Source organism: Columba livia, chromosome 5, assembly GCF_036013475.1.
Source record: "Columba livia isolate bColLiv1 breed racing homer chromosome 5, bColLiv1.pat.W.v2, whole genome shotgun sequence".
Taxonomy (NCBI): Eukaryota; Metazoa; Chordata; class Aves; order Columbiformes; family Columbidae; genus Columba; species Columba livia.
The window spans coordinates 61,113,469-61,235,364 of NC_088606.1; the positions used below are offsets into that span (position 1 = coordinate 61,113,469).

Below are 121,896 nucleotides of genomic sequence, written 5' to 3' on the forward strand. Positions count from 1 at the left end.
GCCCGCAGCTCGGGCTTGCTGTGCGCGTCGGGGTAACCACGTACCCACAGAGAGGGGCTGAGGGCGACCGCCCTCGAAGGACCCGGCTATTCGGGGTGTCCCCGGTTTTCTGGCAGCTGACGAAGGGAGGCAGGGACGAAGACACAGAGCGGAGGCCGAAGCCGGACGGTCGCGTTCTGTGCTTGCCGCGGAGCAGTGGCCCAGGGCCGGCGAGACGTTTGCAGTGAGAAGTGATGGCGGCGGAGGGGAAGCGGTTGTGCGGCCGCGCACGGGCCTCTCAGCCTGGCAGTGTCGGGTCGCTGTCCCGGTGCCACCGCTGTCTTCGTCCCCCGGCCCCTGCACCCACTGTCCGCCCAGCGCCGGCTCTAACGTCGGAAATCGCGAAGCGGGGTGCCAGGGCCGTGCCACCGAGACAGGCTGCGAAGAGAACGGCAACATCCCTGGAGCTCGGGTGGAGGCTCGGCCGCGGGGCTGAGAGCGAGGACCCAGGCTCCGATCGGCAGAACCCGGCGGGGAGCGCCCTGCCACCGCCCCAGCACACTGGGCCAGAGAGTTCTGCCGGGGATATTTTTTTAAGACATGTGAAAGGATTTTAGACATCGGAGGGGATTTGTAACCGTTGGGCCGAAATAGAGACGAGAAGGTGGAGAGGAGGCAGACGGAAGTAAGCTCGGCCCTGGATGGGTGAGCGGGTGGGCGAGGGACAAAATAGCTGCGACCGTGCGGCATCCTGTCGCCTGAATTTAACCACTCCGAAGAGAAACGGAGCCTTTAATGCACCAAACCATGGAGCCCGTGTTGGGCTTAGCTGGGTCTGCGGGCGGTGCTGGGCCTGCGGCAGCACAAGCTCTGCAGACACACACCTGTGCGTGCCCCAGAGCCGGGGCCACACCGCCTTACTTCTGCACAGCCCCGGCCGGGGACATGGAAGCCCTGCAAGGGCCTGGAGGAAGGCACCGTTCCGGGGAGCAGGGGCCGTGTCCTGATTCCCTGCCGGGCTCTTCCAGGCCGAGCGGCTTCGCCGCGGGTGCGGTCCCTGCGCCCCCGGGGCTGCCTCCCCGCACGGGCGGCACTGGGGCTCAGCCACTACTGTTTTCGGAAACACGCAGCGAGCTCCTTTGGCAAGGAGAAATTCGGCGAAGGGTGTTTGATTTTTTTTTTCCCCCGTGGATGGATAAAATGTTCTTGCTTTGACTCTCCTCAAGGTTGAACTATTTTTTTTTTTTTCAGCCGGTTCCTTCGACCGTGGGAAAGACTCTACCTTGGCTCTGCGATGACATTACTGCTAAGTCTGGGATGGGGTGTGGGTTAGGGAGCTAAGGCTTTGAAACCTCTGCCCAATTTTCCTTTTCTCTTTCGCCTCTCTCTCTTTCATCCAGCTGGGCTCCTCCAACAGCTGGATGCCTCCAGCGGGCCCCCTACTCCAGATGTACAACTTTCAATTATTTTCAGCACATTTTAATCAGGCCTGGTTCTGATAACGCCCTAATTAAAGAGACCTCACTATCGGCAGCTCGGTTCAGAACTCAACTTTCTTATCACATTCCTGAAGCTTTGGGTCAGGCAACACCGGAAAATGCGGCCAAAACCTCGTTATTCTCCGAGTTGAGTTCTGAAGGTCACCGAAAGTCTGCGTCGGGCCAAAAGTAACGTAGAAAGTGTCAGTGTTTTCTGAAAGTTAAAAAAGAGGCAGAGGGAAATGGGGAAAAGGGAGGTGAAGGTTGAGCCTCTACCCTGAGGGCTAAGGGAGGAGATAAGGAGTGAGAAACAGCTGTGAGATGGGAGTCCGTAAGGTACCGGCCTGTCAGCGCTGCTCGCATCGCCGTGAAAGGAGCTTTGCTCCTGTGTCGAGGGGGATGCGAGAGAGATTTGGCCGGGGACGAATCAGTTCCACTACTGTCACAGCCCCGCAGTGTCATGGCCGGCTTAAAATAATCGCGCAGGTGAAGGTTTCAAAGTCTTCTGGATTTTTTTGTTAGTTTCTTCCCCGTTGTTCCCTCCATTTCTCCCGCGCAGCCCCTCAGGTTAGTTCATTCATATAATGTCGCTGAATGCAGGCTCTCTGCAGAGAAAAAAAAAAAAAAAAAAAAAAGAAGAAGCAACAACTGGATTTCTTTGTTGCCTCTTCATTTTATTCTTTCTGGATCCCCCTGTGATTATCGATCGGCGGTGGTGGAAGAGAGACCTGCACCGCGCCGAGCACTCCGCACCTAGGGGAACTGAGACAGGAGCCTGAAAACAGCCCCGAGTGCTTCCTCTCACCCAACAAAATCACCCTCCGGCCACATGCCACATCCAGACGGGGCTGTGGAGGATGCCCGGGCTGGAATAAGCGAGTTAAGAGAGCAGGGTGTGAGGGAAGGAGTGCTCTTCGTCTCTTTGGGTTTTTTTCCCAGCCCGCGTCGGACTTTTTGTTTTGTTTTGGTGTTTCTTTTTTTTTTTTTTTTTTTTTTTTAAAGAGGGACTCTCGGAGGAGTTTGGTTCTCGGGGTAATGCTGATGAGCCGAGAAGCCTCTGAGATAATATTACTTAGTAATTACTTTTTTAGCCGAAGTTGTTTAGCCAGCTCCAAGTCATTAATGAAAGTTGGTGTCCAAGCACCTGATTTACGATTTCGTGTCGGCCCGGGGTCAGCAGAGGTGGTCTCTTTCCATCTGAATCTGCTCGGTGTAGGAAACAAAATAGGCTGTTTATTATTTTGGAGAGCAATTTTCGCTGAAAGGAGGAGTTTTATTTTTGCATGTAACATTCCGCCTCTTTATTGCAGACTCTTCAAAAAGCCGCTCTTAAAAACAAAACAAAAATAATAATAATAATAGGAAAAAAAAAAAGATTAAAGGGTAACTTCTAAATTGGAAACGGCAGAGGAGTACACTGAGCAGATGGGAATCTTCCTCTTCAATATGAGCAACAATTAATGAAAACATCCTTTTTATTACCGGAGCCGATCTGTTCTCTTTAAACACGAACGAGACTTCCGACTTTCGGCCCCTCGGAGCGGGCTGCCCGCCTCACCTCTCCCTGGGGCGGGGTGTCTCAGGGGGTCCTCCCCGCACCGTCCTGCGCCCCCAGCCTTGCCAAGTGCGAGTGCTGGGGAGCGGGGTGCGGTGGGAGACTGAACCAAGGGGCTCGGCCTCGCTGTGTCTTTATACCCACCGTGGGCAGCAGCGCCGGGGAAAGAACAACACGGTGCAATACACGTGAAATATTCCGGCAGGCCGCGGCGGTGCCGTGGGTGCGTGGCGGGGGGAGCCTGTGGCTCTCGGCCGGTCGTGGGCTCCTCTCCCTCGACGCCTCCTCGGAGAAGCTTCACGGGAAGCTGGTGGCCGAGCGGGCTTAAGGCTCCTCCTAACCCCGCTGTGTTCTCTTCGGCAGGTTACAGCACCGTGGCGTTTGACGGGACCCCCAGCTACGGCCACACGCCGTCTCACCACGCCGCTCAGTTTACAAACCACTCCTTCAAACACGAGGACCCCATCAGCCAGCAGCCCTCGCTAGGTAATTTCAGCCTCCGCGGGGTGCGGAGAGCGGGGGCCCGTCTCAAAGTGCGCTGGCAATTCGGAGTGACTCCGGAGCTGCCCCTCTGCGGTCCTGGCACAGAGCCAGAGCTACCCACACGCTGGAGGACGGGGCCCTGCAGCCCCCTCTGCAGCGCAGGGTGGGGGGAAGGATCGGTGGCCGCAGGTTTTAACTCTTTGCTGATTTCTCTGCAGGGGACCAGCAGTACTCGGTGCCTCCCCCGGTGTACGGCTGTCACACCCCCACCGACAGCTGCACGGGCAGCCAGGCCCTGCTCCTCCGGACCCCCTACAACAGGTACCTGCGCCCGCTGGGAGCTTTGCCTCACCTCCTTCTGCGCCGGTTCTTGCTCGGGCGCGGTCTCTCCCCCTCATGCCTGTCAAACATCTTTCTATTTTATGCAAGGAAACAGATTTACTTCTTTCCTTTCTCAAGAGAAAAAAAAAAAAAAGGATTCATACGTTAAAACCCAACAACAACAACTAAACAAAAACTCGAACAAAACCAAAACAAACTGACAAAACCAAATAAATGCCTCCCGCTCTGCCCCGGACCCCGCCGTGTGGCAAAACCCTCCCAGGCCGGGGATTGCGGGGAGTGGCTGAGCCCCTCCACGGGGCTATGTGTCGCCAGCCCGGGGAAGCCGCTCGCCGGCGGCAGGTGCCGGCCACCCCTGGGACACAGGTCCCGGGCTGCCGAGCCTCCTTGGGACACACCTGTCCCGGACGGAGCCCGCTGGTGCGAAGGGTTTGGGATTTGACTTCATCCGCGCTTGGGAGAAGTGCCCGGGGCAGCTCGGCAGAGCCCCCGGCCCCAACCCTGCTCCAGGGCGTCCCCTCGCATGGCCACCCCGCCCTACACCCGTCCCCTCCTTCTCGGCCCAGGGTGCAGAGCCCGCTCCGGCCGCAGGGTCCGACCCGCAAGGCCCTGCCCCTGCTCCCTCTCCCCGCTCCCGGTGCTGGGAATCCCCGCTGACGCTCCCCACCAAGGCCGGGAAGATGTGGGAGTGCTGGCTGGTGAGCAGCAGTGATGGGCAGAGCGTGGTCCAGGCGATTAAATCTCAGCTCCGTCCAGGGGCTTCCTTTTGCAGACCAAGAGCCCTTCCGATGGCTCACAGGAGCGACGGGGACTGACCTACGGGGAGGTTATTTATTGAAAACGGGGCAATAAACCTATCGGATTTCCTTGCTGGGAGAAAGGTGCGTCTGGAGCTTTGCTGCAAGCCCGAACTTTCTTTGCCAACAGACGGGTCCGTTGCAAGCGGGGCTTCCCGCTTTCTTCGCTCTGGCATGGGGGCTGGGCGTATCTCTCGCAGTTTTACAACGTGTTTAGTGAGCAAAGAATTTCCCCAAAATTTATTCTTCAACTTTTTGTGAACTTGGAGCCAGTCCCGTATCTTGGAGTTGCTAAGTAACTCTCGCACACAAAACAATGTGCCTCCGAGAAGGAAGCCGCAAGCGGCTCCTCTTGTAGGCCGGTTATATCATCTCTGATTAATCAACACTGGACTTGGGACAACAAAATTCTGTCACTTCCAGAAGTCACTTCGCTAATGAACGTGAGTTTACGTCAAGGGAAGGAGGGAATGAGGTAATGAAGGAAGGAAAGAAGCCTATCCAGAGAGATTAGCTTGCAGAAGAATTGGCGGGGCGAACTCCTGTGCTGAAGTGACAGAGATTGCTTCGCCTTGCAGGGAAATCTATAAATATGGTGTGTAGGAAGGCTTGAGGAGGGCAGCTCCGACCCGCCGCGGGCAGCCGCCGCTGCCCCGGTCTTGGCCTGTCCCAGGGTTCACCTTCACCGCCCCGATCCACGCCCCAATGCAGGGGCACCCGGCGGAGGCATCACAACGGGCGCTCCCTCCTGTGGCGTTTGTACGGGTTGGTACGTTTTGTGGACTGATCCCAGTCCTGGAAGATGTGATCCCGATAGGAAACTGGTGCTTGTGCCAAGAGTTCTCTCCTCCATATGCCTCTACCGAGGTAGCATCGGGGAGAGGAGGAGCACAGCCTGGCATCGCCCTAACGTGGACCCCGACGCTATGGGGCTTATTTCCTCCTAACTGTAGCCTTGATCCTACTCAGCTCCCTGGGAGGTTTACTGCTTTACGATAAGGATTTAAGCCCTTAAACCTCACGCGAGCCACTACTGATGTGGGGGGGTATAAGCCAGGGCAGAACTTGTTCCGTGTCAAGGGCAGTTCCAGTTGTACAGAGCCTGGTCCAGCCTCTAAGCCTGAACAGGTGGGTGAGCTTGGTACGGCCTCCCCTAGTCCCGTCCTGTACGTGTTCAAAAGCATCTGGAAAAAGTGATTTTCCTGCTACACAAGCGTTCTTCCTAGAAAGTGCTGTCGAGAAAGTGGGTGACCAGTTACGGTGCAGAAACGAGCGTGATTCATTAGCCACATTTGCAACGGCCAGAAAACCGACCGCGCTGTCTTGTTCATATTGATTAGGCGGGATCTTTATCATTGTTATTAAGACCATATTTATTCCGTGCCTCCTTTGCGAAGATTTATTTTGCTTTTCGTAGTTGAGGTCAAGTGTGCCAGCTCTGCTTTGACACCTGGCGGCTCGGTTGCCGTCCCTGAGCGCCGGGGCTTGCAGGGATGGGGCGGCGGCAATGTCCCCCGCCGTGCCTGCTGCGCACATCAGGACTGTAGCGCAGGGCGCGCAGCGATCGCGGAGGGCACGGTGCTCATCCCCGGCGTGACGGGGTTGGTCGCCTCTGTCGCTCCTCGCACTGGCTGGGGACAGCAGGCGCTCCCGTTCGACTTCGGGGGCAACGTGGCGGAAGGAACCGAGCTCGGGAGCGGGAAGTGTTGCCTCTTTTCCCGGCGTGATGCGACGGCCGGTGCTTGCCTCGCACCTCCTCTCCTTCGCACCTCCCCGAGACGTTCGAGTAGCGCCCGAGCGTCGTTTGCGTTCCCTCTGCCACCCACTCCGCCGGGCCCCATCCCTCCGTCACCCCCCAGCTCTGATCTCTGCAGCGCCAAAACGAGACCCAGGGGGTAATTCTCCCCTGAGCAGAGGCGGAGCGGGAAAGCAGCTGCGAGGAGATGCAGGAGTGAATCACCTCCACCTGATACTCTCCTCCCCATCATCTCACCAGTGCGATGCGGCCTTCTCGCTCTCCGCCTGCGGGTCGCGAGTGGGCGTGAGCGGCAGGGTCCTGTGGCCGGGGGAACTCCCGGCCCGGCTGGTGCAGCCTGGTACTCGGGCGGGCCAAGGCTGAAGAGCGTTCCCCTCTCTCCCGTACCAAGGCAAAGCAGTCGAGAGGGCGACAATTTGAAACAGATGGTTAAAATATCGCAGCTCTTATACAATAAGCAAAAGCATCTCTGAAATCTCTCGCCTCGGCAACTGCGTGCTCTGTTCACGGCGCAGCCCGGTCCTCTGCCAGGGAAGACCGCGCCTGATGCTGAGGGCTGGACGTGGATGACAACCCCGCATAGGCTGCGAGAGTGCGTTCGATGACTAGCGTTTGTGGGCCCGTTAAAATGGTGATGTGAACTTTTCTACCTCGCGCTGTTTAATGTAGTAAACATGCTCGATGTTGAAAATTTACTGTGAGTCACACTTACAAAGACTTTAAAAGTGGAGGAGTTTCAGTTCAGATTATAGCTCTTTCTGTGCAGAGGTCAGGAACTCGGTAATACTGCAGTGCAGGCCAAAACAAACTCTGTATGATCTACTACTGGTTTCCTTTTAAGTTCCCTTTTTGCTCAGCGTTGACTTCCTTTTATTCCACTCCAACTTACATTAATCCCCGCTGTAGAAATGTTCCCCCTCCTTCCCCTCGTTTCTCTTTAAAAGCATCTCTGTAATGAAAATAAGTTATTTTTAGTGTCGTCTTTGTGGCCGTTTGGAGGGCCAAGGATTCAGATTGGAATCGGTGCAGGCGTATCCCCCGGGAATCTCGCTTTCCTTCTCATCATCCAAACCTCATCCGAAGCCTAGATTTTGAGAGGAACTGTTAATTCCATGAGATCACCTTACGGTACTGTCAATAACAAACCATAGCGAGGCGCAAATGGACTTAGGGATGTCCTGTTCTCTGTCACATGTCAGATACGAGATGTTTAATCCTGTGTCGATGCTCGATGGCCCCCGGACAAACGACGGCCGGCGCGGCCATTCTTGCAGTGTCCACCTGCCTCCTGCCCCGGGGCCGCTTGCGGACGATTTAGCCGAAATTTGGGCAATCCCGTTTATTTTTCCGAGATGTAAACCTCGCAGGACCATGGGCTCAGCATCTCCACGGAAAAAGAACTTTCTCCCCTTGGCCGCTGCCCGCAGCAGGGATCACACAGATCCCCTGTGCAACCGGTGTGAGGGACGCGGGGGTGCCCCGCTGCTGGGTATTGCCCACCCGAGACACCGCAGCGCATTCGGCGGGAATCCGCCCTCAGAGGCTCGACTCAAACTTCTCCCCAAATCGCGCAGCTGCGACGCGGCCCCGCTGGGCTCCCGTGCTGGGGGGCGGCCAGGTCTGGCGTGGGGTGCCAAGCCGGGCTGCGTGGGGTGCTGATCCCGGGCTACGTGGGGTACTGAGCCCGGCTGGCGAGAGGTGCCGAGCCCGGGCGCCTCCTCTCCCCGGCACTCATTCCCACCGCAGCTGCAGCGGGAGGGCAAGAGGGGTGCGGGGGCTGCGGGTCTCTCCTGCGGCCGCCCCGAGCCAGAGGCACGGGCTGCGGCAGAGCGGGATTTAGCGGTGAGAGCGGAGTTCCTCTCACCCCTTTTTCTCCCAGCGCTTTATACGACGCCCAGCCCGCCTGAAAGCCGCTCCGGGCACCCTTCAAAGGCTCAAAGCAGCTCTGGCTGCGCCGTTGAGCTGTTGTCGGAGCTGCGAAGCCAGGAGCGAAGCGGAGCCGTGAAACGGGGAGGGCAGGAGAAGCGTTACCCGGTGAGCTGCGGCTGCACCCCGCGCCGGACAAGGCGCTGGTTTCCGAGCCGTTCCTTGGGGACACTGTCACCCAAAGGCGGCATGCAAGACAGTGGCTGCGAGCTAGTGACAAGATGAATAAGTGTATTGCTTTATGAAAAAGCAAAGGAAGGGAAAAAGTGGATATTGTGGGGGAGGCTCTTATAAATGAACTGTCAAGGGAAAGAAAGTTAAAGGGAAATCTCCTGCTGTAAATGCATCGGGCGGGTACTTCTAATAAAAATCAGGGTCCTGGAGGAATTAATTACAGCAGCATTACAGGAAGAATTCGTGGAATTGCAAAACGTAGTTGGCACAGACCAGCACGGACTGCTATTGCAAATGGGGAAACTGCAGGAGAGTTTAACAATTCCTGAGCTGATATGCAGGACATTGTAGTAGCATAATAGCACTTCAGACATACTAATGAATAATAGTGTCCAGTGATACTGACAAATGATATTACGCATACTTCGAGATTGAAGTAACTTAATTTGTTTTTATATGCAAAAGCTTCCCACTGGAATCTGACTTTTTAGGTCGCTCCTACCTGCCACGAAGAAAAAAAATAAGGAAAAAAATCCTCTTCTAATAACAGAATGATATAAATTCACCACATAAGTCCAGCGAATTTAGGTGTAATTAATCAACGTGGAGACTTGAGTTTATTGTGAGCGGCTGTTCCTCGGCATCAATCACAGCGCTCGGCTGAAAGGCACGGGGGCTCCCGCCTCGTTCCCCCTCGCGGTTCGCCGGGGCGAATGGGGAGACGTGTTTTGGGGAGGGCCGGGAGCGGGGGAGCCCCTCAGCCCGCCCCGGGGCAGGGGGTCACCCCTTCGGCATCGAGGAGCTGTTCGCCGGCGGGCGGGGGGGCACGGCGGGGCGGGGACTCCGCGGGGGCTCCGCGGCGGCAGCGCCCGGGGCCGCTCCTGCGCTCCCAGCACCGCCGTTCCCCGCGGCCGCGCTCCCCGGGTTTGCCGCTTGCAAAGCGGGGAGCGATGGCCGGGAAGCCGCGCTCTGCAGCAGCCGCCCCGCTGCCGTGTACCGGCGGGGAAACAGCGTGTTCCAGCGGTGAGCTCCGTTTATCGCTCAGCCACTCCATTTTTCTCCCGCTTGTCAAGCCCCTCTATGTAGTAACATCCATCATGAGTCACGATAGCTACTTCACTCCATTAACCACGTGGTCTCTTACACTCCCGCTTAAAACAGTTAACAGATTTGCCTTTTTAAAACAAATAATCTGCTTCGTTAGCCCTCAAGGCTGCCTATATTCGTTTCATTAATTTCAATGTGTCAATATCGGATATTACTTTTCTGTAAGGAAAAAGTTTTGTATCTCTACTTCCAGCTGTTTACAAGTTGACAAGCCTCCAGATTCGAAGAGACTTTTCAATCCAAAGCCGTTCGTTTCTTTTATTTCCTTTTATTTGTCAAAAATTCATAATACAACGATAAAAGGGATTATATAAAATAAATTCACTTTCTACTGTTCTATATTTAAAATCAATAACAAAGGCAATGTTGCTATTTTAACGTATCCGTTTTAATTTGATCGCAGTAATTTTAGTTCTAATTCTATGTATTTTCACAACAGTGACAATTTATACCAAATGACCTCACAGCTTGAATGCATGACATGGAATCAAATGAACTTGGGATCCACACTGAAGGGGTAAGGCGCTTTATTATTTCCTAATCTTTTGCCCTAGTGTAGTTGTTTTACTGACCTAACTTTATATTGCATTTTACGACTTGAATCCGCGGTCACTAGTACGAAAAAAATACTGACCAGTTCCGACAATGGCTCATTGTCTGGCTACAGTTTACCGTGGGTTTAAGTCTGTTCTCATGCCCTAAGTTAAGTGTCCGGGTGCTGGCTGGCTCAGGCTTACTAGGTTAGGCGGGAGGTGTTGAAAAGACGAAGCTCCCCGGCCGCAGTTTGTGGTCGCCTTGCTCTGCTCCCCCAGGGCTCGGGGGCCGGGCCGGGGGTCCCGGGACCCTCTGCTCCTGGTCCCGGTGCCGGTCCCGGCGGGGCAGCTGCGGCTTCTCCGCGCTCTCCTACTCGAGTCGTCGCCCCTTCCTACCATCCCTCTTCCCTTTCCCTCCGTTCGCCAGGCCCTGCGTCCTGTGTCCCAGCCCTGCCGCCTCCCGGCTTCCTTCCTCCCAGCCATTGTCGCCCTCCCACCTGCCGGGAAGAGGCTCCGGCCCGCCTCCCCCGCGGGGTTTCCTGCCGCTGGGCGGGCAGGAAGGCCCCGAGGCGCCGCGGGGCCCCGCCGGGGTGGCGACCGCTGGGGGGGCCGCGCTCAGGACCCCTCCCGCCCCGGCCCTGGCGGGCATCTCCCCCAGCCCGCACCCGGACCCCCGCTCTCGCCGGCCCGGCCCCGGGGGCGAGGACGTGCTGCTGGGGAAGGAAGGGGGGAAGGAGTCCACCGGCAACCTGTGCTCGGGGATGGTTGTCCCCTAACGCACCTAGGGGAGCATGGGGTAGGACCCTACTGGTTTGGTGCACAACCGTAACCTGACCTTGTTTCATCTATAAGCAAAAGAGCCACCTTTTGATCCAAGATAAAGCCAAAGGCTGCCTGCTCTGCTCTGAGCCCATTATCTAATTGTGTTTGAAAACTCCCCTGCCGAAGGTAGGTATCACCAACTTGCTCTGAGATGTTCTCAGTGCCTAAGTATGTGCAGACAGTCTCAAGTGAACAACAGGAGAAAAAGCCCATGTGGATCTACGCTTTCGTGTAGTTGTCCATAAATGTGAAAATCTTGTTCAAGATGGACTTAGTGTACAGTGCTGTAGTGTGATAAAGGAAATGTTATGGGTTGGCTTCTAGCTCATTCACAAATGGTCTTTGAAGGTTAGAGGGAGAAGATAGTAGCATAGTAAACTATCTGTATCAGAATAAACTAGAGAATGGAGCTTGGAGATACCTGTCAAGGAAATCTCTTGGTTAAGAAGAACCCCAAAACCTACAGTTGTCCGCAGTTCATTGTCTTTGTTGCCAACCCTCTGTTTTTAAAGGTTATCTCCTATTTTTTTCCCATAAGTGTTTTTGATTTCCTCTTTAAACTGTACCCTTTAAAGATCAGTCATTGCAATATTAGACACTGTTTTGTCTCTTCTGAAGAAAATATCCTGCAAAATGGAGAAACACATCAACCTTGACCGAGGTCCAAGTTATTAAAGCAAGGAAGAGGTTATTCTTTGGGGAGCTTAGTGAAAAAAAAAAAAAAAAAAGGACACAATAGAAATATTAAAGGAGTACTGAACAAAATAAATGGCTTCTTACTTGTCCAGGAGTCAGACTGTTAGCAGTGTAAAGTATGTGACCTAGGATGCATGAAAGGGGTGGGGGAAAGAGATCAAGATGAATGATCTATGGTAAAACAAAGCTGAAAGTTTTGGTATAGGCCAAGATTGTAGAATCTGTGGAAAATCAGTGCTAGACATAGCCTCATCACTGGTAATATGAGCCAAAATAGTTATCTGTCTTTTCTGGCTGAGAGTTACAATACACAGTACCTCCAATCTCAGTTGCCATAAACATAAGGTATTCTTCCCAAGATTTACATCTTTAAAATATATGAACTGTTCATAAGTGATTCCCAGGCGTTTAGTATTTCAGATGCTTTTCTCAATCTTGTAGTTGTGATTTAAGAATTTTGGAATCAAGCTTTCTGTTGAAATATGGAGCTTCCAGATTCTGTCCAACGATGACAGTCCTTGTTTAGCTCCTTGCCTTGAGTTCTTCCCAGCTCTTCCTCCTGGCTTCAATAAGACTTCTGCACATTATAAGAAGGAAGAAAACATTACCATTAAGTTCTGTGAATAGTTAGAGAACTCTGCAATTACATAAAACTTATGGGTCATACACTTTATAGTTGACAGTAGACCAGTTCAGTAACTTGTTTCTGGGTTCATGTTCAGCGTAAGTTTAATGTACTGAAATGAAGCTGTTTGCTGTGCTTTTCAGGTAGAGTTAGTTAGCAGCTTCTATGCTGAAATTATCTAGTGGCTTATCTGAGAGAATTCTGGTTTTATCTATTTACATTCTTGCCAATATTTGACTGATCAGCTCCAGAATCTCCTCACTTCAGATTAAAAGTTTGCAGTTTGGCAAGGAATACTGTCAGGTGGCCCAAGCTACATCCTTTTCAGTCACTGTGAAAATCATGCCTGCTGGGTTGCAAGTTTATGAACAGTCCTCTTCTTTGTGTGTGATCAGAAGCAAGAGCCTGGCATCTAAACTATCAAATTATTTTATCTGCTCAGAGCCTGCTTCAGCCTATGGCTTTAAGGCCTTAGAAGATTTTTTTCCCTGAATGTTTTTTCCTCCCCGGATATTTTAATTCCAGATACAGAATAGGGTGCCTGGCTAAGAGATGCAGGAGGCACATGAGGTGAACAGAGATGTATTCTGGCAGAGTGCAACAGTGTGATAGGCGGGCAGGGGAAGGGGAGAGAGATGTAAATGGAGAAGCAGGTAGAAAAGGCTGCAGCCTGAATTTTAGATGTTTCTATGTACTGGCAAACCAAAAGGAGGTCTGATGGCCCAAACGGAGCTTCTATCTGCAAGGAGTTGTTCCTGGAGAAGAAGACAACTCACCACTGCTACCATATAGTCCAAGTGACTTGATTCTGTGCTGTAGATTTTCACTTAGGTTCTGAATGCCCGAGATAGACCTCAAGTTGTGCTTATAACTCCTATGAGGGACAACAGTCCACATTGGGTGCGTTGTGAGCTAGTGCATTGGTTATGTGTTGCCTGCTCGTCCCGGGACTTCTCTGTCACAGCTTTGGGCACACAAGAGGCAGGGCTGGCATTTTGTCTGCAAGAGCTGTCACACAAACTGGCAGATTCAAGGGTCTGAAAGGAAAGCTGCATAGTTAAGGCAGTGAGCATCACTATGGGACTGGGTTTTTCTCTTCACACCATTTGCTGGTGGTTTGCTCTTCATTTTGCGGTATTTTGTTTGGAGCAGCTGAAATCAAATTTATACTGTTGCAGGAAAGTCATTGGGTCCTTTGCTTATTGCCCCAAGAACTCAGGTCCCAGACATCTCACAATGGATGTCCCACGTTAGTGGATACCTTTCCCTTCAGTTTCTGTCCTTAATACTTTTGTGTTGCTTTCTTATTTATCCAATGTGGAAAATACTGCTTTCCCTTCAGTGTTGTTGTAGAGGCAGACCTCATGACTATAAAACCCTCCTTGATATTTTGATGAGTTCTGTATAAAAGTGTCATGGAAACTATTTATGCCAAGCAGAAAGTGGTATAGCATAGTAGACAAGGGTGTAGCCGCATACCCATCAGCAAGAGTTCACAGAAAGGTTGATTAGTTGTCTCTTCACCTGCTCAAGTAAGAAGTTTTGATCCATATTTCCAACAGTCATCTGAAATTGTGAATGTAACCAGACAATTATTTTTTCTTTTGGTTTTGCTTGTGTGTTATTCGACATGTTCTGTGGACATTTGTATATGTTGCTGTTTAGTCAGGCTAACTGGAAGGAAAATTAGGTGTGATCTCTGTAGAACACTATTAAAACTGCATCTAAAACAAGGCAGTGGAAACTTACTTTCTCCGAGAGTGAATGGTAAAGGCCTTTCTGTTTAGCTACAATGGTACTATTAGTAAAATTTGGAGGTGTAAAGTTTCCTGCTTGGGTTCAGTTCCGCAGTCAACATGAACTGAAAACAGACAATGACATATGGTCTCTAACACTGAATTTCCCCTTTCCCACTCAGAGTTGAGAGTCTAATTTTGAAGGGAAATGTTGGGTGAAATCCTGGTTCCACTCAGGTCAGTAGTAAAAAACCCAAACCAAACAAAGACTGTTGAAGTCAGAGAAACCAGGGTCCCCTGAAAATTCAGTGCCTTCCCTTCATCAAGCAGCTGGTTTTCTCATTGAGGGTGGCAGAAGGGCTGTAGTCTGTGAAATCACAGTTTTTAATATTCCTTTGCCTTGGAAAGTGCAGATAAAAATGCAGCGTTATCCTCCACACTCCACAACAGTATTAGACAGAAAACAGGCAGAAACATGATCTTCTATATAACTAATCAGAATCTTTTTGCTGTCTCCATACATATTTTTCCCAGGGTGCTAGGATGGTAAATATTTTAGCAGAGGGAATTAACTCTGCTTCTCTTCCTTTATGTTCTGTTATCAACGGGACTAGCCCACACCCTCACTTTGCCTCATTTTTGGCTCTGTTTCTAAACCCTAAAATTCCTGTTCCTGCATTGAAACACAATTAAATTGAAGCTTAATGTGGTGCCTGTTTTATGTAATCTTGCTTTCTGGCTTTTTTTAATTCTTCCAAGTCTGAATCTCATGAATCAATGTGTATTCACGTTTCATCTGAAATTTTCTAACTCTCCTCAATTATGCCCTAAAGCTTCCCTTTTTTGGTTTATGAAATAATAATAAAAAGCTTAACTCTCCAGATTAAGTTGTAACTGCTTTATACATTAGACAGACAATTTCAATTTAACAAAGTAAAATGGTGTGAGAGAGAAATTGCAGCTTGATTATTTTTTAAAATATTCAGATTAGAGTGTCATCTTTTATGAGTTTTTTTATAACCACTTAGATTGATACAACTCTCAAAAGCTGCTCTGTTTTTCATCACACATTCTCATCTGTAAAACCTTCATTTTTATTAATCTTTGTACAATCTGTACAACTTTGAGATTTATCATTTTAAAAGAGCTACTCTGCGAGTGCTAAGGATTTGCTGGGCTAATGGTAAACGCAAGCGCTTCTCAATACTCTACAACACATAGCGCTTGCTTAGCGTTTTATGTTGCACGACTATGAGTCTTTGTTTCCCAGTTATCTAGAGTTACATTTTATGGCTCTGTTTCCAGGTCTTTTTCTGGCTGTCTAGAACCGGAGAACAAAATATACTGGGTCCTTTTTTTCACCAACTAGCTTGAATTCTGAACATTTATAGTCCAGTCCTGTCTTTGTGCAGTTGCCATTGAAGTTAAAGAGAATTGTCTATTTACAAGCAAAGGCAGAACTGTGAGGCCAAATCCTTCAGTCCTTCCTTGAACAGAAATTCCTGCATATATTGTTAGTGGATCTGGGCACATATTGCAGTGCTTTGGTGGAGATCTAGGCTGTTATCTGGTCCTGAGAATCTAGTGGGATAATTTTTCATTACTATTCTTATAGATTTGGTGGCCTAAGCATTTGAGACGTTGTCTCTCTGCCTGACTAGAAGAGACGACGGTTAAGGAGTCTCCTGTTCTCTTAAGATTTCCATTCACTTAATGTACTGCAGGTATAAATTAGTCGGTTACTTGTAGTGCTCACGTATGTGGGACTACATCTGATCGTTATCTCCTGTATGCAATAAAGCAGGCGTTTGAGTTTCAGTAATGTATTTAGGAGTTTTATATCGGTTCATCAATCAGTGCTTTTATTTAGTATATAAATTGCAACAATATGAAACAAGCCAACTGTGCAAAGTGTGGTATACACTTTGCAGGGTACATCATGGATGCACTGAGTAAAGAGGCTGGAAGAAAAAAAAAGGTATTTTACGATGAGGTTACTATCGATGTGGAGTGAAGGTCAAAGTTTAAGCAGCAGTGGTGTAGGAATGGTTCATGAAAACTCCTCCTGCAGTCTTCCAGTTTCCCTGCTGACTGGAAAGAACATTCACCTGTTAATTTCCACCTCCCTGAAGGTCAGATCATTCTGTACTGCTTCATAGGCAATAAATAGCATTTTAACCAAGAAATCTCATGTGATCCATTTTGCTGTCATCATTTGTATGACCACGCTGAGTACCAGCCAGTGTTGATGGAAATGGGCCCAATGTAAAATGGGAATTAGGGCTCCCAATTATTGAAGCATCTCTTCTAGGCACCTCTGTAAGGAGACAGCTATTTGTTACTTAGTATATTATGGGTCAAGAGGCTCAGAAAACAGATTTTAATCTACAAGGCTTTATAGTTGTGTGTACAGTTTTAGTGAAGTATAACTAGAAATAACGGGAGGAAGTGTGAAAAAGGCTGAATGGTGAGGAAGGCTTCCCAATTGTGCAATAAATGTCAAGATGGAGATCATTTGGAGGATGCCTCTCATTCACAGAGCCATTCCCTAAGGCACAGACAGGGTCTTTGCTCTGCTCCTAACTCCTGGGAGGAATTATTTCAGAACCAACTGGTCTTTACAAAGCCAGTTATCACTGAAAGATGAAACCCACATGAATCTGAAGGGAAAGTTCGGCTGTGTTTTATGGTATAAGCTTTTACTGCATATTCCCCTTCCTAAAGTTTCTGTCCTGGGAATTCTTCTTGTCCTTTTTTTTTATGGTAATGTGTAAGGCTGCTAGCACAGGCAAATGAGAGGTTACACGGTTACTCAGGCTGACTAATGCTGAAGTTTATATTTACCCTTGGTTTGCTGCTACATTGCAGATCAGGAATAGCTTCTACTGCCGAATTTCCTCCTTATAGATAGTGGTTCTCATTTAATTTCTGTTTTAAAATCCACAGTTTAATTTATAATTAACATGGGTATCACCATGGGTGGGGTGCTTTTCAACCTTTTCTTTTGGCATATATGGACTTGCTGCTTTTCAATAGAGAGGAAAGCTTGATGCTGGTGGGGAACCTGAATAGAGCAAATAATTTGTTACTTGTATTAGAGAACAAAAGGCTACATCTGGACCTTGAGTGTAGAGGAGACCCTGTTTATTCAGATGTGGTACATATCTGGAGAAGAGTTTAATCCATAAAAATCAGATAATGGTTTCTTCCTTTGTCTGTTATTACAGATAATATTACAGATCAGAGATACTTTCTTGCCACCAGACTATAACTTATTTCATTATGGTCACCTGTGTACCACTTAAAATTGAAGTAAACAGAGCACACCTTCCTAAAAGGTGTACACTTTGATTTTAATAGCGAGGTGGAACCAGGATTTGAAACTACTGGTTTAATCAGGGAAGGACTTGACATAAAGGGACTGCCAGGTGGCAGCCTGCAAACCACTATGAGGACAGATAACCAGGAATGCAACCCAGACTCCGCAGCCAGAGCCATTCACAAGTACCACGAGGTTCACAAACCCTTTAGACATCTCCCTCATTCCAGGTCCACTGGCTGTTCTGAAAATCACTTAAGAGGTTTAAAACTTCCTTGTAATTTCACTCTGCACATGAACTTTGAGTGAAGAGAAAGGAAGGACCAGTGAAATGAGAGTCAGGGCCTCAGGGACCCTTTCAAATTGCTATTGCAAGCATTTGGCAAGGGCTGGGATAACATCCTATGTATACATCTCTGTCCCCAGCTCTGTGCCCTTGGGCTTTGTTCTGGGCTTTCTAATTTCTAGTGCAGTGTAAAACATGAACACTTACCATCACCAATGCATGTTAATGCACATACGCACTGATATAGGATACTAATTTAAAAACAAAACCTAAAGTTTATCTACATAATTTTGATATTAAGAAGGTTGCGAACAGGAAACACAACGATGTTCCGAATGTTCTGAACAGGAGGATGTAGGATTTTGAAGAATATAATTGGATAAAATAGATGGTTGTGGCACCTCCAAGACACAACAAAGGTTACAGATTTTTAAACTAATTGTGATGATGCTGCATGAGGAATCTTGGAAATCTGTAGCTGGTAGAGATAGGCTGGTTTTGATTTTTTTATTTTTATAAAGGATAAATTTGTAGCGCATCCTGCAGACTGGTACATGGGATAAATAGTTTGGACACTGATTTGTAATCTCTGTTTATGAGTACATGACTGCTATTCTTATAAATGTCATCACTTTCTTGGTAGTATCTGGTAATATCTGAGTCATGAGGTGCTGACAAAAATCCACTGCACTTAATGTGAAACCTGAGGCATTTTGCTCATTCCAAAAGATATTAGCAATAGCCAGCCCCGCATTTAACTGATGAATAATGTGTACATGTGCACATGACACAGTTATGCTGCTATGTGGATTTTTTCCTCTTACCTAGAATCTTTGTGGAAATACACCAGAGTTCAAATAATGAATTTTTAGATTTTTTTTTTACTGGACTGTCTTAATGGATACTAATAGCTGTATGTATGGAGTCAGTGCATTGTGCCAGCGGGAGCAGATCCATACGAAGGCAGAGCAGGCTTCCTTTGCTGAATTTCATTTGAACTTGGATATCCTGGCTATAAAAGCAAACTCTGTGTATGTTATCACCGACTTAAGAGATGAAAACTCTCACATGGAGCTGAGTACTGAAAAAATATTTCATTTTTCCATTATTCCCCTCTTTATTTACAGCCATACAGCAGGATATGAAAATGAGAACCACAGTGCTCCCATGTTATACAGCTGTGGGGCCCAATACAGAATACACACCCATGGAGTTTTTAGAGGCATACAAGTGAGTATAGCAGGGCATTCTTCATAGGGAAGTAAAACTGCTACGTGTTTATAATGTTCATTTACTACTTCGCTAGTATTTATAAACCCATCCTGGATTTGTGGTTTCCTTGTGTTATCAAGAAATGCTGTGCATAAGTGTCCTGACTTCACTGAAGCCATTGAAGTGTAATGTAAGATTTCTTTCTGACAGTCTTTTAAAATTGTTTATTTCTTCTTCTAAAGCCTATCTGTGGGTCAGTGTTCCTTACCAGATCCTCAGGGTGGGTCCAAAATACACGATCCAGTTTCCAACTTCTAGCTCCAATCTATTTGACTGTGTGAAGCTCCTGTGGTCAAAATGGACTATGTCTGATAACTATATGTAAGAAAGCATTAGAAGACATTTTGCATTTACGTATTTCTGAAACTTTACTAATTCAAACATATTTCCTTAAAACAAAACATAATGTTTGTTTCCTAATGACTAAGTAATTAGTGAGTATTTGGAAGGAACTTGCATTTCATGGGAGTTAATTTCCTCCCTTTCTGAAACAGTCGTATCATCAATCAATAGCACTGTAAAAAATATACCTTCTTAAAACTGATGGCAAAGTCATTACATAATATTTGTCTCTTCTGTGTTGCTCTGTGTTGTCAACATACATCAATGTTTTTAGATAGTATCTTTTCTCCTTTTCCTTTTCTGTATAGTTTAGCAAGTCATTATTCAGTGGCAAGCGCTCAGAAATGGGCTCGTGAGCCAGCTTTTGTTGAGTGAATAAAAGTAAGCAGTTGACATTGTTTAAGGAAGTTAATTATCGCAGGAGGAGAAGATCATCTTTGATGGAACATTGTGACCGTGGCCAAAATGCATTAAGGCTGAACTATTCACCAGCTCTACCTAGACAGTCTTGGTGTCATTTTTTCTTTTTTGTTTTGTTTTGTTTGTTTTTTTACCATTTTGTATTAACCCAAAACATTAATTTCCCTGTCTTTTAACTTCATATGAGTATTTAAAATAAAGACAAGAATGCTACTCTGGCTTGTGCTCTGATCTCTTACACTGGTATAAGCCTGAAAGAATTTCATATGCCAATGAGTGTTCTTCCAGGATTGTGTGATTATACATGAGGTCAGAATGTGTAGCCCATTTAATCTTGCATAAAAATATTGGTGAGAGAATTTCAAAAGTAGAGTTCACTGTATTTCGTCTTTGAATAATTTTAATACTCTGCAAAGAACAGATTAAGGTATACTAAGGTTGTACTCCATCGATGTAGAATAAAATAAAATTGCCTGCTTGCAGTATAATATATTTAAATATCTCTTTGTCGTGGAGAAGTGCCTCTGATTGTTTGTCTTTGAATGTGTTAAGTAAAAGCTTGAGAACATACGCATTGCATTAGCAAGTCTCTGTCATTGTAGGATGTCCGACGGGTGCCAGGAGTAGCTCCAACTATTGTCCGATCGGCAAGTGAGACAAATGAAAAACGTCCCTTCATGTGTGCATACCCAGGCTGTAACAAGCGATACTTTAAGTTGTCCCATCTACAGATGCACAGCAGAAAGCACACTGGTAAGTGGTGGCCTGGACTGGTGTAAATCACGGTGTAGCACTGGGCAGCAAAGCGGGCAGGGTGGTTTTAAAACAGCATGAGGTGCAAGAAATGATCTGCCAGGTCAGGGGCAGCGAGAGTGTGTCAGGAGAGGTATGTGTGTGCTCTGTCATCTGGGCAATCCTTCTTCTGGATGCAGAGGGCTCTTTGGTGAAGAAAAGCACAGAGCGGTGCTGACAGCAAGGAGATCACCTCCCTCTCTTCCTGTTATAGGGCATCATTCAGGGCTGTGAATCTTCTTGCTCCAAATCTTGACTGTTGTTAACTATTAAGAAGAGGAGGAACCTAAACATTTAGACATTTGTCCTCCTGTGTAAGCTTTCTCTGATTGGGGGTGGAGGCAGGGAGTGATTGGCAAATGAGCTTCCTTGCTATGGGATCTTTCTTTGAAGAACTGAGCCTGAAGCCACTCATTTGTAGGCTGAGATCTGGATTCTCTCTGAGCTCAGGCAACGTAAGTTACATCTCAAAATGTGGAAATCAAATGCTCTGCTGCATCTTGCCAAAGAAAAAACAGAATTATTTCCCCTATTGGGAGATTTATACTGTTGGAAATAATTACGATATACCTTTAGATATGCTCCTTATGCATTTTTTTAATTGCCTATAATATTTTCATTTAGGTGGTTCTTTCTGTGCTAATCTAGAGATCTGTGGATAAAAATCTGTAAATGTGGATGCTCAGTTAACCATTAATATGATGGAAGGTCAAAGGGACAACAGAAAGGTAGCCCATAATACTGTGAGCTAACAGATTGTCTAAGATTTCATAAAAAATAATTGCAAACTTCTCCTTTTGGAGACCATGTGCTGACATTAGTTAATCGCATAAAATACTTGTAGGTGGGAAATGAACATTACAAAACATTTTTAATTTCTGAATGGGCAAGTCACAAAATAGTCAGATATACATAGAATCACAGAATCATAGAATGGTTTGGGTTGGAAGGGACCTTCAAAACTCATCCAGTGCCACCCCTGCCATGAGCAGGGACATCTTCACCAGCTCAGGTTTTTAGAGCCCCGTCCAGCCTGGCCTGGGATGTCTTCAGGGATGGGGCATCCACCACCTCTCTGGGCAACCTGGGCCAGGGTCTCACCACCCTCAGTGTAAAAAACGTCTTCCTCACGTCTAACCTGGATCTCTTCTCTTTTAGTTTTAAACCATCACCCCTTGTCCTACCACAGCAGGGTCTGCTAAAACAGGCCCATCTTCTGTGTTGCTCAGGTTACACATTCAAAATAATTTAGGTTGTAACTGAAGTGCAGTGTAGTCTTTAGAGCTGGATGCCTACAGAAATGCTATTCTATTTTCTGTTAATAAATTGGAAGCAGAAGAAAATTTGGAGATCTTTTGGGGTCCATTAACTGCTATATTTTTCTTGAGTATGCCTAAACATTTCTGAATTTTTCTTATAATCACTGTTTCTTTCATTCGTAAAATGATTTACACTGTATTTTAACAGTCATAATTTGTTTGTTCTGGTCCTGTATTTTATTCCATTTAGTTGCTTGGCTTTCACAATATTATTTCTGGATGCATCACAAGGACTTCAACTTAAATCTTTTTTTTCCTTAGCCGGAGAAGATTTCCAGCATTGTACCACATATAAACTAGGCATGTAGAGCCACAAAAGCCCCAGAACACATAGGGAATAGGACTGTGGCCACCGAGAATCCCTAGAGAGACCTCTCCCTTTGTCTTTGAGGTCATCCATGCCCCTTCCTTTTCCTTTGGTTTATGTGATAGTGGAATGGGATAGAAGATCTTTCTTTTTTCCCCTCCAAACACCTCTTCTTTATGGCTGGTCCCAGATTTTCTGCCACTATATTTTGATATGATGATAACAAAACTCATTTATTCTCAAACCATCACAAGTTGCTTTCCACAAAAGTTGCCTAGTTGATTCCCAAAACTCATATTTGTTGAGACAGGGGTTGCCATTGATAAGACCATGTAAGATCTGAGGTTGGCTGGAGCTGAAGAGAGGCAGCAAGGGACAGTGCACAGCTGGTTTCAGAACTGCTGGGAGATCTTGCCCAGCTGGTGCATTCAGCTTCAGCATCAGAAGGGAGGTCTCCCCTCTATCAGACTGCCAGGTTTTTCTCCTCAGTATGGGTACTAGACATTTCCTATGGTTATTATCTGGAAATTTTAGTTACCAAATTCCCAGCTGCTGTAGAGGCTTAGAGTATGATGCTCTTAATTTCTAGTCTCCTTCTGTCATCTTTTAGTCCTGGTTTTTGGGAATGCTTGGTGAAATATGGTGTATGGGAGCATCTGGAGTGGAGAGTCAATGAATGCTTCTGAATTAACATAATTTCTTGGCTGCTTGGTGTAGTGGAGAGTCTGGACTTGGTGGCCATGATGGTCTTTTCCAGTCTTGTGCTCTTCAGAAGTCCTGGGCAGTTGAACCAACTGTTGTGATGCAAATCCATTTCTCCTGTCCTTTGTAGCTTAGTCTTTTTCTCTCTCACCCTGACTTTTGTCTCCTGCTTGTGGAAAAGCTGTTTGTCAAAAGCAAAATTTGAAAACCAGTTTTCTCCAAGGCCAGATCAATTATCACTGTGAAGAATGTGTGTGTCTTGTTGATAACTGTTATGGTAGCTACAGTTCGCACTTCTCTGCACCTTCTTTCTTTTCTCCATCTGCTTGTTTCTAAAAGTTGGTGGATATCTTAAGGGGCCGGTATGACTAGAGTGGGCTGTTGGTTTCTGTTGTTATTTATCTGGCTGTTTCTTTGTCTCTCTCATCAACTTTCTGTTTGTAACTCAATGAGTTCCAAAACACCATTCTAGAGTTCTGTACTAGGTACAGAAATTTGGCTCGGTGGAATGAGCATATTAGACAGAAAGTAGTTGGCAAACATAGCACCAAATGTTCTTATTAAACAAAGGGATGTGTCTTTTCTGCTTCAATGTTTTGATGGGGAGGAATCCCAATGAGCCAGTCTAAAGTCAGGAGAGCTGTCAGATCGCAGCTTAGGTGGAAGATAATTCAGTTGTGTTTGGTATACCTCTCTACAGCCAACATAAAATTCCACTGGTCCTCCTATAAGGTGTTTCTGGATTCACTCATGGGTTTGAAGCTCTTCCACCTTTCTTAATGTAGTGGTAGGTCAATTTTTTAAATTATGAACAAATGATTTGCCAACAAGCTGTTACATATATCTAATATGAAACCAGCAGATAGTATCTTCGCAGAATAATGTTGGCTCTTGGTTATCTTTTTTCTTTCTATCATAGATACTTACAGAGGACTGGCTCATCAGATCTTCCACTCCTCACTGGCTGCAGTATTGCAGCAGGGCCCTGAAACACAAAGTTGGATTCTGTAATCAGTTTTTACCAATGTTTCAACATAGCCTTCATTGAAAATATGTTGACATTTTGTACCCTCCAAGACTGCTTATCCATTGTTAACAATGCCTTCATTGAAACATGTACAGCCAAAAAAGCTTTTTTCTTATCTTGGTGTATTTCGCTGCAGTAGATAGACCTCTGAAAAGAAATGCAAAAATACATATAACTTTTCAACAGTACAGCAAATAACGTGACTTGTCATCCTGTGGCAGACTTCAGAGATTTCTTTGTGTAAACAAATTGATGTCTAGACCCCCATAAATTTCATTTATGGTGGAAACATCAGCATTCTTGCCAGAGACCCTTTGGGTTCAGTGCCACACGTTGGAAATCCTGGATTTACCTTAATGGAAAACTGAGTATCTTTGCAGAGAAAATATCTTCTGCCTGTTTGCCAGGGATATTCTTCAGCCTAAATATGCTCACCTGCAGGTATGAGCTTCTACAATGAAGTACAAGAATCTGTAGATCAGGAAGGTTGTCCTTCATGTGGTAGGGGACTCAGCTCCCAGAGGTGAAATTCTGAGGTGTAAGTAATGCAGTCTAATAATAATTTTTGTGCTAATTATTTAATAATTATAGATTTGCTTTGACAAAAGCAAATATCCTTTTACTATGGCATGTGCCACCATGCTGCTAACTGCTTTACGATCACTAGTGCAGTTCATCATTGAATCACCTTGGGTGTATCTCTGCATAGAGATGATAAACTGATGAATGGGTGTGATTGCAGCTGAGCTGGACACTGCATAGGCCCTCCCCTGCCTGCTGTGCTCACATCTAGGACAGTGCTCTCTCACTAATGTTGCTTTGAAATATCGACCTTCACACTTCAGCTGTGGAATTCCCTTCTGTAGGATATGCTGGAAGCTGAAAGCATATGTGGGTTCAGGAAACAACCGGATGAATTAATAGAAAGACACTCCATGAGTGTTAGACAGAAAGCCGCCTTTGGCTTGGGAAGTTGCTAACTCATGAGCTGCTGGATCCTGGGAGGGTGTCCAGGGCAAGTTCTGCTGCACCCCTGCTGTCTCCTGCTCTCCTGCAGGCACCGCATTTCGTCTCACCCAGCATTGACAGCTTTTAGGCTTTCATTTCAGTGGAATAAAAATGCTTATCTATTTACAATTCAGATTAGTTTCAAAACAGTGATGACATCTCACACCTGAACTATGGTTTGAAGATGACAGAAAACATCGCCCATAAGGGCTCCCTACTAAATAAAGAAACATACTTTTTATCCAAGTTTGCTAAAGCAAATTATATTGAATAGAAAAACGTTACAATAGCAAGGTAAAGTTGTGATTGTGGGGCTGTGCTCATTTGATTAAGTGGATATACAAGAAAAGAAGTTAGATCAGCCTTCAGATTCTCATTCAGACTTGCAGTCTCCGATTTCAAAATCAGCCTCTCCTCAAGCCTTCCTGTTGGCGGGGGTCTTTTGCTCTTGCAGCACTCCTTCATTAAACACAATAATCATGAATGTTTTCTGCAACTACAGCGGTAGAAATTTCTGTTTTCCCATGTGTCTGGGCAAAAGAATTTGCTCCAGAGAAAATGTGCATGCTTCCTATAGTTTAACTATTTTTCAACAAATAGGTTTATTTTATCAGAAGCATTTATTGCGATGCTTGCAAAGGCTGATTCACACTTGTTCTGCAACTGTTGAGCTTTATTTTTTCGAAATATTTTCCTAAATATTAAAGAACTGCCATTCCCTCTATCCTCTCTCAGCCTGACTATTTCATTATGCACCAAATCTATCCTTTCTTTTGTCCACCCTCTCACAGTAATGAAATGTAAATAATCAGGGAAGCACCCGAGTCACAGGTGGAAGGACTGGGGAAGCTTCATCTTCACCTCCTGTTTAGTTTAGAAATTGTATATGGTCACATAGGAAGGTGACAGCATTATGGGATGTTTTTCATCCATTGAGAGACTTTAGCCTTTTACTGGAGAGGCTCTAATAGGCCTGGGGAAACTAGACACTGCTCTGACCCCTCTCCGTGTAGTGATTTAATGAGGTACTAACAGACTTTGTCTAATCTGGGACATTTCTGTCATCCTGTTCTGATGCAACTATGAGAGTTAACAGGTATGTAATGGTTGGCTTTGGCAGGAATTTTGTTTGGCACTAGCTGACATGGAAGATGTAGAAGGAAAGAGAAATTAGGATTCCTGTCCAAATATTTTGCCTCTTTCTGTTTGTTTGCTTTTTGTTTTCTACGCATGGTCAGCATATCTCTGTGTAAGCATCTTGGATTGCTTCCTTTAATATATGCATTGGTCAAATTTATCCTTAATTTAATCAAGTTTATATTTCAAAGTATTTAAAGAAATACATGCATGTGCATGCCATCAGAATCGCTATACTGTTTTATTCAAATACCTCCTTAACCATCTTCTGCGTTTATATTGCAATTAGCAGACAATCATCCTGTCACTGCATTCTGCTCTGCTGACATTCCCCCTCTTAAATCTGCCAAAGAGCTGAATTCCTTGGAAGTAAGTGGTTTCTGAAAAGCAGGCACCCCCCAGGGAGTCCTTGCGGTCAAAGTGTATGGAACTATTTCAAACACCTGTGGCAACTTTAATCCCTTATGCTAATAAATTAAGCACAGCAGACATGGAAATTGTCCACACCTAAGTCTGAGAACCAGTAAACTCCTTGGGGTGACTGTCACAGGAAGTTGGCTTGTTCTTCCAGATTTAGTTGCTTTTGTAAAATTTTGATCTTAGCTGCAGCAGTATGAATTTGGAATGTTCTCCTTAATGCGCTGTTTATACTGTGTTACCTAGGTTAGGTTTCTGCTTTAAACTAAAAGAGTTTTGAGATACCAGTGCAACCAGAATACTTTTTCCTCATCATAATATAATCCGAAATGCAGACACTTGCAGTGGAGATGTATGAAAGTGATATATTTTTTTAAAAAAGACCCACAAAAATTAAACTCACTGCCCAGTTTGGCTGATCTTTTCTTCAGCTGCTTTGTGCTGGACCCTTGTTTTACATCTCAGCTTTCCACAGCAGACAAAGCAGGTTCCAGCTCCTCTCTTGGTAAAACCCAGGATTCTCCCAGCTTTGCAATGAGAGATGTTGCTCTTGTGCAGAGGCCTCTGTGCAGGGCTGTGGCACCCTAAACAGACTTTACACAGGTATAAATGTAATATCTGAGGCTCTTGTAGGATTCCAGTGTTATCCAATGGGGTCCTAGATGAGATGCGACTCAGATCTGAAAGATCATAGAGCTTCTCCTGGAACAGATTATGGATTAGGTGGTTTTATTTTTCTATTTGTTTTAAATTTTATTTTCAGCAGCTCTGTGGTGTGCGACATGCCAGCAATTCTTCCCTCTTTCCCCAAGCTCCTCAATTGTTGCATTTCTTTTGGCATGTTTATGTGGCTGGTAAAGTCCTTTGCATTGAACACCATGTTCATTAGAGACACTAGCTTATAGGGATTTAATTTTTTTTCCAAGTCAGAATCTCACTTTTGCTCCCAGAGACAACCCATCCTGATGTTCTCTGCTGAACCGTATGGGAACTGGAGGAAGAGCTTATATTTACATGAGGCTTTGCAGCTATTAATAGGCTTGTCCGAGGGAGCTGTGCAGCTACATGTGAAATTCTATTCAACGGTGCTTTCCAAAAGAAACATCATGGGTGTTTTGGGGAAGGATATGTATTTTTTTGTGGTTGAATTTTGCTCATTTTAATTTAATTCATTTAGTGTGGTTAAAATTGCTGCCTACATGGATGCCATTGGCTCAGCTTTTGCTCCAAATCCCATTTAGAGCAAACTGCAAGTTGTTCCCTTGTACAAACTATGTATTACTGAAACAGGTGGAAAGGTTTTAATATGGTTTTCAGAGAGATGTAAAACAGGAGATTTCTGTTATTTTCCATCAGAAAACAATTTAAAAAAAATCACGCAACCTGACATTTTTTGTGGCTTTAGCCTAATGAGCTCTGTTTTTAGAATGAGTGGAGTAAAGATCAGTGTCAATGCAGCAGAATGGTGTCAGCCTTTCCCCACTGTTTCCAGCACAATTGTATGCTTTTAAAGCAAATTAGTCTTGATGAACTGCTAGACTGCTTTAGACAGGAGGGAAATCTAAGTCTTCTAGTGTAACATGTTTCATCTTCTGATTCTCGTTGATGTGTTCCCTCCTTTAGCCATTTTTTCTGATAAACCATTTGTCCTTTACAGGTGAAAAACCTTATCAGTGTGATTTTAAGGACTGTGAACGAAGATTTTCTCGTTCAGACCAACTCAAACGGCACCAAAGGCGACACACAGGTTTGTTGACAAGGCATCTCTGCTCATTAGGGTTCATCTTTATATGCCAGCTGTGATCCAAACAGTATACTTATGAAATTCTGTTTTCCTGATGTTGTGTGTGCCTATAGATGAGGCCTGCAGTGCCAAATTCTTGAAGTTAGCTTTAGGAGAGGACTGTAGCTGAGCTGTTGATTTGGCATTTCAGTGCTACTGTGGTTGTACAGGTCACCCTTTAATCCTGCCGCCACCTTTCTGAAACAGTTTTCTTGATGAAACTCTTTATACCGGTTGCCAATACAGGGAATATATTATTTTACAAAAAAAAAAAAAAAAAGAGAAGTAATTCTGCAAGAAAAAGTTACCAATGAGTAACCTGATAAAAGCTGTTTGTGTGGCAATGCTAATAGGTGGAAGCTGCATGTGCATAATCTGAAAGGCTGGTGGAATTACTGTGCACTTGCATGTGGAAACCAGCAGTGGAGAAGGAAAAGCCACACCAGCTATAATGCTAAACATACTTACTCAGCAAACCACTTAAGCTTAGTTTTGAGCCTTTGTTGAGTTCTGCCAACTGAAGAAGGATTCTAGGAGCAGCAAGGAGAGAAATACCAAAGATTTGGCTGGCTGGAACATACAAATAACCTGGAAAGTGTGCAGCAGTTCACATATAACAGAGAGGGCAGCAGCAGTTGTGAATGGTGCTGGGTCCCAGTGAGACTGGCGTCTCTTTTTCAGTAAGTAATTTACTGGGTGAAATGCTCTGAGACAGCCAAAACTGCTTGTGAGTCCAGTCCAAATTCAGCAAGTTGGTTTTTGTGGACATGCCATTTTCTAGAAATGTCAAAATGGCCCATTTCAGCATTTCAGGAATTCTTAGAGGTCCAGATTAGATTGACAGGGGATAGAGCTGGTCTTCTGAAAGCCACAGAAGAGGAGCTGGTGGTGACTCCAGCCTCCTGGCTGGGAGTGGGACATGAGAAGGGCTGCAGAGTCCCTCTCTGTGACTGAATGCCTGCAAGAAATTGCATTGGGGTCTCTTGTTTCTCAGGGAGCAGCCTGACAATTGGTTTACTCATTATTCTGTGGTGGATTTCTGCCTGATACTTTTCTTGCTCAAAGTGTCCTGCCCCACTTATATGGTGTTATGGAGAGATGCAGGAAATGTCTGAAAGCTGGTGGTAAAAGTACTGTCTTGGGATGATACATTTTTAGCAACTGCATGCTAGAACATATCTCTGTTAAGCAGTCCCCAAGACTTAGTATCAGTGTGTAAAGTAAGCAGCAGAAGTGTAAATTAAGCTAAGCCTACTTGGAGTATATTAAAATACATCTCTGCACCTCTGTTCTTCTCATGTCACATTTGCTTGTACACAATGCTGATAGAGCCATGCCACAGGATCAGGATTAAGAAAGTTTGCAGATGCTCCTCAGTGCACGGGTGTGAGTGGGTGTTTGTTTCTGCTGGTGCTGTTTGGTGCCACAGGCCCAGACATGGGAGAGGAGGTTGCAAAGGGGTGGCAGCTCATTTGTGGCTTCCTGCTCTGTGTGGGCACCAAGCTGGGAGGAGCAGTTACAGTAACTAGTACAAAAAATCCAGACTTTAGAAAATTCAGAAATAGCTGATTTCATTCACCCTTCCAAAAGGCACTGGGATATAAGAATAGACTCTTTTTTTTTGGTGTCTTTTCAGGTGTGAAGCCCTTCCAGTGTAAAACCTGTCAGAGAAAGTTCTCCAGATCTGATCATCTGAAGACTCATACCAGGACTCATACAGGTAAAACAAGTGCGTAAACTTTTCTTCACATTTATATTTCATTATTTTTAAAGTTTAAATCAATGTTGTTGTAAATTCTATGATTAGAAGGACTTTGACCCAGATTTAAATATTCGAAAAAACAGCAAGAATTTCAGAGCGTGCTGATTTTTCACTGTGACCAAATTCCCCAAGTGTCATAGTCACTTTTCACAAAGGGATTTAGGTGATTTTGGAAACTACGCTTTCCTTCTCCATGTTTAAAGAAATATCAGCTTGGCAAAATACATTTTGTCAGCTATTGTGAAATGAACATCATGGTCTCAGCCCACAAATGTCAAGTTGATCTACTGCCTTCACTGAAAAAAACCCCTGCGAGATAGAAATTTTAATTCTAGCTTCAGACGAAGGTCTGTAATCTAAAGTATTCGTGCCTACTCGTGCTTCTCCTAAGTGTCAGTTGAGCCTAATGCAGCATAGCACGGCAAAGCTCTTGCTGTTGCTGCTTGTGCTGTAATCTCTACAGAAGATAAAAGGAGCGCCTTTTGCAAACTCACACTGACAGACTCTAAAGTAAAAGCTTACTCAAATATTCAAGGACCTTTTTGTAGAAACCATAGTATTTCATATAAATACAGGGGAAAAAAAAATAGGAGGCCATTTTAGTCTACTCTGCTCTCACGTTAATGTAAACACCATTAAGGAGCAACTACAACCTCTATATTTTAGCTACAAGTTTTAGAAATATTCCTATGAACCAACACTTTCTCTTCCATTCCGCTGCATATGCAGTATTTTTACTAAATAATTGTTTACCGAGCACTTCGACATGTTCTTTGATGTCACAGTGTTTCCTATACTGGCGTTAACCTTTTAAATTCAGTCTCTGTACAGATGGACAAGGAGCCTGCAAATCTTTTTCTCCCTGCTAAGGAGTCTTTTTTCTCTTCCGGACCATAAAAAGACATATTTAAGATGTGCAAAAATAAAAAGGCAATTTTAATAAAGGAAACGATCCACCTGAGAATATTGGCATTTTCTGTGGCACCGGCCAAAGAAATGCTTCAAGTAATGTCCATATCTGCGCTTGCAATGTGCACATGGTAAAGGGCATGGCTGTGTTACTGGGTTCTCCCCATGCTGAGCTGCAGGGTCTGTGGGCATTTGCATGAAGAAAGGTATTTTCTTACTCACCAAGAGGTAACGTTATGGTAGAAACAAAGTGGCAAGTGGTTGTCACATTCCAACAAGTCAGGATAAACTACATTCTCCATCACATTTCATTGCTAACTGATCTACTAATTCATGACTTTCATGACCCCAGTCACTTTTTCTCCTGGATAAGCTAAATCAGTGAAGAACTCGCTCTCCTTTTCCTAGTGAAACTCATCTCCTGGTGTTGGTTCTTCCTTGCTGCCGGTGATCCAAGCCCACGCTGCACTCATTGCTGAGAGCAGCCTCACAGCACAGGCTCGGGTGGGTTTGCCACCCGCCCCCGGCTCTGGTTCAGTGCGAGTTCCGCAGCCCAGCTGCGTGTTGCTGAGATGATGCTCCTGTCGGTGGTTTTGGATGTGTCATGCTTTGACTGTAAAATACATGTATCCTGGCGGGAATGAGCACGAGTGGTGGGTGGGGATTTTTCATCTCCATCCTGCCCTGGAGTTTCATTCCTCTCTCTTTCTTGTGCCCCCTAAGTTTTGCAACAAAACACCTAATACAAGTTAACTTGCTCCATGTTAAATCTTGATGAGGCAAAGCACAGGTGACTTCTCTCTAAGTCCATCCTCATTTTAAGTCAGTTGCCAAACTATTTGTTAAGCTACAAATTCAGGGTTTCTCCCTTCCGCAAGCAATTTTACTGTGACAGCAATATTTGCTGTAGAAAGCAAAATATGAATCAAAGGAAAACTCTACACTTTAGCAATGGAAATGTGATTCCTGATATCTGTACAATGAAGCTGTACAAAGTATTTTGTGCCCAGCCTGGAACTAGTAGAGATTGCAGCCCCCTGTTACGGGAGGACAACCAGAATGGCTTGTGAAACACCAAAACCACGTGGCTCTTACTGTGGTAATTCAGTGAAAAACTGACCAGTAAGAGGGAACTCACATCAGTCTACAGAATGGTTATGGTAATGCCACTGAGATGAAAGAAGACCACTTTACACAATCCGTGATTTTTATTAGTAGCTCTGACCACATCAGTTTTGTCCCATACTGTTTTATGCACTCATGTGAAATAGTTGATGCTTTTGCCAGCATGCATGTTAAGTACATAAAGCAGACTTTTACCGCCCTCCTCTCAGCCCTTTTGTATATATTGCATGAGACTTTGCAAACAGAAATACACAATATTTATCCCCTTTTGGCTGAATTCAGATGTTTGTGAAATGCACAGTGTGAGGCAAAGAAGAGAAGATGTCTGGGTGAGCTCGTACCACCCCAGTGTGTCTTGAACTGGAGAGTGTGAGGTGTGTGCACAGCACTGAAGAGCCCAGTCCCAGAGCTGACCCTATTTTAAAGTATTGCATCTACTTTGGGGAGAAAAAAGAAAATGCAATTCTAAAAGAAACATGAGTCACCAGGCACTGCTCTGAGCTAATGAAAGCATTCCATCAGCATTCCTGCGGCATCAGAAACATGGCCTGAAATTCCACTTACCCTTTGTAGGAAATTGAGAGACTAGATTAAACTATAAAAAGTTGATGGCATTTCTTGTTAAAATTGAATGTGCTTTGCTTGGGGTCATTTTTAGTGAATATGATGTTCATGGGGGTGTTAGAAATATCTTGATTATTTTGAGCCTTTAATATCTGCCATAGATGTGAATCACAGAATCATAGAATACCAGATTGGACCTCAAGGATCATCTGGTCCAAACTTTCTTGGCAAAACCTACTTTATTTAGACAGTAGCGGGAACCTAAACTTTCAGTCTGGCTCAGCAGACTTCATGCTGAACTCTCTTGCTTCTACCATATTCACTTACACTCACCAGTTTCAAAGAACTTCAGCCAAAACTCATTGAACTTGCTGGAAAAAACTCTCCTTGACTTGAGGTCAAGCTCTAAATTGTCACTGACGATTTTCACTGTGACCAAACAGCTTGTCTGCACCGCGGTCCAAGGTGTGGTTGAAGCTTATGTGAATGCCGGAGTGACTTTTAGACTATATCATTCGAGAGCTGAGAGCAGCATAAACGTGGCAACGCAGTGTTCAGTAAGGGCCTGTCTTCAGGAACGAATCGCTGCAAAATGTTCTAGTTGTCTGCAAAGGCTCTCGTGAAAGATCAGCTGAGGGAGGTGTAGGAAAGCCCTGAGCAGGACCTGAGGACTCTCCCGCACCCTTTCAGGACAGCCCCGATGCCTTTTCTCCTGACAGGGGCTCTGCCTGGCTCCCCACTGCCCTGCAGAAAGAAAACAAATCGCAGTGTCTCAGGCAAGCTGTATACCCCCTTAATAACAGGGTGTTTTGTTAACAGGTGAAAAGCCTTTCAGTTGCCGGTGGCCCAGCTGTCAAAAAAAATTTGCCAGGTCTGATGAACTAGTTCGTCATCACAACATGCACCAGAGGAACATGACTAAGCTGCAGCTGGCCCTTTAGGCAGTTCAAACAAGTGAATAAACCAGATGGGACATTATGAGCTACTGCAAACTTTCTCAGCCATCTTCGATCACCTCTGTCAGAAAGCTGCAGCTGTCTTCGCATCCCATTTGACACAAGTTAACTAAACCGTAGGATTCTGCTCAACCTTGTCTTCCATTTGGACTTACCCAAGCTCCTATTCAATAAGCTCAAGAGATTTTTACCTGTAATTTTGTTAAAAAGTGAGCAAGATTGCCACAGTTTCAAGATTACTATAAACTCTGCTTACCTTCCACGTCTGTCTCCAATTTTCTGGTTTAATTTTCACTTGAACTTTTCTAGGTACAAACTGTTGTACCTTTTCAAGCCCTGCAGTGGGTAGGGCGAGCTGCACGCTTGCTTCATTTGTGCATATGCCGAGGTTTCCAAATGCTAGTACAGCTGTCCTCACCTAAGAGATGGAACAATCACCTGAGACACTTTTGGTAAACTTTGTACTCGTACTGCCAAAGGGCGACCTTTTAAAGTTGCAAGCTCTGCTTTTGAGTCTCACAAATCAAACCTTTTTCTAGAGGATGTATTTCTAGAGCATCTAAAGCTAGATGAATCAGAGCCTCTCTGTACAGAAAAGAAGAATCTTACCATTAAGTTAACTTGTTTTTTAAATAATCACGTTATTGATCCCCCCAAATGGTTTTGTTTGTCAATTAACTCTCTACCTTTATCTCTCTCTTTTTAATGTATTGGTTTAAATTTATTCTATCATGAGATGCATAGATCTTCTTTACAAAAAACTAATTCCAATCATTGTAGACATTTGGGATTTGTTTACAATGTAAAGCCACACTGGTTATGTGGCTAGCAAGCTGTATAAACTTAAAACTGAACTTTTAATGGGGCTGGTCCAGGATCTCCATTAACAGATTACTCTTAAGATAAGTAACTTAAAAAGACTCTTTGTCAAGTATATGTGAAAAAGACATTATTAGTGTAAGGAAATATATTGTTTCAGGGTTTTGGGAGGAGGGGTTTATTATTTACTTTTAATTGCTTGAAATTGTGTGTATATATATATCTGATAATGTATTGCTCTTAGACATCTGAAATTAGAAAGTGTATAAATATTAGATGCATCACTGTTCTGATGTTGTTGCTGTTACAAACTATTGATAACACTAAGAATGTAACCTGCATTTTTCACTGAGCTTTCAATTAAAGCCCATTCAAAGAGAAACAAATGAGAGTCCAACAGATGTCTTGTTTCATGTCTGGTATTAAATTTCAAATGCCCTGTCCAATAGTATCCATTTTTTTTTTTTTTCTGTATATAAAGGTACCACCAGCACTGATGACCACTAGTTAACCTGTCCAGGTCTTGACCACAATTTATCCATCTCACTTGGGAATCATACTGGCAGCAGAAAACAGTGTCAAGTTTCATATTGCGCTATAAAACAGTTGCTTCAATTGTTCGTCTTCTTACCACACTATTCCTTTTCTTTCGACCTGTAAGATTTGTATAAGAACTTTGTAGAACAGTAAAATCCAGTTAATAAATTGCTGTACTGGCCTTCTGTAGAACTGCGCTGAGACCATAAGCACAGATAACTTCTTAGATTAGGATGTCATAGACTGACTTTTAAGTAAAAGTTAACTTAGAGTTGGGGTGGCTTAAATCAGTTCAGCAGGTTGAAAAAGACAGTCTTTCTTAGATGATGAAGTGTGAAAATGAAGATAAAAAAATATTACTGTTTCTTTGTCATACTGCCTACTTTTCTTTGGAAGTAAGTACAGCCTGCCTCAGCGCCCTTTGACCTTGCAAAATATTTGTATCTCTTTAGCAAAAATCTTTAATGTATCTTGCCAAGCTTTTTTCTCTAATGTACACAATGGAGTTCTATGATGGGTTGAGCTTTCTCTCTTAAAGTGCAGCTGCATCGTCAAGAAAACTCAACAGTTAATTCTTCAAGTCCTCTTTTTCGCATGGGTATTGCATCACTGTTAATTACTGTTGGGGTACTGTGACTCATTTGTATCAGTCAACTTTATCTTTTCCTGCCAAAAGACAGTATCTCTCTGGAGAAACTCATAACAAGTGTGGCAAACATCAAATATTTGGAGCGAATGGTGTACATAAAACTGCACAGAATTGAAAAATAAAGCAACTCCTCCTGCTTTCTGGAGAGAAAAGTTCAGTCGCAGTAACAATGTCCTTTGATTTACCCAGCAGTCTTCTGCAACTACAAAACAGTCTGTTTTTCAGTCTGCACCCAAAATAGAGAGCTGCCACGAGTGTTTATACTGAAAGCCAGAGAAAGAAAAATCAGCCTCCAGTTGTGCCTGTGTTAGTCAAATATAAATAAAACTATCTTTTGTGAAATACAACCAAAACTCCACTACAGCGCAGGCCAGACTTCCAGTGACCTGTAAATAACTACAGCCGTGGTTTTGCTGCTTAGTGAATTGCATGTCAAGTAAGAATGGTAGATGGCTACAAAACATGGAGCGTGGGTGGGTGAGTGACAGAGCATGTCATTTTGCTTCTGCTGTTGCCACTTTTTCAAGGAAAGTACGTATTGCTATTCTGATGTTTGATGGCTTGTTGCGTCCCCCAGCCCGCTGAGCTCAGTGAAGACAATGGTAAATGTTCACGATTTTTTTAAAATTATTTTTTATTCCTAGTTATTTTACAGTCTTTGTCATGGGAGACATTTTATGTCCCTCCTTTTCATTTCCCTGTTTTCAGGATTCTATCAGCAAGGTAAGCCACCTTTATTGAAGTGCTTTACTACACGAATTTCTCAGAAGCAGCCCCCAGACGCTGGTTCTTGCAGCGTGCAATTCCTCATTTTGCAGCAAGCAGAAAGTGCTCAGCAGGCTGAGTTTCTGTGAGCTTGACCTCCATATGAAAGATGAGGGGGCTGCACTCTATTATATCTTACAAGTATCCTTAGCTCTCTGGAAAATTTTCAATCCCACGATTAATTGAGCAAATCTTTTATGCCTCTTCCCTCTCTTCTCAAACTGAAAATAGTGACCGGTGTTGTTTTGGCTGATGGTTAATGTCTTACTGTGACTGGCATACTTTTCCTGTCCTGTAGCATCCCCAGCCCTCCAGAATGGAGAATGTTAATTACATAGATAACACTTCTACATTTTCTTGTTGCTTCATGATGTACAAGATGTGTTGAGTAGGAAAGGGAACGTGTTCTCTTCTCTCTCTGATGGTGTCAGCCGAGATTCAAGGGTTCACTTGCACCAGTTTTTTAAAGGTAGGTGAATCCAGCTAAGTGCCCCTTCTCCTTCAGGAAAACATGAGAGCTAACATGCTTAAATTGTAACCATATGATCGTACATTTGGTGCATGTCATACTATTTAAGGGTGCTGTATAGACTAAAGGGTGCTGTATAGACTAAACAAGAGGTACAAAGATGTTGTTTTGCTGCAGTTAAACAACCGATCCGAAGGCACTCAGTCCGTCCTTCAGACAGGTGCCGATCCCTGTGAGGGGTGGGGGGACTTGCACAGAAGCAGCTTTTTGCTTCTCCTTCCGTGGTGAGTTAGGTGAGTTCATTTCAGAAGCCACTCCAACCAGGCCTATCTGTTTCAGGATGTCAGTAGGATTCATTTCACTGTTCCACCAACCAGCCTTACAACAAGTGGGAACCATTCCTGAAGATGCAGGTAGGTGCTTTAAACCAGTGTTTCTTCCTCCTTCCCTTTCCCCTGACAGGCACTGAGAAAACCCTGTCACCCACCTGTCCTGTGCAGTCTTTTCCCATCGTCAATATGACCTGACAGCAAATCCAATATGGTTAAGCAAGCTGCCACCAGCACTTTCTTCAAAAGCCCAGCGGGGCTTTGGAGTGGATCGAGGGGCTCCGAGAAGGTGCCGGCAGCCCCACACCTTGGAGCAGCCTGGACCTGGCGTGAGGTGGGTACACCAAGGCAACCAGAGGTACGTGGCCAGGGGACATGCAGAAGTTCTGCTGCTCAGTCCTGCTTCAGCCCTGTTTGTACCTTCCCCGTGTGGCAGGGGGATCACTCAGCTTTTCGGCTGGGGAACTCCTCCTTGCCTGGGGAAAATCATCCTCTCCCCTTCTTCCTCTCCAATTAACAAAAAGGTAATTAAAGACAGTGTGTGCAGTTCAGAATTACACTAATGGACAAGAAAACCCAGCTGCAATATTTGGGAAGATCCAATAAAAGATTCATTAGGATTCTTTTAGCTATTGTAAGTCCTGGTGACACAAAGGACCCTAATGAAACAGAAGACCTGGTCACAACAGTGATGAGTTTAAAAAAAAACCCAAACCCACATCCCAACCCCACTGACACCATTCTAAAAATTAGACAATTAAGAGTAAAACCAGGAATGTAGCCAGAACTATTCCACCTCAAATAATAAACACAAGGATAAGTTGCCAAGTGAGGTCAAAGCAGCAAATGGTAAAGTGAGTTTAAGAGACAGCTAGACACTTTTATGGGGAGAGAGGGGATTGAAGGATACAGTGACAAAACCAGGGGTAGAGCTGAGATAAACCCAGAGGACAGGCACAGTGGGCCAATAGCCCCCCAGTGCTCCAAGCCCCGGCTGCTCGGGAGAGGAGCAGAGCAGCTCTTGTTGGGGGAGACTCATGGGGCTGTCGGCAGCGCCCCGTGGGGGACGAAGGGAAACGGCCAGGAGGGTTTGGAAGGAGGACGAGCCCGGCAGACAGAAGCGGGTGTGCTCACAGATGCACCCATTGTAAGTGCTGCCCTTGGTTTCAACAGTGAGGTGTCCTGACAGACTTGCTAATAACTAGGTTTTTGAAGAACTTCTACCCAAGCTGCTTGTCCTCTTGCAAGTTAACAATGCAAAGCACAGAAAGAGACACCCTCTCAAAAAAAAAACAACCCAGGAAGAAAACACTGGTTTGTTTGTTTGTTTGTTTTTTGCATTTGTCATGAAAGACGACTTGTAAAATAGGAAAGAACAGGGTTGGGTGGAATATGATTCAAATGAGGCAAAGACAAAATATAAAAAGGGTTGTGTTCTTCTCTGGTTGTACAAAGCTGTGCATACTTTCACGTTGTCTGCACAGCCTGCGTCGATTCCCATAAAAAAAGCTGGCAGAACTTCCGTGGCTTCAAATAGCAGCGTGATGAAGCCTGGTTTTAAGTGCTGTGCTGGGCTGTCTCTGCGCTGATGAGCAGACGTGGCTCCATCAGGACAGTACAGTTCTTAAGTGATGGTGGTGATGGAACCAGGACCAGCAAGGCCTCTGGAAATAAGCCAGAGCATCCAATAAAGTGCAGTTTTCTATATAGACTGCAATCCAAACACAGATGCCACCTTGCGCTGCTAAAAATGTTAGCTTTGACACCTCAAAGGACTCTGGGCAGTGAGGATGGGCTGAAAGAAGGTGTTCTCCCGGAAGCCACATGTAACATGGACAGATCTTGTGGCAGGTGCTGTGGGAACACTGAGTAGCAAGAAGACTCTGCCCTGAAGAGGTTGCAAGCCCCAGATAAGGCTTCAAAAGACAGGTGTTTAAAGGCATTGAAAATCTTGAATGAGAAAGTATAGTCCCAGGCAGGGCTTTTCTATTCCTGATGACTAAGTGCCTATCCCCTAGGTATAAAAATAATTTAGTGGCATCACTGGTTTTTTATGTGAATCAGGCCAGTTATGTTCTGATGAACTCTGGCAGAACCAAGATCTTAATCTGCAAAAATAAGCTGAGCTGTCATGGAAAGACCTGGCTGATCATCCTGACTTGAATGACTAGGTGATATATCTAATACAAAACTAGTTGCCCTCCCCCAGCATTAAAAAAGCCCTTTTGGTGCAAGGGGGTTATGAAAAAAACAGAGGGCACTGAGACACTTTGGCATGGAGGTGCAGGACAGAAATGCATCCGTATTTATTCTCAGGCTGTTTCTTTTTATGGCTCATTCTCATCTGAGTCAAGGCCCAGCACTCTCATTCATTTGAATGAAATGTTGAAAAACATAGCTAAAAAAAAGTAACCTCATTGCCCTGAAAAAATCTTGCCCCAGAGTTTCCTGGGAAACAGTGTGTCCTGGTGCATGTGATATACTCATACAATAATCATGTCTGCTTAATATTTCCTCCCAGGAAGGTCTCTGACATTTTTAACCGTATCACTGAGGTTTTTAGGTTAAGATATCAGTTTAACTGCACAGCGAAGGTACATTGTAAAGCCAAATAAAGAGGTTTCTATCTGCTGCATGGCAAGTGCTCCAGCCCAACCAAGATGTGTATTTAGGGCAGGAGAGCGATTTCTCTCTCAGCCACTAGACGGCTCAGCCTGGAGGGTTTCCCTGCTTGTAGGACACCCACGGTTCTGGGGACACGTTGCCTGCTGCTGCTGGAGGAATTGCCCAACTTGCAACGGAAGGTTCCAGGATTTACAAAGCAGGAGCAGTCAGAGCTGGAGACTGTCATGTAATACAACTCAAAATGTAGTTCTGTAGCCTGAGCAGGTTCTTGTGCTGTTATTGTGACCACAGCATTTATTCACATGGATTTGGGCAGCTATAGAGAATTAGAGACTTTCAAAAATGTGGTTTCAAAGGCCAAGCTTCTACTGTCCTTTGGGGTGACTAGGACGGTGCTTCACCCTCGGAAGAGAGGTGTGCTGTCGATCACTCATTGCTCTGCACCTCAGAAGTGTGGAGATGCCTGTTCGTGTTACTAGAACGAAGCATTTATAGAGAATCAAAGAAAGGAAAGGTCATGTGGCAACAGGATTTGAATTGCCTGCAATGGATATTGCCCTGGTGAGAGCCCACTGGACCACCTGAAACACAAATCTCAAATTAATTCTGGCACTGTTGTGGAATGAATGAGCCCCTCTAGCGACAGAGCTGCTCCCTCCCCCCGGAGCGGGGTTGCTGCAGCTGCCCCTGCAGGAAGGACAAACTGCAGTCTGCAATACTGAAGGTCATCACACAGGACAAACAACCTAACAACAGTCTAATATTTCTAAGCTGTATAAATTCCTAGTGTCTGCTGCAGGCAGAATCCAAACACTCGTGTCAATTCTGTACCATGCCCCAGACTGCCAAAAACATTAATATAAGCATATTTATCTGGGCTGCAGTGTGTTACAAGAATTCATTAGGACAATATGTGATACGGTGCTGAAACAGAAGGCTGGGTTTCTCTGGCCAGAGATGAGGAAGTCTAGTCCCTGCTGAACTTTTACTACTGATAAAGACAATGTCTGCTGGCAGCATTCATTTTTTACTAGGCCATCTGCATCTAGTCAAGGATAACTTGACTTTCTGAAAAAGCCATTCATCAGAATCAACCCTGTACAACTTTCTCTTGATGAGTAAAGCAACACAAAGAAAGACCAAGATGGTTAATAAACTTCTTTGGGAGCAAAAGGTCAATGCTGGTGTAAACAAAGTAGTACTATACAGAAGCATTGAAGTTTCCTGCATGTTTATATGGCTGATGCCCCATTTCTTTTTTATCAGTGTTTGTTATCATTTATTTTGCTCTACTTTAGCTGATCTATAAATCTTTATAACAGTGTTCTTTATTTTCTTAATTTTGTCATCTCTCTTATCGGCTTTTATCACCTGTTTGTGTCCAATATGTTTGCTACTCTCTGCCACTTGATGGCTGCCCACAATTAGTTTTGTTAACCCATTAGTTCTCATCTACCACACACAGGTCTAACAGTTAAGTCTTTAGAAGCTCCCTTTTTTTTTTTTTTCTGAAGCTGAATCACACACCTAAGACATTTCCATTGTATTCTTAACAAATCATTCACTATTAAAGGCAAAAAGTGAATAAGTGCACTGGTGGGGAAATATTCCTGCCCCAAGTGACAGAGCCTTGCTTTCAGCTGCACAACACAGAGAGATTAGGCAGCAACTGTGTAGTTTTGTGTCCAGTTCTGGGCTCCCCAGTTTAAGAAAGACAAGGAATTACTGAAGGGAGTCCAGCAGTGGGCTACGAAGACAATCAGGACTCTGGAGCACCTTTCTTGTGAAGAAAGCCTGAGAGAGCTGAGGCTGTTCAGCCTGGAGAAGAGAAGCTGAGAGGGGATCTCATCAATGTTTATAAATATCTGAAGGGTTGGTGTCAAGAGGATGAACCAGGCTCCTTTCAGTGGTGCCCAATGGCAGGATGAGGGACAGCAGGTGCAGGCTGAAGCACAGGAGGTTCCATGTGAATATGAGGAGAAACTTCTTTACTTTGAGGTGCGAGAACCCTGGAACAGGCTGTCCAGAGAGGTTGTGGAGTCTCCTTCTCTGGAGACATTCAAACCCACCTGGACACATTCCTGTGTGACCTGCTCTGGTGAACCTGCTTTAGCAGGTGGGTTGGACTGGGTGATCTCCAGAGGTCCCTTCCAACCCCAATCACTCTGTGGTTCTGTGATTTTTCACTTCAGACCTTACCACTGTATTTCAGGTCCAAACTGGAGAGGCTTAGACCTGCACCTGTGGGGAGGTAACAGGTTGCTCCTCCTGCTCTCCCAGTCCTTGGATTTCAGGGCTGTGTCTGCGGAGAACGCAGCCACTAGAAGATGGACTGAGGTACCTGGGCTCCCTTCACATAAATCACTGTTCACCCAGCCAAATGTTTTATTATGAGCCTGGGCTAAATTAAAGACAGTCAACTAACAGTAGAATAGTCCATACCCACAATGACAAACGTGAAGCAGCTGATACCTTGGTAATGTTGCTTAGCTCTTCAGTGATACTTGCTTTGGAGCCACAACATTTGAAACCTCATAAATAAATAGGTTACGTTTGCCTAGAGTACAAATACCTTCTTGAGCATTTCAGACAGAGCTAAAATTCTTCATTAAAGAATATCAAAGAAGAAAAGGAAGTTAATTTTTCTTAGTGAAGAGCCTCTATAGTTCACCTTTTTTCATTTGATGTGTTATTTTGTTTCACATAATTATATTACAACAAGTTTTGTACAGACTACATATCTAAAATTATATTAGAAAGTTGGACTGACCCAAAGCAATTTTTAGGGGATGGCCTCAGCAGAACATACGCTGTTCTTTTTAAGATTTTACATCTTGAAACATTTTGTTTAATAGAGACTTACGCAATGTAATTTCTAATGGCAGCTGAGTATTTATTGGAAATGGGTACTATAGGGAACCAAAAAACAGTAAAGACTCTGAATTTCCCAATTAAGCATGAATTTTGAGACCAGCCAGTTACAACATTAATCTCCCTTGTTAATAAATGTAATATAATGTGACACACTTCTAATAGTATGAGCCTCTGCTGAATCTGCAATCTTAAACTCTTCAAAATGAGGAAAAAGCCCCATGTTTCTGCAGTCAATAGGAGTAAGATTTCTACCTGACCAAACATTTTTGGAATAAGTTCAAAACCCATTGATTATTCCAAATGTAGTACAATCTTTATTCCACGTGAGTACAGAGTTGATGTTCTGTCACACTGATATCAAGGCTACAGGAAGGTCTATGTGTTGGGATTATATTCTGTATATCATGTAGTTCAGCTGGATTCCAGTACCTCTGATACATGATTCTGCCTTTATCACTAATAGGTTTGTATATTGTTTAAGTAGAATAAAATTTCAGGTGACAGAGAAACCTAGGCCAGGTGGTTGGTTGGTTTGTTTGTTTGATCTTCCCCTCTCTGCCTGGAATGAATGTTTAATATTAGAAGATGGGTGAATTAATCTTGAGACCCCGTTGAAATACTGGCCCAAAACATGAACTCACTGCAGGAGCAATGTAGTGAAGAGTCATGAAATGTATAACACTGTTTTTAGTCAGGGGAAATTTTGTAATCGTGTGTTGTTTAACTTGGCCGTTTGCTGGAAATAGCTTAGTGCATTCCTGGCTCTTTTTGCAGAGATCCATCTTTAACAGCAGGGTTGTTGTTTTTCACTTTAAATGTTTTTATTCAGAAAAAAAAATTGTAAGTGACCCAGCAGGATTTTTCAATTGTACTTTTAAATCAAAGATTATTGCAACTGAATTTTTTTAATCCTCTGCGATATCAGTGCATTTAGAATTCTGATCTCTTCTGAAAACATTAGTAACTGGTGAAAACAATTTTGCCTTCTAGTGGAAACTCTGGATTTCTGTGCACTGTGCAGATCGCTTGAGCTGACTGGCATGAAGTGTAATTTGCATTAATCAGCCACAGGCAAGGGCAAAATGAAATGACTGTGACCCATGAGAGTAAGAATTTAGAGTATTTACAAAATTATTCTTCTGAGCAGTGTGGCAAAGTGATGGCTAGTGCAGGGCTGGTTCTGCCTGTTTTATGACATGGATCACCCTGATCCAGCCTGGTTGTCAGAAGAATTTGGGCTGTGTTCCTTGAGCAAGAGGCTCCTCAGCTGTGATTTGATGAAGAACAGGGGGTGTGATACTGAGGAAGAATTTGCCACAGCAAATACAAATTAAAACCCTCCAGCTTAAGCAGGTGTAGGTGGTTCAGCCTCAAACACCCATGTAACTGACCACCAGTGCTAATGCTGCATGGAGCAAAGCCCCAATGCTGAGCCATCCTGAGGGACATGATCACTTCTGAATGCTGTAGTTGTTGTCATTTGTTATCTTGGACTCAACAACGACTAAAATGTCCCCTCCTGTGTGCTGTAGCCTGTAGTGGAGTGAGAACTGAGCACCTAAGGGGTTCTGCAAAAGGTATCTTTGAGACCTGAACTGTGCTTGCATGAGTGAGCCGTTGAAATGGGAGTTTGAGGCCTCTTTGTGTGAGATGGGCTGAAGAAATGTGTCTGTGAATTGGATGAGACTCTTGTGAACTTTTTTGCTCAAAACCCAAGAAGATGGTTAATTTAGACTTGAAGTTTTTTACCATATCCCAGTGCTAAATTCAGCCAATATTTATATTGCAGGTAAAAGTACCTGCCTGACTTAACTCTTCCCTGAAAACTTTTTCAACCATAGTTGGTTTCATTCTATACTTAGAGTCTGCACTAGGCACAGAGTTGGTAACAAGTTGTGGATAAAGAGTGTTTTAAATATGCAGAATGTACTTATGCACTTCTGAAATTATATATACCTTCATCTCCCGCTGAGCTCTGTGAACACTTAACATAGCTGAACATTATGATGATTGCTTATTGCATGTGCTATTGCATCTGGTACTGCTCAGTGCAACTGCAAAAGGAAAAACATCACTGCTATGTTACTATAAGGAGGTACTAATTTCCTCCATAACATTATTTCCTCTTAGTCTCTTGTGTGGAGTTGATACATTGCTACTATATTGATGCAGCTTTGGACTCTGAAATGTTGCAGTACAAAGCACGTTGCTAAATTAATTAAGGATATGAATTGATTTTTCAAATGGGATGCCAAGCTTAGGTATCTATCCCAAATTTCAGTTTCATTTGCTAAATCTACATTTAATCTTTTGGGTTTTTTGTTTTATGGAAACAAAATGCTGAAAACTGCAGTGTCAAGTTGAACAAAATGTTCCTCTCAAACCCCAAACTGAATGTTTTGTTTCAGTATCTTGAGAGAAAAGCAAAGGGATTGAAAGGGACAGATCTGCTTAAAAAAGACGACTCATACTCAGCACCATGGAATGAGACATTTGGGTTGCAGCAAATGAATTTGTCAGGTAACAAGGGATCATTAGTGAATTATACGTTAAAGGGTTTAGTTGTAATTTCCTAGTTGAAGTCTCAATCATAAAAAAGATGAACAAAAATCACTGCTGTGTTATGAGCATGCCTGAAGTGAGGCTTCTAGTCTGTGCTGAGCTCTTCACAGCTTGTTGTCAACACAATGAAAGCTCCATAACTGAAGAACCATAGAAGCAGACAGAAATTCAATTCATCTGTACCTGTAGTTAAGAAACTATCTCGATCTTTAAAATATGAAAGGTGTAAGATGCAGAGGTGTGGAACAGTGACATTTCACATTTCAGGGATCTACTGTTTCCTACAATAAACTAACAAAAATAGATTATGGTAAAACATGGATACGTGATACAATGGGAAAAATCTCTACTAAAGAAAACTTTGGATAGGGGTCACTAACTTGAGGGAAGTGCTTATCTCCTTAATTTGTTTCCATTATGTAAGGGGCAGTGTAAAATAGCACTCCAGTTTCCCATTGTGCCTTACTCTTTTCAAAACAGGGCTCAGAAGTGTGCGTGTATGTCAGTTCTCTGCCAAAAACATATTTTCCTTTTGTAGGAAATATATTGCTTTATATGAACATTTTAATAAAAATGCAAATAGGTGATGATCTGAAAGGCTGTTTGCCTTTACAGACTAAAATAAAGCCATGGAAGCAAACAATTTTTGTAAATGACATCTCTCACTGCACTCTGCTCTGGTAATTTGTAAAGGCTTGCAGCCATCATTATTTCAAAAGATTAATTCTGTTTAAATAGTCAGTTGAGCAGAACAGGACGTTAGTGGGATAGTTAGCTGTGTCACCATATACTAGATAAAGGATTATGCCCCACTTAAGAATTAATAACGTTTTAAATCTCTACATAAACTATTTTTTTTATCAATAAACATGTCTCTAACAAAGGACCAGATGCACTCACAGGTCTTAATTGTCCAATGCAGTGACTAATCCCCACTTGATCAAGGTTTTACTGACTTAGCAGCTGTCTGGAGAGTGACAAATTTATGATTCAATTGCAATTTCATCTTAAACTTGAAACTGCATGATCATTTGTGGGAATTAGCTACCTGATAAGATAACGAGGGTGGAAGAAGTGCACATAATTCTGTGCAGTAGAATCGGAGTGTTGCAGAACTCCTTAGGACGCATTGGAAAGACACAAATGGCCATTAAGGGATTAGCCCATCACTGATTGAGTGGCTGCATAGAGTTGAGGTTTACTAAATCATTGGAGCAGTAGGTCATTATCCTTGGATACAGGAGACAGTCGAATCTGTGTCCAAACACATGAGCAGTAAATTGGAGTGAACAGAGTGTGCCAAATATGAAAAATAAAAAATGCTGAACCCTTGTTCTTCAAGTGTTCAAATTTCCAGGTCATACCCCAAGGTTTTTTTTCTTTCTTGGCATTAAAAATATTTTTTCACTGCCTTTAGTATCAGCATATTCTTGTCTCTGTAATCTCTTTTGAGTGTATTGCTTCCTCTCAATGCTATCAAATTTGTGCTTAGTTAACAAACGCTGAAACTTAGATAGCATTTTAGAAACTGATTAGGAAAGCAATGTTAGGAGTTTCCCTCTCCCATGGTCATGGCTTGTGCACAGTTACTACTAAATATCTAATTGAAATAAATGAGTTTTCCTCATTTGGGTTTTGTAAAGATAAGATTTTGGTAAGTGTCTTGTCTTCAATTGCTTTACATGCTATTGAAGTCAATCAATAGTGTGCTGTAACAGTTTTGTTTATTTCAAAGAATTATGACAAAAATAATGCCTTTGTTAAAAATAAAGGCAAATCCATTTGCTTTTTCTTAAGAGCGAAATCATAAAATGCCGCAGGAATAAAACAACACTTCTGCCTTCCTTGAACATGTGTTGATGCAGCTGAGGAGTAAAATTAACCACTGAGCAATTCCACTGCAGGGCTCTGTAACAATATGTCTAAAGACTATTTGGCAATTCAAATTAATAGCTTAACTATGTCAAATTTTGGAATTTTTGCTGTGCTGGCCATGGCCTTTGGCTAGCCTGAATAAGCTCAAGATCCCTTGGGGCTATTTCTCTGTGAGTTGAACTTAATGATCTCTTTTCCCAAGGTATAGATGCATCTAATGTTGTTCAATTTATCTCAGTCTAGAGGGGCACATAACTTTAGAGGGACTCGTTTCCTGAAGCATAGTGCATTTCACCAGAAATTTGTGAGCTAGTAGAATGGAAAATTCACTTTCAGAGAAATCTGGTTAATTTTTGTCATGCAGTGAGGAATTTTTACTTCCTAACACAACAGTAAAATATGCAGTACAAAACAGAGATAGACCTGGAACCCAAAGATGGATATTGTACTCACCTGTAAGTAAATATATTTAGCATAATTATACTTTACTGAGATTGACAGAGAAGGAAGGTGAATGTGTTCGGCAACAAGGGTCTTAAGCCAGGTAAGCTTACCTAACTCCAAACAAATGTCTTGTTTTGCCCAATACTCATCAGATGGTACCAGGAATGTTGTTATTTCCCAAGGCTTTTGCTCTCCACCAGTACCAGTCTAAATGTCAAAAGAACACTGAGGTGCCTGGGTCTTTGGAAACATGCTAAAATAGGAAGGAGAAGAACTGGGGCAGTCTGACTTTTTGGGAACAGGAACAAGATAAAGCAGGAGCTAGTGTATGTCGGGGGAAAATAAAATAAAAGGGAAAATATATATGCAAAAAAAAACCCACAGAGGAAATGACTGTTTTCTAGATTTGGATGTAACTCATATGTCAAGCCTGAAGGCTTAAATTTGCTGGAAAACTTTATCTACAATTTAAACAATGAAATACTTGGCCAGCTCTACTTTCTAAGATTCAACCGATGTCCAGAAGATTTGGACAAGTAGATGTTGAGTAGGAATGGGAGAACAAACTAAGAGGAAGGAAAGCGTAAGAAGAAAATCAATCTGCCAAATTAGACAGAGCAAAGGAACAGGAAGAAAAACAGGAAATAACCTAATAAAATATAGTGGAAAATAAATAACTTCCAGTGCCCAAATAATTTCCTCTCACAAAAAGTATTGGCAGTATAAAGCAAATTACAGGCTGGCTATGGAAAGTAAGATATTTAGAGACATCATATAGCATTCCCTACCCCCCAAAAAATGCAGGTAACTGGATCAGGCATGAGTCTGAGAGTTCCACAGGTGAAGATGAGAGCACAAACATGAACCAAACAATGCAAATTGAAGAAAGAACTGGGTGGTTAATGAAGGTGAAATTTTTGCAGTGTAGTTATGGAAATCTCTACTCGTTTCGGTTAGTTGTGGCCCAGGGACGAGTGTCACAGGGAATGCAGGAAACATGAAGGAGTGAGGGTGACACCTCTGTGCCACAGCATCCTACATTTCTAGAGATCTCCTGAGTAACCAGATGCGGTGGCTCTTTGGGACTAGAACAGAGAAGGGGGCGCATAAACTGGTTTGTTTTATGAAATTACGAGGTCCTGATCTCCACTCTATTAGGTAGCAAAGAGGTCAAAGAGACACCTACTGTCCCCCAATGGCTGGGCTCTGACAGGTGGTATTTATTTAGGAATGATGCCCCAGCACCAGCTGCTCAGTGCCACCAAGGTATTGCACCAGTTTTCCCAGCAGTTACCTACCAAGATTCTGAGAACAGCAAATCCTCCCCCATTTGCAGGAAGTTTGGCAAATAAGAATCGATTTTCAAGTGGAATCCTCATTCTGCAGTGTTTACAGTTTTTGCACTCTAGAGAGTGAGATTTTAAAGAGGCCCAGAGCTTACTTCAGCTTATTAAAGTAAATATTGTAGCATTAGTTATTTGCCAAAACCAACAGATATATAATTAACTTGAGTAACTCCTTACTGAGCAACCACATACATGATTTACTTATTTCACTGTGTTTAAACTGATCTTCCATGGAAGCAGAAAGCACATTCAGCCCAGCTCAGTTGCGTGAAGGTTGCAGAGTGTAATTTAAATGAAACAGTAATTCTTATGAAGGATTCCACAGGTGAACGAAAACACAGTGTTAAGGATGTGATTTATTTGCATATGTTTAATCCTATGTATAGATACCATGGGATATAGAAGAAAACAAATTAATCACAATTAAAACAAATCTGGGCTGCAGGAATAGGAATATTTTAAAAATATACATGCATTTTCAGCTTTGAATTTATCATTGATTTAAGTGGAATAAAATGACTATCTCTCACAGTACTGAAAAAAATAAGAGAGCTGCTTTTTTGTTTACATCATTTCTAGCTTTAGAATGACAAAATGAACCAGGGCGTACCATGCTACGATTTCACCCGTTGACACAAACGAAAAGGATAGAACAGACATAATACATCTGGTTTACGACTTTTAATTGCCTTTGTGACCCAGTTCATACCAAATCCTCTCAAGGCAAAGTCTCTTTCTTTGTATGCATCATGGGGCTAAATCTCTATCTGAGATATGTTGCTTAAAAAAACATCGCCATGTTAAAAAGTAACAATATTTCTTGCTCACATAAATCTTTAGTACTTGCAGGTGACCTGAGAAAGTGAGAAGTGGAGAGTTCAGTTGTCTGGTGAATGAGTATGTTAAACTTTCCAAATAAAAGCTACTCCTAAAGCACCAGATTCTTTTAGCAATTAATCACTATACTGCTGTTTATTAGGAAGACACGCCTGGAATTTTTTAGTAACTCAGGTAACCTTTCATGGTTTGATGGATACAAAAGATAATTGTGTCTGCAGTGATTTAATGAGGCGCTCTGGTAATATAGCAGTCTGTGACTACTGAGTTGGTGTCTCAGTCCTGGGAATAGGGAAGGGATATTGGAGGAGGGCATATGTACAGAAACACATTGTTATAAAAACAATCTATTGCTAATCAGTTACAAGAAATATTTTCTATATCGTGTAGCCAGCCAGAAGAGACTGCTGGGATAACAGCTCTGAACTTTACTAGCAGACTGGAAATCCTGTGGCAATTTTGAGTAAAAGGAGATTTTTATTGAATCAAGAAATGAACAATGTGCTTGGTACAATATCCCTTGGACACACAATACTCCAACTTTCCTGAAATCTGTGTATTGTTACTCTTTAAAGAGATGGAAGCATGGACCCTAAAAAACTTTGCTGTGATTAGGAGGTGAATCACTGTCTGCTGTGGAGCTGGCATCAGATGATAGTGATGGTTATTTGTGTAAAAATACGCAGGCTTTTGAAATGTAAACATGATCTCCCTTGATCGTAACCATCCTCTCTATGGGCCAGGCACCGGCTCTCTCCATCTCACAGCGCAGACGGGTTTAACTGTGTTCCTAAAAACAGCCTCACTGAGTACCGCTCAGGCTATTGGAACAGCAAATGTAATGTAACGAAATCTTCCTGTCTCCTTGAGGCGGTCTCTTTAAAATTGATTCTTAACTCCCAGTTTTGTAATGTTTGCATCCAGGTAACTACTGTTTTTTTTACTCAACTGTTCAAGCCCAGTCTGACTTAGAAAAACATCAGGGTAAAATTTCTTGTTCAAGGAACCTGTTCCTTCTGTTGTATCTAGCAACTTTATTTCTAAACCATGTATTTCTTGTTTGGTTTTCTGTTGTTGATTTTGTTTTGGTTTTGTTTTTTGTATTCCTGGAACAGTTAACCCTGGGAAGACTGAATATAATTCTTTCTTGTGCAGCATGACAAGAAGTATTTAGCTGTATGATCTGTAAGAAAATATTCCCATTCAGAAAACTGTTGTGTGTGTCTGTAGTCTACACACTGCTTAGAAATGATGGATTTACTGAAGTGCATTCCTGAATTAGAACCAGAGAGGTTGAAATGAAGGTGGTGAGCTCTCACAGATGAACCTGAAAAACCACAACCTTAGCAAAGTATTCCATATTGTAGAACCAAAATCACAACCAGCATTAGGAACTTTGGAGAAATCAGCTTTTACAGAGGAAATACATTTCAGATTATTTACATGAGCTCCAAATTACCTTTAACATTTTCACTAGTAGTTTCTTCAGAAAATTCATCTATTTTTAAATATGTAGGTTGTATATTCAGAAGTGAAAAGCTGAATGGTCTGCAAAGTGCTAGTGAATCCAAGACACACATTACAGTATTGGTATTTTGGAGTCAGCAAGGAGCATTAAACCCACCGGGATTTAGGAATTCTGCAGATTCCTTTGCTTCTCAGCCTTTGCAAAACATCTGTCCCCACTCGCAAAGGCACTGTCTGCCAGTGCCTTCCCAGCTTTGCCATTTTAGAGCATCCCTAAAGCCAAAGATACCAGTTCCAGATCTCAGTAGGTTAAAAATTAGCCTAAATATTTTGTAGAGAAAAAAGTCTGAAAAAATGATCTGGTCTGAGAGCAAAAGTGATCAAAACACTGTGTCACAAAGAAAAGAATAAAGCCTTAAATGCAGTATAAAATAAGTTATATCCTGCTGAATATATGACAGGACAGCAACTGTTGTCCACAGCATTTTCTGGGAAATAAAGGAAAATTTGAAGTTAAGGACTTGCAAAATTGGCAAGAATTCCTGGCATGATTTTTTGATACTTCAGCACTGACAGTAAATATCGTTATATATATTAAAAAAAAATCATTCTGATATTTTCTTTTTCTCGTCTCATTTAGATATTTAATATAGACCTTTCAATGCCAAAGTAAGATTTTTATTTCTGTTTCAAACAAACATGAATTTATCCTGCATGGTGCTGGACACCATCCATTTCCATTCATCATTTCCCAGAAGTGCTTGGAACCTACCAAGTTATGCTGCTTTCTTGTGGGAATGGAGTCTTTCCAGGTAAGAAGGTGACCTTGGAACCTACTGTTAGTGTGTTTCACATAAGCAGCAATACAGGCTGAAGGTGCAGGGATACACCCCCAAAATGCTCATTACTTTGTAGTTACAACCTGTGCAATCTCTTTGCCCTGTGCCAGGATTTATTCTGCAAACTTCTATGCATATGAGAAATCTCTGCTCACATGGGTAGAGGTGTTGTGTCCCAGATCTCGCTGAGGTGCATCCAGGCCTGGACGGATATTAGGCCACCGGTGTTAACACACAGGAGAGGGTTTTGCATGCTATGGATAAAGAAAATGACAGTCAGTTATCAACATACTCCTGTAATATATGCATTATAATTTCTATTTTAGAGAGGAAAGCTAACCTAAGTCAACAGTGAAACTTCTCCCTTTCCATGTAAACTGTGCAAGTGTTACAGTAGTTGGGAACTTGGCAACGATGGATGAACTATTTGTACACAGGTCACCTTTTGTGTCTTCTCCAACATACTGTTATGTGACAAAATGGTTTATATCTTAATTCATGAAATTTATTTTTTACTGTAAAACAAATGATAATGAGTAGCTCTTTAAGCTGATGCTTTATTTCCAGTGAGTCAAAGTTTTGGCATTGGTTTCATGGAAAAAAACATTAATCTTCACAATTGAAATAAAGAGCTGTTGACTAAACATGACCTGACAAAATTCATTTTCAAAATTGTTCACAGATCTTTCTCATCAAATTTTAAGCAATTAATATCTTGTTATTGACTGTTAAGGACCAATAATTCTGCCTTCTGTTCAGGTTCAGTTACTGTGTCATTTGAAACATTCACTTCTAACACCAATAAGAAAGGCATGTTTAAACATCTACTGGGATGTTTGTGTATGTGCAAGGAACTGTCGGGTGTAATAGGAACAAACGTTTGTTACTTACATTTAACCTTTGGTTAACTAATAATGTTGTGAGTTGCAGTTCACAGGAGGAAGAAATGTTTGTTCCCAGCTGTGTAATACAGAAAAGCCTTGAGGGCTTTTGTGAAGTTCTCTGAATTATTTTTTCTCCTCTGTCCTGCTGGGAAATGTACAGAAATTGATACAAGACCCCGCTATCATTCATGTGGCAGCAGACTGGGAATGACTGCGAGAATGTCCGGGACATGCTTTATGTTTAGTGCTGACAATCTAAGCAAGACAAATATGATTTATGGGACAATAGTTCAGATGGGGAATGAATGGAGATGTCTTGGTGAAAATATCAGCATAAATAGGCTATGTGAAGGAAGTAGGTTTTAAGGAAGGATCTAGAGGAGATTTGGCATGTGGCAGATGGGAAGTTATTCAAACTATAAGAGGCAACATGGAAAAAGAAGTGAAGCTGAGTGGGAGAAAAATATGAAAGGAACAGTAGGATAAGTAAGGATACAACTAACCAAATACATCTTCATAGCCTGAAAAGGTGACTAATGAACTTCTGATGAATTCTGGTTTAACCCCACAGAAAATAATTAGTAACATTTCAGAAAATGTCATCAAGTCTTTTAAACTTGGATATTTCTCCTCAGTAAACCAAGAATTTACAGTATGAAAAAACTCAGAAATAATTGTTTTTATTACTGTAGCACTTTTATGCAAAATATTGTCCTTGTTCAGAAGACTTTATTGTCTGTGTGAACAAAGAATGGACAAAGGGAAATATTACCAAGACATTTGTATTACAGAAGAGAAAGACCTGCTAATATCAAGTAAACTGCCCAAGGACATGAAAGAAGCTAAAATGATGGTGAAACTGAGGCTCAGCGCTAGCTTCCTACAGCTAAAGATCATTCATATTCATTCCTGTTTTGAATAATGGACACAATATTCTCACACTGTACACTTTAGAAGTGTCCCAGATCACTTTTAAAGGCTAAATGTACCCTTGTGGACTGCTCCATTGCCAGGTCTATAAGAACCTTAATATAGTTTCACAAATTTCTCTACTAGATTTTTGTTCCGCTTCAACATCCTTTCCTTACCTTAAAAACTGTGTAGAGCTTTGCTTGTCCCTTCCTAACTACTATTGTCCCTAGTCCTTTTTCCTTGCCCTGTTTTGCTGGTGATACAACCATTGTAAAACCATTTGTTTGGTGCTTCCCCATTTAATTTTGCAGGGTGTGCCATACTGGTCACGAAGTGAGGAATCCTTTCCTTGAGCTGATCCCAGTTGTCCAGTCCTTCTCCTTTCCCAAGCTTTCCTTCTCCAACTTATCAACTGATAATCATAATTTGACCGAGATGTACACGAGTGGGAATGATATGTATGTAATGAAGAAAGAAAGTGAATATACATATATTTCACATACATATATATATTTTTTAAGAGATTAGTTACATGGTTACCACCCTTTATGTGGTTATTTCCTTTTCTTGAGGGAGAGCTAAAAACTCAATGTCAGAGGTAAAGAACATAAAGGAATGAATAAATCTAATGTCCATGTAGACAAAATTGGAGATGGAAACATAAAGAACATAAAAATTGAATTGTATCGCAACCCCAGAACACAGGCTGCCAGAATCACCAGCAGTGTCAGTGTGTCAGGATTTACATCCCACAGCAGCACACATTACATGCAGTAAGCATCGTGCTTCACTTTACCTTATTACTTAAAAAACTCAGTCAGAAATCTTCTGATTTGGGGTTAGTATAGCATAAAAATCTTTCTCTGCACTATTCTGAGAATGAACTTTAATCCATATCTTATCTTCTGCTTGAAAATGAACATCCTTTCTATTCTTATCATGTTTCTGCTTTTTTTGAATTTTTGAGCGTCAGCCATACTGCTCTTGGCAGTTACATGAAGCTGTTCATGCTCAGCTATTTGTTGTGCTGATTTACCTTTGAAATTCATCCCTCTTTTTATGATTACGCTCCAAAGGCCCTTTTAATAATCTGCCCAGGGTGAACACTTCCATGAAAGCTGGGCTAGCTCTGATACACTCTCTGCTTTCTCATTAGATTGTACAAATCATTCACTGTAATACAACATAGTTTATAGAGAAAAAAATCCCCAGATAACTGTGTACTACAGATCTGCTTCTTGTTGTTGATTAAACTGGTCTTGGATCAGCATGGCGACTATCTAACTTCTCACCATCTAGACTGGGTAAAATGAGGGTCTTTTCTCTCCATAGGTGTATGCGGGATGTCAGCATCATCGTGTGAACTGGATTCAACAAGCGGTCAGTATAACATACAGGGTACTGTGTAATCAAAGTGTGTCATGAATAGTTTGGTATGTGCTCATTTTATTTATCTATCAGTCTGTCATACTGATGATGAACGTATTTAGAACAAATTATCCATTAAAATAAAAGGGTGGTCCTTCAGGTTATAGCATTTCCCTGACATAAGGAGGTCAAATGCAAGGCTTAAAAAGACTTTCTCTTTCCTTAAAACACACACTCAAAGGTTAAGACCTTTTCTCTACCCCGGCCATTTCTCAGCCCTCTCTGGCAGTGCCTGTGCTCCCCCTCCCGCCTCAGGCACCAGGTCCGTACCCATGGGAGGCCATGGTTTTTCTGAAAAAGCATTGGGTCTTCCACACAAAAACAATGAGAAACAACCCGTGGATGATGGGGGAAACAGTGTCATGGGTGGAGGCACAACCACCACCCGGGAACACCCGGCTGGCCGAGCCCCTATGCCTGGCATTGTATCCTGAGGGGGTAAAATGTGATCTGGGGGCCTTGTCACCACCGCTGTCCCACCCTCAGGGGAAGGTGTGTGTTTGTGTTGGGTAGTGAGCACACAGAATCATTAGAAGAGAAAATAAATTCCAAAGGAAATGTCTTTTTTCTTAAAAAAAAAAAAAAGCTGGATAGATTTCCTTGCTTACTGGTATAAAAAGAGCAGTTCTTGGCAAGCTGGGCCCTGTCAAAGCTTTACTTGGAAGTTCCAACAGATACTTCGGTTAAAAACCCTTAAATCTTTCCTTTGGTTAACAACAACGTGTAGTAAGTAAAAAGAAAAAAAAAAAGGACAATGTGGATTTAAATGAGAAAAGGTTTTCTTCCAGATAAAAATCTTCATGTAACCTACAGAAGTAAAGAATACAGTTTATGTTCACTTTATTCTGAGGGAAGATTGTAACTAATTGGCCTATCTGTAGTGTTTTTTGGAGTGATTCCACTATAAATATGCTCTTTATAATTAAACTAACGGGCTGATTTATTGAACCTGCAGTTCAGATTCTGCTGCACTGAAGGGATTGTCTTGCATTTCTTTTAACGATGATCATGATCTCAGCTGGTGATATTTAACTTCAGCAGTTCTACAGAGATAAAAGTTGCTTCCAGGTATTGCAGAGTAATGGTTTTAAAGTTTGCCTCTGTTGGTGATCCTTTCAACTTATGAAACAGCTTATATAAAACTGAATGTAAGAATTAACAAGGTATGGGTTTTAAAAATTTATTTATTGTATCCTATTTGAGTGTAAAGCTTTAGTATTTTAGTAGCTTTCAAAATGCTAAAGGATGGATTGTTGTCTGTGGTGTAGTGAATAGTGCCATGAAATCAGTGAAGCTCTTTCAGGCTTCTGTGGAAGGATTCACACTGGCTTCTGTGGAATTTGGGTGGGGTTTTGCACATATGAGTTTCTTTTACAAAGTTATCTGAAAAGTAGAATAAGTATTAGTAAGTGTGGTTGCTGGATAGAGGATTTTTCTGTCTGCTATTCTATAGTTTCTTTCTCAGAGTTGTTATGAGGACTTAGATATCATAACAGTATAAATTCATTTGCAAAGTATATCTGTTACATAGAAAACAGTTATTATTTGAAGCTTTGGATTAGAAGTGATCTCTCTGGCTGTTTCACTGCTTCAAATCTGGTTGCTTATTTATTTACTTATTTATTTAAAGTTAGTCTGCATTTGGCACTTCAGTGTGGAAGGTTACCTCTTTTTTTTTCATGCTAATTATCTTTTTTTTGAAATGGTGTTTAGTTGTAGCAGCAGAGATTGCTGGTCAGAGATGGAAGGTGGTTGCGTTTGACATCTTGTGTTTCACAAATACAAAGCTAAAAGGATTCTGTGTTCTAAAGAGCAAACAGTCCTGGGTACCAGGGAAGGTGGTTTCCAGACAGCGAGTACAGGAAGTGCTGCAGCTGCACTAGTCTGGAAGAACATCACAGTGAACTGTGACAACGAGCTCGTGTTGAGGATCTCATTCCAGATTTCTGCAGGAGGATCGCTTTTGTCAGTAACACACCAAAAGTTCATTAAGGCAAATGACTTAAAAATTCCTTTCAGTATATTTCAATGTGCACTGCAACTCAGCAGGCCCCCCAGGGTGGAGAAAAAGCTGACGTTTAGTGTTTTCTTATAATACTTGAAATGAATCTAAATGCAGGGGCACATAGAGACTTACATGATACTCTCTGATGTCTTGTAATTCACTTGATTTGCAGCATTGCTGTATTACCAAAGTGAGATAATAATATGGAAGTTCTCTCTTCCCCACAAACACTTGGGCATTGGAACTGAGGGGAAAATAGCAACCAGATTGTAGCTGAAATTACTCTTTTTCTTTTTGCTTTTCAAGTAACAGCTGCAGACATCACATCAGGCGGCATGGTTGAATTGCCAAAGGTGTTTCAGAGCGTGTGTGTGGAGAGGGTGCTTTTGATGGAGCAAGCTTTCGGGTTTTTTGGTAGATGCTTGTTCGAGGGCATGTTAGAGTGTTTCTGAAGAGCAGCTGTCTCTGCAGGAGGCTGAGCAGCAGGTTCTGCAAATCTGCATCTGAACCTCCCCATGGTCACAAGGCTTGTTAACGTTACCCGACTGCTCCCCCTTGTGCTGGCTACCAGGGCTGGTGCTCATTCGTGTTCGTAGCCACAGTCTAGAGGTCTATGCTTTTTGGACTTTTTAAAGTCTTAATAGTTGATTCGTGCAGCATACATAGTTTATTTTCAACCCTGTTGCCTTTGGTAATTTCACATGGAGGGGATCATTAAGGAAATATACCTCAGGTTTTTTTGTAGTGGTATATTGTTCTCTGGACTTTGATTCTGTATACTTCAATTGATTTTTATATACACATACACATATATATGTACATACTTATTAAGATGAAGAGTGTATTGAAAAATATACTATTTTCAAAAATAGAGTAAAATGCTGCAGAGATGTGCACACCTGCCTTAGTGTCTGGCTCCTCACCAATGCTAAGTTAGCAGTTAAATGACCTTATGTATTCCTAGAGACCATGAATATTCTTGATGCGCTTTTACATGTTGAAAAGTTGGTACTGATATTGTTCAGGTATGAATTGATGGTGAAAAATTCCTTCTCGTATTTAAAGGGGTGTGTGCGTGGGGAAAACTAACCAATACAAACTACTAATTTTAGTACTGTAGACATTAGATGAATCTTCTCTATTTTCACAATATTTTATTGTAGTATCTTTTAGGAGACTGGATGTTTCTTAATACAGCATAAAATACTTCTTTTTATTTTACTGCAAATTATTGAGGTACACCAGATTTTCACAGCACATCTCACATATTAGGATTAAAATTGATTTGAACTTGGGTCCTCTAGTATTTGAGCTCACAAACATATGTTAGAATTAACAAATGTTTGTGAATGTGTCAGACCATTGTAATATATCTGAAACTGTGTTAATATTTAAAAAAACACTGATTATTTTGTTTTGTTGTTGTTATTTTTTAAGATGATTCTTGTTATACAGGAACAAGTTCCTGGTGATTGTGTCCTGTCTTTACATTTTTACTCTTAATAGGATACATGTGTATTATACTAAACCCCACATGCTCAGTTTCTAAGTAGTTTTATGAAAGTTAGCAGATTTTTATTTAAAGCTGCAGCATTTTATTTAGACAAACAGCTTTTAAACACAAATATTTTTCCAGCATAAATTGTGCTGATGTTTGATTATGTTCCTGCAGTTCTAAAAATTATTATTTAATATAGTAGATATTCACAGAACTGCTGATTTCTGATTAAAACTAATAAAATGTACGACCAGTATTTCTGCCCCCCTAAAATGAAAACACCAAACAAAACCCCAAATCGCACCAGTTATTTGGAAAGACCCTTATTCTTGCAATCAGACGTAGTTACAGCATCTTGCAGAAAATAGAGAGGGGGAGGCATATAAATGCAAAAAGACTAAACCCCAGTGACAGCGTCATAAAAGGGAACATGTTTTTGAAAGTGTAGGAAAAGTTTTCAAAGTAATACAGCTTATCAAACACTTCTCAACTTATAATTAGTTAAAACCAAGGAGAAATTATTAATTAAATAAATATTAGAGACTCTAAATGTTCTTTAGTTGAGACTATCATAATGTGTTCACTCAGCAGGGTGTTGCTGGCTGTTTCATGTTGGTTAACATGAGTAGTTCACCGAATCACAGAATGTTAGGGATTGGAAGGGACCTCGAAAGCTCATCCAGTCCAATCCCCCTGCCGGAGCAGGAACACCCAGATGAGGTTACACAGGAAGGTGTCTGGGTGGTTTTGAATGTGTTCAGAGGAGACTCCACAACCCCCCTGGGCAGCCTGGGCCAGTGTCTGTCACCCTCAATGAGAAGAAGTTTCTTCTGAAATTTAAGTGGAACCTTTTGTGTTCCAGCCATATGAAAGAGTGAAGGAGAAGGCACAGTCATTTGCTGCAGGTGCACAGGAACCTTTGCATAGGAACATTCTGTAAACCACAGCAGATATTCATTAAACAGTGTGCTCTGCCATCTGATGGTGTGTGGTTAACAGTTTGCTCACAGCTAAAGTAATCTAGGAGATGAAAAATAGTATTTTCTAAATGCTTTCAATAAATTAATGCAATAGATTTTTTTTTTTTTTTTAAGGTAAAGGAGTACATCCATTTGGTGTCTTTACTGCTGGAAAAATAATGGTGAGTTGGAGTTTTTATGTTAACTTGGTAAAAGATCCTCTGAAAGTCAAACACAATTAACTTTAACGAAGTAGCTTTGATGGCAGGGAAGAGACAGCTGATACTGCACTTCCCTAACAATAAACCAAGCTGACAGATGAAAACAAACATGTGCGCAATAACATATAGCATTTCAGAGAATGGAGCCAGAAACTCACGTAGGCTGATGTGATCTTTGCTTTGTTTTAAAGCCTGTTACTACTCTTCAAATGGTAACTTCTGAAAATAACTACAAAATAATTCTGCTTTTATGACAAATTTATATCATAATACTGAAGTAGGCAAGAAGCAAACGGCAATATGTGCCTCATATTTTGTTGGGCTGTAATTTTTGGAAGTTGGTTTTGAAATCTAAGATAATTTTGCTTAAAATTATACACGACGGCTCATAACTTAATCAGAAGAAGCAGTCTGTTCTTCTGTTGTGATGACGTACTTATTAATTCCTCTCCATATTGTCCTCTCTTTTCCTGATCTTGCTGTCTCTCTGCACTCGGCTCTGGACATACTAGAGCTGTTTTTCATCATTTTTACACGAGAACCATTTTATTTTTCAGTCGTGTCTTTATACTGAGGACAAACAGACATAGTGCACTTGCTAATATAAATAATACTAAGAAAGAAGGAGGAAAATGTTATTTTTTGCTACTAATTGTTACTTGCTTAGTGTAACTTATCTCAGTCACAGCAAAGTGTGTGTTATTCAGATCCCAGGAGCAAAAAGTCCTTAGTAAAGTACACAGCAGTAGTAATTTTCTGCATAGTTCCATAATTGAATGCTTGCCTGTTTTTTGGTAAAGTTATGATGTATTAAAAAAACTTTTACAGCCAAGGCTGAATTTGAACCATGCTGTATCATGTCTCATTGGCAGTAATGCCATGGCAGGAGTGTGTTTCCATTCAAATTCCCACTTTTAAAAATTAATAGTGAAGTAGTTATTCAGGAAAAAACAGTGTGTTAAGATCAACATTTTTTTAAAAAAGCTTTAAATTTTAGAGCCCAAGCTGGTTTAGGATTTGTGATGTATCCTAGAAGATAGAAAATGTGTATTGAATCAATGCTCTAATCACGTCTGTGTAGTATAGTAATTTTTAGACAAGATTTCAACTGTAGGGTTGATGTCAGCCCCTATTTTCATTTTCATGTTTCTTGTGAGCTGCTTTTCAGACTTTATCTTTTTCATCCAGACCTCACAGCAGGTTTTCTTGGGCTTTACCTTCCCTATGGAGATGTGTGCTTTTAAACCAAGAAGGCAGAGCAGTTTGTTGTTTATGTGAAGCATCAACACGTGCAAAAAGCCGAAGTCGCTTTTACTGATAGCGTTACCATGTGTTGTAAGAGCATGGTTCTTTGGGCAGGTGAACTCATGGCTTTGGTTCCCCTGAAGGCAGGTGTGACGCTGTAAATAACTCAACTGATACAGCAAGAGGTGCACCAGCAAACTCAGTGAAGTGGTACAACCTGCCTGCTGAGGGTATTGCCGTTCTGCTATTAGGAACAGGGTGGTTTTGGTGAGTCTGGTGGTGCCACACCAGAGTGGGGTTTGTCTGTCTGTGGCTGGAGATGCTCAGATGAAAACCCCAGTGCCTGAGGTGCAGCAGCTGCCCAAATACCTGGTGCTTTTCACCTGTTATTTTGCACTGGGAGAAAACATTTTTAGAAGGTGCTTGAGCTGCGAGCAGAAGCTGCAGCAGCGGTGTTAACAGTTGACTCTGACCAGTATTTTTTATCAGCCCCTGACTTCTGATTAGATTTTTGGTGCTTGCATGTAGCTTCTGAATACATGCATTGCTCTCCTGCCCTACACAGTTCATTTTTTATTTTTTAAACTTAGCAAAGCCTTGTTCTGTTATTGACTGTTTTTCATAATTAAATTGCCTTGGATTATCTTGGAGCACAAAATATTAAAGTGGAATACCAGATTTACTATCATAGAGTACAGAAAATAGTCCAACCTCAGCCTTTTCTTTAACCCCAAGTCATTGTGTTAAAAATAAACTGATAAACTTGGCCTCAAAGGATTAATGCAGGGAAAAATCCTATATTCTCATTTTGTTTCCCTGCTGTTATCAGGCCGATTCTTTTCCTGAGTCATTCTGTGTTTCCTTTTCCAGGATGCTTTGTATTCAGTATCTTCAGATGTTGGTTGAATCAGTGTCAGATTTCCTGAAATAGAGAATTTAACCTGTACATGTTACACATTTCTCTGAGTTCCTGATTTACAGTTATCTCATGGTAATCCTATTTCCCTCACAGCCTTTTAGTTTTCACGTAGTAGCTGAAATGATGTGTATGTAAGATTTCTGGTCTGCTGTTTAACCTTATTTTGGCATGTGAGTTTTGCACATACGAAGAAGTGATTTTAGTTTGATGTATGCTGAATATAAACGCCGTTTGAGATGGCACAAGAGCTGTGCCCTCTTGTGTTCGCTTGGAAAAGCAACCAAAGAGTAAGAAAATAAAGCAAACCTACTGAAGCATCCTCTATCTCAGATCCCTGCAAGGGTCTTAGACTATGGGAACACTGGATTCTAGGAATGCAGAATTTGATGATTTCTCTTCTTCCCTGTCCTGGGCAGTGCAAGTTAGATCACATTCCTTTAGTTTTAAAGTAAAAGGAGGCAAAGTGTAAGCATGAAAGAGTAGAGTGCAAAAATAAGCAAGAAGAACAAAAACATACAAAACCCTTATTGGCTAAATTTCCCACCCCAAAATAGTAACATCCAGCAAGAAGTTTTGCAAACTAAACCTACCTAATGTTCTGTTGTCTTTTTTTTTTTTTTTTTTTTGGAAGGTGATACGGTATGATTTGTGGTTGACCAGTGAAAAATATTTGATGTTATGAAAGCATTCTGCCAAGTAAACCCTTATTGTAAGTGAACAAAATGGATATCAACTCAAAATGCAAGTTCAGCTTGTTTTCAGTGGTGCTGTAGATAGTTTTAACTTGTCCCTATTAGGCTAATAATCTGTAACATGATAACTGTAACTCGATTGTTTTCACATTCATCAAAATTCCAGTTTAGTTTATTCACATTTGTAGTGGAACACACTTATATATAGATTTTGCCCATGCATTTTAAAATAATTTTGAATTGCTGCACCTACTGTGCACCTCCTTCTGTGTTTTTAGGTTACTTTCTTGTAGAGAATGGCAATATATGTAAGTCATGTTGTAGGGTGACCTTTCGCATGGAGAATAGAATTTGGTTTGCATTAAGTATCATAATTTTTGAAACACTGTTTTTGTGTTTTGTGAGCATGAAATTTTTCACTTGTGGTTTTTGGCAGAATTATGATTACAGGGGTGGGGTGTGTGGATCTTGTGACATTGCTGGATATCTATACAACAGTGACATTTTTATATGTAATACTTATAATAACTCAGTAAGGACTTTATTGTAGAACTGTTCTTGCCTTTCTAGTTTGTGGTACTGGGGGAGGGAATAAGTCTGGAAAAGAAACAGGGGTTTGCTTCATTGGGACTATGATCTGTAAAACTGGGGTGGCTTACACATGGTTTTAGGTGTCATTAGAAATCAGAAACAGCCAATTTGGCTAAGTCTTTGTGTACCTTTTGCCAAGTCTAATCTGAGTTTCTTGTCAGCCTGACTAATTTTGGAGGCTTTCTTTTGCAGGAAATTGCATTGTTACTCTCCTTGTAGGGACTTGGACCCAGATAGAGAATGTGCGTATGAAATGAGATCATTTGCTGGCTTGGAATGAATATTGTTTCATAGCTTAAGTTGGTACTTTGGTAAAAACTGAGATGTAGGTGTTAAAAAGAACAGATAAATATTGAAGTCTGAGTGAATTGTCAAATACTATGGAGGTTAAGATTTTAGCTTCAGGAGGAGTGAGGCTTGTGAAGTAAACACATAGAGCTTTTAGATACTTTTTTTTAAAAAAAGTAAAATAAATAAATACCTGAGAGGTTCAAAAAATCACGTTCAGATCCGTAACGTGTATCTTTGAACGATCAGTTATGCTCCCAATGGGAAAAATGTTTTCATGTAAACACTGTTTAATGTATAATAATCCTTGTTCAAGTGTAAGAATAGAAACACAGATGTACTAAATCAGATAATTCACTTTACTAAAGATATCAAAGATAAATTAAGTAGCTGCAGCAGGAAAATAAGAGTTTAACAGGGTTACCCCTTTTTCTCATCTTGGCTGGTGTAACATATATAGCCAGGTCAAAACAAAGCTGTTTACTGTGTTTATTTTCTTCAGTTTTGGGACAGCTTTGTATTTTATTAAAGCAAGTCCAGCTCTGAGAAAATAACTCTGTTTAGCAGAATATTGTGTAGACAAAATTGCTACAGATGATACTTGTGGATCACAGATGCTGTAACAAAGCCACCAAAAAACCCCAATACTTGAGGTCATTGGTGGAAATGTCCACTGTGGTTTAATACTAAGGATATGCTGAGGATGAATTGGTTGTGATCTTTGCTTTTGTCTCTGAAAACAAAAGGTAGTTTGAGGTGTTTGTGTCCTACCAAAGCCTGGAAACAACAAGGTTTTGTAAACATGAGGTAGGAGTAAGGCTTTGTTTCAGCTCTATGTGTAACCATTGGACTGAAATTAAGTGCTAAGGACTGCTCTGGGTTATCTGTTGATATCACAAGTTTATTTCAGTTTATTCAGTTTGTTTTGTGGAATATTGCCTTGGAGACTGAAGTGATGACAGGCCTCAGTTTAGCATTGCAGTTATTGATATGTGAGCCATCCACAAGCCGTATCTCATCTGAGAGTGCAGGACTTGCCACCAGCTCATGGTGTGGGAGGACACTCTCCTACAATTCTCAGGGACAAGTTTTCCAGCCGAGGAAGACTGGTCCACATAGATCAGTATGTTTGTGTCCACTCCTCTTAAAGCTTAGTATTTTCTCTGGTGACATGGGCTTACATATAAGGCAAGATTTTGCAGCTCACTGTGATTTTTTTTTTGCCCTTTGGAAGGGTTGGCCTTTGGTTGTCTCGATGTGCGGGATCCAGTGTGGTCACTTCCCAGGGTGATTGTGCCACCTGGCCTGCTCTTGCCTATGTTCCCCACCTCAGCTGCTGTTCTTATGCTCTTGCTTGAGCTGTTCAAGTCCTGCAATCAAACAACAGATGGCTATGGTACCTGCCAGAGTGGATGGTGAGCTGGTCACCCTTACTGCCAAGAGGTTTGACTGAGATTGTTAAAGTTTCTTTAAGGCAAGGCAGTTGAATTGTTGTCAACACATATCCAGAGAAAGATGGGATAGGAGTGCCACATGGTATGAGTGTGGAATTGGGGCAGTCAGAGAGAAACTGTCATTTTCTGTATAATTCTGCTTTTGTTTCTTTGGTTGTTCCAACGCATATTAGCTTTGGATAAGGTTATTATTTCTCCAGGTATCCAACATAACCTTTGAGTTACACAGTTATAGTTAAAATGGTCATATAACCCTTTGCTGTGATCTTCCTGATCCTGTAGATTACAGCATTGGGTGAGTATCTAAAACTTCTGAGTCTGATGCTCAAAAGACAAAAATGTTGCTGTGGAGTCCCAGAACAGATGTTCAGTTCCTGTGTTTCTGATGAAGAGCTGTTAGGCTGTAAAATGAAAATCACTGACTCTAGGGTAAGTTAATATTGTCGAGGTCATACTGTGTGATTTGAAATGTGGCGAAGTTGCAAGACCTTGAGGAAAGATACATTGAGAACGCATGCTGAGGGATGCCATTGTATAGTGCATATTTTCACGGCCAGAGGAGCTTTTGTCAAGTTTAGGAATGGTTGAAATGAACCCCTTACCACCTGAAAAAAAGTATTCTGAAAAATCACTTTTGATTGCCTATGGAGTATATCTGGTTAGTCAATTTGAGTATAACTGACTGTTGCTCTGTTGCTAAAGTAGACCGGAAAGAAATAGTCTTGCTTATGAAATATTATCAAAGATATGGGAAAACACTTTGGTAGTTTGAAGCTGGACTAAGTGACCCAGGAGTCTATATATCCTTAAACAATGTGTATGCTTTGTGTATATAGATCATTTTAGAACTGATGCTCAACATTGTTATACGGTTTCAATGGAAAGCCCTAGGGTCCTTTGAATCTTTATGCTCTGAAATAACTTGTTCTGTTCTTTAGAACTGAGGGCTGGTTTGTTTCCCTTTTTTTCAGGGAGAAAATTGTATAGTATAACATTTTTTTCTCTTAGTTTTGAGGCTTTCTTAGTATTGTGGCATATGCTCAATCTGTTCAGAGTTCTTAGTGGCAGCAGAATATTCTACTCTGGTAACTTCTGAATCAGCATCAATTATGACTGGCTTTCTTTGTTGGTGACACAGATGTGATGCCTTAGAGTAAATAGGAAAAAAGTACAAGAAGGAGATTAAGTGGGATCATGCACATCTCCTGGTTGCCCAAGAGAACAAAACTGTGATCTTGAAAACTCCAGCACATGTGCTGCTTAATTCAAGCTATGTCTAGACTGCACACTGCATTTGATTTTTGAAGTTCTGTACATATTAGAATTGCATATTTCTGCATGCCCCAAACTGTTCCCCTCTTTACTAGTCTGGTGCATTTAGGGCTGGATCCCAGGGCTCTAGGTGGAGGTGTGCTCTGGGAGGTTCTGCTGAGTGGTTTGGTGAGTGGTTTGCTCTCCACAACGTACAGAGATCAATACCACTGTCTTTTGAAACACAACTGAAGGAGATGGAAAACAACTTTTTATATCAGTCTTACTAGCTGAGCCAGAGCCCTAAAAGTAGGAGACCCAGCTTCAGTTTCCCCTGCAGCTTGGCAGCAGCGTAAGGTTCTAGACCAAACTTTCGGGTGTGTTTGCAAGGTCAGTGCTTTAGTACATAACATTTAGACATATCTTTTATGGCATCTAATTGTAATTCTGCTCCCAGTGTGGCACTAGTTTATCCTCTTATTTCATATGTAGGTCTGTAAGAAATCAAAACATGTACATTGGTGTCAGCAGCAGTTTTCTTTTTGCCTGCATACCCAGATTTGATTTATGATCTTGATGTTGTCAGCATCTGACTCTAATTAACTGGATAAATGAAGCTGAGATCTTGACTGAATTAGCAGTTGAAGAATGCATCTTACCAGAAGCAGATGGAGAGAGAAAACAGTGTGTTTAGTTTATGGCCATTCCCCTGGTTTATGGCCGTTTCCTATTTTTAAGGGGAAAAAGTTCTGCCAAATCAATTCTTGTCAAATGCTAATTAAATTATAGTGATGATTAATCCTGATGTAAATACATTATTTCTGTGTTTAGGAGACTTATAAATAGTTTGAAGACTTAAGAGCTGCTGTGAATGTGTACTTAATCTGGAGTGCATTTGGGAGAGAGAAAATGCCAATTAGATAATTCAGTGACAGTTTATACAGTTTAATTTATCCTTTGTAAATAATGTTTGTTGTTATTAGCCTCTGTTATAGATAGAACTCGGCTAAATCTTTCTGTCAGTAAAAAAATTCCTTATAGTGACATTTATATTGTCTCTTTAATGTCTTTTTTTTTACTAGAAATCTTACAGTTCTACAAAAAAGCAAGTGTTGTCATTTCTAGGCTGTGGAAAAAGAAAGTGAAGCAGGAAGGTGCTCCCTAGGGTCACTGAACAGGCTGAGAAGAAAAAGCCATGTCTGCTGGCAAGCTCCATCCAGGGCCACATGTTCTGGGGAAGGAAGGTCCTTCCATGGCACTTTCTACTGTATATGTTAAGAAAGCCAAGCAAGGACTCTTAGTGGTTGCGTTACCCTGTGTATAGTCTGACTCTTCACTTTGATTAGTATGTGAATAACATGGTGAAAAAAACTACTGTGTGAAAATACTGAATTTTTAATTAAAAACCAAAACAAAACCCACAAAAAACAACCACCATCCCAAGCCTTGCTATCAAATATTCTATCTGCCGCAAGGACAGATCAGCTCCTCACTCGGTACTGGTGAAAAGTCTTCCTTAAAGAGGCAGCACGTCTAAGGGAAGAGCTGTTAACGCTGTTTCTATGCTGCACAACTTGTTTTTTTCCAGCCAGCAGCTCTGGTCACCAGTCAGTGCTCCTCAGGAATGCGTTTGGAGGCAACCTTCAGGGAAAGCTCCATTTGGGTTCCAGATTGATGAGGTAAAGCAACAGACCTTAGCATTTCCTTAGTCCATCACAATGGCGCCTGCAACACCTCAGTTCACCGTTGTGCTGGCAGATGTATAAAACAAAGTTGGAGGTTAATTTATTGGTAGTGGAGAAGAGAGATCTCTGCTCCTTCATCTACAATATTCTATGAATTATATGCTTAGGCAAGGTGAAATGCTGGATTTTTCTATGCACTGTAATTTATGATGCATTTGCTGATAAGAAAGATTTCCCAGTTTTCAGTCGTACACAGTATATCTACAAGCTAGAAATAAACATTTTTTTTTTTGCTTTTGTTGGCAGGTTCAGATTTATTTGGAAATGAAACATAACGTTATACACCACGAGTATCTGTAACATTTTGAAAGAAAGCTTTCTGTTTCATGTCACAATAAAAAGAAATGGTTTGATGTTAAAAGGAGAGTTGTTTCTAATAAACAAAAACCCCTTGCAGTGGACTATTGCATCTCCCATAGCATGGAGACAGTATGTGTGTGAAGGTGACAGTCAGTGCAGGGAACATAAGTGTTCTGTTATGCATTTGCATCAATTATACAGGGAAAAACAGTGTGTCATGGTGGGAGCGTTCTGTGGAGGCCACCAGTGTTTTCCTTGGTGAAAGGGTAATTATTTTGCTGTTAGTTCTTCATTTATTAATAGTCAGCACCAAATGTTAGGGTAAAGGATTAGTCCAAACACAGCGACAGATCAGCTGTGTGGAAGATGTAGTGATTTTTGCTGCTGATAAGAAAAGCTATTAGTGTAAAGATAAAGGTCAGTTTGGAATCTGAACAGAGTGGCATTTAAGAAAAAATGAAAAGTGAAATGAAATCTTTGTACTGGTATAACCTGGTACAACTCTACAGAGGTAACTGAAACATTTTTTGTTGTATTATGAAAGAAACAGTCAAGAGCCTGATCCAATTTACATTTAAATCAAAAGAATCAGACTTTGAGAACTTGGACTGGGTCTTGAAAGTCAGCCCTAAGTATATGTGCTCAGACTAAAGTAGATATTACTAAAAAATACACATTCAATCCTTTATTGTGTTTATACTGTTCCTCTTTCTTCAGAGAGAAACTAGTCAAATTTATTTGTTGTTTGTTTTCCTAATAGCAGTGTTTACTTTTTAATATGAAATTGCAGGCATTTTGCTTTAAAAACCAACAACACAAACCCCAGTGTTTTTGTGACTGGAATTCCTTGCACCAATACTGAATTCCTTAACTTGTTGTGGATGCTGTATGTTTTTGTGAGTAGCACTTATTGGTTCCCATCAGCTTTTCAAAAGTGAGATCTGATTAGTGGCCATTTTGAAGGGGGATGTAAAGGCTTAAAATATGTATTTGTCTTTGATATATTATGTGTGAAAAATCAGATGGACTGCTTTCTTCAGTTGATGTGCCTCAAAAAGTTGATGGGAATCCAAATGCTCTTAATTTTGTGTGAAAGTTAAACGTGCCTGTGTAAAGCACACCAGATTGTGTTGAAGTTTGTCTAGAAGGACAGGAGGTTCATTGTCTTCTTGCAGGGGTGGTATTTAAAAGCTGGGATTGCTCCTGCTTGCATTTGAACCAAGAGTGCTCCAATGATGCAGCTTTTTCTGCTAGAGAAAATCTGTGTTTTATGAACTGGCTTTGACTTCACAGATAAAGAAAACCTAAAAAATTTGTTGCACATTTGGCCAAATATCTGTAGCATTAGTTGTAGATGACTTGCCTGCTGTATAGCTGTATGTGATATGGCATTCACACCTGATATGTAGAGAGGACACAGCTCCTTAAAGTCTTTGCATGTAGAAACAGCAAGTGTGTTGTTGTGGGCTTTTTTTTGTGTGTTGTTGTGGGGTTTTTCTTGGATGCTTTTGAACTTGAACATCTATAGAAGTCATTGAATAGAATACAGAGTGAATTACTTGCCTGGTTAACTTCCTGGGCTGAACTGATGCTTTCATCACATTGTATTAGGAATAACTTGGAGAGAACTTACATCCAAAATGGAATAAACAAAGCTTTCTTCTAAAAGGCTTGAAGGGACACCCTCATGCTAAGAGTATAGTTATTCGCTATACTGTTCTCCTGAAGAATATCTCAACTTGTTGCTTGCTTTTCTCTCTTGGGATCTGCGTCCATAAGTTAAAATCACAGCCTTGGCTGGTAGTTGGTATAAAATAATTTATTTACTGTGTTGCATAAACCTGACAAAAGCAAACTTTTTTTTTTGAGATATTTGCCTTTGTGTAGAGTTCAGGAATCTCTTCTTCATGTACTGTGTGGTTTTTTAGTTGTTGTTAGTGACACATTTATTATTAAGGAGAGAGGCTATATGGGAGATAGCAGGAGAGGAAGTGAAAGATATATAGAAATACATTATTTGATTTCTAAAACCATGAAATTACTTCCTTGACTAATGAAGAATGTAATGAAATGCATTAAGAAACTGTTCCCTCTCCTTGTCTCCTTCAGGCCTGTGGAAGAGAATTGAAGGGGTTTTGCCCTCTTGTAAACACTCGGAGACAACTGCCAGGGCAGGGAGGGTCGTTCCGCACAGACACTGCCGAATAATGGGGCGAGGGGACAGGTCAGAGGAGATGGGATCAGCTGTCTGGGAGGAGGGCGGCACAGAACCAGGAATCCTGTGGTCAACTACTAAGTTTAAACATAGTTCAGTAAGTGCAACTGAAGCACACTTAAAGTAATTCATCTTGTTCATAGATTCAATGGCTTTGTTTACAATAGCTCTGCAAAACAGGCCTTCTTAGGAAACTGGAGTTGTATTGTAAGTATGATTTTTAGATATTCTACATTTCTTAATTTTGAAGAATTTTATTTTGAAACATCCAAATGCTATGTAGTAGGGTAGGAAAAGAAAATAAAATCAGTATTTTCTGATGATGTTGCATTCTGCAGAAGCAGAAAAAATTGTCTTTAGCAAGAAAGACAGTATCTCAAACAACTCATCTCTTTTCCATCAATTCAGATGGGGAAAAAGGTGATTTGTTTGAGATACTGCCTTTCTTACTACAGGCTTTTTTTTTCTTTCCAAATCTTCCTTTGTTTAAAATTTTCAGTGTTAGTTTTTTTTTTTCTTTCTTTTTAAATTGTATTATTTAAATTCCGAAACTGTCTAATAAGTGCTCAGCATGTCTCAGTGCTTGAGGTTCGGTCAAGCTTAGCCATTTGCAAAGTCTGCCAATGAAAAAACCACAGGAGGTTGGCAAAGCTATTGACAATGCCTTTTGCAAGTGCTTGAGCACAGTAATAATAAACTGGGCATTGCCCTTCATTCTGTCTGATTGGAAAAATCACTTGTGAATTTACATGAAACAACAAACCAGCTGCTGTGGAATTGGAGTCCAACCCACACCCTTGCTTACCTGAAATGCTTCTGATGTTCCTAAGACAGCTGGATAAACACTGTAGGTGACCCTTTGAGATGGCAAAGGAAAGAGGATATGGTGCATCTGATGAGACAACTGCATAACTTTCTGTTGCAGTTACTGTAACTGATTGTGTGGGTCGAGAAAAAAGAGTATTTAACTTGTGTTTTTCTTCACTTAATATAGTTAGAGAAAATGCTGGCCACTTAGTATGAGCCAGCCATTAAGTACAGATCAGCTTGATAGCTGCTATGATAAACAAATTCAAAACAATTCACAGCTGAGGAGTGGGTAAATTGGGAATTATGCAATTATGTGTTTGAAATGCTGGAATGAATAGTAACTTATTTATGATACAAGGCTTATGCACATTAACGTAGTTCAGGAATTCTACGAAGTGACACTGCCTTCCAAACAGCCACTATTGTAACAGTGTGTTTTGTGATAACAGCTTGGACTTCGCTAATATTTCATTTCAGAGCAGCTGATGACATCTCAAGGAGTACTGATGAAATGTGCCTGACGAGTAATGCTCAGAGTAGTAGCTGTTTTTTCATTTGCTGACATGAGTCAACTGCATGGACTGTTAATGGTCAGAAATTACTTTTATTGGGCTGAAACCAAATGCCAGAGCAGTCACGAAGCTTTGTTTTAAAACCTAGCATTCCACAGAGAATTTTTATTTTGAATGCAAAACCTGCAGTTTCTTTGAAGGCTACTGTTTGATTGCAGTGCTAATTCGTGATCATAACACTCTATTCTCATGAAATAAAATAAAGAGAGGATGTTCCCACACAACAGGGTATAATGCTTGAAAAAATATTCCTTGCAGGTAAGCAGAAATTATTCAGATTTCTTCAAATGAGTGAAAAGAACAACAGAAAACTATATGAACACTACAGATGCGCAGCCATTATTCTGATCACTCAGCCTGATGCTTTTGCTCTTTGCAAGTTATTCTGAGTGCATCAATGAGCATAAATAAACCATATTTTTACTGGCATTTCAATTATCAGCCTAGTGGAATGTATCAGATGTGCCGTATTGCTGGTGATTATAGCACAAAGGTATGTTTAAAAAGTGAGAAATTCAGTGTTTTAACTAGGGTGCTGTCGTAGATGCTTGGATTCTTAAATACCAATGGGACCTTTCTGTTCAAGTGGCTTGACCTGTGTCACTTGGAACAGGCATTTTTTGGTTAATAAATCATCATGCAGTTTGTAATTCCTGCTTGAGCTATAGCAGCTCTATTTGGAAAAAAAGTCTGATTCTGAAACAAATATTTCTGGTGGTGGAGAATTCTGGGTATATTGTTCCAACAATTAATCACTGCTGTTAAAGTATTCTTCTCTTTTTAGTCTGAGTTTTCTAGCTTTGGTTTTCAGTGACTTCATCTGATGACGTCCTTTGTTTCTGGATTAAAGATCTGTTGCTTATTAGAAGTCTCTTCCCTGTGCAAGTATTTGCTGGTCTCTGATTAATTCTCTTCCTCACTGCCTGTTGAAAAAACACATTGATTAGAGCCTTTCCAGGCTTATGAGCAGAAATCATCTTTCCCACTGTGGTTAATTTGTCGAGAGCTTCTTCTGGACTTTTTGAAGTTTTGAAATAGTTGTTAGGGCAGCAGTGTGCAAGGTGTAGTTTCAGTACTTTGCATTGATTCTCACTCATCACTGTCTCCTCGGGGTTCTTGCTCTTCATATAAAAGAAGGTTTTGCTCTATGAATTTATTTTCTATTTTTTTTACTAATCATTACCTCAAAATAATGTAATTATTCCTGCTTTTTGTGCTGTGGTTGAGGTTGCCATCCTGAAAGTGGTCTGCATTTTTTGTTCTGAAGCATCAACTTGTACTTGACGATATAAGATTTCAAGTGAGATTATCTGACTTGTGTAACTGATGTGGCCCAATTCACTGACTTCTGTTATACAGTTTGCTACCAGTGATATTTATATTTATCTGTTTTCTTTCCAATAATAGATGAAAATAGCAGCACTGCTCAGAAGTCTCTGAGATTTAAGAGGGATGTTTTCATTGATGATTCCAGGTTTATGTATTTTTGTGATACCTTTTCAATGGTTTTCAGTCTTTGTGGTGAACCCCATTAATTTTTGTGTAGTGACAACTGTCACCATAGAGATGTCATGCTTTAAAGAAAATGTCACACAGTCACATCTGCTGCAGACCATGGTTAGTGTCAACTCAATTACCTTATCAGTTGGTTTTGTAATATATTAAAGGTTTGTCAGGCTCTACTTTCCACATAGCACTATGCTGATTATTGTTAGTTATGCTGCTGTCCTTTAGTCCTGTTTGCATACGCTATCTTGTCATGATTTAGTTTTGCATTGATGGTAATCTGACTAACCTGTAGTTAATTAGGTCATCTACTACTACTGCCCTTTTTAAGTAATGATGAAGCATTAGGGTTTTTCCAGCTGTAATTTATTTGAAGAGGAGACACTTAGTTCTGGAAAAAAAGGTAAATCTTTCAAAGAGCTGTCTGTCTGATCCTGGAAACTTAAACATCTTTCCTTTACTAGTTAGTTTCACATGTTGCCTAGTTAGTCGTGGTGTAGAAAACATTTCCTTTTTGCAATGAGAATAATATTTTGTTCTCCCTCTTTCCAGTGCATCTATACTGTGTCTAAATTATTTTAACACTTAAATAATACCAAAACCTGAGATAGTTTGACCCATCTTTATTTTGGAAAGCAGGTACGGTGTTTTTAAAAATATACTTGTGAAGAATTTGCAGTTGTTTCTCAGCAGCTATTTCCAATGAAGGCTGAGACTCAGTGAGTGAATGTGGGAGTTGGCAAAACAAAACAAACCCAAGGAGATGCGAAACCAAACAAGAGCTGCACAACTGAGATAACAAAGGCTATGCTTATGTTGGCAAATAGGTGGTGTGGTATAAACATCTCTATAAAACATACCTATAGACTAGAGCAAGTGGTGCTAAGCCCCTGAAATCTGTGCAATGCAGGTTTGTAGATACTTTGAACTAGTTCTAGCCTGTCCTGCAGACTAAATGTCTGTTAGTGCTTGGAGTGCAGCTTCTGGTTTTGTTTCATCTCCAATAAATCCCATTGATATGCTCAAAGACTGCTCCATGTTGCAAGCACAAGCCCAGTATGGGAGAGTAGTGACTGAAATGCACTGGTGGTTGGTGGTGTTTGGGCTTTACATGCACGGCTGCCTGTTTTGGATTCTCTGTTTCATAGAACAGAATCAAGTCACAGTGCTGATCACTTTCTGGAGTGATCTTGGAATGCAGGCACTGGCCCATGTTATGTTGGAAGAACAGTTTCCCGGCATGTATCAAATGTCCTCATAGCTAAGTTGGGATGGTGCATTCATACAGAAGGTAAAGTGTCACTGTTCATGCTTCTGTTGGACTGTGTGAGAGGCAAAGTGTTACCAAATGTACAGAATGGCTTTAGACTCCTCGGAATTCTGGGTGTAAAAATTACTTATTCTGTGCAGTAAAATCAAGTTTAAATGTCCTGAGAACAAACTTTGGCTTAGAATATTTCTCTGTTAATTTGTTCACTGGATGAGAATAGTTGTGGCATGGTTTGTAGCCCCATACCAAAAAAATTTTTCTTGTGGAAGTTGAGGTACATTATGAATACTTCATGAGTTTATTATTTATTTATGAGTTATGGTTTCATTAAAAATGGCATTACCTGCTGGGCAGCACAGCTATGCTTTTAACAGTTCTTATCAGGTTGTTAAAATTACACAGATGATGAATATTTCAATAGCGAGAAAGAGCAAACCATTTAACAAACTACATTTGTTCGAGAATCTTATGCTACCTCAAATAGCAATGCCCGCTAATTTGTGTAAATAACCAAAGCTGCATATTAAGAAAGGGAACTTAGGGTTGCCTGTAGCAATTTCAGCTCATCAGAGGGGGTGACTTTGTTGAAGCAGCACATCAGTGTCAAGGGATCATTTTAGTTCATGCTGGATAAAACTAATGTTTTCAAAGGAGCAGATCTAAAGAGAGAAAATCAAGCATGGTAATTATTTAAATTACTCTTCCCCACACCCCAATCAATAACATGATTAGTTTACACTGGTAAAAATGGTAGATTTTAGGTATTGATAGCCCGCTCTGCTATTCACTGTATACACTTAGAATTGTGAATATTGGTTATAATTATAACATTTTTGTTCATGAACTTGCTTAGTGTAGTTTTAAGGATTTCCACTTGGTGGAGCTTTATGATTGAATTTTTAATATATAAAATTCTAAATATTTGTGATTCAGACTTAGTAACTTCTCCACTGTAATGAAACAAAATAAATTTGAGAAAATGAAGAGTAAACTTCAGAGGTTTAGTGGTCCCTTTCACTTGATGCTTGGATCAAACAGTGATTATGTTTTTTCCTTTCCAATGTATGATTATATTACTTGACAATTCCTTGGTGTGATTAGTTTTAATCTCTTGAAAACAGGGTGGCATAATAGCTATAATAGGTACTGATATGTATATTATATTCACAAGTTTAATATTACTACTGTGCAAATATATGTATAGTTATACCTATACATATATATTAAAAAAAAACCAAACCCAAAGTATTTTAATTTGAAGTAGTTTAATAGTAATGTAAAGTAATATTTTCTTACTGTCTGGGGTTTGATTAAATTCTGAACGATCCTAAAGAACTTTAGAAATTACTTCATCTTTTAAGGCATTCTATTCTGATAATTTTTTTTTCACTGGAACACAGTGTGACCAATGTGTGAGATTTGTCCTTAGACTCAAAACTAGACTGGACAAGCCCATGATTAACCTGATTTAAGGCTGAGGTTAGCACCACTTTGAGCAGAGGACAGGACCAGGTACCTTCTTGAGATCCCTTTCAACCTAAATTATTCTGTAAGGCAAATTTTTAGCTGTGAGTTGTGATAACAGGCACATAGTCACTAACTTGACAGCTCCAGTTTTTGTTTTGATTGGTTTGTAAAGTGGAAGATTTTGGAACATTTTTATAGGATTGTGAAATAATGGAGAATTTGGACTGTCTCTTGGGAAAAATTATTACACAGTATGTGATAGAATTATTTTACACATCATCAAAATGTATCTGCATAAAATGTAACAACATTTCGACAGTCATAGCGGGTAATGAACAAGGTCCTCCACACATTTTTACAGCCTACATGAGCATTGCTGCAGGAGATCTCAGCTCCCCCGTATGTATATTATACATAATTTAAAGAGAATATACTGCTCAGATCTCTCCACCCCAGGCTTTCTGTCAAATTTTCTCATTTTCTGAGGGATTCTTTCATTCCTTCTGTCCCTGATTCAGTCAAGTCTCTTTATTCACCAGACTTCTGAATTGTTACCTTGTCTTATCTGAAATTAACATGATTTTTCTCAGATAGTATTTTGTTTTATTTTTAATGATTACTGGATATTTTTACTGGGAATCGTGAATAGCTGGTAAAAGCAAAAGGGAAAATTGGATGCTCTGTAATACTTAGTTGTGGATCTGACTAGATGTTATCTTTGTCTTCCTTTGCGTTGGTGGTGTCTAAGGTGGGCAAAATTTAGGTGAATATACAACCAAGAATTTAAATGAAAAACCCACAACCAAGCAACCCAAACCACCCCCTCAAAACATGCCCCCTGCCAAAAAAAAGACAACAAGAAACCCAACCCACAATAAACCCACAAACCAAAACACCAAACCAAGCACAAAAATACCCCCACCAGACAAACAAAAACCCCAACAACAAACCAGTCTGGGTCTGTCTTAAGCTTTAAAAAATAATAGTTGCCATTTCTGAATATTCTTGACTTTATAATCTGAAGTAATACATTAGGAAAGAGGGGTAATTGGAATAAAGAATGAATTCCTGCTTTAAAATGATAATAAATTTCAAATATGAGATAGAAATTTCTCATGTTTGTAGCTGATATTTTCTACAGCAGGTAGTGAACCACCCCCAAATTGTGAGTGAATAGAAAAGTGTTTGGGCAGGTTGAGAAACCCTGACTGTCCGTCTGACAGCCGCTGTCTGCATGTCAGGCAGTGGCTGAGCAAGCCAAAATAAAGGAAATCTGGTCATCTTGATTGGGACTGTGCTTAGTGCCACACAGCTGGAGTTTGCCTGTCCTTAGAAGAGATCAGTGTGCATCCCTCAGGCAGAGTAGTGATGTTGGTACATTGGGCTCACCACCTTGATTTGCCCCATTGAGGACCACATCCCTGCATGGCGCTACCTACACCTTTCTATGCCTTCAGGTGCCTACATTGGCAAAGCAGATGAAGCTCCTACGTTGCCTTTTCCCTAGGACAACTAGACTGATTTGGTGGTGGTGTTTTATTTGGTTTTTATTTATTTTTCTTAAATAAGGATGGTTTTTAAAAATGTATAAAACGTTCCAAATGAATCTTTTCATATTTTTAGCATTACCCCACCTTTCAAATTTACCCAACTAGGAAACAGAAGAAAAAAAGCACAAGTGAAATATCTGACAATAGGGATCCTGAGGGGAAAATATCTAGAGAAATAAACTACTTCTGAGGCCAAACTTCTGTTTATCTAAAAAAAAAAGGAATGCTGTGTGTGTTTATGCAGTGTTATGTATTTCTATGGGTAGGGATGTGATTTAAAATAGAGTTAAATGATTTTAAAATGCTGTAATTAAAAATCGTGGCCAGGGCGATCTGTGGGAGATAGATGATTAAAAGATGTTTCTTCTGCTCATGTCTCTGAACTGCTTTGGAAATGCACAACTGTGATTCTTTCCCAGGCACTATTAACATGGTCCAAGTGTGTGCAATTTTGTTGACTGCATGAATAAGGGTTATTTTGTCCTAAATTCATAATATTCAAGGATTAATTTCAGGTAGTAAGGCCTGTTTGAGGGAAAAATCTACTATCGATCAGTGTATGATCCCAACTTGTTCTTCAATAACTCTCTTCTTCAGTTCTTAACCCGCGAAAGCAGAGTAGAATCCCTGTGTTCTGGAGTCTCACCACCTCTGCTGCCCTCAGGGGTGATGCAGCTCACTTTCCCAATCAGGACAGGTGAAAAACAGAGTTCAGGCAAAGGCTGATGTGATCCTTGCAGACCTGAAGCCGTGATCAGAGAAGTAACTGCACACAGGTTATGTTTTGAATATCTGCTTAGTACATTACGAGCAGTCTCTCCTTTTAGTGAAGGCATCTGGGGAACTATTGGCTTCTACTGGTTTCCTTGGCTCCAAATTTGAGCCCTGAAAGTGTTTCAGACAGTATTACCATGGACTTTACCTCTTTATGGTTGGTGTGTGTAATAGCTTCAACAACTACTGACAGAACAACTATTCCACTAGCCTCTAGATTCTATTGGATATAATATATAGCATTCAAGTGGGATCTTGGCAGGAAGAACTTAATAGAGGAGGTGTGCACTGCAAGAAGGAAGGTATTGTCCATACTTACATTACATAGACTTATGTATCCAGCGCATCATGTGTTGAATTTAGTATCAATACTCAACCAAAATTGTGCTGTAATTGTTGAAGAACTGACGCAGGGAGAAGTGCAATGGATAGTTTTAGGTGGTTATACAAGAAGTCTGTGGCAGAAGTAAAGTTGAAACTGGACCAACTCGCACCACAGTAATCAGCCTAGTTTAGAGTAATGTACGTGGCGTGTACATTGATAACTTTGGACACATACTATCACTTGCTTTAGTTTTATGGATTGTGTGCTCTGCCAGGCCTTCCTGTGTGTGGTATTCTTAACTATACAAAGCATTATCTCAGCAAATCCAGCAAAATTTGAAGACCAACTGTGCAGCCAAGGAAAAATATTCTCTGCTAATAGCAAAGCAAACCATAAAACCCTCACGTTATATAATACATTTTGTATCTATCCATAGTTTTGGTTCTTGAGGGCATAGTGTTATTTCCTATGAAAGAGATGGAATGAAAGATTTTGTGTGGCATGTTGTATATTCGTTAAATCAATGTATACATTAAAGCATGATCTACTGTTTAGACTAGTCCCCAGAGCTTACTGACAGACTATTGGTTGATCTGATGCCACTGTTTTTGTACCAGCAGTGGTTGCTCAGGCTGGCAGTGATTTCCCAGGTGAAGTGCCTGGTGCAGGGTGGTCAGTCTGTTCTCCATGCTCTGGTCTTTCTGCTGGAATGCATGAGGAGGCTCCATAGCTCAGGGGGTAGAGCCTTGGTCTAGTAGACCAGGGGTCATGACTTCAAATCTCCCCTGGAGCCTGGGGGGCTCCGTAACCCCTGCAAAGATTCTCAGACTTGACCTTCTGGTTTGGAAGGCTGATCTCTCTTCAGGAAGGTAAAGGAGCAGTCCCTGTGTGCTCAAAATGTGATGAGCCAGCAGGGAAGAAGGCTGAATAGACAGCTGCGGCTGGACTTCAGGAATAAAAAGAGAATTTGGAAGGAGAGAGGAATACAATAATTCCCTGAAGTTACACAGGGAGAAAATTAGAAGGGCCAAAGCCCAACTAGAGCTACTGCTTGCAGTAAGTGTTTAACTCAGAACTCGGTATGGAGGTCTAGGTATCACTTGATTAATGAGATTAATCTAGTGTGCAAGCCAAAGACTGCACAGAATAGCAAATAGAAACAATGAGAGAGATTTCTTTTTCTATTTCTTCCTCTCAAGCAATTGAGAAATTATGGATTACAGCTTGGTGGGGGGGGGATGACACAAAGATAGAATACCACCTATCTGGGACCCCATAATAACTTTTGTGATGCTTAGAGAACTAGAGGGGAAGAACCACTCTCTGAATAGGAAATATCCACTCCTAAAAAGATCTTTCTGAGACCTTGCAATTGGAGAAAGCGAGAATTTATAAACTGGATCAAGCTGTTGTCTCAGGAACAGAGAGTCTTGTTAACTTTGAGTAGGATAAGATTAGTAACAATTGGATTATACATTAGAGGGACATTCCTCATAGAAAACTCATCACAGTGCTGCAAATGAGACCTAATGCCACAAGAGAGTTTCTGGCCAGGGGTAGGCTGGACGAACAAAATAAGAAATACAGATACTGTCAAGCTGAAAATGAAATGTGTTTCCATATAATTGGGTACAGCCCTGCAGTCCAGGAGGTCAGAATTAAAAGACATATCCAACTATGTGAAGTATTTGCTGCAGTCAGTGCAGCTGCAGTTTCTTCCTCAACAGACAGTGGGAGCTGCTGGTGCAGACTGCTACCTGCACCTAGTACAACGCTTTCTAGCCATGTAGGTGGGAAACTGCTGTGCCAGGACTTTATTGACTACAATTACAAGCACAAAAATCTACACTAAGTCATGATGTTCTGAGAAATGCCATGAAAATGGTATCTCTGCCCATGAATGGGAGACATAAGTTTAAATAGTCAACTATGACGATACAAGTCAGAACAATCTTGCAATACCACTAAAAAGGGATTTGCTGGTAGCAGTGTAGCAGCTTTCTTAGTTTAGGATGGACTTTTTTACTGCACACCCTTCTCAGCACCCTTTATCTTGTGCGTGGAATACTGGACACCAGCAGCATTACACCCACAGGTGTTAAGTAATTTCTGTCACCCAAACTGGGGGCAGTTGTATGAAATGTCCTGCTACTTTGGGTGAAGCTAAGGGCTATATTCCAGCACAGTAGCTCTTTTGGGCAGGGTGCTGTTCAAAAGTAACAAAGGCAATCTGGCCACCTAATAAACTAGGTTTTAGTCTGCTTTTGGTAGAGTAGAAGGTGGTGTGGTGCCATAACAAGGTTTAGTTTGGAAAGACAAATCTCAGCACACCACTTGAGTTGATACCGTGAAATGCTGCATGCAGTGGGATCATACACGGGGTAGGTTATTAGGAATGGTTTGCAAGGAGTAGAGGTTAAGAGCATCTGTATCTGTGAGGACTTGAGAAATGCCAAGCGCCAATTTTAGTTACCTGGTGTGTTATGCTAACCCCAATTATTGAGTCTACAGGTATGCTGTTTGCTTAACACAGAGGCCGTGCTGGTTGTTCACTTTTTATTTTGGTCATTGTAAATGAAAAATTGTCAGAGCAACTATGTGGTGCGTGATTCAGGTTTTTGGTATTCAAAAGGTTGATTGTTTAACTGTGATGTCAAAACTTAAGAGCCTTTTTGCCTTTCAGATAATGGAGAAAAATTCCTGCAAATAAAGTTATTGCCTTGTTTTTATATTGTTTTCCTGCACAATCGTGTATTGGTTTTTCTTTGATTTCTTAATTTTTATATTCTATATCTTTTGCTTTGCTAGGATTTACCATTTGTATTACTCTCGATCAGCCAGTTAGGGAACTATTTAGGATCTGGAGTTATTCCTGGTGTTCTATTGGTATTGATTGCATCTAATGAGCACCCAAGGATTTAATGGAAAATATGCAATTGAGTGGTTGGATTTGTTATTAAGAGACACACAAATTAATACAAACCACATCATAAATCAGCTTTTTTAATAAGATGTGCTGACACTCTGGGCAACACTTGCTTTTTCATATTTCAGCAGTTCTGCCTGTCAAAAGCAGAAATATTGGATGAGCAAAAGCAAAAATATTGGATGAGCAAAAGCAATTTCAAGGAAAAAACTTTTTAAAACTCAAAAGTATGTTTGAAGGTTTCACAACTTAATAAAAAGTACAGGTTATTGGTTCACATATAATTTAAGCCAGAGATTAAAACAAATTATTAAAGTATTTAAATTTCTTAAGATGGACCCAAAGAGGGAGGTGTGGAAGAAATTGTCCAATGGCAACAATCCATTAAAAGCCTTCTGTGTATATGTGAGCTTTATGTGTTGAAAAATGGCTTACTCTGTTGTTTTTTTTTATTCAGCTGTAACTGAGCACAGGGTGCACTCTAGAGACATTATGAACATTTTTTTTTTTTTAAAAAAAGTATCCAATGAAAGCAAATTACATTTTGCTTTTTAATTAATGACTCATTCTGAGATTTGCCTGGCTCATTATGTTGGAGATCTCAAAATGCATGAGCCTTTCAAAATATGAGAATAAATGGTGAAAGAGGACACAGTGTTTAAAACATGTCCACAGGCTGTGTCAGAAGGGCTTTCCTGGCCTTCTCTCTCAAGGAACTTGATTCTTTTGAGTAGGTTTGCAGGAGAGAGCAGCTGGGTGATGGTGTGGAGGACAGAGCTGGCCAGCAGTTCTGGTGACAGGGAATGGGGCTTCATGCCCAACTTCCAGCTTTCATAGGTGCTTAGCATACATGTTTTCCAATATCCAATGTATTACTAATGTTTTCTGTAAAATTTATTGAATGTTCAACAAGTTTCAGCTCAAGACAATCTTAACCACTTAGTAAAAAAACTATATGTCTCTGCTTGAAAGTTCTAGTCTCTAGAATTTTTTAAAGAGAGAGGTACTGCCTGAAGAAACTTCTGTCATGTTTCATGTGTTGTCAGATCCAATGACTGTCCCATCTACACCAGCCAGTGCAGGCAGGAATGCTTTATAAATATTAACAAATGAAGCATTGTAACATCTCTGTGAGGCTGGGGAAAAGTATTACATGCCTTATAGGACAGAAAAGACATAGGAACACTAGTTTCTTATTTGTGGTAATGTAGTCAGTCTGTGACAGAATTGAGACACTTTTATCTGCTAACTCGCCATTATCTGCTTTAGCAAGAGATTACTCCTTCTCATTTGTGACTTTTTCCCCTCCTGCCTTTTCAATCATACTTATTCCATGTCCGTACAGAGCATTATGAGACTGCTGCAATTACCTAATTATATTGAATTAAATAGCATATACCATATATAAAAATAAACTAAGAAATAAATTGATAACTATATTTTAACCTACCCATCTACAAAGAGTAAATTTGAATCCACAGGAGAAATAGTTTTGAGACACTTTTTGTTTGCTGTTTTTGTTGCTGTTGTGGGGTTTTTTTTGTGTGTGTTTGTTTTCAGTCACAGTAGCTTTGTATTAAATAACTGAACAAGGAAAATATCTGGTGTATAAAAGGTACCATTTTTAACACCATGAATGAACTGATGCTTACCCAGCAGAACTGCAAGACATTTGGAAACATAGGAAGTTGAATTAATGATGTAGAAATCATATATATGTGTTGTCTGAAAATCATGCTAAGCAGGACCGTGGCATTGGGTCTTTTTTGTTTTCACTGAAATTAAAAGAAAATTAGTTTATTTTACAGAGTTTAGAGTATTTTTAAGGTATTTTGTTTACTGTAGCGTTTACTTTTCAGAAAATATTAGTAAAGAATTAAATACAATAAAGGTCTTTTTCATGCTGTCCCCATGTGCTCAGAAAGTGATGAGCCAGCAGGGAAGAAGGCTGGCCTGGCTGAATAGGCAGCAGTGGCTGGACTTGAGGGGGAAAATAAAGCAGAATGTGGAAGGAGGGGCAGGCTACTCAGAAGGAATACAAGAAATCTGTGAAGTTATACAGGGAGAACATTAGGAGGGCCAAAGCTCAGCTAGAGCCTTGCCTTGCTACTGCTTGCAGCAAGAAATGCTGCTATAAGTATATCAGCGACCAAAGGAGGGTGAAAGAGAATTTCCATCCATCCCCTGATGGATGTGAAGGGAAGCACAATGACCAAAGATGAGGGGAAGGCTGAGGTACTAAATGCCTTCTTTGCCTCAGCCTACTTTAGTAGTAGGACCGGTTGTGTTCCAGGGGACCAGAATGAAGCCTCAATAATCCAAGGGGAAATGGTAAGCGACCTGCTATACCACTTGGACACCTATGAGGGATCCATACAAGCCTATGGGATCCACACAAGGGTTCTGAGGGAGCTGGCGGCGGTGATCACTGAGCCACTTTCCATTATCTATCAGCAGTCTTCACCATGGGTCATTTTTTACATTGTAATGAAAAGAAAAAATTAGTTTGTTTTATGGAGTTTGCAGTATTTTTAAGGTGTTTTGTTCACTATAGTGTTTACTTCCCAGAAAATATTAAAGAATTAAATACAATAAAACTCTTTTTAGTGCTATTAATTAAGCATTTTGCACGCTTGGGTGATACTTTTAAGTTCCACTGAGCACTGTATATAATCTGCTTTTCATATGTCACTTTCTCAGCTTTGAGAAGTTAGTACAGCTAGTAGAGAAGTGTTGGTACTGTGAAAAACCATATTGACAATTATATAGGATATGTTACTTTTATTTAGAATATTGATTGTATTACTAATGGAAGAATTTAGAATCAAATGTGACTTGCTGTGTCCTTGCTTTTTATATTTTGTTTCTGCTTCTCCTAGTCAAGGTTTAGGTAGATGATTCTTCATTTCCATGGCTTTTGAATTCCAGATGTGAACAGTTTTTAAACTTCAGCTTTTGGCTGCTATTTAATGACGTGGAGATATGGTGTATTGGTAGTAGAACAAATGCATTACTTTCATTAGTGCTTCATTTTCTTGTTTTCCTTTTACATGTTCTGGAGAAAGCACTGTAATGTATCTTCTAAAGCTAAGGCAGTTTTGTTTATTATGGCATGAAAATGCACAAATGGGAAATAAGTTTTCTTTGGAATGGAACTAATATCTCAAATTGTGAGGCTGCTCAAATATGTATGATTATGTTACTTTATTGATATGTTCCAGCCTTTATGAGTAATTTAGATTTTTGTCTTTATGCTGTCTAGATTAATTAATCCTATGTGAAATTATTACAGGAATAGTGATCTTCCTGGGACTAGATATGTGGGGAGTATGTGTACTTGGCAAGAGAAGAGAGGCTTATTTGGTTTGGGTTTTGTTATATTACCAAATTTGGGGAAGATTTTGATTCTCCTGTGATGGACTGTATGAGCTCACACTCTGTTAGCCTGGAACGAAATTAACTCACAGGGTGGTAAAAACCAAGAATATTGTATTACTGAATATTACAGATGCTCAGATGAGGGAGCTATTGGCCTAGAGACACACTAGTGCCAGAGAAAACTAGAAAAAATATTCTATTTAGAGACTACTCTGCTTATATGTCATTTTCTGTATTTATCTGACCTTTTGCTCATTCTTTATTACTAGGGCAATTTACATAAAATAGGATCTATGCCATTTATGAGTTCATGTGCTCCTGCTGCTTATTCTTCCCTTGAAGTTCTAATCCTTTGTGGCATTTCACCCCAAAGCACTTTACAGTAATTGCTAATTGATATAAAAGGATCACTTCATCCACCCCTGACATGTAGCACCTCGGTAGTGAAACTCAGAAGCTGTTTAACAGTGAGCAGTAGGACTACATAACATTTTTAGGAAGGAAAAAAAAATAGCCCATCAAACTGAAAATGGATAGGCTATTTACATAGCCAGAAATTAGCTGCAATATCTGTTTCAGGATTGGGTTAGGACACTGGAGTTAATATTCCTGCTCTTCAGAAAAGAGACCCTTGGTCACAGTAGAAAGACAGAATGGATTACTTCAATTTTATTCAGAAAACCAGCATCTCTAGAAATATATTATTCTTGAAATTCAGTATATTTTCAGATAGATTGTAAATTGGTTTGGTGGAGAACTGGATGAAAGAATTTTGCTTACGCAATCTCAGTATAGAGCTGCTTTCAGGGTTGCTTCAAGGCTTCTCAGTTAAGGTATAGTTTGAATATCTTAGCATGTAAATAGTAGCTTTGTGGAGTTAAATTAATGCCTCTAAAGAAAGGTTATTGGGTTGTGGATGGCAGCTACAAAAGGGGAGTAAGCTACAGTAAGAGCCCTCCAGAAGGCCTTGGACAGTAACATGCTGTTTCCAAAACACAACCTTGAAGTATAGCGATCTTCATCACTGCATAAGTGCTGCATCTGGCCAACAGGTACAAAGAAGATTAATTTATTAAAATAGGCCATAAAAACAGATAACACAGGACAAGCCTGGCAACATGTTGAAATAACTGCTTGAAAAACTAAGAGAACTGTTCCTGTAAGTGAACAGAGTTGCTAAGATGTGGGTTAGGAACTGAGGTTTAGGTGTATGCTGCCACCTAAAATAAGCAGATAACTGTCTTTCACGATGTGCCCTGCAGCTTCTCTCGTGGCTGCATGACAGGTTTGATAGCGCATTTGCCCCACTTGTTGGATTCAGTATTGTTTATGCCTATATTACTTGTGTATTCCTGAGTGATTTCATTAATTTGCCGTATAACTATGTAGCAGTCAGTGGCACTTAATTTATTTTACTGATTTATGCCTACCATTAAAAAAGAAAGCCCGTTCAAAGCTTTGAGTGACATGACTGTAATTAAATTTTAAATAACTATAAATTAAAATATAACTGTATGTTAAAGTTAACTATCAGTTAAAAATAAACTTCACAAGCCAGCAGTCTCTGCTATTCAGAGAGAGGTGGCAATTTATCAGCAGACAATCTGCAGAAGCCGATTGAATCTCAAATTGTACTTGAAACCTTGCAAACTGAGTGACTTTTGCAGTGTTCAAAGGGTTTCTACTTTGATTTCACACCAAAAGGATGTGAAAATTCAGAGCCCTTGGCATATTTAGGATCCTCGGTTCTTAAGTGTGAGTCCTTTAAATGCACTCCCATAAGCGTAAAAGTGGTAGTAAATTACAAGAAGAAAAGCTTTCCTTCACTTAATATTTATAATTAATATCTTAAGTTCTAGCAATAAGCAGATCATGCAGATTCTAGACCATTTGTCATGCACTTACATTGTTTATAACATGGAAGAGCCTTTTCAAAGCAAGGGTCATCTGGGTAAGCTGTTTCTTATGAAAGCAGAAATCTTACCCTGTGCTTGGAAACCAAGTTAACTTATGTGCTAGAAAAATCTTTGATTTAGAAACACTGTGTTTCTCTAGTGTTTTCTAAGAAAGTTGAGGAATTTTTATTTTTTTTTTAGTGTTTTGCAAGGACGTAAGAATGTAATGAAAGCTGTTTGACCCTCTCTTTTGAATGAATTTTGATTATTAGATTACTTCCAAGTTACTTCTAAATTATTCTATCCCCAAGCTAACAGAGGAATAGTTCCAGAGAGAAAAATATATTACAAATATATTCAAACAGATGTAATGTCAAGAATGGTCAAGTCTCTAGAGGGGAAAATACCAGCCTGTCCCTCCACTGTTTGGTGGGTTTTTTTTGAGGGCCCCCAGGATTTCTTTGACTGATTTTTGCCTGTGGAGATGCACATTGTGGTAATTTTTCTGGTTTGATTTATACAGCACAGCAGGACCTGTGCTAATGTGTTCAGTGTCCTAGTGTGGTCATGAAAATGGGTCTTTGGGGAAGGAGCAATCCATTGAATGCAAAAGGAGAAATCCAGCAAGGAAAATCGGGAAGCTGCTCTGGTTTAACAGGAAGGTAGAAACTTCTCCAAAAAGTAAATGCACTCCATTGTTTGTGGCACTTCAGAAAAACTTAGTCTTCAGAAAATATCAGATTGTATAAACCAGGCCAACTTTATGAAGAGTTGTGTGCGGTTTGGTTTTGTTTTTTTTAATGGCTGTTTGTTGTGTTATAAGATTAGGGGGATATTGCCTGATGAATCTAGTATGTAATCAAGTATACACAAGATCTGTGTAGCTTTGTTCCATAAAACTACAGATTGTTTCTCTGGCATGCAAGTGTTTTGGAGCTGGGATGATGGTGTGTGGGAATGGTGGTGGAAGTGCCAAACAGTGCAAATGGAGAGGGTGATTTCAAGGTAACTTCGCTCATCTGACCCAGCTGTCCTGCTCAGATTAGTGTAATCCTCTGGTTAGCTTTCATCTAATATTTAGAAGATATCTAACTACTCTGCTTCCAAATAAAGTATTTAAGGGTCACCCAGTAATGATAGGTTAAATATTTCAAATGGAAAACTTACATTTCAGGGAATGATTTTTTTTTTTTTTTTTTCACTGTAAGTTTGAGTAAAGTGGTGCAGATCAGATAGTGTCTTTTGCCAAGACCATTTTTTTACATGAGACATTTAGTCAGGATATTCAACATGAAATTAATTTTGAGCAGTGTGAAACAGTTTACCTGATGCTGTGTCACTTAGAAATAATACAAGGCTGATGTTATTTTGTTGCAGAAAGATTACTTGTGTTTTTTAAAGAGTTTGGTGCTTTTGTTCCCCTGTTTGTTTTTTAAAACAACATTTAACTTGTCAGATTGAGACTCGGGTGTTTTTTTGGCCAAAAATCCCACAGGAAAACTGTCAAGCGCATTTAGCCTCCAGCCTTCACAAAATCATAAAATGGCATTGTCCAAAAACAAAGAAACTCAGATCAGCAAGGTGAGGACTTGCTGATGAGCTTGGTAATAGATCTTTCTCCTTTATAACATGCTCATATCTGCTAATAATGTGACTTCTTGGTGTTTTGAAGGTTTACACAAAATACCGTAGCTGTCTCAATTCCTTCTGAGCACATAAATGTTTCTGAATCATAAAACCAGCCAGCATGTGTTCAGTCTTGACCTGATGGGGAAAACTCAAGCTTTCCTTATGGATAGGAAATAAGTAGGGAGCATGGAGCTTGGTAGAACGGAGAGTTGAACATATCTTACTACAGCAGAGTCGAAGTTGAGACATGCTGATTTGCAGTCTGCAATAACTACTTGATGGGCAACTTAGAAATTCATTGACAAGTCTGCTACTTCTGCAGCATTTCTTCTGTCTGAGCTGTAGTCTTAACTGATGGAGTCCTTGAAAGACTTGTAAACAACGAAATCTTGACCTACAGGAAATGTTTGTAGTAAACTGATGCTTGTGATGCTTTTATTTACACAATATTTATCTAACAACGTGTGTATCAGTGGATTAGTGATGCTCTTCTTTGAGTTCTTAAGCATATACAGAATATCCTGACTTCCCATTGACTTAAGAATTATGGAAGATCAATAGGAACCTGAAATGCTCCAGTCTGAATTTCTTATATATTAGCTTCAGATTTTTTGAATAGTGTTACTCATACCATACATTGTGGTGTAAGTTACTACAACAAAACTTTCAAAGCAGGTTTTTGCTCTGGTGGCATTTTAGAGAATCTGTTTATATTCTCTCCCATATGTGTTATAACACATGTCCCATACACATATGAAGGATGGTTCTTCAATTCTGTTGCACAATGGACTCACTGAAGTATATGTGTTTCCTTTTTTTTGCTTTTGACAACAATGGCATGCTACAGCTAGACACAGTTAGCTATGCTTCGATTTTTAACTTCTTTTAGATACTTCAATAAAATTTAGGCTTAACTGTAGTGCAGTTTGATTTCCAACTGTTTGAACTGCACTGCTGTCCGAGTTGGATTCAGATGTCATGTTCAGCTTCAAAATGTGGAGCACTACTTCATGTGTCATCATGATGACATTTTTTTCTAGTTCATATGTTTAATTTAGGCCTTCTGGAAGCGGAATTGTTTGAATAATCTGCAGATGGATGGGCTAATGAAAATAATACTAGACAATCATTTATCTATCATTAATGTTTCATGTTTGTTTCTGGATACAAGTGTGACACATGTGATAGAACTTTTAAATCTTGCATCTTAATTGGGCAGTGGAAGCTTTATATGATACTACATTGTCTTCACTAAAGTTGTAAATTAAGATCCTTTCACACAAAATTGTTTATCAGAGCATCTGCTTTCTGAAGTTTCTTCTGCAGGTCCTGATCACTGAGTGCCATTGGTGTAATTCAGGTGCACTAGTAGAAGTCAGTTTGTGGTAGAGGTTTATCATTCAATGTACCAGTAGGCTATGGAGGAAAAAAAAGTTATGTAAAAATTCAGTGAGTGACCTCAGAAGTCAGTAATAGGGAATGTCAGCCTGTCAGATTGCATTATTAGAATGAGCTCATCCTTATTAAGTGCACTTGAGTTCTGTAATTGATGATTCATCTCCCAGGTGGTATAATACCCACTCACTAGACCTCAGTAAGAGTTTTCCTTGTTATCTCTTCTAGAAATTAACTGTCAATGATTATTGCAGAAACTTCAGGTTATCCATTTCTAGTTACCGCCTCTGTGTGGAGCTTTTGGATTGATTTTTCTTCCCTTTCCCACCTCTTCTTTCCTCCCTGTATTGATAACTCTAACCTGAAGTGAATACCAGAGTCCAACAACTGGGGCCAACAACAGCTGGGAAAGAATAATACTTCTCTTACTGGCTTCTTTCCTCACATGTGTTATGTGGATAAGGCAATTAAGGTAACATTATGTTCCCTTATGAATATATAATTGTGTCCACTGCTGCTTACAGATCTCCAGGTGAGGGAGTTGCAAGTCAGCATTAGATGCTTTGTTGCTTGACCATGTCCTCAAAGGTTTTTTTTCAGCCTTGTAAGGCTTTTAGTTTTTATTTGGGCTTGTTAGAATTAAGCAACTGGACTCTGAAACTCCACACCAAATAATTGTGTCCATTTTTGCTATGATTTTTGATCTCTGAAAAGTCCATTTGACACCTAAAGATACTCCTGAGGATTTTCTAGCTGATATTTCAAGTAACAGTTAATACATATTTGACATCTTATTAGAATGTCTCCTTTATTTTTTCTTTTTTATGTAAAGAAATTAATTATCTTTGATAATGTGATGAGAGATCAACTTGAAGCTCCAGTTGCTCTCTTGAACTCATATATTACTAATCTTTGATGTTGGTGATGCCTCCCTGCCCTAAGGACAAACAGCTCTTTCTCTTCATGGTAAATTCTTCCATTAGCTATTTTGTTTGAATTGGTGATTGACCTTAGATTAGCAGTGTTATGTGAGCCTGGGGAAAATGTCCCTTGGTTTAGCAACGTTGTCCAAAATGATAACCAAAGAAAAAATATACTCGGAGATGTTAATGATAGGATCCTCTCTTCCTCTGGCATTCAGTAGCATCAGTTGATGGAGGTGAGACAGCTCTAACACAATTCCCAGGTGATCTGCTCAAAAAGAGATGAAAGAAAAGGGCTGCTGGATTATGTTCTGAAGTGCTGCATTTTTGCTCCCTAATCAAACACACAGATTTCTGCTGCCTTTAAGTGCACAATGACCTGAAACCTTTTGTAATTGCTCCTCTTGTGATCTTTCTTACTGATTATGTCCAGGGTATCAGATGTGGGGAATATTATGGTGTGGGGTTTTTTTTGTTTGTTTGTTTGTTTGTTTTAGTATATACGGTGGTATAGATGACTGGTAAACAGTGATAGTATTTCATTACTTGACTGAAGTTTATAATTAAACTGAAATAAGTTTTCAATAACAAATGAATTGTGTTATATTTAACCTGAAATCCTTTCCTGATTTGGAAATTGTAAAAATAAAGAAAAAGCCAAACAACACACAAAATATCTAACTAACCAGCCAAACATAGAAAATATAGAATCATGAGTATATTGAGAGAACAGGAGTTTTCTCATTGTTCTGGAATCTGTGTCATAAATTCAGCTTGCAATTGATTTGGGAAAAGACATAAAGAAGGTTAAGAGTGTTATTTATTGACAAGAACTTTTTATTTTTATTTTATTGCTATTTTATGGACAAGAACGTTTTCCTTCTGTATTGCAATTGAAGAGGATAACACCTTGAGGGTTTCTTTACCTCTTTTTTCATCTGCACAGCTCATGTAAGGCAAAATTTCTGTATTCACAAGAAAAATGCAGTGTATTGACATAAATTAGAAGGTAGACGTAAGGCTTTATATGGAAGAGTCACATTAGCTACATTTTCCATAACTTTACTGCCTTTGGTTTATCTCTTTGATAGTAACTCTACCTTTCCTGTCATCTTAGTTTTTTGAGATTTGCAAAATTTAAATCCTACTTGGAAAAGACTATGCACTCCTGAATGTAAAAGAACATTGAATTAATGCTGGGGGAAAAAAAAATATCGTTAGATGTAAATCTGTTGAAGATGGGTTTAGATTTCAATGACTTATAAACAGCTTGTGTGGGGTTTACAGTATATCTATTATATAGGTAACTGCTTTTCAGTGCTTTCTTCGATGTTTTATATGCATATAACTTCACAGGGGAATATGAAAAATGTTATTGTGTGTCTTTAATGGCTGTCAGGTGAATTAGTCTTCCAATTAATAACATATCATTGAGAAAGTGAAAATAAATTTAGGCAGATATAGTCTGATTAACTCGTATACCGTATATACTACCACATTGAGTATGTGGTAGGTGGTGAAAATTACTGTTGCTGTGAAAGTAGACAGATTTTGGTTCAAATCTGCTTGTCCTGAATGTAACTGCATGAGTCTCATTTAAAGAATATTTATCTTTATGTCCCATTACAATTAAATTTCATTTTAGATATCTGAGTATGAACTCGATGGCTGAAACTTCTGACTTATTTTAAAGAGTAAATCTTTAGTGCTGATGTTGTTGACAGTTCTCAGGGTAAAGATGACAGAACCAAAAGAAGTTACTTACCCCTCGGCCAGCAACCCCCAAGTAAAATTGTATGGTCACTGTTAGAGTTTTCTATCAAATTGCTATTTTTTTCCCTACCCTTTTCCCTGAAGTGTTTTAAAACTTATTTTCATTTTATTCAGGGCAATGAAATATGTCATTCAAGACATTTTCCACTTCAAGTTCAGAGGATGATAAATAACAATTTACAAAAATGTTATGGAGGGAGAAATGAGGCTTAAAAAAATGAAGTTAATCATATCAAGGCAGCTCAGTATGATGAGAAAACGAATGACCAGCCTCTCTTTGGCAAACAAAACTGAATCATAGTTAGGAAATGAGGTTGCCAAGGCAGTGAAAAACAGAGCTGGAAACTTCTCTTCTAAGTCAAGTCACAAGTTGTGAGGCATTCAGAGCTGATGGGAAATGGGGAGTCCAGTACATGTTTCTCTTAACAGAAAGAGTCTGTGGCCTCCCATCATCTCCTGGCAGAGAAGCCAGGGATGTCTTCTGTACAAAGGATGAACTGTGCCCTCACCCCACAGGCTTTCACTAGTCATGCTTGAGGTGCATTTATAGAACTTTGAAATTTTGATTAGCACTGTGTGATGTTCTGTGGCTGTAGGGAGGATTTTAATTTCTTGGGGTATCAGAGCTGCCCTGGGTAAGAGTGGAACAGTTGCTCCGAGTGAGGTAATGCTGCATACACAAAATACTTCCTTTGGAAGCTCTTGAAATTAGCAGAATATACTATGTTGGTGGCTTGTGCCTTAGTATTTCCTCCTTTCCATCACTCTGAAATGGAAATCCTGTTTTAAAAAGCTGCCTTGTTTTTGATGTTCACTATATTCAGGACTACAGCCTCCTACTACCACCTTTCTAGACACTGGGCGAGGAGTTTAAGAACATGCATAAGTGGATAAGGGCTCTGCTCTTGAGCGTAGCCCTGACCATGGTGGGGTGATTGTGGCAAATTACTGTCTCTTTGTGTCTCGGCTTCCCTGCTTACAGGACTGGAATAATAATATTGTATGAAAATCACAATATGATTAATGAATAAAAGATACTATGCAACTATTTGGTAGCCAGTCATTTTTGTTTGGTTGTCATTTGACTTGATAAATATTTTAGAAAGTTAGAGGCATGACAGAAAAGATTGTTCAAGTGTTATGTTGAGGAAAATGTTACTTTGTTTCAGAATACAACCAAATGCCCCAGACTTAAGGAAAAAAGAAACAAAACTGTCAATGCGTCTGCCAACCAGTTTTTTTGGGCAGTGCAAGTTATTTTTGCACTAAACATCTCCTTGAAACACTGTTTCAGTGAGCTCTGTGTAGCAGTACTAGAGACCCCGAACAAAAAGAATTCCCCTGAGTCATCCTCAGGGCAGCCCCAGTTCTCTGGTCCCTCTTGTTTTGCTGTGACTCTTGCTTTTGTGGATGGGGACACTGCCAGGCTCTGTGTCCTGGAGCTGGTCCTGCCTCCACTTCTCCAGGAGCTGCAGTCACAATGTGGCCAGAGTACACAGAGGCATCTTCGGCTGTTTTGAGTGGGTTTCTCCACTTGTTCCTCCCTCCACACAAGGCTGCGGTCCCAGATCCTCTCTCAACAAGTCAATTTCATTCTGGAACTGGAAGGTAATTGCTTTTTGGACACCACTGAAGTGTGCCAGCCCTTATTTTCTGACTTTTATTGCTGCTGTCTTTGACAGAACACCCATGGTCACTGGTATTCCTACTGTTTTGCTTTCTGAAGGTGAGGTCAGACATTCACTATGAAAATGGCAGCAGTGGTGGAGAAGGTTAATGAGTAGGGATAGACTAGGAGAGAGGGGTAGTTAACTGAGAGCAGTTAAATGCCTCTTCAGATTTGTGTGTGGAATTGTCTCATTGTTCCTTAACCTGCTTCATCCATAATCACCTAAGCTAGCAAAGACCTCATATTTAAACTCATTATTTGAATAAATAAGGCTGACTTCAAGTGATATGGACTAGAAAGCTGGTCCTAGGAGCAGGTGTGCTGGCTGACCTGAGGAATGGGTCCCTCTCACCCTCCCCTCCCCAGAGGCAGAGGTAAGTATTTAGGTGTGCTTAACCTTTCCTGCCACAGTTACTTCTGGAAAAAAGGTGTTAGGAAAGGTTAGATGCTGAAGATAACGTTGGCAAGCCTGCACTGTGCGCCAGGACACCTGCTGCTGGAGGGGAGCTAATAAGCATGAGGGCAAAATAGTCCAGCCATAAGGCGAGTTAATAAGGAAATGGGACCCAAAAAGAAGTGTATCTGTTTAACACAACTCCAGGAGTTAAATAGGCTTGACTGAAACAATTGTCTCACTTATGTCTCAATTTCATTTTTTAGGATGGGAAATGAAACACTTTAAATGAGGCAAATATGAAATGCTAATATTGAAGACAAATAACATTGTTGTTCTTAATACTTGTGCATATTTTATGCTTCTTTTTGCTACTGGAATATCTTAGCATGTGTTGTTTCATTATGCTTTTCACTGTAAAAATTTGTACTAGTTTTATTTTCTTTCATCCTTCATGCTTTTAAAAATTATTTTATGTGGGCTGAATATGTCCTTATTGGTTAAAATAAGTATGTTCTTAAGCATTAAAGTAAAGCATGTCCCACACGACCCTGAGTGCCTGTAACTTGTTGGCAGAAATTGTGACAATATATATTGCCTGAGGAGACACCCTCATTAACAATTTGTTTCTTTCTTGCAAATGGATAAAATTTTTGGAAATCCAATTAAATTTGATGCTTTTTTCCTTTACAGCTAATTTTGTAACTGATATAAACCAAAATGAAATATGACTTTTTCAAAATCCCACACTTTCATAAAGTTAAAATAGGCTTCAAGAACAAATTAGTGCACTGCAAAAATTAATACATGCGAAGTAATGTAAGCACATGGCACTTTTAATTTTTCAGTGGCCTGGGGGTACTGTTATCTGGTCTTTTCTGGGAAATCACTCATCGTGTTGCTATCGGGGAAAGAGAGAGCTGCAGCCCCCTTTCTGGGAGCAATCCAATGCAGTATGGATATTAATTAAATTTATTAAACAAATAACACAGCGACTCAGGGAAGCAGGGGTCCATCTGCCAGCTCTGTAGATTGATCTCTGCAGAGACGCGAGTTGAATGGTAGTTAAAGCTAAGTTGCAGAGCTCAGCAGATGGGCTCTTGTCTCTAGTGGGGGGAGATTTGGTGGCGGTCCAACAGCTTTTTTCCCCCTCCAGGTTTTTGTTCCTTGCAACTGTGATTGAAGAAGCACTTCTCTGCCTTTTCTCAGCCTTGCCCCCCCTTTTGTTTATCTGAGCAATGTTTAAGTCTGAGTGATTTGTTAGAGAGGCAAGTCCCGGCTGATCTCATTTTGTGTATGCGATGTAAACCTCAAGCAGAAAATAATTAGGAAAATGTAATCCCATTGACTTTACACCCTACTTGTGTATGCTGCTACATCTCTGCCTGGTGCCTTGGAAAAGTCTAGTAGCAGCACTGTACTTACTATTCAAAATAACTGCCCATCATGCAAATATTCTTAAGAAAACATTTGTTGGAAGCTTGTCTGCACAGTATGAAATTATTTCTGCCTGTGGGTCTAGGTTGTGGTGGTATTCTTTTGAATTCACTTTATTGCTTTCTCTTGTGTTCTCTGGTTCTTGAAAATATGTATCTTTTGAATTGCTCTGTAATCTTCCTGTAAACCGAAATCAAGCAAATACTGATCTAATGAATTGTTGTGGGCTACCCAAAACCTATGGCGTTGTCTATTGTGAATTAAAAGCCCTTATAATTAATTATGCAATTAAGCCCTTTATTTATTATATATTTGCAGGTGGGGAGGTCTTTAATCAAGCCTTGAGTGTGATGGGTAATATCTGCTGTTGGAGACCAGTTATAATGCCACTTACATCCTTGGCAAAACTCCCACAGACTGTAGTGGGAGCAAGACTGGCCCTTAATGCTGCAGGGAATCCCGCTGGCTGTGGTTCAGAAAGCCTTCTGAGAAGGTTTTGTAATATCTAATCAGAATTCAACTATTCTGCATTGAGTGCTTGCAATGGGAAAATCATAACCATACAAAAGTCACTGCTCTATGACAGTGAGCAATAATAAAGAGACGATGAGCTACATAAGAGGGTTCTGCTGTGTGTCAGGAAAAGATTACATTTGTCTTTCCTGGCTGAGGGAAAAACAGGCAAAATGGCTTCTGAAGTCAGTGGGAGTTTTGACAAAAACAAGACCTGTGGGATTTGGCTCTAATAATGTGTGGTTTACAGAGTAAATGAGGGAGAAATATCTTCTGGATGATAGTTTATGCTTTTGTAGCTCTTTCTTTTTTTTTTTTTTTTTTTTTTTTTTTTTTTTTTTTTCTCTCCCCTCCTCTCCTTGGATCAGCCTATTTTGAAGAACAGTATCAGTGTTGAATTCCAGACATGACTATTAGGTAGGCTTTATTCAGAGGGGAAAAAATAGTTTACTTCCACAAGTTTCCTGTGTTTTGCCATGGGTATGTTTTCAGTTTTAGACCATGCTGACATTAATAACATGGACCTTTCAATTACTGTGGTAAAGGGTCAGAATTAGTTGTTTTTTATTACTGCTTGGCCAAGGAGTAGTCTGAATTCTAGAAGAGACATTACTGTTCATTGTCTCTCTTTGTATTTTAAACTGACCCAATTTATAGTAGAGAGGAGACTCTCTTTTATGACTATGAGAAATTGTTTACCAACACATAAGAGGTGATTTATTTATCTGTCTTGTTGGAACTGAGGTACCTCAGTTATGCAGCCTCTATTTCAATTTGTAGGCTAACACAATCTCTCTGTATTATACTAGGGCTAATTTTACTCTCTAATTTCAGTAGCTATCCAATTACTTAAGAGAAGTCTGCATGTTGCTCTTGGAAGTGTTGCTGGGTGTTTTTTGAATTTCCTTATGTTTGTTTCCTTATGTTTAACTTGAGTTACTTTAGAGTAAGATAGTGATCCCAGGGCATTCTTCAGGGTAGAAATAAAATAGTTAAGATTATATAAATTCCACAAACTAGAAGGGAGAGGGGGAAGTTAAGGGAGATGCACAAATTGTTTTTGTGCTTAACACCATGTTGCTGAAAATCATGTATCTTTGAATTGAATTTGGCATGTTTTAGAAACAAGTAGACAAACAGAGGGGTCATGAGTATTTCAGGTAAATGTATTCATTTGTCTATATTATTCTAGTAGTGGTGCTTAAGTCCAGTATTGTTAAATGAATAGAGCTTCCACCAGTGTTTTTGAGATCCCTCTGACAGACAAAAGTACCAGCTACACACATTAAATTTTGCTCTCAAACAGTATCAGTGGGGTGCTCTTAATTGGATGGAATTGCAGAGGTAGAAACAAGAGGCCTTTGAAAGTAAGCAGATGTGCAGCAGTTCTGCTCATGACACAAAACCACAAGCATTGTTCCTAGCAAGCTATTCCTCAGGCCTACTTATTTCTAGATTCTCTTGTGCTTTCATTTTTTCATTGTCCCACCGCACCCTTGCTATGAATCTCATATATTTGAATTAGGGAAGGCAAAAAACCTCTACTTGTTCATGAGTAGAGGTTTTCTTAGGAATCTCCCAGTGTTTCTTACTAAAAACCTGTGATAATTATACAGGCATGGTCATATCTGATAACTTATAGCACCTAGACACTGCAATAGCAAATACAACAGAGTAAGATGTTGGCAAACATCTGTAGATGTTGCATCATTTCTTATTTTGAAGGTTTACCTGGACCCTATTGGTTTGGGATAGAAATCTCATGTATTGATTTGCTGCAGTTAACTATCTTTTTTTTCCCTACTTGAAATACTGTTGATTCGTTTATGTAATTACTAGTAAATGTGAGGGAGAAATTGAGGAACTCTTGAGCCTGGAAGTAGCCTAGACATGTCTTGTAAAATATATTAAGAATGATGATTTTTGCATTAATGTGAATAGTCTCTAATAACATGATGTATGTTTAAAGAGGGCTTTGGCTTTATAATGCCAAGTGAAGTACACTTAGCTCTTTAATAGCACTTTCAAGTTGCATGCTTTTAATGTTGACAGCTATATTTAGTACATTTGATATTCCATAGGGTGTTCTTAGAAGAAATGAACACATCTGATGGAACAAACCCATTCTCCATGTTCAATTAACAACAATACTGCTCAGTGGAGGTTAGAACAGATAGGTTCTTAGATGTTGCTGTGAATATGTGTATTGGTGCTAAGGGACAACATATCATTCTATTTAACTTTGGACTATCTGACTTTTACTAGTAGCTGTCCTTTAATATTAATAGGACATTCCATTTTGGCTTTGTATATTTCAAAAAAGATAAAGAATTTCAGTCTTTAACTTGGAACTAATTTCACTAGATTAATTAGGCACCAGAGGCTTAATTGTTCTAGCAGATAAGTTGCTGAGTATGTGCCTCAACTCTATTCAGGTAGTTTGTATTTTAATGTAGGTATTATCGTTTTGGAAAGATATGCAGCTAATCAGATAAACAGAGACTTAAAAACACATTGGCCATTGGCAGATGTATCTTTGGAAATCACCTGTGCTCTTAATTGTTTTTAATTTCATAGCACTGTGTTTCCACTAAATATGCTTAAACCCAACAAAACAAGAAATTCATGTCTATTTGCATTTGCATGTCTGTGTTGACACTTCCAGAATACTTTTTTCTTGTGGCATTGTGCAGAGGCTCACTTTCTGATTTTTGACCACTTTGGTCTGTTAGAAACATGCAAGGTTGGCTGGCACAAGGATTTAACACCTTGGGGATTACTCACAGTTGCACAGAGAGTCCCTTTGTACTTTGACACAGGGATACAGCTCCTGTGGGCTGCTGCAAGTTCATCATTTTGCCTGGCAACTTGAAAGGCAGCCATCCTCTTGGATCCTCTGCAGACTGCCAAGCTTTGCTCTGCAGCTCAGGGGTCCTAAAGCACAGCTTCAAGGTTTAGGTCACTCTGAATGCTCCTTTTCCACTATGTATTGCATCTTAAATTTACCACTTTTATCTCGGCACCAAACAGATTTTAAATAAAACTTTATTTTGTTTCACTTCGACAGGGCTCAAGGCAATGATTTTGGCATTTATAGTTAGAAGTTAACATAAAAAAAAAATTACAAAGAATTTGAAATTGACCATCTATTTCCAGTAAATGCCACTTTGACTGAACCAGTCTTTTGGTACAATGCACAACTTGGGAAGAAGAGTGACAGAGTTTGATCCAATGTTCATATAGTCACCATATATTCTGTAAGCAACCAGATCAGTTCTAGAGAAGCCTTCCACTGCCTGTCCTTGCTGTGATAAATTGGGCTTCTGTACAATGCAAATGGAATCCTATTACTCGTGATGTCTCATGTTTGTTAACCTCTAGCCAACTGGAGATGGCAGTAGCATCGATGAGGAATGATACCCAGGAGTGTGGAGGCACCTAAATCAGAGCTCAGGCTTTAGCTGTGGACTGGACTAACCAGTTGTATGTAGGGACCTTCAGCCAAGAACACTGTGTAGTAGCTCTGAACTGTTTGGCACATTTTCCTAAGCCTTCCCTTGATTCAGCTTTATCTGGCTGACCTGAGTTACTTGTGCAAGCTTTAAGGTGTACCAGTTAATGACTTCCTATGTGGAAAAGCTTATACAGAGTTACATACATTTTTTATTTCCTGGTACTTGATCATGTTGAATCTAGGTTACTAGTGTCAGTGAGAACTTGATGGTTCTCATATTTTTATGACTTAGGGGAGCAGCATTTGTTTATGTTTCAGATAATGTAGGGTCATTTCATTAACTTGAGAGAGCAAAGGAGGCTTCCTTTTCTGAGGAAGATTCCAGCTTGGGACAGGCATCAGTTTTGTGATTTTTTTTTTTTTTTATTTTTTTTTTTTTTTTTGATGTCAGATTCACCATTGTTGAGTTCTAGGATCTTGTCAGTCTCTGCAGTTTTAGTGATCAAGCATGTACTGAGCTTTCAGGATGCACATAGACTGATTTTGAGGATATAGAGTGGAAAGATCACAACCAGCACTTCTATAGTGTTTGTACAAATTATTGAAGTCATTTCAGCACAGGAATTCTCCTTCTCAGTGTTTGGTTCTGTTAGGGTCACAAGTGGCTGGAGAGTAAAGAAGGTGGAGAAAAAGGAACTAGACTGTGCTGGATGGTGACTGGGACCATTCTCTCCTGTGTTAATGTCAATGCCAATCATATTTTGTCCACTGGGATATTTCAGTGAGCTCCTTTTTGATTTCTAGTATTTTAATATACATTTTCAATGTATAGAATGTACACAGAATCGTGACACTCAGCATAATGGGTAATTTTATTTGCTCTGTATTGTCACACACATTGTGTGTGTGGGTGTGTATATATATGCACACACACATGCATGGCATATATATGTATATCTATATGCACACATGCATATATGTGTGTGTATATAGATACACATACATACATGGTGTGTGCATGTGTGTATAAATATCTATGTATATGTACACATGCAGAGAAAATGGATCTTCTGTGTGGTTTGGATGGAAGCAGAGCTCAGATTTGGACAGCTTAGAGTCCCAAACCAGCTTCAAGACTGAAGATGTAGAAAGAATGATTGTAAACCAGACTGGGGAAGAACAGCTCCTGCTTTGATTTATATATATATAAACACACACACACACACACACACACACACATATATATATATATATATACATGCATGTGTGTATATATATATATATTTTTTTTTATTAAGAATTTTGCAATTAGGCATTAGGGGTAAAAGAAATACTTTTGAAAGAATGTCACACTGCTGTAGTTGATAGTAGTTTTGTCTGTTCTTTAACCCTCTGTCCCTAAACCCTGTAATTTCACTGTAGCTTGTTCGGTATCTTATGCAGGCAGAGGAGGCTGTCTTAGAAAAACAGAGTCTTAGACTGATAGAAATCAAGTTTTTGGTTCTTTTAAAATCCCATTTTTTGCTTTCTCTTTTGAGCTTTGTATTCATCCATACTGCACATACTGACTGAATATTTCCTACCCAGGCCAGGGCTCTTCTGCTGCCTTTAACAGCATCTGACTGGACTACAATGTACATATCAGAGATGCTGAAGTCAACAGGCCAAACTACCACTGTCCTACTTCTAGAATGAGGTCTTTAGTACAAATTCCTTTTTCTCTCGTTTCATTTATTTAATGAGGCATTACCTTCAGGGAAAAATCCATCTGCCACAATTTTTGTCTGACTTTCATACATCATTCAATTGAAGAAAATGGAAAATGTTATGATAGTTGTTTCTGAGATGTAGTAATTCAGATATACTGGCCCTTTTCTGTGAGCACAGTCTATGCACTGCCCAATTTTTTAAAAAAAATACAGATGTTGTAAAGAGAATAATTCAAACCAGATTTGCATGTTAATCTGTTTTTAAATGAGTTTTCTCATGTCATAGATCTATGCATAATTCTCTGGAGGTTTCAAGCAAGACTGAACTGGGTCAGATTGGTTTGTATATTTTCTCTAAATATGATGGAAATAAAATCTAGTAGTGGATGGTTCATATTAATCATATTACTGCTGAATTGGAGCCATTATTGGGTTCTTGAAGGCCTATAAAGTAATTAATAGATTTCCATAGGATGAGATATGCCAGTGTACCCACTCAAAGACATTTATGTATAATATATAAGTCCTTCACATCCTCTCTTACATTATGAAAAGTGCATAGCGTTCACATGCATGTACTTGGAGAAAAGTGGGAAAATTGAGGACCTGGAATATCTTTATGCCTAAACTTTATTCTTCACAGTACTTAAAATAGAATATTTTTGAAGGCATATTTTAACTACATTTAAATGAAAATATTATATATAAAGTGTTTTACTTGCTTGGTGATGCTTACCCTTGGACTTACCTGATTCTTTACTCTTGAACTTGACAGCTACTTTAAAGAAAGCGGTGTGTATCATGGCTAATGTGCAGTTAGTGCTTTTTCTGAAGAGGTGAATTGAATAGTTTTTCTACTTAGAGGGCTGGTATGCAGGCTTGTTAGCTGGTCCCTGCTCTGACACTGTCCTCAGCTCTTTAGAGGAACCTTTTTCACTTTGCTGTTGCTCACTGCTCTAATTCCAATGTATCAACTCAGTAGAGATCAAGGACTGTGTTTCTAGCAGTTGCTAAGATAAATGCTTAACAACATATATTTTTATCTGGCTTAAAGGATGGGACATTCAGGGGGATTGGTCCCAGGTTCCTGAAATTGTGCATGCAGAGAAGTTTCAAAGCCTTAATGTTCAACATGAGTGTAAATTATTTGTATCTGTCATCATGATGCCTGATCAACTTCTATCTGTCTTTGAAATTTAATCAAAATTGATTGGATAAAACTAAATTGAAGGTTTATTTATGTGATCATGAGTTAACTTTCAGGGGTGTTAAGGCTGTATTTTATTCAGGAAAAGGAACATTTCATATAAAACTTCACTGCTTTGGTTTTGTGTTTTGAGTCATTGCAGTGTGATTAACACAATGCTCAGTTAAATGCTGCATAGGTACATCTTTCTTTTCTGTTTATGACAGAATAATAGTTAATTATCACCTATCAAAAGGATGAATACTTTTTCATTAAATTAAATAAAACATTTTTAAAAATGTACTATTTCATCTTGAGAATAAATTTAACAAAACAAATGTGTATTTGCAACCTCCTGAAACTTCTGTTGTCTTGCTAGACTTCTGTTTTAAAAAGTGGAACATAATTCTCTCAGGAAGGCAAAAAGCAAAGCCTTGGATCTGTTTCCCAGACTCTTTTTCTAGGTTCTCGAGGGCTGTGTAGCAGTTTTTTTCCTCTAATGGAATGAAAAAGCTCAAACTGTGCTAGCATGCAGCGCTACGGTCCAACAGCTGCTACCAGCTCAAGTCTTTTAAGCTACTTTTGATTAAGTAGCCCCGTTGCCCTTGCAGCATATGTCTATCAAAACTGCCTACTACTCTTCAGACACATGCAGTTTTTCTTTCTTTAGTACATTGATGTGTCCACATGGGTGGACATTAGTGTGTATGTAACCTGCAAGAAGAATTGATGGATGTAAATTGCTTTAAAATGGTTATGGTAAATATGCTAATTTTTAAATATTAAAATCCCACCTGGAGTCCTAATCTTTTTAAATGATAAAGAATGAAATGAAAGTTCTGTCCTTGTAGGTGGATTTGATTATTTGTGCATTCTGTATAAAATTCCCAAACCTCCCAATGAGGAAATGACATGCACTAGAGTTACCATAGAATGCAAGGCACTGATTTAGAGTTGAACTTCTCCAAAATTTGTGGACACATGAATCTAGACTTGTATATCACCTCCACTCACTTCTAATCTTACAAATCACCTTTTGCCTCTTGATGGTGTTGGATTTAGCAAATATAAATGGTCATTGAAGTCTTTCCAGTGTAGGTGAAGAACCTTTTAAATTAATCGGTTGGAGTCTGGCCTTTAATTTACATCTTTAACGATGATTTTTTTTTTTTTAATTTTGAAATCTGCATCAAACCGAGTGCCCCATGTTCATCAAGTGTACACTGCGATTCACAAAAGGTAGATGTGCCAGACAAAGGAATTTCTGCCCTGAAGCATGTCAGCTCTAAAGAGGCATGAGCAGTCGCATAGAACAATTGCAGCATGGCCAGTAGGCATTGCATCTGGAGTGCATTGTGGAGCAGATGTGGTTTCCAGGTTTCTTTTTCTTTTTTTTATTTTTTTTTTTTTCCTCTTTTTTCTTTGGATGCATTTTTTTGTTTAGAATAGAGGAGGATAAGGAAATTGGGACACTGGTTTGTACTATATGTCTGTATTCTATGTAATCAAGAGGTTGAAGGGAGGACATCAGTAAGTGAAGGACATGAAGTAAAAAAAGTGATTAGAAAGTAATGAAAAGATTAGAGAAACAAAAAGGTTGAAGATGGAACAAAAAATATAGGGCTGAAACTTTGGATCGTTGGCCTTCTCTTTCTGTATATATGGTTGTATTTTGTGCATTGTATACAACAGTTATCCACATGAGATGAGAAATAATGGATAGCAAAACAGACAACAGGGGTGAACAGTGACAGAATGAAGGTGATATGTGTGGGGAGTAGTGAGAAGAGAGGGATGTAAAATCTCTTGCATGTGAGCTGATAGATGTGTTAGAGGCATGAACATAGAACCATTTGACAGCGAGGGTTCTTGGTTTCAGGTTGTTCTGACAAAAGTATAGGCTGAAGTGGGAGAAGACGATTGTGTTACTTTTGGTTATTACACAAATGCGTTCCTCAGCCTTTTGTAGACATTGAAAAGGATTTTCATTAGCATAAATGTACCTGTTATTTAGCTGAGATCTGTGGCTACTTCTCCATAAAATACAAACAGTGTGATGCCAAAATTAGTACATCTTTCTCTTTCTTTTCATTTAATATAGAATTGTGCTGATGTTATTTAGAAAAATGAGGCTTTTACAATGATACCTGGAACAGAAAGCACAGAAATGCCTGTTGTCTGATCTGTTTGTGAAATCAAGGACTGAGGACTGTAATTGATACCATGCTCCCTATGCTTACTTCTTACTGATACAAATAAGATGGGAGGATAATGCTCAACATGGGCACGTGAACAGCATTGTCTATTAGAGATACTTTGACACTCTAATCAACCATTACCTGATCAGGTATGTGTGTGTCTCCACAGGGATTAGTGTATCTATTTATTTACATGGGTGATTTAAAATTATTATTTTGGTATCTGTCTTGCACTTCTGTGTTAGGTTACACTTCACTGACAGGATTTGAAGAATACTAAAGCAGTGAATTGAATCCACAAGCAGGCTGAGGGCGTCCATCCATGAAGCTCTGCTTTGCCACAGGAGGTTCACTCTTTGCTTTTGCTTCTGTTGCTTTTGACTAGCAGTTGTGTGGCAAATGATGCTGTGATCATCCATAAGCCAGAATGATCTGCGATCCAAACAACTCTCCTCATTTTTATTCTAAACTTAATCATTTTAGTGGTGGGTTTGTGCTGTGGCCCCACAGACAGCTGCATTGGCAGCAATTTAAGGAGTAACAGCTCTGCACACAGGGGAACAAACACATAGAGAAACTTTCCAGCTTGCTTTGCTGCCATGCCAGTGTACCATGAAATGGTTTTCTGATGGTGTGACATCCCTGTTAGAATTTCTGCAGTTGATGCAATGTAGATGCCTCTTTCCACTTTTCAGCTTTTTACTCCTATTATACCTACTGGGGTAAGAGTTGCTTTGTGCCTGCTCAGGTGTCTGTGGCCACAGTCTAAGCAGGATTAGTGAAATTATTTGATTTAACAACTCAGAAAGACACACAGGAAAAAGTTTTGTGTGTATTGTACCGTTTCATATAATAGATCTTATTAAGACATGGCCACAAGCTCTTGAATTATCATAGCCTATGTCACACTATTAATATTTTATGGACAATCTAATGGACCTACATGCATAGCTCATACAGAAACACCCAGGGTAGTTCAGGTATTGTTAAAAAGGTATCTGTGGCATGCGGCACTCAATGCAGACACAAGATTTAGGAACCAAGGTTGAGATGAGGGGGTTGATTTACCATGGCACAATTCTGCTTTTGATTATGTCTCATGAGCTGCAAGGACCCATGTTACAAAACAGACGACTTCATATGTCCTGCAACAAGGTTTCTTGATGTCTCTGCTTTTAACTGGCTAGGACAAACATAAAGGAAAACACAGGCTGTCAGGGTTAACTGTTGTAAAATATGCTTCCTTAATAATTATACGAAATTCTGTGTCTATAGAAATAACTTTTGAAATTTAATAAGGTAGAAGGGTATGATGACATTAAAACAATGTTAAAACATTTGTTATACCTGAATTTTAATTGTACAGGAAGTAAACCCTAGGTATTACAGTGGATTTTTTCATGCATTATCCTGTACCAAAGTGTGGTCATCTCCCATAAAACACCAGTGCACACCTGATTTCTTTTGTATATGTTTGTGTTCAGAAGCCGGGAGTGCTGAAATGCCTCAGTGATTCTGCACAACACAATTTAAAGTATAGTACAGATACTTTAATGCTCAGAGGCCTCCCTGCCCTGAAACTACTGGGAAGGTCAGGGTCTAAGATCAGGTAGTGAGTCTTAAGTCTTAAAATATGGACTAAAAATGAGGTTGTCTTAACCTGAGCCTTTTTAAAAAAGGTAACCTGTGGTTTGTTTCTTAAGAGAAAAATGACCAGGGTTGAAAGAGATGAGGCTCTTTTTTCCTTCCCTCATCACCATCTCTTTCCTCCTCCTGTCTCAGTTGATGTCCATCTCTCTTCTCAAGCTGAAGTTTACAGTAACTTAGCTCTGTGTTTGAGGGCCTCTGCTTTGTTGTAAGTCTAGGGGAAAGGCCATAGTGGTTATAAGTGATGAGACAATGCTGAAATGAAATAATTAATCAGTCTTGATACCCTTTCTTTTTTTTCAGTACAGCAGTAGAGTTTTTCTTACTTTCTACAGGGAGCACTATGAAGAAGAATGAGGTTGCAAAATTTTCTGAGGTCAACAGAAAATTTGAGGGAAGTTACCATATATTCTGCATCAGTCACTTCAGGCTAAAGATAGACTCTTCTCTTTTGTGGTCTTGCTGAGAGAAGCTGGCTGTGCAAGCTTTGTACAAATTATCAGTTTTTGGGGAAACGCCTGGTGCATTTGCAGAGAGTAATGAAGTCAATTCCTTGCTGCGTACCAACAACATATATTCTGTTTCTCTGCGTGCACTGAGGATGCTGGTGGTAACAGCAGAAAAGTATGTTCAGACCTTGCCTGAATGTCACAAGTAAAATTTGGTTTGGGTTTTGATGGGTTGTAGTTCAGAGGAGTAAGTAGAGAGCTGGAGAAAGTGTAACTCCACTGGCATAACTAAGTGGTTTTCGCCTTCCATATTTAACACAAAAAAACATAACAAGAAACTGAGGGTAAGCAAAACTGGTTAATCAAAATTTGTTCACCAAAGTTGTCAGCTTGTTCCGGCCGCGTATTCAATCTTTCTGTGGAAGTATTATGTAGAAATCACTTTTGACACATGTTGGGATTTTTGTTCTTGTGCAGTTCTAAAACCTAAAAATTGAAATATTGGAGATAATAAACTAATCACTTAATATTTGTCTTAAAATATATTGCTTTCCACCAATGGTACTCTAGCTTTCATGGTATTAATTTTACCTCATGTAAGCTTCAAATATTTAAAATTCTTTCAGCCCTAAAAATAAAAGTTCTGAAATAAGACCTTGCAAAGGAATTGATCCAATGCACTGTGTTGATGCAATAACAAGTTACTGTCACAGTTCTGTTGACATTGCTGATGGTGCTGAATCCTAAAGACAGATGAGGACAAAACGTAGAGGTTTTTTTGGCAGAAACACAGAAAAAGTGTGTTTCTGATAGGAAAAATCTGTTGGACAGATTAAAATTGGTAAAAGACTGTTAGATTCATAAGGAAATGAAAAATAAGCTAATAATTGACTACAGGAATTCAAGTATGTAGCACCTACTGTACTCCATTTGGCTGTATCTGTGCAATGACTCATTTGTCCAGAAGTTTGAAATGAATGATTACAAAATAAAGAGGTGTGTAGAAAATTAAGCTCTTCATGATTTTTCTTGAATTAATTATATTGCAGCCTACTCCATTTTTAGCCTAATCTTTCCAAATGGCTTGTTATTTTGAACCATCAATGGTAACTGCTTGTTTCACAGCACAGAGGAATGTTGCAGTTTTTCTATATATAATTGCCCAGGAAAATGTAATATATTTTGCTAAAGAAGGCTGGAGCAAAGAGATGAACATTGATTATTTTGAAGAAATCCAATATCCTTATCTGGGGTTAGTTGAAAGGACAGGCTAGATTTGTATAGAAGCATTTAAATAAAAATTGAAAGTGCTTATCAGTTTCCAAAAGATGTTCATTTATTTTGCTGACCTAGTTCCTGTAAGGGACATATGATCCTTTAAACATGGGTCTAAAATCCCTGGACATCCTCCCTGGCATTCTTTCAAGTCTAACTTTAAATGTATCTTTTTTTTTTTTTCTCTTGTAAGTGTTAGTATCGGTCACATACAAAGCTTTGGCTTTGTTGGATGCAAAAATATGCCTGTGAAGAGAGACATAACTAAGGCATGAAGAGCTCACTGACTTGGGGGTGTCAGGCAGGAGCCCAAGGGCAATAATATTTTTATACACAAGTATGGCCGGACCATGATGGGAGAGGTCTGAAGCTGCAAGGAGATGTGTGGCCAGCCTTGCAGGTGCCCTTGCAGGGTTTTTTGTTTGTGTGGAAGGTAGAGCTGCACTTCTACTCTGAAGGGGCTGGTGCAAGATGCTGCTGGCTGGGGATGGGGAGCCAGGGGTGGGTTGCAAAGAAATAGCGTAAGGAGAGGAGGAGGTAAACACTTGGGATCCTTACACTACTCGTGGGTGAAACATATTCCCAGGAAATCAGGCTTAATTTTCATCCTTTTTGTCAGAGGGATTAGCTTGTCTCATTTCTACCACTCATTGCCAACATTATAATTTTTTTTTAAGCTGTAGTGATTTTCCTGGGACCTACCCCATCACAAATGGTTCTGGATGAGTACATAGCAGAAATTACAGTGCTGATGGGTGTGGAGAGGAGTATGAGAGAGACAGATGCAGAAAGTTGATGGTTAGTGTCAGTGAACTTTGAGGATCTACCAGCTGCACTCCTAGGACTGCTTGGCAGTTTATCCAACGACTGTTTCAGATACATAGGAGGGCTCTTATGTTTTGTGCTCTCAGAGCAGACTCTTGCATTGGGATCTGAAGTGGCTTAAGAAGGAACAGGGGTTCTGTGTTGTCTGTTTTTTATAGGATCCGAGTAACTGAGAGCACCCTTGGGAAACCAGGTAGCTGTAGATGCCTCAGGGTTGGGTGGCAGTCGCAATGCGATTTTCAAGACAGCAATTTTGGGCTTAGCTGCAATTCTGCCTAAATATCTTACTGGAGCTGGTCCTGAATTCTGTAGTATGCTGTCTGTTTTAACATGTTTTTTAATTAAATTTAACATAATAATTCACCTTCCCAGTTAGAGCCCTTTCTTAAAAACAGAGATTCCTAACCTTTCACACTGACTGTAACTTGCTCCTAAAGTGGAAAGACATATATGAAGTTCAAATCATTTTGACATGTGTAAGGGGTTAAGTCATTCTTGAACAGTTTATCGCTCATCAATTGTAATTAAATATGTTTATATTAAATTATGTGCTGTAATTAATGTAAAATCTTTTAGCCTGTGCTGTTATTAGAACCAGATGCTGAAGTATCAACAATATTTCAACATGACTGTGCTGCCTTGCCAGCTGTCTAACTGTAATTACTTTAATCTCAGCTTGTTATCTAATTATCACCTTTGTAAAGGGAAAAGTACTCTCTAATGCGTACTGATTGTTTCAGATGATGATGAAGAGCGTGAAACAGCTGTCAGATATCTTAGCCCTGCTTATCTGGATTAGAAAACTTATTGGGAGGACTACTTTGCTTCAAACCTTCCTGACAGAAAGTGGGACAGTGGGAAAGAGTTGGGGATTTTTTTCACCTTGTTTATCCTGGAAATGTGATTCCAGTAATCAGTGGAGACAATAGACAGGGATGAAACAAAGTAAACAGCTACTGTTCCCAGGAAAAAATAGCAAGACAACACATAATATAGCACATAATAATAATATAGTGCAAGGCTATAATATTAAGTGTATGAATTTTGTAGTGAACTGTATATTAGTCTTTTTAAAACTTGTGTTTTAGTTGCGGTGCTGGAGAATTACTCTTAATTTAGTTACATGGGTTGTGCTGAAATGTGGTGGCAAAGTTGGTTATGTAGGTAATGAGTTTTATATAACACATCTATATAGTTAATATCTTCCTGGGGAATCTTGAATGTTTTAAGCATTGAACAAATTACACTAAGAACTGTATGATTTGCAGTTCTCTTTGGAGAACTAACGTTGGTGTAATTTTATACAGCACTTTAGCACTGTGTGGCTTTTAAGGACAAGACATGAACTCAGAATCTAAATAAAATTCAGGGGGAAAAAAAAAAGGTAGAATGTTAAAGTAAAAATTTTAGTAGATTACTTAATAAAATTTAAGTAAGGGTGATTTTTTGCATGATTTCTTTTTCCTTTTTTACCCCTCTTTTCTCCTTCTGTTTAACTGTTCCCCACCTCCAAATGGTGAGGCTAGTTCAAGAATTTTCCTAAAACAGTCTGGACTTTTAAAAAGGAAGTATTTTATTTGGTGGCAGTAATGTGAGTAAGAAATAAAGCAATTTTATAATCACTTCTTCATAGCAGTTGTAGCTTTTAAAAATAGAGCTTTAGTGAGACTTCTTGTGATTGAAGTATATCATTGTTAATGCTGGCATGGTTTGAATGTCGCTGAAATACATGAAAGCAGATGCGTCTTCTCTTTCCCTGACACTGTTTATACTGTAGCAATTTGTCACTCTATCAACTGTACTAAGAAAAAGGAATTCTCTTTTTTTTTTTTTTTTTAAGAGGATGTGAGACAGTTTTTTGTGTGCCCTTTCTCAGTTTGGTATCAGGACATAACTGATTAGTTATACAAAAAATAAAATATTCAGGTATGGATTTTAAAATGCTTTGTGTGTGTTTTCAGGGACCAGGAATGAGCTCCAGTGAGGCAGTGAAACATAATTTGGGAACAGGTCAGAACCTTCAGCTTTTATAAAGACTCAACGATAAGAGCAACATTTCTGAACTTGTGTACAGCGGCTGTAGGAGTAGCCAGGTTTCAAGATGTGCTTTTCTGGCCAAATTTTGAACAGCTGGTTTGTTTGTTTTCCTTTTTCCAACTCAGGTTGTCCTTATACCTCTAGCCTGGCTTGTATGTAAAGCTTGGTTCAGCCCAGAAGAAGGCTTTAGTGCTGTCTTCCTAACTGATAAAAACGGACTGTAGCATGGAGCTCTTCTTATTTTTCTAGCAAAATAACTGATTCTCAGGTCACAATCATTTAATTTCTCTCAGAAGTGTAAGAAATTAAGTGCTGGCAGGGTTGGAAGGATGCAGAGCAGCAGCAGAGTTGTGCTACAGGCTGTCTCTGCTGCAGGACAGGAACCTGCTGCAGGGAAGGTGCTGCTGTTCTGCATGCAAAGTGATGAGCCCATGCAAATAAGTAGATATGCATATGACTTTAAATACAATCTCAGTTTTGTGCATTTTAGCATTAAATGTTCAAATTAAGCATACTCCTTAAGACAACTTTTTTGAAAATCAAACTCTTAAGGTAGAAATGTCTGTAGCACTTCATCTGAGGATGTCAGAGTACATTGTGAAGGAGAGTTAGTGATACTTAATTAGTGAAGACCCATCCAAAGAACAGATGAATGCTGAGTTGTGTTGACTTGATGGCAGATGCAGAAATAGATCAGAATCCAGTACTACTCATTGTTAGTTCTCTTAAATACACTAATATAATAATAATTTGCTATCAATTTGCTCTTCTAAGCTTTCATGATTTAGTGTGAAGTAGATTTATTGTAGAAAATATTCTCAATCCTTAGATATGTTTTGGGCATTCACTTACTATAAGATTATCTGCATGTGTTGCAAAGTGTTCATTAGTTTGCCTTTTATTTGACCGAGGATATTTTTGCAAATCTTAAGATAGTCATCTGATGAAGACGTTAAAAAATAGATATTATTTTAAAACTACTATCAACACTGTCATCTCTCCAAAAATGTATTTAAAAATAAGTTTGTGGTATACAAAAAGTAGAAAATGGCCCTTTGTCATCTTTAGTATAAACCCTTTACCTGTATGAGAACTCTATATTGGCCCATTAAGCTATATTGACTTCTTCATTTTATCAGGTCAATGAACCACAGGCTCGGGAGTCTTCTAAATAGACACCCAGACAAGGCTGCTACTTCTGTAAGAGAGCCATTACTGTATTTCAGATTAGCGACTTGCAAACAACAAATCCTCAGGGAAGTGGCCTGACAGAGTTGCAAGCACAAGGCTTGGTGGACAAAAAAATATAAAAAAGAGTATTACTTGAATAATGATAAGGTGAGAGACTGAATGAAATAAAGATTGAGACAGGCTCTTATACTGGATTTATCCACACACCCACATCCCTGCAAATAGATTTAAAATATGGATGTACACAGAATCTTAATCCTCACTGTATTTTTTTTCCCATGCGGTTGTTCTTTAAAGAAAAGACCTTTAAGGAAATAATTTCAGAGGTCTTTGTATGAAGGCTTCTAGTATTTAAGGGTATCACCCTTCATGAAGACAGGGATCAACAGAGGAATGTGCAACTGCAGGAACGACATCATATGTATGATGAGGAGGGCTTAGGTTACAGCAGCCAGATTCAGTCCTTCACAAGAGGAAAAAGGCTCCTCCTGCTTTCAGAGTTGGATTGGTCTGAGCCAGGAGGATATAATGTGAATGTGGGAAAGGAATATGGCAGCTTTCAGAGAGCAAAGAGACATGGAAAAAAGGGTGCTGGTATAGAAGTGTCAGTGAAGAGCTGGAAAGCCTTGTCTGTCAACCAGGCAGGTATTCTGGTCTGCTTGACAGCTACATGTTACAGCAAAAGGTAGAGAAATCTAGTTTTCTGGTTCATAAATACAATATAACGTTGATTCTGTTCACCAGTGGTACAGAAGCTGCTTTTTTCAATTTTTGCATGTGTTTCCAGAAAACTGCAGGGGGGGAGAGTCTTTCAATGCTTATAAAAGTGTAGGTGTTGGTCATGTGACAGGTGTATGTGCTTGATGTCGCCTTGTAAGGCACAGCTTAAAATCAAGAACCTAGTTGCCTGCTTTGCATGGCAGATTAATAACAGTGCTGCATTTCCCACTTGCAAATGATGGCCTGGATTATTTTTCTGTAATTCAGATAAAATATTAGTTTCCTTTAATAATGGGATTTGAGGTAGAAGAACCTCATTCAGTGTTGCTGTCTGTAGCACATGGATCTGCACAAGTGGTGAAGAGCCGGTGCAGCAGGGCTTGGAAGTAAGGCTGTCAGCTTAATACATTGTGTGAAAATTGGGGCTGAAGGTCACCAATCTCCTGGTACACAAATCTCCCTTTGAGAATCTCATTTCATTCAGACTATCAGTTAGATTAGAAATACCCTAATTATCCCACTGAAATTAAATTACTTTATGTAAGGGTGATATAATGAACAACCATAAAGAAGCTATACAACCAATCATCCTATTAGTCACAGCAAGACTAGACTATACACTAAATGGGTCTGGTTTGATTATTGCGGGCTGGTCTGTGCCACATAAACTGGGGGGAAGGGAAAGATGTAAGGGAAGATTAGTTCTGAGTTCTCTTTCTATTTTAATGGAAGAAAAAACTCACAGTGCATGCCTTCTAGGTAAAAAAGCTGTATGGGTGACTGTCAGAGGAGACATAGCATAGTAGGCATCATGAATTATGAAGAGGTGATCAGGATCTTTTTTAGAGCAAAGTGAATTGTGTGGTTACAGAGAGCAGGAGGAGAGCTGTAATGATGCAGGCAAACTGCTCCAGCACCTCAGCTACCAAACTTGGTTACAGGATTGTTCTTTTCTAGATACGCTGCAGTCGTGCAGTCACCACTACTGGGGGAAGGTGGGGGATTAGCTCATCTTAGACTTGAAGGAGTAGAATGCTTCAATGGCTGGAGAAGTTCAACTGTTAAGAGTCAGCTGAAAAGGCTGTATCTTTAATTTTTATTCAGGACTGGGAAAAAAAAGCATTTTAACACATGTTGCAATGTCTTGGCAGGGCCAACGGGCACATTGACCAGTCCACCACAGGTGTGTTTCTGCCAGAAAAATCACTGCTGTGGTGAGCCGTGGTTTTTCACTTAAGCTGGAAATCTCCACAGAGATAAAAGGTGCAGAGAGAGAACAAACCAGCTGCTTGTCTCTCCTCCTCGACTTTCTCAGTCAAAATTCAAGAAATTGTTTACTAAGTAACCATTTTGAAGAACCCTGAGGTGCTACTGTATAAGGACAGACAACTATTTTGAAAGGGCAGAAGGTCTTCAAAGACCTGCTTAATCTAGATCTGCCTATTTTAATTGTTGTACTTCAGAAGCTTTATTGAACACGAAAGGATAATTAATAATTTATCACTTAAATTCCTAAAAATCTTAATGAAATGGATACTGTGAGCTGCTAACATCCTAAAACTAACTGGTTATGTTGCAAGGGGAGTATTTGTAGCTGGAATTTAATTCATGTGTAAATGTCAAATGACTATTTTAGAACATGGGACATGAAAAAACTGCAGGTATAGAGAAGTATCCTAGGAGGCAGAAGAAAAACAGGGATGTCTTACTACTTGGTGGCTCTTGTAGTTTTTCTTCATTGTGCTTATTTTATGCTGTTCTACAGGGCAGTGCTGCTCTGCTGAAGCTCAGTCCTGCAGATACAGACTGGGTGGTGAAAGCATTATGTAGTTTTCTAAATTGGGGGCTTCAAGTTATGTTTAATAAAATCTATATAGTCCAGAATATGATGTTCTGTAAAGGAAGACGCTAACTTCACATTCTATTTTCTTCTTCTATTTGCCATCTTATGTCATCAGTCAATAGTATAAAATGTGTTATGAGGCAGTGCTGGCCCATGTAGTATTTCCTTGTTCTGTCTTCTCTTCTAGAGTTCATTCTAAAAATTCATATATGCTATGTGTTATTAAGGGTTTACCTTTTAATAGTTATACAATAGAGTCATGTTTTGGAAAAGCAACAAACCAATACTCTAACACATTTAAAATGTTTCATTAAAAGAAGAGAAGCATTCTAGAACTTCATTCAGTTAAATATTTGATTGCTAAATGCCTTATTTGAATGTGAACAGAATGAAAGTATGAAATGTATCATTTCCATTGATTAGAATTGCAGAGCATAATTTGTGATGAGCAACATATCTTGGCTGGTGATACAAGTTCCAGTTTTTCAACTCAGTAGATAATCTGTGTCTACATATTAGAAACTAAAATAACTTGTCTTCTTTAAGACAATATCTAGGAAATAAGTCATTTTATTTATCATGCCATTTTGGGAGAGGTAGAAAAGGAGGAAGAACATTTTCAATGAAAAGAGTAAAAAATTAGACTATGTCTATGATGTCAGTGATCGAGACTATGTCAGTGATGTCAGGAGACTATAATTCAGAACTCAACTCGTGTAGAATCTCTGAGAGAATATTTGGACTACTATAACTGACCACATGTGACTTCTATTCAAATCTGAGGTTAGTTAGGAACAATGGCACTTGATGAAACTTTGTTACGTTGGAATTTTCAGTTTAAGAAAATTGACTTACCTACAACTAACATGCAGTACTTCAGTCATGGTGTCTGGAGGGAGCAGAGTTTCCCCAATTGCTTTGAGCAGAAATTCATGCTGTTTTCACAGATTGCTACCTGAACACCTATTGAAAATCTTCCATTTTTGTTACATTTATTTCTGCATATTCTCTAATTTTTGTGTGTGATTAGGAGAGGGGGAGGTGAGAAACTAATAACGGGTCAGCTGATGAATTGAAATACACTTAAATTTTAGCACTTTGGAAAATAAAATAGCACTAACAAATTCTGTAACTTTAAAAAAGTTGTTATTATTATTATGGAGTTTCAGTGTTGGCAATCTGCTCTGTGATGGCGTAGAGAGATCATACGGAATAATCTTGATCTGGGAGTTTAACAGCTGGAGAGAATCACCAGGTTTGTCAAGGATCCTCAGTAAATGTCTTTATGATCATTGAAATTGTACTCCTGCTCTGGAGGCAAGTTCAATACTGTGATTTATACCTGATGTAATTTTCTTTATGACTGGATCTCCCAGAACCATTGTATAGATGTCCATGGACCCCTGATAGGGGTAAGTTTGTGTGGTATATTGACATACTGTTTAGTGAGAGTGATCAGAGTCCTTTCAAGATCTCAGGCTTCTTAACAAAAAATGTGTTTTCCTATTTCTGTGAAATTTCCTGTATCAATTTATTTCATGTAGGTGACGTACATGACTCTTTGGAGATCTGGGGAGCAAAGAGGTGCCTGGAACAGTACATGCAGTACCTGTGCACAATTTGTCACCATGCGGCAAAGCCAAATCAAGGCAACAGAGTACAATATCAAATGGGTGACTGATAAGCAACAGCTGGGTAGATGGGATTTTTAGAAAACCAGAAGTATTTAATGTCAGTAGCCTAAAGGCTTTCATGGGTGCATGTGTTTATGTTATAGGCCCTTTTAATATTTAAAACAAAAAAGTTATATTCTTTAAGTACTTATAGGAGATTTGTTATTCTAGCAAGTAACTATGTTGGTCTCTAAGACTCTTCACAAGAAAGTTTGTGCAGGATTTGACTTGTCTCAAGGTAAAAGTTGTTAGCATCACTTATATCATATAATGGAATCATCATAGAATCATAGAATGGTTTGGATTGGAATGGATCTTAAAGATCATCTAGTTCCAACCCCCCTGGGCTGGGACACCTTCCATCAGACCAGGTTGCTCAAAGCCCTGTCCGACCTGGCCTGGAACATTTCCACGGATGGTCTATCCACAGCTTCTCTGGGCAGCCTGTTCCAGTGCCTCACCATCCTCATAGTGAATAATTTATTCCCTGTATCTAATCTAAATCTCCCCTCTTTCAATTTAAAACAGTTACCCTTTGTCCTGTCACTACATGCCCTTGTAAAAAGTCCCTCTCTAGCTTTCTTGTAGGTCCCCTTTAGGTGCTGGAAGGCTGCTGTAAGGTCTCCCTGGAGCCTTCTTCAGGCTGAACAACCTCAACTCTCAACAGGTCTTCACAGGAGACCTCTGATTTTTCATGGCCCACCTCTGCACTTTCTCCAATAGCCCCATGTTGGGGTCCCCGGAGCTGAATGCAGTACTGCAGGTGGGGTCTCACCAGAGCCGAATAGAGAGGGAGATCAGAAATTGAATACTGTAAAAGGAAAACTCAAGGTTGAATTTTGAAACTTAGGTTGGACATGTCTCTGGAGTGGCAGCAGATTCTTTTGCAGATTGGCACAGTTTAGGGATGCGCATCTTTATTCAGGGCTGGGGCTCTTAGCTGATGCCTGGGGAGAAGGTAATGGATTGAATAGGTTCTGTGAGGTTGCTTCTTTTAGTGTTTTCACAGTAACAGAAGGAAAATCCAGTAAGGAATGCAGTATAGGCAAAAAGACTGGGGTGTTGTGCAATGTTCCCAGTTCACGCTGTAAAACTTATGCAAGACCAAAACTAGTTTCACTTAAAAAATGTGCCCGAGACAGAAGTGTGAAAAGTTCCACTTTTCAAACTGGCACTTTGGTTATCAAGTTTAAGCACAAATTTGAAGTTTTGATTTGCCTAATGGTGGTGTTTAGGACGGCATGTGTTGATGCTTTCAGACTTTCTATAGGATTAAATCATATCAGCTCTCTTGTGCAGATCACCATTGAAAATAAAAGGTTGTATTTAAATAAAATTGTATCAAAGTGTAATTGTTCCTGTGCATCTGTGACAATGTGTCTTGCTTGCAGTGTAGCGGGAACATAAGTTCCTTTATACTTCAGCATCCAAGCAGAGATTTCAATTTAATTTGTGTGTTAGAGGCTTTTGATTGTTAAGAAAAACAATTACATTTATCCACCTGGTTTTCTAGACTTAAGTGTTTTATGTAGTTTCTAACTTTGTGTTCTGGCTGTGGTTTATTTCAGAATGGGATCTAAGTTTTAAGTTTCTGATTTTTGGAGAGAAAGTGTTTAACCTGTTTTTTCCGAGTCACATTTGCTGCATGAATTCTCAAGATTATAGAGCTTTTTTGGTAGCTGGGTAGCATACCTTTGTGGAGTCCAAGGTGTACTGAGATAGTGGTGGTTCCCTTTCTTGTGGTTAACCCAAATAGAAGTTACCCTGGCATGATTCAAGAAAGGTTTTTGCTTTTGGAGCTACAGAGTGGTGATCCTGGGGTTAGTTCTTCGTATGTTTCTTTTCCTTCCATCTACATTGCAGGAATGGTGGAAAAGGAAAGGAATCAAGATCTGAAGGCTTGTATTTACTGAAAGGGAGCATAAAAATCACAGAGATGTTGTAATGCATTAGTACAAGAAGTTGTAACAAAAAAAGAAACATCCCCCAAAAGTTTTAATGGGGTGATATATGTATATATCTAATACAATAATATATCTAATGCTAATACATAGAAAATTTGACAGTGGTAAGTTTTAAAAAACCCAAACCTGTTGATTTTTGCATCATCATGTTTTATCTTCTATTCGTCAGAGGCTTGTGTGGGGGGTTGTTTTTGTTTTGTTTTGTTTTCAAATTTGTCATGTTATTTCCATGTGAAATTAGTCAATTTAGTTTGTCATCAGTGGGAAAGTCTGTGGTAAATCTGGAGTATTTAAAATCCAAGAAAGTACGGAAATATTGTTACTAAAATCCAAGGTGATACTATTTCTACAATTAAGGCAAGATGTTCACTTCTAATGGCAAGAAGTATTACTCTTTTTTATTCCCTTCCCTATCCCCTTCTCAAATCCTCTGTGATCTATACGGGAGCTTCAGGAGTAACCACCTCTTGTTTCTACTGCTGGGACCAGTTTGTGACAGAAGCAGATCAGGGAAAGGGACACTGGCATAACAGGAGAACTTCAGAAAATCAGAAGACTAGCAAGCAGAGAAAGTATTAACACAGTGGGTAATAAAACTTTAAAATCAATTGCCACAGTTTCTGCAGGTTCAAGGAGGGAGTAGATAGATTGATAAACAACAAGTCTATAAACAGATACTGAAAGGATTAAGCAGGGGTGTGCCCTAGAAATATACCAAGACAAGTTTTGAATGCTGGGAGATGCAAGGAAAACAAACCACATAAAGTGACCCAGGTTATGAAATAGCATCTCCTTTCCCCTCTGTGGGAGACGGGATGCTTCCCAGGATGCGTCATTTGTCTGATCCAGCAGAACATTCTGTGTTCAGAAGAGAAGCAGCTCTATCATGTTCACCTTTTATTTAAGCCTTGTCTTTGCTCTTTGAGCAAGCGCTTCATTCCTCTGTCCCTTTGCACTTCATAGGCAGGAGAGAGGGGATGAAGCAGCTTCCTCAGTTTATGCACATGTATTTAAACTTTCCTTTCTAATGAGGGCAGGAGAACCTCCAGAGGACATGGAAACTGATGATCTTGTTTTATCTGGGCTTTCTGGAGTAATCCTAAAGGGCTGAACATGCCCCAGCTTTTCAAGAAGAGGAGGAGTGGTAGCTACATGGAGTTTATTACGCCCCGTCAAGTCTGCCAAGTTTAATCTGCCATTACAGAGAGAAAGCTGGCTGTGAAATGGTTTGGATTGACTGACAACATTTAGCTAACCACTGAGATTGATTTTTGTCTTTGTAGTACAATTCTTGTCTTTCCATCGTATCCGTGTATGTAGTGTTTTCAAATGAACTTAATTATGAGTGATGAACACTAGCTTTATGGATGTGCTCTTCTCTGTAACGCTGTAACCGACTACTGTTCATCTGGACTTGTCACCGGTGTGTGCAACTGTCCCAGGTTTGCACTTAGTTAAACTCCTGGGGCTTGGTGAAGGAAGTTGAATGTTTTGTTTTGTTGCTTCAATCCTGAGCAGAAGTTTTGGTTTTCATTTGTGGCTGCCCAACAATATTCAGTTCTGGATGGCTAAATGGGAATCAGTGGCCTTTTTTTTTTCGTTTTCTTAGAGAAGATACTGATTCAATTTCTAGTCTCTTGGACAGTAGTGAAGGAAAAAGCAAAAGGCATATTTTTATTTTTCTCTGGTAAAATCTCCTTTTGCTGATATTTGTGAAGGTGTTGCTCTGTGCATTTGTTACAGGTGTGCATCAGACATCTTCCTGTGACATGAGAAATTGAGATTGTGAAGTCTCTTGCTACAAGCAAAAACTGATGTCCATTTCAGGAGAAATGAACTTCATATTTCCACTTCCTGGTCTATTTATATTTATCTCAACAGCTTTTAGATAGTGAAATGTAGCATCAACAGGAAGAAAACACTGTTGCAAAGTACATAGAAAGTTAGGTGATAAATGTATAGAAATTACTGCTATTACTGTAGTACTGCACTGTCATGTGTTGTTATACTCTTTATGTGCTCAAAAGAAAGTGACGACTCGTTTTCCCTCCAGCCTCTACATGCTGGCATTTGCTTGCCTTTGATTTCATTCCTGATGCTAATTTTATACTGGTGCTGAGGTGACCTTTATATGTACCACATTTCCAGGTGTTGCCTACTTTCACCCATGCAATAACCATTTTTTGTGTTTCCAATGAAATAAAGCACTGGGGACTAACTTCTGTTATCTTTTCTACTGAGCTTTGCTTTGAAAATTACGCTCAACTAAAAGGAAGTGTGTTAGTTAGAAACTTCTGAAATATGTTGAATTGGCTGGTTTTTTAAGTTGATTCTATTTTGTTTATTTAGTAAGAGTAAAAGGAAGAAACAGTCAGACTATGGATTTAGGAGTCCAAGGCAATGGTCTGAGATTTCTCTTTTTACACCAGCACTGACCCAGAATAATTTCTACCATGTTTATGGTGTTTCTATGCAGTTATAGTAGTGCATATAAGAGACTTTTTTTTGTACATCTTGCAAATGCGAAGAAGTTTCACCTGGCAGGCATGCTTGCTTCTCTGCTCAGCCAGGTGACACAATCATTGTCATAATTCATGAATGTAAGAATGTCTCAATCAGAATTCTTGCTGTCAGGAAAGGGCTTCTTCCTAAAAATATTAGCCAAAAATAATAATTAAAAATTGTAGAAGAAATTTAGCTTGAGGGCAAGTGGGACAAGTTGTCATTGCGGTGTGGGCTCATGTGGCCATCTTCAAGTCTATCCATGTGCTCTGTCTAGCATGCAATGGGCTGATAATGTTTGTAGTCTTAACTGAGGGAGGAAATGTAGGAATTGTATTAAAACCAACCATTTAAGCCTCCTCCCTTTGATCTTGACCGTTTTAGCGAAACATTTGAGATAAGTACACCTGTTACACTCATAGTGTTGTCATTACTAAAAGACCCTCGCCACCTGCTTTTTATTTGAACAGAACTGCTCATTTTAGCTATTGAAAGATGGTGCGGGTCAAAGGAAGAA

The 121,896-nt window shown here is 40.2% G+C and overlaps 1 protein-coding gene and 1 long non-coding RNA gene across 9 annotated transcripts in view; both read left to right on the top strand.

Annotated features, from left to right (window-relative positions):
• Positions 1–36,896, top strand: part of WT1 (WT1 transcription factor) — a 67,105-nt gene extending 30,209 nt beyond the window's left edge. For 3 of the 8 annotated variants that reach the window (XM_065065377.1, XM_065065374.1, XM_065065371.1), the window contains exons 2-9: positions 3,376–3,498; positions 3,714–3,816; positions 10,037–10,114; positions 18,742–18,844; positions 20,251–20,401; positions 28,015–28,104; positions 29,777–29,869; positions 33,320–34,661. In XM_065065377.1, coding sequence (XP_064921449.1) covers positions 10,053–10,114; positions 18,742–18,844; positions 20,251–20,401; positions 28,015–28,104; positions 29,777–29,869; positions 33,320–33,441 — 621 coding nt within the window. In that variant the 5' untranslated portion in view covers positions 3,376–3,498; positions 3,714–3,816; positions 10,037–10,052 and the 3' untranslated portion in view covers positions 33,442–34,661. Of the gene's footprint in view, positions 665–695; positions 3,236–3,375; positions 3,499–3,713; positions 3,817–10,036; positions 10,115–18,741; positions 18,845–20,250; positions 20,402–28,014; positions 28,105–29,776; positions 29,870–33,319; positions 34,662–34,756 lie in introns of those variants that run through there. The other 5 variants (XM_065065376.1, XM_065065375.1, XM_065065372.1 and 2 more) reach the window with 5 other exon arrangements.
• A 19,305-nt stretch (positions 36,897–56,201) lies between these two features.
• Positions 56,202–121,095, top strand: LOC135579701 (uncharacterized). Its single transcript, XR_010473303.1, has 3 exons — positions 56,202–56,280; positions 59,715–59,761; positions 120,621–121,095. It is a non-coding gene; the product is annotated as an uncharacterized LOC135579701 (long non-coding RNA).
• The last annotated feature ends 801 nt before the right edge of the window (positions 121,096–121,896 follow it).